Source organism: Ascaphus truei, chromosome 6 (assembly GCF_040206685.1).
Source record: "Ascaphus truei isolate aAscTru1 chromosome 6, aAscTru1.hap1, whole genome shotgun sequence".
Classification (NCBI taxonomy): Eukaryota; Metazoa; Chordata; class Amphibia; order Anura; family Ascaphidae; genus Ascaphus; species Ascaphus truei.
The window spans coordinates 80,462,133-80,606,311 of record NC_134488.1 but is presented as its reverse complement, the minus strand read 5'-3'; positions in this window follow the sequence as shown (position 1 = coordinate 80,606,311).

Below are 144,179 nucleotides of genomic sequence, written 5' to 3'. Positions count from 1 at the left end.
AGCAGGACTACTCAGTTGGTCCGTCCGGTCTTCCGCAAAAACAACTTCAGAAGGGGCAAACCTCTCACCAGCCCCTATGCCTACGACAGGGATTCCTCACATCAGCTGACTGTCAACGTGGCTGTGCCCAACGCGTTTCATCAGCAATGAAGCTGACTGGGTGAATCAGCTGATGTGAAGATTCCTTATCGGAGGCATAGGGGCATGTGAGTCCGAGTTACGGAAATCTATGGGACATAATAGGCATTTTCTTCCACTTGTGGACAACGCAGTTTACACAACGAGCCAATCAAGCTTCTCGCAATTACAGTTCCTGCAGGTTACCTATTCAATGAGGTCTTCATACCATTCGCTTGGCAGAGAGCTCAGATGATGAGCAAAAGTTGGTGTTATTCCCTGATCAGTGGCATGTGGAGACCCTGCTACAATGAGCAAAAGTGCCTTGCCAGTGCTGAAGCCATTTTTTCAATCAGCGGTGAGGTTGAGGAATTTAGTCAACATTTAAACACTCCCTCAGAGCAAGATCAGATCAGAGCACTTAAAACATTAAAGATTGGATTGAATGTATTTATATACTGTAGCGACAAATGTGTACTCAGCGCTTCACAAAGAGTACATTACAGGGAATTATAATAATACAATAAGTGCAACAAAATCAGATAATAGGAAAGGAAATCTCTGCACCAAAGAGCTTATGATTTAAAAGGTTGGATGGGAAACTTACAGAGACAGTAGGTGAGCAAATAAGTGCTGTGATGGCTGTGCTTGGCCACAATGGGTGGTAGGAGTGACTGAGTGTGGGACAATAGCCATGAGTGCAGGCTATTGGGATGCTTGATTTGTGTGGCGAGTTTTAAGGTTAGTCAGTATAGGGAGGACATAGTGAGATGCATGAAGAGAGTCTACCCATATTCTGTAAGATAGAAGTGTTCACATAATCATAGATTTTAGAGAGTTAAGGTCTCACAGTTGCAAAGTTGTTGTGCAGAGTCCAGGTCTTCCTCAAATCTTCACATCCAATTTCAACTCCAAAATTAACTCTGCCATACACTTTAACTGGGACACTTAAGATGGGACAAACAGCCAAATGGCTTCACATCCTATATGGATGGTCTTAAATACTCTAAACTACAGCCACTTGACTAACAATTAAGGGAGGGGTTTGCCTAATCAACTCACACAGACATACCAATTAGATTTAAAATTCTGTAGAAATTGATGAAAGAATTCAGCTCACAGACATACACTTTAACTGGGAAACTTAAGATGGGACACAGCCAAATTGCGTATAAAAGATTGCGTATATGGTGCAAGAAAACGGCCCTAAACAAGTATCTAGAAAATAAATTGATCCCTAGAGGGCTGAGATTACAAACTTTCCCAGCATTTATCTTTTCTGATCCTAAATTAAAGGAACATTGTGAAACCGCTCTTAATGTTTGCTCATTTGACTCGATCAATACTCTTATTGCCAATGATGAGGCTATGCATGCTGAAATAACACCTCAAATTGAGATCTTGCAGATAGCTATGGACAGTGTTGACACAAATGTGCTTAAACAAATGGAGATAAAGCTCAATAAATACAAAGAAGAGATTCTAACATTGAAGAAAAATAAATTCTCACGGGATCTGTCAGATTATAGACAGCAATGTTTACAAATGGCGACATGATAGACAGAATAAAAAGAATTAAAGGAAAACTAAAGATGGCTCCTCGGTAACATCATCAGGAGCCACAACCTATGACTTAGATTCTTCTTGCTCTAAACATGATAAATCTTTTTTATCCAAGGGAGCAGCACACAGAACTCTGGGAGGAGGACACGAAGTGGAAGAAAGACGCTAAGAGACAGAGACCAATATGGGTACAAGGGACAAAAAGGCACACAAAAACAACGGAAATAAATCCTTTAACAATTGTGAATCTATCAGACACAATTTTGACTCTAACGCTAATTAGCATATTGTAGCACGGTCTATCCTTTGCACCAACGCATATTTGCTACAATTTCGAGTGGATAATAGATGTTCAGCTTTTCTGCAGGAAAACAACGGACATGGAATTTATTTCCTCAGATGCTAATACATTAATTCCAGCCCAATGCCCTCTCAAAAACTCTCTTCTCAGCAGAATCCTGATGAATCCACTTTGCATGAATTGAAGCCAGTCACCCATATCAAACCCCGATCAACATTCTGTCCCTCCATCCAAGTGTGTTCCAAGTAGAAATGTTTTCAAATATGGTGATAGATGCTATCTCCGATCTTCCAGACTCACAAGGCCAATATCTTGAAGTTGCAATGGACTGCCATTCAGGAATAAAAAGCTATGACATCTATCGAAATAAAGTCCTCTGATAAAGGGGGGCAATATTGTGTTATGGCCAAAATCTTCTTATGAAAAGAATCATTCAAGCAGCTATGTGACATATAATGTTACAGAGAACTTCCAGGAGATTCTTTTGTGATTTTTAAGGCCGAGCTTGCCTCTATTGTATTAAGGCATATTCTCAAGGTATAATTATGAAACATACCATGATGGCCTCCTTACAAAGTTCCTTGGGAGAAGGAGCGGCTCAGTGAGTAAAGACACGGACTGGCACTGAGAGTGTGAGGCAGGGGAGCCTGGTTCATTCCCCGGTATCGGCTCCTTGTAACCTTGGGCAAGTCACTTTATCTCCCTGTGCCTCAGGCACCAAAAACATAGATTGTAAGCACCACGGGGTAGGGACCTGTGCATGCAAAATGTCTCTGTAAAGCGCTACGTACAACTAGCAGCGCTATACAAGAACATGCTATTATTATTATTATTGTCATTCAAACTTTATATATTTTGCCTAAGATTCATAAACACCTCTCCCATCCCCCAGGATGCCTGATTGTTATGGCATAGGGGGGTTTAGCGAGCCTATTTGTTGTTTCCTAGATTATTTTCTTCATTTATCTGTAGAAACATTACCATCATATCTCAGATATACTGTAGCATGGACATTTTAACTAGGTTGGAAAACATTATAGTGGATAATGAAACAATACTCGTCACATGTATGTGGAAACACTCTACACCTGCATTCGGCATGAGGATGACATTAATGCCACACGATTCTTCCTTTCCATGCAAAATCTTATCCCTACACTTACCAATATATTATAACATCTTCTGGACTTGGTCTTAAACACAATTATTTTGTATTTAAGAATTCTTATTATTTACAAATCAGGGGAACGGAAATGGGAGCTACATTGCATACCCTCCTATGTGAAACTTTTCTTGGGGTGGTGGAAACATGAAGAGGTGTTTTCAGAGGCAAATAGAGACTTGACGGCACATGTACTGTTGTGGATGAGGTACATCGATGATATTTGTATACTCTGGCAGGGTACAGCATTTCAACTTAGCTAGTTCATCGATGTCTTCACCCACAACAGTATAAATATTAAGCTGACTTTTCGATCTAGTAAAATCAATGTTAAATTTCTGGATCTGAGTGTCTCAATTGGCCATGATGGGCATATCCTTATAGATATTTACTGTAAGGAGTCATCCACTAACACAATTTTACATGCCAGTAGCATTCACCCACCCCATCAAATCAGGTGAACACCCATTGGGGAATTTATGTGGCTTCGTCGCAACTGTTCAAAAATGTAAATTTTCATTGCTCAAGAAAGGGAAATGTTATCATGATTTAAAGAAAGAGGTTACAGTAACCAGATTACTTGACTGGGCTGCCTGAACAGTCAAAGGACTGATAGAACATCTCTTCTCCAACCAAAACCTATCAAATTGGCAGACAAAAATATACGCTTTATAGGAACATACTGTACAACAGTAAATGGAATACCTTGCGAGATATCTTAGGAGTATTAGTACTTATATTAGTACTTAGTACTTAGTATGAGTACTTAGGATATCTTGAAGTATCTTACTTGCTGATAAGATTTTAGGTCTGTCTTGGGCGATACAGTCAATTTAACAAGTACAGTGGAGGCCGATCTGAGTCTAAGTCGGCTAGATCTGCTGCTTTCAGATTATCCCGGTTAGGTGCGATTTTTTGTCATTTTCACCCGGAGTGAACTGCGTTATTTTCGCGCTCGTGATATTAGCATTTTATTCTCGCTGTCTGCAAAACTGCAATGCCGTTTAAAAACTCAGGGGGGTGTTTGCGAGCTATTGTCTTTGAAGTCTAATACCTTCGCGGTTCAACCTACGTCAGTACACAGTCTGTGTGTGCGCGCGCAGTAATTGTAAATTTGCATATTTAAAGTATACATGCATTTGCAGTGCTGTGCTGCTGTACAGTATGTCTCATTTGAAAATTGTTGAAACGCATAGGCGTGTACAGTACTGTAACAGTGTCACATTTCTGCATCTACAGCGCTCTCCCCTTGCTCAGGATAATTAACTGCACTGCAGGGTATTTCAACTTCTTATCTTCTGTGCAATGCAGTACATCTCTCCCACACCATTCCTTTGAACGTGTGTCTGGTTTCAATCACATTCCTGCTTGACAGCAGGAATTTACTGCACATGCGCCTGTAACTTCTCCCACCACTGCTTGCTTGCCTGAGTGAGTGACCAAAAAAAATGTAAAAAAAAATTTTATTGTAATTTTTTTATTTTTATTTTCTCCACAAGCCTGCAAAAACCATCTTACTGTATTATGATTTTCAATCTGTGCTGTAGCTTTTGACTGCGACCCTGTGCGTTTGACTGCACATGGTTGATTTGTGTGCTTTTTACGTACTGTATTTGGGGGTGTATTATTATGATGAACTGCCTTTTGAAATTAAAGTATGTCTTTAGCTTTGAACTTCATGCAGCTGTACCCTGTAGCCCCCTCCCCCACGAACGATAGCTCAAGGATTTGAAATTCCACAGAGCCGTTAATTTTCTGAATCTTGCCATTGTGTTCTTAATTCGTCCATAGCCGAGCTACAAAGCCTCAGTGCGCCTGCGTGTAATCCTTTTTGAGATGGGAGCTTCTTACTGCGCATGAGTCACCCAACCCCCCCCCTCTCCACAGAGTCGTTAATTTACTGAATCTTGCCATTGTGTTCTGAGTCTGTCCATAGCCGAGCTACAAAGCCTCACTGCGCCTGCGTGTAATTCTCTTTGAGATGGGAATTTTGAGGCGTTGTTTACGGTAACGCTTTGGAAAATCCCTTCTCGAATTTGATTTGCACAGAGCATCACCTCTCTATGCGCCTGTGTGTAATCCTCTTTCGGATGGGAGCAAGTTTATTCCTGCTCATGCGCCTGTAACTTTTAACTGTTATTTTATCCACAAGCCTGCAAAAATAATCTTGATATTACGATATTAAATCTGTGCGTTTGCCTGCACATGGTTGATTTGTGTGCTTTTTATGTACTGTATTTGGAGGGTGTAGGGATCAAATTACAGTATTATTATGAACTGCCTTTTGAAATTACTGTACTCTACAGTACAGTATGTTATTTCTTTGAACTGCTGCACGACTAATACTTCATCCCTCCCCCACGCACACACAAACTCTTATCGGCTTACACCTCCACAGTCATTAATTATCTGAAGTTAGTTAGTCATTGTGTTTTTAATCCGTCCCTAGCCGAGCGTCAATCGCCTCACTGCGCCTGCGTCTACTCTAATCCTTTTAGAGATATGAGCTTGCTGCTTACTGCACATGAGTCACCCAACCCCCTCTCTCCACAGAGTCGTTAATTTTCTGAAGTTAGTTAGTCATTGTGTTTTTAATCCGTCCCTAGCCGAGCGTCAATCGCCTCACTGCGCCTGAGTGTACTCTAATCCTTTTAGAGATGGGAGCTTGCTGCTTACTGCACATGATTCACCCCCCCCCCCCAACCCTTTGAGGCTTAGTTTACGGTAACGCTTTGGATTTGGAAAATCCCTTCTCGATTTTGAAATGTAAATCTGATTTGCACAGCATTGTGAGAATTGAGAGTAAAAAAAACCATTAACTGATTCATGTTGTTTTGTCATTCATTCTTATTCATTGGTGTACTGAAGGGGTGCGGGGGGTTGTGGTTGTTGTCAATGATTATGATTAGCCGGAATATGAATAAATATTGATTTTATTTTATCAGGAACCAAAAAATACAAATATAAAAATAATCATGAATAATACATAATGCAGTCTTTATTAAGTTTTTCTGGCAGATTGAAATTGGATAAACATTTAGAAAACATTTGTAAAACATGGGGAAACATGAATAATGCACATTTATAAGAATATTATTTAATAATATATAATGTAATGTATAATATATATATATAGTAATATTAATTTTTCCGTCTTTATCTTATTCCTCATTCTGTGTACAGTACAGTAGTTCATTGAGAGAGGAGAGGTTTTGTGTACATCATTACTGCTGTTTATATACTGTACATTTGAATGTACAAGCAGATTAGACTGGACACAACACCCCACCTCCCCCCAGGCCACCCTTTTTCCTGAAACGACAAGAAAACAAAAAATTAGTGCAGTTATGTGCGTACTGTATTATGGCATTGTGTGATGTGTAGTAGTACTGTACATGGCTGGTGATGCTTTCTCTGGAAAGAAAGAAAATTGAGCAGTTAGCAGGCAGTTACTGTAGTACTGTCAAACTAGTCTATACTGGAACTACTGTATACTCTGACTACTGTTAAATACTATGTACTGTAACCTGATGGCTGGTGCTGCTCTCTCTGTAAAGAAAAAACTATAACTACTTTATACTCTGACTATTGGGAAAGAAAAAATCTGAGCCATACTTACCTGTATCATACTGTACTTACAATACTAAAACACAGTACTACTTCCCTGATGCTTGCCCATTACGCGCGATCACAATGGGCAACACAGTGGCAATATGGTCTATATATTTATTGCAGCGTTCCACGGTGAGTACATCGTTCCAAAAACTCATTATGCCTTTCAACAACTCGTCCTTTTAGGAGGGTTTCGCCACTTTCCGGATATGGTCCATCTGCTGATGCCAGACCATTTCGATCGGATTGAAGTCTGGTGATCTGTCATTGGAAAAAAAGGACAATTAGTTTAAGAGATACAGTACACAGTAAAAACAGTGGGAAAAAAATGAGACACGGTTACCGCACTTACTCCGCTGGCGTCTTCACCCAGTTGATACCGCGCTCAAGCACTGTTGACGCGGTGTGCTTCGGATCGTTGTCCTGATAGAAGTGGTGACCATTCGGGAACTCGCGTGTGTTGTATTGCACTATCTCAGGGACAATGTTGTCTTGGAAGAAAGCTTTATTCATGATTCCAATAGCAAGAAAAGAAAAGTGCTCAAAAAACTGCACAATAATACAGTGCATACAGTAAGGCTACACTAGTAAAGTACAGTGCATAAGGCTACATTATATTTCATATATTTTACCTTCAAAGATGACAATGCATCCTGGTCCACGCCTAGAGATGGCACCCCACACATGTAGCTTCACGGGGTGTTTTGGCCGTGGCTTCAAAGATATGTGGCCTTTTTTGTGAAATGCAAAGCTTGCAAATCTCTCCAGCGACACAGTAGACTCGTCAGTGAAGATGCAATCCTGGAAAGTTTCCCCAATGTCCATCCATGACTGGGCCTGGACCACTCTTTTGATTTTGTTTGCGTCCCTTATCATGGGGTACGCTCTGTAATGACAAGGAATAAATAATTTTAGCAGTACAGTACAGTTTCCTAAACAAAACTTTTACCTCCTGTACTGTCCAGTACTAACCTCACACGTCCATATTTCCATCCAATGCTGCGTCTCATCTTCTTTATGTTGGTCTCGGATACAGTGAGATTGTGATTTGCATGCAGAGTGTATTTGACCCTTAATGCACTCTTCTCATCATTCTCCTCACTTATTTTGTCCACCAGAAGAGTTGTCTCCCTACAATGTAAAGAAAAACATTCCGGTAAGTAAAAATATTAGAGTCAGTAGATCAACAGGATACAATATATTGTTCAATTAATATGCAGCAATATAAAACTGTTGTAATATAAATATAAATATACAATATATTTATACTGTTGTAATATAAATATAAATATACAAAATATATATACTGTTGTAATATAAATATACAATATATATATATATACTGTTGTAATGTAAATATAAATATACAAAAATATATACTGTTGTAATATAAATATAAATATACAAAATATATATACTGTTGTAATATAAATATAAATATACAAAATATATATACTGTTGTAATATAAATATAAATATACAAAATATATATCCTATTGTAATATAAATATACAAAATATTAGATACAGTACTTTAGATGTACAGTACATTTTTGGATCTAATTTTTTTTTTAAAGTGTTTTAAATATACTTACGCGTTAGTTACCCTTGGTGCCCTTTTGCGTTCTTTGTTCTTTCAGTGTGCATGATAGCTCACGGTGGTTGCTGGCACAACGAGGCCAGAAGTAGCTAACCAGCGTTGGATAGCAGCAATTCGGTGTCCGCTCGTGTACATCTCCTTAATTCGCATGCTGAGATCCTTGTAAATCTTTTTAACAACCATTGCTGCGAGTAGAAAGAAATACAAACACAAGAATGTATATTCGATGTTTAGTCATGTGTATTCAATGTGCAGTGAATCCACAAAATGGATGGTGTATTTATACGGTAATTACTCACATTAGAGTACGCCCACTTTCAACACCTGTACCTCGCTGCCATGCATAAAAGGTTACACACTTTGCATAGCCCACCACTCGATGATCTTTATCTGAACTTGCCCTTGTCCAGATACTGCATTGTGCCACCTGCTTCTATGGAGCAACCCGATTCTACGGACGCAGGAACCCACTCGCCTCTGCCGTGCCTGTCATGCAAAAAAAGCGAAAGGCGGTTGCCGTTTCCACGCCAAGGCAAAAGCGACAGGCTAAGGCCAATAAAAAAAAACCTTCTGCTGACCCCAAAGGCTAAGGGTTTTCATAGACGTCAGCCTTATTATGTCAAGAAGATATACGGTGATGTACTCTCGACGCAAAACGATTGGCAGCCAACCCATCGAACCCGCAGACCACTTCCTCACATACGCTTCGACGACTCTGCCGCCGCTGTCCCGGAAATCTTCAGCCTGTCTTCTCCACCCCTCGTTCTTGACGCTGCTGCCGCCCTCCCGGAAACCCACAGGCCATCTTCTCCGGTTCTATCCGACGACGCTGCCGCCTCTGAAATCCACGGGTCACTTTCTCCTTTGCTCTTAGACGACTCTGCTTCTCGTCCGGAAATCCAAAGGTCACTTTCTCCATCCCTCTTTGACGACGCTGCTGCTTCTCCTCTACCGGATATCCACAGGTCACCTCCTCCACCCTTCTTCGACGTCGCTGCCGCTTCTCTCCATGGAACCCCCATCTCATCCTCCGTTGCACCCATCCACCCAGATGTCGACGCGCCATGAACAAGAAGCAGCTAGTTAGACCGGATGCTGAATGGGATAAGTGTGGATCTCCCCGGGAACTCTATTGTGCTAGCAAAGATAGATTTGCTTCTGGAGACCATGTTAAATGTGGAGCAACGGATGCTACATATGGATCAACGGATGATACATATGGATCAACGGATGCTAGATATGGATCAACGGATGGATCGACGGATTTAGAAGATAGAGGCTGACATAGCAGGTATACGTAATTTGCTCGGTGTTAATGCCCCTGTTTCCCCAACGCCGGAGCAGGGGGGTGACATGGATGTGATGAATGGGAGCATTGACCCCCTTCCATCACCAAGCGCACCCCCTCCACCAGAAAATGTAGTGTACATGTATGCCGTTGAGGAGGACATGACAACCCCGTCAAGACCACGCCAGGAGACAACATGGCGACCAAGACCGGAGGAAAGCTTCCTCCTAGATAACCTACCATCGCCAGTCGCCTCAAGCACACCCGCTCGCATCGATACGGTGCCCGACATCACACTGTGCGATCTGCCACCGACGCTCAGGGAGAAGTATAGGGTGATGAGTGCTGGTGCACCCACCAGTATGCCTTGTTACTTTTTAAGCACCATGTTCCCTGTTCGTTGTACTGCGACTGGGCCTTCAAAGTGAACTACGACGGAAATCGCGTAAAAAAGGCGCTTCCTGCCAATTTAAGAAAGAACATTCGGGATGAAATGCGGCGCTTTTATCCAATTACAGATACTGTAATGAAAGGCGTTCGAGACTGCATTAATGGCGTTTTGCGCCATGCAAGGAATCGGCCATGGATGGACAATGTGGTGGACTTTATGGCTTAATCACGGGATCTGTAAGACCATACTGTTGTGCTGAACTGTGCTGTACATGTTTTGACCTGCTGAACTGAGATGTTTTGACCTGCTGTACTGTATTTAACTTACTTCTTTAACTTGCTGTACACACACACAGAGGACCTGCACAATTCCAGTCCCGGAGGGCCGCAAACAAACTGTGCATACTGTTGTGCTGAACTGTATTGTACATGTTTTGACCTGCTGTACTTAAATAAAGGAGATGTTGTTGTGTGTTTTTTAACTTGTATTTATACAGAAATGTTTTAACCTGCTGTACACACACACACACACACAGGACCTGCACAATTCCAGTCCCGGAGGGCCGCAAACAGGCACGTTTTTCAAGGTTGTCCTGAAAACCGGGCCTGTCTGCTGCCCTCGAGGACTGTACTGGTGCAGACTGTTTTGCACACCATCCCACTGTATATGTTTTGACTTTAATAAAGGAGATGTTGCGTTTTGTATATTTTATGAATAAAGAATTTGTTTTTAAAACATGTGACTGTAAACCATACTGACTGACTGTAAATGTTTTTACTTTCTATACATAAATGTTTTCACTACTGTAGCAGTAAACCATACACCTGTTGATGTTTTGAATTGCTGTGCACTTAAAATATTTCTACATTGTACAGTATTTGTAAATAAATGTTTTTGTACTTACTCCACCAATAAAAGAACATGTTGATTTGTTTTACATTGTTCCATTGGCTCCTTTGCTACTGTAACAAAATACAGTGTTTCTAGAATGTACACTACTGCAGGCCTGCACAACTCCAGTCCTCGAGGGCCGCAAACAGGCCAGGTTTTCAGGAAATCCCTACTTAAGCACAGCTGGCTCAATTAGTGGCTCAGTCATACTGCTGTACTGTATACTGTAGGCATGCTCAGTACAAGAGTATTAAAAAAAATAGAAGACACATACAGTACTGTACTGTATGTACTGGCACTGTATAGAAGACACATACTGTATAGTATGTAAAGTACTGTAATACATGTAGAATAAATGCATAGTTTATATTTTTTCGGGTTTATTACACAGTATACTGTTTATAAAAAAGTATTGTATACTGTACGGCTGGAAAACATCAGCATACTGTTTCAGGTACAGTATTCTATCCCAATCAATAACAACGGCCACTAAACTGTAGACTCCGGTACGTGGCTTTTTAAATCCGATTCAGCAATGTGCAGGCATTGTTACACAAAGCGATATTATCCATCGAAATCCCTCCATTAGCCGCTTTCTTTTCTGAGGAAAAACAAAAAGAAAAGTTTTACTGTAATGGTCTAAAGAAGTTCCCAGCCAGTCCCACCAATAATTTTCTCGGGGGGCGTCTCCTGTTAACATGCGCATGCGCCTACCGTGGATGTAATGACACGCATATGCGTTTCAAGAAGGTTCCAATGCGCATGCGCCTAGCATTCCACCAATTGTTCAGTATCTGCAGTACAGTACTGTTGAAGCCGCTCAGCCAATGATATTGCTTACAGGAGAATCGCTTGAATTTTGAATCGCACCGATATTGATACTGTATTGTCAAAATAAAAAGAACACAGAAAATAATACGGCAACAATACTCACCATAGAATTTCCCATTCAGCTGGCGCCGGCGCCGGTCCACTGCCAGTCCAGTGTTCTTGATCATCCACGTCGATAGTTTGCAGCGGGAATAGTCCACCTGTAGTCAGCTGATGAGGCTGGAAATTGCTTAGGTACATGCAAGCTTGATCGAAACTGCACGCGAAATCCGACTCAGGCTCAGGGTTGTCACTGACAGTGGGACTGTTATCGGAAGCCAGTGCCGGTGCATTGCTTGGCAGTGACTGTCGTTTCTTAGTTGGTTTTAACACGACCCTTCGCCTTTTGCCGTCTGAATGATCATAGATACAGGAAAAATCCGGTGATACACACCAATACCCTCCAACAAATTCTGGCTCAATACGATAAAAACAGGGATCGCTACATAACCTTTTCCTTATTGCACGCTTCCACGTATGAGGAGCTGGCGAAAATTTGTAAAAGTCATAGTTTTCGATAAAATACTGATAAATTTGAACAACTGTTGCCATCTTATCATCTGTTGCATTAATCGCGGCCCATATCAAATACGCGTAACTTCTGTTGGATTTTTGGAAAACGGGCTGCACTTGAACACTCATGGCGGGCGGCGGGTCTCTGGAGAATACTGTAACCGAAACTGGTCTTTGTCTTTCTTTAATATGAAAAGACTAAATTGATACATTTTTGCAACCTCTTCCTTCAGTCTCAAGGCCAAGTTACAATAGCACACTGTGGTATCTTTTTTAAACGAAACACCTGCAAGTCGACACATTACTGAAGCGCATGCGCATTACAATTCATGAATATCTGCTATATGGCGGACACGCGAAGAATTGCAACCTATTAAATCCGTACCATTCTCAATAAACGCATCAACCGCACGTCAACCGCGCATGACCCGTGGCTGAGAACGCAAAATGAATGCGGCATGCTCCAGGTGAAGTGCGTCGCATTCCAGGACAAAGCCAGGGAAAAACCGGCGATGTGTTAGACTCAGATGCGCCGCAGCAGTAGAAGAGCACCAAATTTGAGAGACAAACTGGTTAAAAGTCACTTTTCTCCTCCTTTAGCCACTACTTTTCTCAAGCAATCTTACTGTAGATTAAAGGATTTTATGTGTGGCCACTGCTCAGTCTGCAAATACATGAAACAAACGTGTTTTTTTAAAACTTAGCAGGCACAAGAGAATTGAAAATTCTTTATTTTCTCAATTTTGAATCTAAAATTATAATCTATTATCTCAGCTGTCCATGCGGCTTAATTTACACAGGCATGACTACGAGAGAGATAATGGCTCGTGTTCTAGAGCACTCCAGAAATATAAAGAACGCACGTGATTTGTCATCTTTAAAAAAAAATAACTATCGTTGCTAGACATTATTTGCAAGAACACGGCTCTGACCCCACTCTCTTATCAGCATTCGCAATTGACAAGATTACAATGGGGATTAGAGGAAAAGATATTGAACAATCCCTTCTCAGAAAAGAAAGTGCAGTTGGGGTCCATGAGTCCATGAGTCCATGAGTCCATGAGTCCATGAGTCATGCTGGCCTCAATGACTATCTAGGTTATGCTTTGTTTTTGTGAATGTGATTTATTTTATAGTTCTGAGTCTTTGTTACTCTATTTATTTCTTTTCTGCGCTTTGGTACTTTCAGGTACCTTATTATTCTGTGTTTTTTCTTCTCTGACTGAATGGGGGCTACGCACTAAGCTCTGGGTTTTTGCGCCCGATTGGAAAAATTTTGCTCGGACGTTAAAAAGTTAACCAAAGGCGCGATTCACTAACAAGTTCAGGGCATTTTGTTCGGCCGAACAAAAATATGCCAGATCGCACGAGCTACTTTCCCCCCCTCCCTGCTATCATGCTTAAACTTGTAAAGCGCGATAGCTGATAGAAAAAAAAGCCTGTAAGAACTGCATGGAGACGCTGCATCTCTATTCACAGCTCTTACAGGTGAGCGTACTGTATAAATATACAATATAATACTAGTGTACATATGCAGGGGGTCTCCTGATCTGAACCGCATTGGTTTCAGCCTCGGGGACCCCTACTTCATGAGATACAGGCCCATTATGGGGTGCCGGTATCTCCTGTTCTTTGAAAGCTCCAGCGTCACATGACAGGAGATTCAAATCATGCACAGGGATTCTAGCACCCCATAATGGGGCCTGTATGGGGCCCCCGAGGCTGAAATCAATGTGGTTCTGCTCAGGAGACCCCCTGTTCCAGTACACTTTGAATATATGTTAATAATTTGGGCACATACACACTAAGGCAAGTAAGGTGTTACAATAGTGTCCCCTGAGGTTCGTGTATGTCCCCTTAGTTTCCTGGGGGTATCTGTGGGAGAGTCCTTGGAAGGAGTGAATCCCTTCACTATAACATCATTGTTAATTACTTTCTACATGGTTTTTATTACATCATAGCTATGGTACTGTAGGGGTTAAGTGCTGAAATGCTGAACTGATTAAATGAGGGAAGCACATGTGAGTAATTATAATCAAACTTTCGCACGAAAATTTATTCAACACCCTATATAAAGCAGCCATTTTATTCAGCATGTGTCGGTGGTGTTGGGAGTGAGGATGAGATAGACTGGACTTGGTCGTAGGAGGAGAGATTTGTGAGTGAGTTGTTGCTGATTACTGAGTGAGTTGTCTTTTGTTCTTCTATTTGTTATCAAATGTTATTGTCTTGTTGGTGTGAAAGTACTTTGTTAGTGTGTAATTTTTTTAATGTTTTTTGCGACTGAGTGACATAGAGAGGAGGAGTGGACGTGGACATGTGAGTGGAGGAGTGGAGGAGCGTAGGAGTGGCAGTGGCTGGAGGAGTGGAGGAGCGTGGAAGAGGAGTGGCACGTGCAGGTATGGTACTGTCATGCTGCGCTCACAACAAACAGGACTAAGACCGCGGGGCTGAGGTGGGGATGGAAAGACACCGACCCACAACCACGCAGTCCGGTTTGGAATGCGTAGTCCAAGTCGTATAGCGTAGTAGGGTTGGAGAGGTCAGGGTAATCAGGGTACTTGCCATGGTTCAGTGTTGGAGAGTGGAGGATGGTAGATATCCGTTAGCCAAGGTCCCGGGTTTGCGAAGGTAGAATGGTCAAGGGACGAAGCCGGGCTCAAGAGTTGGAGAGCGTGGGAATCCATAGAATAGCCAAAGGTCAGGATAGGAGAGAACAGACAGGTTAAAGGCAAGCAGGGTACAAGGCACAACGAAACAGCAGCAGTGAGCACAAGGCATAAACAGGAGTTTATGCTCAGCAGGGAACGAAAGACAGGAGTAGGTATGTATGGGAGAAGGATCCAATTACCGTGCAGTGGTGTGATCTGATCCTCCAATAGCACCAGGCAGGTAAGTAGCTGAAACAGCATTCAGGTGAGGCATTCCTGGGTTCTCCCTTGATTGGGTGCCGCGCGACCCGCGCGCGTACGCAATGCGCAGCACGGAGCGCTGACATCACGCGGGTGCGCGCCGAGATTCCTCCCTGTTGGAGGCGCCGACGGCAAACCTCAGAGCGTGCATGCACCGGCTTGGCAGTGCGGGGGTGAGTGGTTCTGACGTGTGACGCATCAGCTGGGCGGGATCTGGCGGTGGCTGCGGCGGCGCTTACAGGTACTTCACGTGCTGGCAGTGCAGGTACTTCACGTGCTGGCAGTGCAGGTACTTCACATGTTACTAGTGCAGGTGGGGGACGGTAGCAGGGGTAGTGGACAGGGAGAGATGGACAGTGTCAAGCATCCGAGCACTGAGGCAGAGCAGGATGATGATGATGATGATGATGATGATGATGATGATGATGATGATGATGATGGTGATGGTGATGGTGATGGTGATGGTGATGATGATGATGATGAACCTCCATGCAGCACGTGGAAGGGATATGATACCCACATTTTACACATAGGGAAAATGAGATCTTGTGGAAGGTGTTGTGGGTAGTTTCCTGAACTGTATGGATCATTGGCAGGTAAGAACATTAACCATCAAATTAAGTGTACTCATTAATAATTAAATGTATATAAACAGTTAAACGTTTAAATTTAAAACAATTATTAATGTAACATTGAGATGTTAAACTTGTATGCTATAAAGGAGGTGTGCTGCTGATGTATGGATACATTTTATTAGTCACGAATGCGCACATTACATACACTAATGGGTGTCTACATAATATACTGAGATAACTAACAATCTTTTCCTGTTGTATTTTTACAGCCAGAGTTGCAACTTCTGAAGGTGAGATCCTAAACTTTTTCTATTCCCATGCACATTCTGTAATGACCACACTTTCACTTAAGCACCTAAAATGTTGCACACAGTACTTACTTTCACTGTTGTACAGTCATGTGTTTTAAACTTAACCATCGGAGGTCTTCATAAAATTCACTGACCTCATTTGTCCCAAAAAATCATTTCAAGACGGACAATAACATACATGAGTGTGTAGGAGCAATATTAAGAAACATATTAGCATTCATTTACTCAATATACAGGTAAACCCCGTTATAACGCACCTCATTATACCGCGATTCGGTTATAACGCGGTTTTCCCGTGGCTCCCGTTTAAAAAAAAAAAATTACATTTTTTTTTTTGCACATTGCACACACTGCACACACTGTCACTGCACACACTGCAAACACACTGCTCACTGCACACACACTGCTCATTGCTGACACTGCACACACGACACACACTGTACACACACTGCTCATTGCTCACACTGCACACACTGACACACTGCTCATTGCTCACACTGCACACACACTGCACACACACTGCTCATTGCTCACACTGAACACACTGACTCATTGCTCACACTGCACACACTGACACACACTGCACACACTGCACACTGCACACACACTGCTCATTGCTCACACTGCACACACTGACACACACTGCACACACACTGCTCATTGCTCACACTGCACACACTGACACACTGCTCATTGCTCACACTGCACACTGCACACACACTGCTCATTGCTCACACTGCACACACTGCTCATTGCTCACACTGCACACACTGACACACACTGCACACACACTGCTCATTGCTCACACTACACACACTGACAAACTGCTCACACTGCACACACTGACACACTGCTCATTGCTCACACTGCACACACTGCACACACTGCTCATTGCTCACACTGCACACACTGACACACTGCTCATTGCTCACACTGCACACACTGACACTCTGCTCATTGCTCACACTGCACACACTGACACACTGCTCATTGCTCACACTGCACACACTGCACACTGCACACACACTGCTCACACTGACACACACTCTCACACACTTACACACACCAGCACCAACACCCCCCCCCCCTCCTCCTGCGCAGGCAGCGGGGACAACGGTGGGGAGAAGGTGAAGCGGGGACCGGAGGGGCATCCCCCCTCCCATCTCCTGTCACGCGGTGACAGGAGGAATCCGGGACCGGAGGGGCATCCCCCCTCCCATCTCCTGTCACGCAGTGACAGGGGGAAGCCGGGACCAAAGGGGCATCCCCCCTCCCATCTCCTGTCCCGCGGCCTGTCACTCGGTGACAGGGGGAAGCGGGGACTGGAGGGACATCCCCGCTCCCATCTCCTGTCCCGCGGGGTGAATATGCGCTGAAGCGGCGGCCATTTTTTTTTCTGCGACCCCGTTACTAACGCGGTGGTCTCGGGGTGGACCCCGAGGACCGCGTTATAATGGGGTTTACCTGTATTTAGTGTTTCCAAAATTGCCAAACAAAGGATAACTGCATTCAAAGTAGATCTGTGTACACTATAATGTAGTGGCAATTGGCCAGTTGACGTTGTACTCATGTTTACCATGAATTGGATAGCAACAGAAATGTGTATAAGCTTCAAGTGTGAATTTAAAGTGAATAGGGAGAAGGAGTGGCTTAGTGAGTAAAGACACTGACTGGCACTGAGTTTGAAGCAGGGGAACCTGGTTCAATTCCTGGTGTTGGTTCCTTGTGACCTTGGGCAAGTCACCTTACCTTCCTGTGCCTCAGGCACCCAAAAATAGATTGTAAGCTCTACGGGGCAGGCACTTGTGCCTGCAAAATGTCTCTGTAAAGTGCTACGTTAAACTAGCAGTGCTATTCAAGATATGCTTTTTTTTAAAGATATAGTTCCTTACATATCAACCATTTAAAAAACAAAAAACAAATATAATGTTTTGATTAGGTGATGTGAATGGCATATGCACTTAACAAATAGCATGGATGTTCAAAAAAATACTGATTTATTGTTAAGCAGATGATACAATGCATAACAATATAAATCTCCAGCCAAAATAACAACAGTAGCACATAATTATTTTGTCATTATATTCATAACAAATTATATTTTGAATGTTATAGTTGTGGGTGACGAAACAGACTATGATTTGTCAACCCAAAATCTTGACGAATTGGAAAGTGAGGAGGAATTGGTTGAGGAGACACAAGAGATTCAATCTTTGGAGGAGACCGTCGAACATGAATATGCTGAGGCACTCCGAGAACTGGATGTCCCTGACCACGACGATTCTACACCACAACTGTTTCCCGAGGGTTACAATCAGGACCAGAATATAACAGATCCTGAAATAGAAGATGAAGAGGACATTGAGCCTCTCCAAGCAGGCCAAGGGAACAATAGGTGTGCAGCTGAATTTGCATCATTAAAATCTGCTTAGGAATTGTTTTTCAAACATCAACAGTCTGTGGCAGACAACCAGAAGAAAACCAATTTACAATTTGTGAAGAACTAATCAACATGCAAGGAATTTTCACTCAACAACTGGATAATCTATAGGCCATTTCTAATAGTTTAACTATTATAGCACAATGTATGGCACAGCCACAGCCAATGGCACAGCCACTGCCATTGGCACAGCCACAGCAAAATCCACTGTTAGTAGCACTGGCACAGGCACTGGGACTGGCATAGCCAATGCCGCAGACACAGCCACAGCCAAAGTCACTGTTAGAAGCACTGGCACAGGCACTGGGACTGGCAATGCCACAGCCAATGCCACAGAAACAGGCATATCTACAGTCAGAAGCACTGACACAGGCACAGGCACAGGGACTGGCAATGCCACAGCAACAGGCATATGTACAGCCAGAATCACTGGGACTGGCACAGCCAATGCCACAGCCAATGGGACAGCAGCAGGCATACCCCCAGCTAGAAGCACAGGCAAAGGCACTGGACACCCACAATGTGCCATCCAAACTGCTGTAGTAGCCCCTGCAATGGCCGAATGTGTGGCACCTATTTGTGCTATAGTGTCTTCCATGCCTACCACTGAAAATGTGAGCAGATCAAGGACTAAAGCCCGGTCTTCACACAAAAAAAGCCATCACAACATCTTCTAAAACTATACATTAACTATTCATTTTGACCATAGGATATACTTCTCCATGGCCCCTTAAATGATACACCAAGCCTATACAAAATAACTATGATTATCTCTGTTGGAAATAACCACAATGTATTCCAAAAATACGTATAAGGGAGTGCATGGAATGATATGTGTCATGATAACAATGATCACTTAATCTATCATGATTTCAGCATGTCGTGCTCATGTATAGTGTATCTATAAATATCAGTGCTGCATTTAATTATATATAGTTCATGTATGACGGATATCTTATTCGAACTGTATACAAAGTGAAGTGTGAAACTTACTTTAATTCAGTAATGCTAAAGACACATACTTAACAATGTGAAATTATTAACTGAGCTTGATGAAATATTTCATGTGCATACATACAGTATGTGAATTAAACATCACTGCAATTCTCATGTCTGTTGAAGGATCATTATGCTGACATGAGAAAGATCTAATTATTTAGTACACACAGATAAACATAATACAGGCATACCGTGGTTTAAGGACACTCACTTTAAGTACACTCGCGAGTAAGGACATTTCGCCCAATAGGCAAACGGCAGCTCACACATGCGCCTGTTAGCACATCCTGAACTGCAATAGCAGCTCCCTACCTATACCGAAGATATGAGCAAGCGGGGAGACTATAGAGCCTGTTACAAATGCGTTATTTACATCAGTTATGCACGTATATCACGATTGCAGTATGGTACATGCATCGATAAGTGGAAAAAAGGGAGTGCTTCACTTTAAGTACATTTTCGCTTTACATACATGCTCCGGTCCCATTGCGTATGTTAATGCGGGGTATGCCTGTAATTAATTGGGAACATTTGCCAATTTTCCTTACACACAATATTATTTCCAAAAAAATGTGTTTGTAGTTTGCCTAATGAATTATGTTGAATGTGGCCTGTAAAATTATGCAATACCCTGACCACCTGTATGTGGGAGAAGATTACATGGACACTTCTTCCTTTGTCTAATGACCTTGAACCGGGTTGAACACATTCCGAAAAATAGGATACTTTTGTACACAAGATGATTTTAAAGGAAGACTTAGCGTTATTTTCCTCCATTACATGAGAACACATGTTGTTAGAAATGTCTTCAAACAAGAAACCTCCATTGTGTTATGCATATCTAATATATAGCCCTATTCAATACCGAACAGAGAAAACAGCAACTGTATCAGAAATATATGAATATATCACTGCCAAATACCCATTTTATACAAATCATTCAAAGCTTCATGTACTGTATGGCGAAATTTGATCAGACGAACATTATCAAGCAATGCTTGTTTTATTCGGAAGCCACCGTCTCCCAAAAGAGGGGGGGCAGTTGGTCACTGCATGAATCATGTATGCATATGTTTGCTAATGGAAATTTAAGAAGAAGAGAGAGAAATTGCGGACCCAAATATCATGATATAGGTGCCCGCAGCGGTGCCTTAAATGTGCCGCAAAATTGTTATTCTTTTCAAACGGAGGGGTACAACCAATACCAGAACCATGACGGAGCTAGCTATGACGCTAACATGCATACTAATGACCTGGCTCAAGCAGATGAAATGCCACAAAGTAACTATCTATATCCGCCTCAGTACATGACACAATATCCAAACTTTTACGGAGCAAGCTCCAACCCGATCGAGATGAACACACAGAACAACCAATTGATTGACTACAGCAGCTACCTCCAAAACACCCCTTGCATGCCTGCCCTGAATATGAATGCAATATAATGCAGGTAACTATAACAAATCGCCGGCCTGTTGTATGGATGGTGTGCCTGAAAAAAAAGTAAACAAAGAATATTTTCTAAGTCAGCTTCTTTTGCGCCTGTCTTTCGCTGGCACATTTTTCTGGCGCGTTTTAAAGCACGATTCAGTTAGCCTTGTTTAGAGAACACCATGGACTGGCACAAATTGACGAGTTTGCCTTTTTGGCCTGATAGTGCAGGTTTTGCGTGCAGGCCAGAAAAATGTCTTTTAAGGCCGATAAAGCGCTGTTATCACTTAGTGAATCGCGCAGCAGGCTGTATCGGCCTCAAAAGCCACTTTGCGCTCTTCACACGACTTATCACTGCTTAGTGCATAGCCACCAATGTCTCTCATCTTGTGTTGCTACTTAGTGTATGTGTATTTATTTCTGTTTATTCTGTTACAGATATGTTTTGGTTACAAGCACAAATGTAATAGGACTGAACTCCCGTCCTGAAACCACTCTGATTGGGGCTTATACAACACGTGATCAATGATGTCATTCTGGCAGCGCCTTTAAATATTGTGTAGCTGCTCTATATATAATACAACACTCCCAGAAGAAACGTGTTCCTACCTGAAACCACATATCCTCTACACTCATCAGTTTACTGCTGTTGTCCCACCACATCTTAACAGCTGACCAAAAGATGTCGCAGATGGAGTTGGGCACTGACCACCTGTTATCTCGCTTATCTGCTGATTTTCTGCTGATTTTCGCTGCTTCAGGACTCAATCTACAGATGTCACGAGTGCAGGGGGTGTTTATTCAATACGGAGTGGAGCATTGCAGGATTGGCATGCTTTTCTGACTGACCGGACTGAATTGCTTTTGCCTTTGCTACAAATCGGGCTGTTTTCTACATCTTTAACTGGAGGCAACTCTTTAGCTGATGAGTATCACATGTTTTTCCCTGCTGATAATACCAGAACTTTATACACTGTTACTATTCCTGCACTGCTACTACAAACAGTATTACTTGTCCTCAACCTGATAACTATTCTTGCAAGCTGACAATTGACTTGGACCCTTTTTCTACTCTAAACACAAGTTTTTACCTTGGTTATATTACTTTAAAAAGGTTCAATCTCCTTACTACAGGGTTCAAGGCTTATCTATCATTGCCTATGTTATCTAGTACATGGGTGCAAGCCTATACTTTGTTCCATCATATATGTTGTTAGACAGTTTTGTATTCTGACCGGCCGGTCAACTAACACTTTGGGGGAATGATCTTTTCCCCTATTTTGTTACAGTTATCACTGTTATGTTCTACTATTTGCACAAGTGTGCACACATTGTACTTACTGTAGTTAGTTTTGGTATTTCGACTCACATTAACTCTTTTTAATTTCTATATGTGATGCAGAGGTATTTTTATTTAGGAGTTTAGTGGTTCTCATTTTTACTTATTTTAATTGTTCTTTGTTGTTTTTTCTGTGTTACTAATAAAATCCATCTTATTTTGCTTAAATTTGAGTGCTTGGTAGGACTTCTTTTTCTTCTGTGTACACACACACACACACACACGTATATATGTATATATAAAATAATAAATTAGTAGATTATACCATTCTGTGGCTAACTAACAAAATGCTTTTATTTGTGTGAGCTTTCAAGCTCTTCTTCCAGCGATGTTACATTGATTAAAGCAGACAAGGTTTAACTTAAAAACAATGCATCTTGGAATGTGGCTAGAGCTCATCCCTCCCCCCTGTGTATTGTGCAATTTATGATTTCAGGTGTTAAATAATCCCTGGATGTGAGGGATGTAAGAGTGTGTGTGTGTGTGATATATATATTAGTGTGATAGAAGCGCATAGGAGAGCCATATGATAAAAAAATGGCCATACTTTAATAACAGGAATAATTAAATAGGTTAAAAAAAATTTTTAAATGCACTCAATAGGAGTAACTTTTGGCTTTATCTTATATTTTCTGGGTGTGCTTTCTCCATGTGCGGTGTGTGTGTGTGTGTGTATATATATATATATATATATACACACCGCACATGGAGAAAGCACATACAGAAAATATAAGATAAAGCCAAAAGTTACTCCTATTGAGTGCATTATATATATATATATATATATATATATATGTGTGTGTGTGTGTGTGTGTGTGTGTGTGTGTGTGTGTGTGTGTGTGTGTATAGAAAATGAAAGGGCAAGCTCCATAGCATGACTGTTTAAAATATTTAATAAAAAATAAAAAACAGATGATAGGACTCACAAGTGGAGTGTTAAAAAAAGCATGTTAGAGTAACAACTCTGCAGCACACAAAGCCCAGCTCATGGGGAGGATGACAATACTGTAGGTGTAGTCCATGAGAGAGAACTCAACTCCTTAGCAACCAGCAGACATATTCCTGCAACCTGTCGACTGTTTTAAATTTTTTATTAAATATTTTTAAACAGAGTTTCGCTATAGAGATTGCGCTTCTTGTTCTCTTTCACTTTTCAGATTACTTTCTTTGATGTGGTTCATCACTATTTGAAGCTGCAGGTACTATAACTGTCTGCAAACGACTAGATCAGTGATTTTCAACCGGGGTTCAGCAGAACCGCGGGGTTCCTCGAGCACCCCTCAGGGGTTCCGCGGCCCTGAGAGGGGGAGGGCTGGGACAATTCTCCCAGATGTCCAGGCCCAGCAGCACCGCACATAGCTGTGATTCTGTAGCTCTCTTGCTCAGCAGTAGCAGACGCAGCCACGTCAACTTTTGACTGACAGGAGGGCGAGAAAGGGTCGGGTAAGAGCACGCTGTCAGCTCCCATAAAGTGAGAGAGTGTGTGCATGTGTGTGTGTGTGAGAGGGTGTGTGTGTTTGTGTGTGTGTGTGAGAGAGTGTGTGTGTGTGTGTGTGTGTGTGTGTGTGTAAATGAGAGAGGGAGAGTTGTATATATCGAAGTGAGAGGGGGAAAGGGAGCATAATGGAGAGTGGGCGTAGGGGGGGAGAGACACGAGAGATGGGGGAGAGAGAGACAGGGGGCGACGGTTGGGATTCCCCAGAATTCAGAATCTATATATAGATTTTCCTTAGTTGTATTTATTTATTTTAACAGTTTTAGGCAAATGAGATGCCTCTTTGGTTTCTGAATCTATGTTAATGTAAAAAGATTTTTTACTTTGTTTTCCACTAAATATCATTTTTATTTACAAAATGCAGAATGAGCATAGGCAAATACTGTATTTTAATATGATGAATTCAGTCCATTTAAACTTCTTATAAAAAATAGACATCTTAATACAAAATGATTTTGTGATCATTTTTTACAAAGAGAGTACACTTTCTACTATAGATAAATCATGACATTATAGCTGAAAAATAAAATACTTTCCCAATGTGCAATGTTAATAGAGGACACTTTCTACAATAATCTCTTCCACATAGTAATATGCTTTTAATATAATGTAGGCATTTATTTAAAAAAAAAATCACATATTTGGTAATTTTAGAGGCAACAATCAATGAAAGCTTATACCCAAGCTCCATTTACATTTTAAAATATGTAATTGTAGAACACGACATAAATGTAGCTCTTTCTGCAAGATGAATGTGTGTTCATTCATTTTTTAATAATACCATAAACATTCATAGCCACCGTGACATTTATAGCATCAAGCCACATTCGAATAATGCAACATGATTACGCATAAGCATGGGTTTTCATCACTTTTAGAGTTTCATTGTCACAAAATTGTAACTTTCGTGCTCTTTGAATTTGAAATCAATGTTTTTAATCAGTAGGAGAAAACCATTTTAAGAACATATGAAACATGGTAATTGTTTAATTTCATAGAAATGGCTAAGGTACATTGTACTGTGTCACAAATAATTGTGCAATCCTCTGAAAAATCCCTCAGCAGAGGTTTACACATCTTCACATACTGTAGTGTAACAGTGCCATCTCTAAAAGTGAAAATTGGGAGATGGCAATCCTTGTCTATAGGCAATTTGCAGAGCACCAATGTAGAGATGTTCACTGAACCCCATGTTTTGATATTGTTTTTAGATTTTAATGGTGGAAAATAAAATAAGTAAGTAGCTAAATAAATACATATGTACATACCGTATATTAAAAATATGAATTTATTAATTAATTCAATATAATTCCAATGGGGTCTCTTGTAACATTGTATTTTGTTAATATTTATTTAATATATATTATTGTTTTTTGTTCCCTTAAAATTGATAAATATTACTAAAATGATATACATATATTCACAAGTTAAGGAGAGTACAAAGATTTGTGTGTGTGTGTAATTTTTTTTAAGTTATGGTGGGTGAAAAAGGCAACAAGAAACCTCCACCGTATTGCATATAGCAAATAAAAAGATCACTTGTGAGCACAGTCATGTCTTAGGCAGCTCTGCAACCCTGACTTTCACCATTATCACCCAGCATACAGTGCTTCCATTGCAGCAAGGGATTCTGGGAAATGACATGCAAATGAGCACACCGTGTCACCTTTTGTCTGAAAAACCATTGTTACGTGGAATTCTGTACAAGGAGATACAAAAAAAAAACAATACAGGTACTCCTATACGCAAAAAGGTGACATTTATTGACTCAACCTTTCTCTAGAGCAAATAAATAAGTGCCAAGCAAACCCGGATATTCCCTACCCCTTAACCCGTGTGAAAAAAATTCCGCCAAAAACCTTAGTGAAATCCCCAATGATGTCCAGGAGTGACAACGCATAGAGGTGGAGCCTAAGGGGCCACCGTGATGTAAAGGGGGAGGGGATCCTAAAACAGGGAAGCTCCGTTTGTAGTAGAGCACAGAAGGTGGTGAAAACACATTAGAACTCTTACTAAGGAAACAATGTGTTAAATAAATGTATCAGCTAGTGTAGTGATAAGTGTAAACAGTACAACGACAGAGGATCAGAAGTGCAACTACAATGCAACATAAGTGCTGGATGTGTGTCTGCAGGATACTACAAACCAGGGCAGGGGGATCTGAAGGGGGGGGGGATGGGGGGGAGACGAAAGTAAAAAAAGTGTAAATATTTAGCCCATATAAGTTGGTAATCAGTATGTCCCTGCTGCTATTGAAGTCCGTGGGATAGCAGCTCCGCAATCTGCTGCAGCCAGTCTCCTCCAAATTCTGATTCACAAGCCAAGGGGAGCCAGCCAATCCTGGTGGTTCAGTCAGGGCAGGGAGATAAAATGGGAGGTAACCACATCAGTGGAGCAGAACACAATAAAGGTCGAGTGTACAGTCAGTGTGTGTGTGAAGTGGCAACAGTTTGTATTACATTATGCAGGCTTGGAGGTCCTGGAATGGCAGCTCTGCAGGCTGTTGCAGCTGGTCTCATTCATCAACTGATTCTTAAGCAAGTACATAGGAGTCAGTGTACCCTGCTGTTCCTGTAGTTTTAGTCTTAAAGGAGAAAGGGACTGCCTAAACCACACAAAAGGGATAATAAGTGGGCTTACAGGGTATCAAAAAGGATGTGTAGAGCAGAGGTGCACAACGTTTTGGAGCTGACCCTCCCCATGTGTGCCAGCCCATGCACTTGCACCCCCTTCTCCTGTGACCTGGCATTTAATAACGACGCTGCTTATGTGACATCACGTGACCCAAGACACGTAATTTGACGCTCGTTACCATGACGATGTGTCATGTCACATGACCCAGCTGTGTCATGTGATGCCGCGTTGTCATAGCGACATGACTAGAAGCCGGCTGAATCCCGGTAAGTTCAGGTTGCAGAGGCCACGCGCAGTCCCCCGGCATTTTATTTAAATGCCTCGGGGAAGAGCGTGGGGAATTTGCAACCACTGTGTCCCCCCCTAATAAATCCCAGGGGGCACACCTCCCAGCTTGCACACCCCTGGTGTAAAGGGTGATGGAGGTAGCTATGGGGCTTATGGGGAATGATTAGAGTGCAGAATTGGATGATGAGGTGTGCAGGAGGTCATGGGGGGGTGAAGTGATTGAAGATGAGGGGTGTGCATGGGACCATTGGAGTAATGTGTTGTGAATTATGGGTGATGATTGGGGGGATGTGCATAAGAATGTAGGGGGGCTTGAAGGTGCATAGGATGTCGGTATGTGGACGGGGAGGAAGAGCCATGGATGGGAAAGCGTAGAGGAATTTAGCTTTACAATAATGTACCCACATATGTAAAAATATTAGCTACATTTATATCATCGGTCCCATTATTGTCTGTGCTTTGGTGACATCTCGTCCTTATTTGCACCAAGTGTTTAGATGTTTCTCGCAATATCTTTTAAAATAATATTATGTTTTGAAGCATTATTATTATTATTTTAGTTCCCTAATTGTTCTCATGATATTATACTTATTTTAATGTTTTTTAATGTTTTAATGTTTTTATATGTTTTATTATTATATTTTTATATTTTATGATATTTGAGCATTTTTATGCTTTTTTTTATTTTGTTCTATTATTTAGTAAAAATGTAAAACTAAAACCAAACAAACATCAACTTTTAGGAAAACCAAAATCAAGACATTACAATTTTTTAGGACCAAAACTACCTCACAAAATGTAATCCAATTGTTACAGTATATACAGTATGTTCATGTAACGGATCGGGAGACTTGCGCCTCTCAGCGTGTTCTCGTCACCTCAGGTGCCACTGCGGTTAGCTGCCCCGGTTCCCCACTTCCCCACTCTCTCTCCTCCTCCTCTCCGAGCCATTCCTCTGCGGCACGGTCCGCACGCCCAGGCACACAATCGGGGCACGCGCGCGGCTGCCTCACTGAACGCGCACGTTCCTGATCGCCCTGGATTACCTCCCTGTCTCCTCCCCTGCTCACATGGATCTATCTCAGCAAATACCCAGACAAACCTCTGCTCCACCCCTCACTCCTATTGGCCCTCCTTCCTTTATTAACCCACTCTGTTCTCTCAGTCCTTGCTCTGCATAGCTTTCCTGTAGCTCCTGTGTGTGCAGTGTCTATGCCTACTGTAGCTCCCTTATCTATTTCAGCTCTGGTTCCTGTCCCTTCCCCTGTTTGGATTCCCTTGGTTTGAACTTGGACTCTGCTTTGGACTTGACTACGCTGCCTTCTCTTGCCTGAACCCTGGCTTTTGGACATCACTACGCTGCTCTCTCCTGCCCCTGAACTCTGGCTCTTGAACATTCACCCTCTGACCTCTGGCACCCCGGACTCAGCAAATATAACGTTAACACTTACTCACGAGGCCCGGCAACGCAACTTACCACACTCCGGGCACGCCCTCACTGCTGTGGGTGCATGTTATACCCTTACCCACCTCAGTACTGGGGACTGGCCAGGTCAGCGGGCATATAGGCGTTACAGGCGTTGCAGAGCCCAACAAATGCGGACTCCCCTGAGGTGGGCCAAGGTGTCACTATGGAACATTGGCAATTCCTAAGCGATCAACTTACCACTGTTACACAGAAACTTTCTAATTTATCTCTCCAGGAATCCCCTGTGGCATCGTCATCCCAGGCCCCAGTACCGATAGGCAACCTGGGGCCATGTATTCCACCTCCCAACCGGTATTACGGGGACCCCCTTGCTTGCAGAGGATTCTTGAATCAGTGTGACGTCCAGTTCGAGATGTCCCCGTCTCACTTTCCTTCTGGTCGTAACAAGGTGGCCTACATCTATGCTCTACTCACTGGCGACACTCTCGCTTGGGCTTCTCCTCTGTGGGAACATAGACCAGATATAACTCAAGATTACCCCGAAGGGGGGGGGGTGAGGAGACGAAAGTAAAAAAAGTGTAAATATTTAGCCCATATAAGTTGGTAATCAGTATGTCCCTGCTGCTATTGAAGTCCGTGGGATAGCAGCTCCGCAATCTGCTGCAGCCAGTCTCCTCCAAATTCTGATTCACAAGCCAAGGGGAGCCAGCCAATCCTGGTGGTTCAGTCAGGGCAGGGAGATAAAATGGGAGGTAACCACATTAGTGGAGCAGAACACAATAAAGGTCGAGTGTACAGTCAGTGTGTGTGTGAAGTGGCAACAGTTTGTATTACATTATGCAGGCTTGGAGGTCCTGGAATGGCAGCTCTGCAGGCTGTTGCAGCTGGTCTCATTCATCAACTGATTCTTAAGCAAGTACATAGGAGTCAGTGTACCCTGCTGTTCCTGTAGTTTTAGTCTTAAAGGAGAAAGGGACTGCCTAAACCACACAAAAGGGATAATAAGTGGGCTTACAGGGTATCAAAAAGGATGTGTAGAGCAGAGGTGCACAACGTTTTGGAGCTGACCCTCCCCATGTGTGCAAGCCCATGCACTTGCACCCCCTTCTCCTGTGACCTGGCATTTAATAACGACGCTGCTTATGTGACATCACGTGACCCAAGACACGTCATTTGACGCTCGTTACCATGACAATGTGTCATGTCACATGACCCAGCTGTGTCATGTGATGCCGCGTTGTCATAGCGACATGACTAAAAGCCGGCTGAATCCCGGTAAGTTCAGGTTGCAGAGGCCACGCGCAGTCCCCCGGCATTTTATTTAAATGCCTCGGGGAAGAGCGTGGGGAATTTGCAACCACTGTGTCCCCCCCTAATAAATCCCAGGGGGCACACCTCCCAGCTTGCACACCCCTGGTGTAAAGGGTGATGGAGGTAGCTATGGGGCTTATGGGGAATGATTAGAGTGCAGAATTGGATGATGAGGTGTGCAGGAGGTCATGGGGGGGTGAAGTGATTGAAGATGAGGGGTGTGCATGGGACCATTGGAGTAATGTGTTGTGAATTATGGGTGATGATTGGGGGGATGTGCATAAGAATGTAGGGGGGCTGGAAGGTGCATAGGATGTCGGTATGTGGACGGGGAGGAAGAGCCATGGATGGGAAAGCGTAGAGGAATTTAGCTTTACAATAATGTACCCACATATGTAAAAATATTAGCTACATTTATATCATCGGTCCCATTATTGTCTGTGCTTTGGTGACATCTCGTCCTTATTTGCACCAAGTGTTTAGATGTTTCTCGCAATATCTTTTAAAATAATATTATGTTTTGAAGCATTATTATTATTATTTTAGTTCCCTAATTGTTCTCATGATATTATACTTATTTTAATGTTTTTTAATGTTTTAATGTTTTTATATGTTTTATTATTATATTTTTATATTTTATGATATTTGAGCATTTTTATGCTTTTTTTTATTTTGTTCTATTATTTAGTAAAAATGTAAAACTAAAACCAAACAAACATCAACTTTTAGGAAAACCAAAATCAAGACATTACAATTTTTTAGGACCAAAACTACCTCACAAAATGTAATCCAATTGTTACAGTATATACAGTATGTTCATGTAACGGATCGGGAGACTTGCGCCTCTCAGCGTGTTCTCGTCACCTCAGGTGCCACTGCGGTTAGCTGCCCCGGTTCCCCACTTCCCCACTCTCTCTCCTCCTCCTCTCCGAGCCATTCCTCTGCGGCACGGTCCGCACGCCCAGGCACACAATCGGGGCACGCGCGCGGCTGCCTCACTGAACGCGCACGTTCCTGATCGCCCTGGATTACCTCCCTGTCTCCTCCCCTGCTCACATGGATCTATCTCAGCAAATACCCAGACAAACCTCTGCTCCACCCCTCACTCCTATTGGCCCTCCTTCCTTTATTAACCCACTCTGTTCTCTCAGTCCTTGCTCTGCATAGCTTTCCTGTAGCTCCTGTGTGTGCAGTGTCTATGCCTACTGTAGCTCCCTTATCTATTTCAGCTCTGGTTCCTGTCCCTTCCCCTGTTTGGATTCCCTTGGTTTGAACTTGGACTCTGCTTTGGACTTGACTACGCTGCCTTCTCTTGCCTGAACCCTGGCTTTTGGACATCACTACGCTGCTCTCTCCTGCCCCTGAACTCTGGCTCTTGAACATTCACCCTCTGACCTCTGGCACCCCGGACTCAGCAAATATAACGTTAACACTTACTCACGAGGCCCGGCAACGCAACTTACCACACTCCGGGCACGCCCTCACTGCTGTGGGTGCATGTTATACCCTTACCCACCTCAGTACTGGGGACTGGCCAGGTCAGCGGGCATATAGGCGTTACAGGCGTTGCAGAGCCCAACAAATGCGGACTCCCCTGAGGTGGGCCAAGGTGTCACTATGGAACATTGGCAATTCCTAAGCGATCAACTTACCACTGTTACACAGAAACTTTCTAATTTATCTCTCCAGGAATCCCCTGTGGCATCGTCATCCCAGGCCCCAGTACCGATAGGCAACCTGGGGCCATGTATTCCACCTCCCAACCGGTATTACGGGGACCCCCTTGCTTGCAGAGGATTCTTGAATCAGTGTGACGTCCAGTTCGAGATGTCCCCGTCTCACTTTCCTTCTGGTCGTAACAAGGTGGCCTACATCTATGCTCTACTCACTGGCGACACTCTCGCTTGGGCTTCTCCTCTGTGGGAACATAGACCAGATATAACTCAAGATTACCCCGAAGGGGGGGGGGTGGGGGGGAGACGAAAGTAAAAAAAGTGTAAATATTTAGCCCATATAAGTTGGTAATCAGTATGTCCCTGCTGCTATTGAAGTCCGTGGGATAGCAGCTCCGCAATCTGCTGCAGCCAGTCTCCTCCAAATTCTGATTCACAAGCCAAGGGGAGCCAGCCAATCCTGGTGGTTCAGTCAGGGCAGGGAGATAAAATGGGAGGTAACCACATTAGTGGAGCAGAACACAATAAAGGTCGAGTGTACAGTCAGTGTGTGTGTGAAGTGGCAACAGTTTGTATTACATTATGCAGGCTTGGAGGTCCTGGAATGGCAGCTCTGCAGGCTGTTGCAGCTGGTCTCATTCATCAACTGATTCTTAAGCAAGTACATAGGAGTCAGTGTACCCTGCTGTTCCTGTAGTTTTAGTCTTAAAGGAGAAAGGGACTGCCTAAACCACACAAAAGGGATAATAAGTGGGCTTACAGGGTATCAAAAAGGATGTGTAGAGCAGAGGTGCACAACGTTTTGGAGCTGACCCTCCCCATGTGTGCAAGCCCATGCACTTGCACCCCCTTCTCCTGTGACCTGGCATTTAATAACGACGCTGCTTATGTGACATCACGTGACCCAAGACACGTCATTTGACGCTCGTTACCATGACGATGTGTCATGTCACATGACCCAGCTGTGTCATGTGATGCCGCGTTGTCATAGCGACATGACTAAAAGCCGGCTGAATCCCGGTAAGTTCAGGTTGCAGAGGCCACGCGCAGTCCCCCGGCATTTTATTTAAATGCCTCGGGGAAGAGCGTGGGGAATTTGCAACCACTGTGTCCCCCCCTAATAAATCCCAGGGGGCACACCTCCCAGCTTGCACACCCCTGGTGTAAAGGGTGATGGAGGTAGCTATGGGGCTTATGGGGAATGATTAGAGTGCAGAATTGGATGATGAGGTGTGCAGGAGGTCATGGGGGGGTGAAGTGATTGAAGATGAGGGGTGTGCATGGGACCATTGGAGTAATGTGTTGTGAATTATGGGTGATGATTGGGGGGATGTGCATAAGAATGTAGGGGGGCTGGAAGGTGCATAGGATGTCGGTATGTGGACGGGGAGGAAGAGCCATGGATGGGAAAGCGTAGAGGAATTTAGCTTTACAATAATGTACCCACATATGTAAAAATATTAGCTACATTTATATCATCGGTCCCATTATTGTCTGTGCTTTGGTGACATCTCGTCCTTATTTGCACCAAGTGTTTAGATGTTTCTCGCAATATCTTTTAAAATAATATTATGTTTTGAAGCATTATTATTATTATTTTAGTTCCCTAATTGTTCTCATGATATTATACTTATTTTAATGTTTTTTAATGTTTTAATGTTTTTATATGTTTTATTATTATATTTTTATATTTTATGATATTTGAGCATTTTTATGCTTTTTTTTATTTTGTTCTATTATTTAGTAAAAATGTAAAACTAAAACCAAACAAACATCAACTTTTAGGAAAACCAAAATCAAGACATTACAATTTTTTAGGACCAAAACTACCTCACAAAATGTAATCCAATTGTTACAGTATATACAGTATGTTCATGTAACGGATCGGGAGACTTGCGCCTCTCAGCGTGTTCTCGTCACCTCAGGTGCCACTGCGGTTAGCTGCCCCGGTTCCCCACTTCCCCACTCTCTCTCCTCCTCCTCTCCGAGCCATTCCTCTGCGGCACGGTCCGCACGCCCAGGCACACAATCGGGGCACGCGCGCGGCTGCCTCACTGAACGCGCACGTTCCTGATCGCCCTGGATTACCTCCCTGTCTCCTCCCCTGCTCACATGGATCTATCTCAGCAAATACCCAGACAAACCTCTGCTCCACCCCTCACTCCTATTGGCCCTCCTTCCTTTATTAACCCACTCTGTTCTCTCAGTCCTTGCTCTGCATAGCTTTCCTGTAGCTCCTGTGTGTGCAGTGTCTATGCCTACTGTAGCTCCCTTATCTATTTCAGCTCTGGTTCCTGTCCCTTCCCCTGTTTGGATTCCCTTGGTTTGAACTTGGACTCTGCTTTGGACTTGACTACGCTGCCTTCTCTTGCCTGAACCCTGGCTTTTGGACATCACTACGCTGCTCTCTCCTGCCCCTGAACTCTGGCTCTTGAACATTCACCCTCTGACCTCTGGCACCCCGGACTCAGCAAATATAACGTTAACACTTACTCACGAGGCCCGGCAACGCAACTTACCACACTCCGGGCACGCCCTCACTGCTGTGGGTGCATGTTATACCCTTACCCACCTCAGTACTGGGGACTGGCCAGGTCAGCGGGCATATAGGCGTTACAGGCGTTGCAGAGCCCAACAAATGCGGACTCCCCTGAGGTGGGCCAAGGTGTCACTATGGAACATTGGCAATTCCTAAGCGATCAACTTACCACTGTTACACAGAAACTTTCTAATTTATCTCTCCAGGAATCCCCTGTGGCATCGTCATCCCAGGCCCCAGTACCGATAGGCAACCTGGGGCCATGTATTCCACCTCCCAACCGGTATGACGGGGACCCCCTTGCTTGCAGAGGATTCTTGAATCAGTGTGACGTCCAGTTCGAGATGTCCCCGTCTCACTTTCCTTCTGGTCGTAACAAGGTGGCCTACATCTATGCTCTACTCACTGGCGACGCTCTCGCTTGGGCTTCTCCTCTGTGGGAACATAGACCAGATATAACTCAAGATTACCCCGAAGGGGGGGGGTGGGGGGGAGACGAAAGTAAAAAAAGTGTAAATATTTAGCCCATATAAGTTGGTAATCAGTATGTCCCTGCTGCTATTGAAGTCCGTGGGATAGCAGCTCCGCAATCTGCTGCAGCCAGTCTCCTCCAAATTCTGATTCACAAGCCAAGGGGAGCCAGCCAATCCTGGTGGTTCAGTCAGGGCAGGGAGATAAAATGGGAGGTAACCACATCAGTGGAGCAGAACACAATAAAGGTCGAGTGTACAGTCAGTGTGTGTGTGAAGTGGCAACAGTTTGTATTACATTATGCAGGCTTGGAGGTCCTGGAATGGCAGCTCTGCAGGCTGTTGCAGCTGGTCTCATTCATCAACTGATTCTTAAGCAAGTACATAGGAGTCAGTGTACCCTGCTGTTCCTGTAGTTTTAGTCTTAAAGGAGAAAGGGACTGCCTAAACCACACAAAAGGGATAATAAGTGGGCTTACAGGGTATCAAAAAGGATGTGTAGAGCAGAGGTGCACAACGTTTTGGAGCTGACCCTCCCCATGTGTGCCAGCCCATGCACTTGCACCCCCTTCTCCTGTGACCTGGCATTTAATAACGACGCTGCTTATGTGACATCACGTGACCCAAGACACGTCATTTGACGCTCGTTACCATGACGATGTGTCATGTCACATGACCCAGCTGTGTCATGTGATGCCGCGTTGTCATAGCGACATGACTAGAAGCCGGCTGAATCCCGGTAAGTTCAGGTTGCAGAGGCCACGCGCAGTCCCCCGGCATTTTATTTAAATGCCTCGGGGAAGAGCGTGGGGAATTTGCAACCACTGTGTCCCCCCCTAATAAATCCCAGGGGGCACACCTCCCAGCTTGCACACCCCTGGTGTAAAGGGTGATGGAGGTAGCTATGGGGCTTATGGGGAATGATTAGAGTGCAGAATTGGATGATGAGGTGTGCAGGAGGTCATGGGGGGGTGAAGTGATTGAAGATGAGGGGTGTGCATGGGACCATTGGAGTAATGTGTTGTGAATTATGGGTGATGATTGGGGGGATGTGCATAAGAATGTAGGGGGGCTGGAAGGTGCATAGGATGTCGGTATGTGGACGGGGAGGAAGAGCCATGGATGGGAAAGCGTAGAGGAATTTAGCTTTACAATAATGTACCCACATATGTAAAAATATTAGCTACATTTATATCATCGGTCCCATTATTGTCTGTGCTTTGGTGACATCTCGTCCTTATTTGCACCAAGTGTTTAGATGTTTCTCGCAATATCTTTTAAAATAATATTATGTTTTGAAGCATTATTATTATTATTTTAGTTCCCTAATTGTTCTCATGATATTATACTTATTTTAATGTTTTTTAATGTTTTAATGTTTTTATATGTTTTATTATTATATTTTTATATTTTATGATATTTGAGCATTTTTATGCTTTTTTTTATTTTGTTCTATTATTTAGTAAAAATGTAAAACTAAAACCAAACAAACATCAACTTTTAGGAAAACCAAAATCAAGACATTACAATTTTTTAGGACCAAAACTACCTCACAAAATGTAATCCAATTGTTACAGTATATACAGTATGTTCATGTAACGGATCGGGAGACTTGCGCCTCTCAGCGTGTTCTCGTCACCTCAGGTGCCACTGCGGTTAGCTGCCCCGGTTCCCCACTTCCCCACTCTCTCTCCTCCTCCTCTCCGAGCCATTCCTCTGCGGCACGGTCCGCACGCCCAGGCACACAATCGGGGCACGCGCGCGGCTGCCTCACTGAACGCGCACGTTCCTGATCGCCCTGGATTACCTCCCTGTCTCCTCCCCTGCTCACATGGATCTATCTCAGCAAATACCCAGACAAACCTCTGCTCCACCCCTCACTCCTATTGGCCCTCCTTCCTTTATTAACCCACTCTGTTCTCTCAGTCCTTGCTCTGCATAGCTTTCCTGTAGCTCCTGTGTGTGCAGTGTCTATGCCTACTGTAGCTCCCTTATCTATTTCAGCTCTGGTTCCTGTCCCTTCCCCTGTTTGGATTCCCTTGGTTTGAACTTGGACTCTGCTTTGGACTTGACTACGCTGCCTTCTCTTGCCTGAACCCTGGCTTTTGGACATCACTACGCTGCTCTCTCCTGCCCCTGAACTCTGGCTCTTGAACATTCACCCTCTGACCTCTGGCACCCCGGACTCAGCAAATATAACGTTAACACTTACTCACGAGGCCCGGCAACGCAACTTACCACACTCCGGGCACGCCCTCACTGCTGTGGGTGCATGTTATACCCTTACCCACCTCAGTACTGGGGACTGGCCAGGTCAGCGGGCATATAGGCGTTACAGGCGTTGCAGAGCCCAACAAATGCGGACTCCCCTGAGGTGGGCCAAGGTGTCACTATGGAACATTGGCAATTCCTAAGCGATCAACTTACCACTGTTACACAGAAACTTTCTAATTTATCTCTCCAGGAATCCCCTGTGGCATCGTCATCCCAGGCCCCAGTACCGATAGGCAACCTGGGGCCATGTATTCCACCTCCCAACCGGTATGACGGGGACCCCCTTGCTTGCAGAGGATTCTTGAATCAGTGTGACGTCCAGTTCGAGATGTCCCCGTCTCACTTTCCTTCTGGTCGTAACAAGGTGGCCTACATCTATGCTCTACTCACTGGCGACGCTCTCGCTTGGGCTTCTCCTCTGAGGGAACATAGACCAGATATAACTCAAGATTACCCCAAATTCCGGCGTGAGTTCCAACAGGTTTTTGACACACCAGCGCGTAGGGAGACTGCCGCTTTATCCTTGTTTCATCTCTCCCAGGCTCGTAGGTCAGCTGCAAGATACGCGTGGGTTCCGCACCATCGCTGCAGAGACCCAGTGGAACGATGAAGTTCTCGTCGCGGCATACTGGCACCGTTTGTCCGAATCTCTCAAGGATGACCCTGCAGCTCACGCTTGGCCTTCATACCTTGAGGATCTCATTTCCCTAAGTATCCGGAGGGACCAGCACACTCAAGAACGACGCCACGACATCACCGTTCTCATTCTCTCTCGTCCCTGCCTGTTTCTCCTAGGTCTCCTCCTTTGGCTTTTCCTGCGCTGGACGTTCCTGAACCGATGCAAATCGGTAGCCAACAGCATCGGGCCGCTGAGAAAGCACGACGCCGTGAGGAGGGTTTCTGCTACTACTGCGACTCCCTAAAGGTAGAGGGGCATCTACTGGGTACTATTTCTACTTGCCCCTCTCTCTCTAAGGAACTACCGAAGAAGATCCTACTCCCCATAACTCTTGTGGGTCCTGATCTTCAAGTAGAGGTTGAAGCATTCGACTCTGGGTCTGGTGGTAACTTTCTTCATCACGCCTTCGCTTGCAACAACCAAATCGCGTTAGTCAAGAAAAAGTTGCCCATCGGCCTGGAGGCTATCGACGGTCGACCGCTCCAACCAGCCTTAATCATTTGGGAGTCAATTCCACTTACCCTGACCACCACGGATGGTCATACTGAGGTAATGGTTTTCGATGTTTTCCACTCCCCTACTGTCCAAGTTATTCTGGGATTGACGTGGCTCCAGCTTCACAACCCGCGTATTGATTGGACCAATGTTTTATTGATCCAATGGGCTACTACCTCGGAGAAGACGGTCACTCCTTCTGTTGCCGTGCTCGCTGGCCTCGACATCACCTCATCTTCTCTCTCTACTTTGCCGAAGTTATACCATGATTTCTTAGATGTCTTCAATAAGACTCAGGCTGAGGTGTTAACCCCTCATCGTTCTTATGACTGTCCCATTGAATTAATTCCTGGAACCATACTCCCCAAGTCTAAGTCTTACCCCTTATCTGTGCCCGAGACGGAAGCGATGACGAGATACATCCAGGAGAATCTTAAGAAGGGGTTCATTCGGAATTCCACCTCCCCCGCCGGGGCAGGCTTCTTCTTTGTGAAAAAGAAGGATGGCCCTTTAATACCCTGTATCGACTTTCGTAGGCTTAACAAAATTACGGTAAAAAAATGGTACCCCCTTCCATTAATTTCAGAACTCTTCGACCGTCTACAAGGAGCCACTATATTCTTCAAACTCGATTTGAGAGGAGCCTACAATCTTATTCGAATAAGAGACGGTTACGAATGGAAAACTGTGGTTAACACGCGTTCGGGTCATTATGAATATTTAGTGATGCCGTTCGGCCTATGCAATGTCCCTGCTGTTTTCCAAGAATTCATGAATGATATCTTCCGGGACATTTTGGGAATGTTCATCATCGTATATTTGGACGATATCCTCATTTTCTCCAAGAACTTGGAGGAGCACATTCGCCACACCAAGTTGGTTCTCTCTCGGCTTTGTGCTAATCGCCTCTAAGCGAAAATGGAGAAATGTCTTTTCCACCAATCTTCCACAGCCTTCCTAGGCTATATAATCTCTGATAAATGCTTTACCATGGACCCTGAGAAATTGAAGTCTGTTCTCGACTGGCCGTTGCTGAATTCCCTCAAGGCCGTGCAACGCTTCCTGGGCTTTGATAATTACTATCGGAAATTCATCCGTAACTTCTCCACTATTGCTCTAACTATTACTGCCCTGACCAAGAAAGGTGATGATCCGACTACCTGGTCCCCTGAAGCCATCGAAGCCTTCGAGTGCCTCAAAAAAGCCTTCGTCTCTGCCACAATCCTTCGGCACCCGATACTCCCCTTCCTTTTACTCTAGAAGTAGACGCCTCTGATGTCGGAGCCGGGGCAGTGCTTTCTCAGAGATCTTCCCCACAAGAAAAACTCTATCGTTGTGGATTCTTTTCCAGGAAGTTCTCTTCGGTGAAAGAAATATGATGTTGGGAACCGTGAGCTTCTGGCCATCAAATTGGCCCTCCAAGAATTGAGACATCTCCTCGAGGGTACCAAGGAGCCAGTAGCCATCCTCACCGATCACAAAAACTTATTGTACATTGAGGGGGCTCGTCGTTTGGGATCCCGTCAAGCTGGTTGGGCTTTGTTTTTCTCTCGGTTCAATTACACGATTTCTTATATTCCAGGCACCAAGAATATCAAGGCCGACGCTCTGTCTCGCCAGTTCTATACGGAGAACGAATCTAACGAATCCTCGGAGACGATTCTTCCTGCTAAGTGTATTATTTCCGCCAATAACTTTGATATCTTGGATGAAATCAATAAAGCCCAGGCTCATATTCCAAGGAGATTTAAGGTGCCAGAAGGACGGTTGTACGTTGCTTCGCGTTTTCGCCATAAATACTTCAGTGGGGACATTCTTCTAGATCTGCTGGTCACCCAGGCTTCAAGAGGACAGTAGATCTTATCAAACGGACCTTTTGGTGGCCTAAAATGAACAAAGACATTTTCGATTTCACCAGAGCTTCTCCGGTCTGTGCCCAGAGCAAATCCGCCCGACACAAACCTTCTGGTCTCCTCATGCCTCTTCCCATTCCGGAACAGCCTTGGAAACATATCTCCATGGACTTTATTGTGGAACATCCCAATTCTAAAGGGATGAATACGATCTTTGTGGTAGTGGACAGCTTTTCCAAGCACACACACTTTATACCCCTCAAAGGTCTTCCCACTTCAGCTACCTTGGCCAACATTTTTTCTAAGGAAATTTTCAGATTACACGGTGTACAAGTTTCTATTGTTTCAGACAGAGGTACTCAATTCATTTCTAAGTTATGGCGAGCATTTTCTCAGAGACTTGGCATTTCCCTTCTCTTTTCCTCGGGTTTTCACCCACAGACCAACGATCAGACGGAGAGAATGAATCAGACCCTGGAACAGTACCTCAGATGCTTCGTGTCTGAATCTCAAGACAATTGGGTGGATCTATTACCCTGGGCTGAGTTTGCTATTAACTCATTAAAAAACGAGTTCACGCAGGAGTCGCCTTTTTTCATTAACTAAGGATTCCATCCCAGCAGTCTTCCATTCTCCTAGCTTCCCTCTGGTGTTCCCGCACCAGATTCTCACATTTCCAATCTACAAAATTCTTGGAAAAAGATTCTAAAAGCTTTGCAAGGGTCCGTTCAAAGACAAAAGACGCAAGCAGATTGGCGACGTCAAGTGGGCCCAGAATACAAACCTGGAGACAGAGTTTGGCTATCTTCAAAAAATATCAAGCTCAAGACTCCTTCCCAGAAACTGGCTCCTAGATTCTTGGGTCCTTTCAAGGTCCTCGAACGGATCAACCCGGTCGCGTACCGACTTGCACTTCCTCCTGCCATGAAGATACCCTCTGTATTCCACGTGTCTCTGCTTAAACCCTTTATCCAAAATGCCCATTTTCCGGACCACCCTCAGAGGCCCAATCCTGTCGTAATACAAGGACAACAAGAATTCAAAGTCCAGTCCATTCTCGATTCTCGTTGGTCCAGGGGCAGACTTTCACACGCCCAGGCACACGGTCGGTACGCGCGCATAACAACCTTACAGAAGGCGCGCGCACCCGATCAAGTTATCAGCCTTCCTCATGCACTGGCTCAGACCCCCGTCGGTTGCAGGCATTGCCCTGGATTACCTCCCTGTCTCCTCCCCTGCTCACACGGACCTATCCCTGCAAATACCCAGACAAACCTCTGCTCCATCCCTCACCCATATTAGCCCTCCTTCCTTTATTACCCCACTCTGTCCTCTCAGTCCTTGTTCTGCATAGCTTTCCTGTAGCTCCTGTGTGTGCAGTGTCTATGCCTAGCTCCCTTGTCTGTTTCAGCTCTGGTTCCTGTCCCTGCCCCTGTTTGGATCCCTTTGGTTTGAACTTGGACTCTGCTTTGGACTTGACTAAGCTGCCTTCTCCTGCCCCTGAACCCTGGATTTTGGACATCACTACGCTGATCTCTCCTGCCCCTGAACTCTGGCTCTTTGACATTAACCCTCTGACCTCTGGCACCCCGGACTCAGCAAGTATAACGTTAACCCTTACTCACCAGGCCCGGCAACGTAACTTACCACACTCCGGGCACGCCCTCACTGCTGTGGGTGCGTGTTATACCCTTACCCACCTCAGTACTGGGGACTGGCCAGGTCTGCGGGCATACAGGCGTTACAGTTACACAATGTATTCATCAGTACGTGTTCACTTTATTTACTTGAGATTAACCCATGTTTTTTAGCACATTTCCTGGGTACATTCCTCAAATTCACCTGATTATAGTGATACTATATGACTCGTGTGTCTACCTACAGATGCAGCTGCCGGTATTCAACCTCTTGCCTTGGAATATCTATGGCTATCTCACAGTAACACTGCAAGATTTTACAGCCGGACTAATGGCCCATCGGATTAACATAACAGGGGTTCCTGCATTTGAATGGGACTCACACTGTGTTAATCCGATGGGTCTTTATTCTGGCTGCATAAATCTTGCAGCGTTACTGTGAGATAGCCACAGATTTTCCCATGCAAGGGGTCGAACACTGGCAGCTACATCTGTATTAGAGAAATTAAGATGTCAGGTCTTTCAAATATCTAGGCACATTTTAAACATCTTTTTAGCAGAGTTTTTTTTCCAAAATATAAAATTGTCAACCTAGTAACTGATTTATGACAGGGGTGGGTCTCATGTTTGTTTTTATGCTGATGGTCTGGATATAAAAGTTGGCATTTTTTAATAGAAAATCAGAATTCATCTTTCTACACTAGTCACCTCTCTGGGGAAAAAGCTACGACACTGTCAAGTACAGTATAGGGACTTTATGTTTTAACCTGTTATTTTAACACTCTGTTCTGAATTTACAGATGCATCTGTCGGTTCTGCACCATGTGTCACACAGGCGCTGTTCTGCATCCTAATCCACTCCTATCCCATGCCGCAAAAATTCTTTATTTTCACACGATTTACAGACGAGACCACGACTAAAAGCTTGCCTTAAACTAGTCCGGTTACATTCTGGGTATGTGTTGGGTGTAACCTGGCTATTTTAAGGCAAGTTTAAGGCATTTCTGCATTGACTAAGGACCCATAGGATTAACACAACAGGGGTCCCTGGCAGTCCCTTTCAGTTTGAATGGGACTGCCAGTGACCCCCGCTGTTAATCTGATGGGCCATTAATCAATGCAAAAATGCTGGGGCTAGTTTCAGGCAAGTTTAAGGCATGTATCCAGCATGCACCTGGGTCTTTTTGGCGATTGCCACTGGTTTGTGTTAGAATAGTCGCAGTCTCTGCTGTAGTTGTAATCTGGAAGAGTGCAGAAATTGAAATTTAGGGTTGTGTGCAATACCGGCCAGAAACGCAAGTCGGCGATCGCGAGTTAATGTGTCTTAAAAATCTAACTGCTATGCAACCTGTTACTTATTTCCATTCATGTGTGCATGATCTGAAATCACACAGATGTACAGTGTATGTAGTTCAATTTCAATTAATTGAAATATTAAGAGTAAAAATGTGTACAGACCAAAATATTTTGACCAAAATATTTTTTCACCACAGTATTTTTAGAGAATGGAATGTTTTATTAGCACACGATAATAAAGTAAAAATGAATAATACAAAAATAAAGTCATCTCTTCCAAACTTCAAGTGTTCTTTTAGTTCTCTGCATCAAACTGGCTGGCTCTTGGACATATTTGCATGTAAAGGAAGATAATACACTGGCGACACACTTTATTCGAGCTTGGCTAGTCCCACGAATTCGGGTATACCCGGGTGTATTGAGGTTTGTGACTGTTTTCTGCCTGAGTGCATTGAGGTATTTTCCAGGCAGGGATTGAAGCATTTTATTCCCGCTGGCTGCAATACTGCACAGTATATATATATATATATATACTGCATTACAATTCATGAATTTATGCCATCTGGTAGACACGCGAAGCATTGCAGCCTATTAAATCCTAATCATTATCATTTAACAGATCAGCCGCCCGTCAGCCAGGCATGAACCCAGGCTGGGAAGGCAAACGCAACGGGGCTTGTCAGAGGTGAGGAGCGGCGCATTCCAGGTATCTGCCAGGTACATACTGGGTATTTGCTCGAATAAAGTGTGTCGGTGCAGTAGTCAATATTAATAATAGCACATGCAGTAGTGTGCTGCACATGTATGTGTTTCTGGCTGTGGAGCCTGGATGAAACGCATATACGTGTCATAGCATTTCTGCGCGTGCGTGTCTCTTATATGGAATCTTGTTGAAACACATACTGTATGCGAGCCATAGCAGTACTTTTGTTTTGTTTTTTGGTTGGCCATTCGCTGCCATTGTGGTTATCTGTGCCCGCAAGTGTGGCATAGGTTTCAAGTGACAATCAATGGGTTTTTTGCCTACTGTGTATTGCAATGTACATTTTATTTTATTGTGCATCTCCAACTATCAGGGGAACTTGCCTGCATGCAGTGTGATTGTGACAAATCTATTACAGAGTGCTTTTCCTGGTAATGTACAGGTTAATAAAAGCTTCAATCAGACTTAGAACTTTTGCAACTCATATTGACAGATTTATTATAAATCATTCTTCCTGGCAATGCACAGGTTATTAAGAATTTATATTAGTGTAGGGACCCTTGAACGTGGTCTGCCGTGAAGTTTGGCTCAAGGGCTTACAACAATTTGGCCAAAATGTTAAACTAAAAGACCATTTTATTTATTAGTTATTTATACATGTATATTTAGGCACTGTACCGTATATAAGTTTTTCTGGATGTGCACTGAGCTTTGTCTGTGTTTTATGTTATGTCTCTGGTTTTAAATATAAATTGCCATGCTCAGTAGCACTCCTCTGTGAAACTTATATGCTTATATATATGTTGTGGGTATTTTGGGGGTTCAATTTGAGCTTGTAGGTGTTCTGTATGTTTTATAATTCTTGTGCAGCTAGTCTTGGCTGTTTTGGAGGGTGGCAACCTCCTATCCAATTGAAGCTCACTCCCTCCCACATTTAAATGGTTAAAAGCTCACTCCATGGCATCTCCAACTATCAGGGGAACTTGCCTGCATGCAGTGTGATTGTGACAAATCTATTACAGAGTGCTTTTCCTGGTAATGTACAGGTTAATAAAAGCTTCAATCAGACTTAGAACTTTTGCAACTCATATTGACAGATTTATTATAAATCATTCTTCCTGGCAATGCACAGGTTATTAAGAATTTATATTAGTGTAGGGACCCTTGAACGTGGTCTGCCGTGAAGTTTGGCTCAAGGGCTTACAACAATTTGGCCAAAATGTTAAACTAAAAGACCATTTTATTTATTAGTTATTTATACATGTATATTTAGGCACTGTACCGTATATAAGTTTTTCTGGATGTGCACTGAGCTTTGTCTGTGTTTTATGTTATGTCTCTGGTTTTAAATTTATATTTTTCAACACAAATGGGCAAAAGCAAATCCCTATTAGCCATAATTGGCTACTAGAGCTTTTGCACATTTGTATGTCTGATGATGGGGGTAGAGGGCATAGGTCATAAGATATTTTAAATTAGATATTTACAGTATATATATATATATATATATATATTTAAATGATATTAGTACTTTATTTACAGTTCTAATATAAGTGTATTTAATATCGATGTAAAGAGTAAAAACTTGAACACACCAAAAAATATTTTTAGTTTCAAATAGTTTTTGTGTATTTTATTTGGAAACGCTAATAAAATAAAAACGAATAATGCGCAAATACTAAGTTGTCTCTTCTTCCAAATGTTTTCTTCTTCAAACTGGCTGGCTCTTATTGGACATCTTGGTCTGTAAAGAAAGATCCAATATTCAATATTAATAATCGCAATTTACATTATGATTTTTTTTGTGGTGGGGGGTTGATTGAGAAGAAAAGACATGGCATGCATTGATTCAAGCACAGTACATTACCTGGCAGTATTGATGGGTGAGTTTCCTGCACCAAGGGTTTGTTCCTGCACGTTGTCTTTGCCCGGACCCGAACATACAAAATGTAAATAAACATTAGAATTAAACAATGAGCCCATTATCCAATTCTGAGGGTTTTTTTTGGCGTGAATATGTTCTCGTCAAGTGCGCTCACCACAAACAGGACTTAGACCGCGGGGCTAGTGTGGGGATGTAAATAACCGCCACCCTACAACCACAGAGCAAGGTCCAGAGTGCATAGTCAGAGTCGTTTAGCCGGGTCAGGGTAGGAGAGTTCGGGTATGTCGTGGTACTTGCAGTGGTCCAGGGTAGGAGAGAGAAGAATGGTTGATAAACTGTGGTCAGGGAGAGGAGAGAGCGATAATCCAAAGTCCACTGGTAGAGAAGAGATGGGTCCGGGTACAAGCATGTGTCAATCACAGGTCAGGCAATACACTAGGAGGTGCGTCCCGGATTGTAGACTTGAGATCCTGCAGGTATGGCTTGAGAAGGGAAGAATGAAATAGGAAGGGATCTTCATAGTAGTCGTCAGTTTTAGCCTGTAAGCGACAGGATTGATCTCCGTAATGAGAAAAGGTCCAATAAACCGAGGAGCCAGTGTGAGTGAAACCACCTTGAGCCGAATGTTCTTAGTTGACAACAAGACTCTTTGTCCAGGGGTGTGATTAGGAGTCTCCCGACGGTGATGGTCCACTTGTTTCTTTTGCATAGCGCCGGCATGTCTCAAATTCTGATTAATCTTTTCCCAGGACTCCTGGAGGTTTTGGATTCTGTCCTATGTTGCGGGAACCCCGGATCTGACGACTGCTGAGAGAAATGCCGAAGGGTGGAACCCATTATTGACAAAAAACGGAGATTGCTGCGAGGATTCCTTCTGTAGGTTATTGTGTGAAAACTCCGTTCATGGGAGGAGATCCGCCCAATTGTCCTGAGCATCAGATATAAAGCAGCGTATGAATTGTTCTAGGGACTGATTGGTTCGTTCCATTTGGCCATTGGTCTGTGGGTGATACCCAGATGAGAATTGTAGCGTGATACTCAGACTTTGACAGAAGGCCCTCCAGAACCTGGAAAGGAATTGTGAGCCTTGGTCGTAGACTATGTCTTGTGCGGTACCATGGAGTCTGAAGATCTCCTTGACAAAGACCCTGACATTTTGGGGGCGCTGGGCAAGCTTTTGAGTGAGATGAAATGTGCCGGCTTTGAAAAGCGATCCACAACCACCAGTATGGTATCCATTCCCCTAGAGCTGGGTAGCTCAACGATGAAAGATGTGTCCATGGACGTTCAAACTGAATTGGACTGCAGGGACTCCCTGCTGTGTTAATCTGATGGGCCATTAAGAATCTCACAGAAATGTTGAGGCAATGTTGCAGCAATGTTGGGCATTTACTGTGAGACTGCCCCAGAATGTCCCAGGCAAGAGTTCTAATACTCGTTGCTGCATCTGTAGCATACAGTGCCCCCCATAGGAGCTTTGCCATCTGCCGGACACGCGCTGAACTGCAACCACACAAATAATAATTCTGTCTGACCACTAAATACAGGAGAGACAGTCCTGGAGAACTCGCTGTCAACTCATCAAAAATCCGCGATCAGAGGAAATATGCCACATGAGAAGCCTGAGAGATGGCCACGAATTTTCAATGTAAAGTGGCTCAGAACTGGCAATTGCATCTGAATTGCACACACAGAAACCCAGCAAGCTCTAAGGAGCTGCTCTTGCATGCAGCTGGTTGTGACAGATCCAATGCGATCATGCTTCTTCTAATTATAGAGGTAAATAAGAATTTTAATCAGTTAGTGTTCATAGTCATGACTTGATGTGGCTAGCAGGCTTATAACGCTTTGGCCAAAGGGTTTAACTAAATGACACTTTTTCAAGAGATATATAGGTATTTCACTGTGTATTTTTGTCATATTAGATGTAGCTTTGGGCTTCTTTGTTTTTTGTTGTATACATTTATCCACGCCCACTAGCACTCTAATTGACACATATACATATATATGTGATGTGGTAATTTGTGGTGTCCCTTAGAGCTTGCTGGGTATCTGTGTGTTTGTTAACTTTGTCCAGCTGGTCTCAGCTGTTTTGGAGGTCTTTTGCCCCTCCCTCCAAGGATTTAAGCTCGTCCCTCCCCACTTTCCAAGTGAGCAGGTCTTGCATGCAGCTAATTGTGACAGATCCAATGCGATCTTTCTTCCTCTAATTATAGAGATGAATAAGAGTTTTAATCATTAGCTAGCAGGCTTATAATGCTTTGGCCAAATGGTTTAACTAAATTACCCCTTTTCATGAGATATATAGGTATTTCACTGGGCATTTTTGTCATATTGGATGTGGCTTTGGGCTTCTTTGTTTTTTTTTTTGTATGCATCAGTATTGTACCTGTATGTTCTTGTAATCATTTTTCTGTAATCTAAGCACTGTATTATATATATATATATATATATATATATATATATATATATATATATATATATATATATATATATATAGTGGCACTGTGTGCTCATTTGCATGTCATTTCCCAGAATCTCTTGCTGCAATGGAAGTGCTGGGTGATAATGGTGAAAGGTGGGGTTGCAGACCTGCCTAAGACATGCAGATGAGCATACAGTTGTATTTACATTTGCATATTTGCTTTGCTGTGGAGGGTTTTTGTCACTTTTTTTACTCACCATAACTTAACTCTGTATGGTAACCCCCATCCTTTAGCTTCTTTGCATAGCCAGTTAATCAACCCCACACTGATGAGACCCATTAAGGTCGAAACAGCTGTCTGTGGGCGGGTTTTCTGGCTATGCACCTTAACCTTGGCTGTGCTCAAAGCTGTGACCATGCAGCAAGCTTAAGCCTATAGGGAACCATGTTAAAATGGTTTTTGAAGCAAAAAGTGGCACTGTGTGCTCGTTTGCATGTCATTTCCAAGAATCCCTTGCTGCAGTGGAAGTGCTGTGTGCTGGGTGATAATGGTGAAAGGCGGGGTTGCAGATCTGCCTAAGACATGCAGATGAGCATACAGTTGTATTCACATTTGCATATTTGCTTTGCTGTGGAGGGTTTTTGTCACTTTTTTTACTCACCATAACTTAACTCAGTATATATATATATATATATATATATATATATATATGTATATGTATATGTATATGTATATATATATGTATATGTATATATACATACATTTTTTAAGTGATGCTTTGGGCTCTGAATGAACTATTCCATGCTCTTCAAATAGTAATTTACATTATCGCACATTTTGTGTTAAGTGCATATTTTTTTCTATAATAAACAAGGACATGAATCACTTGCAGATATATTAATTATCATATTTTGCATATTTCTTGAGTGGTGGTAGCGGATAGACAAACTCATACCAAAAAAAAGGCACAACAAAGTTTAATATAGACACTGCCTGATGCCAGTATATTTCAGCTCAAGCTGCGACAAAACAACAACTTTGCACTAACATTTTAACTATTATAAATAGAGCCAACAGTAGTACATATCATATTGCGAAACTGTAGCTGAAATTCCAGGAACGCACTACATCTGTATATTAAAAGATTTCTTATAGAAGTTCACACATTTTTGGAAAATACACATTGTTAATACAGTCCAATGAAACTTCAACCTAAGATTTTTTGTTTTTCCCTAATTCTCTCTAGCACAGGCAATGTTTGTTTCAATTAAAAAAAAAATACTTTTAAGCAATACTGCACCTGTAGGTATTTTGATAAATGCGTTTTTTTCTTGCTAGATCTGATTCTTGCTTATACTGTACATTGTTCAACGTAATGCAAATATCCATGAAGTACATTGGTTACTATAGCAACCATAGCATACAATCACACTTCCAAAGATTTGTGTTAGAAACAACAAACAAATAAAGAATAGAATGCAAAAATATATATATTTTTATTAAGATTAGGTTTTTTACTGGGTGAACATGAACCTAAAATCTATCATATAAAGATAAAGTATCCCGTGGTACGAAATGTGTAGGAGAGTTTCTTGTACCTCCTTTTTAGTTATGTTGGATTAATAAAATAATTTTTTATCATGTTTTTTAACCCTGACTCCCTTGGCTGTGCGCTGCTCCTTTTGTTGTGTTCTGCACTTGGATTTTTTTTATCAGCGGCTGTCACGCCTCCAATAGACTCTTGAAGTGGGCGAGGAATTAGAAGAAATCAAGAAGAAAACTGTGAGTACTATGTTTTGCTGAAGATACACATTAAGACATTCCCAATGAGGTTTTTAGGAGTGTGGATCACATTTCACTTACTTTTACCTTAAGGGGACATCTGTCATATTTATTATGAAGATTGCAAAACTTCTCACAAGATATACAGTATTCTTGGAAATTCCTTAATACTCTCACCCACTCTTTTATGGAGTTCTCTGTGTACCTATTTTGATATTTATATTGAAGATTCTGGTTAATCTTTATCAGTATTTGAGCACTCATACTACTTTGATCATACAGTAGATCTGAATCTTGCTTACTGTATACATTGTTCCACTTTATGCAAATATCCATGAAGTACATTGATTAATCTAGCAACCATACAGTAGCATACAATCACACATCCACAGATTTGTTTTAAAAACAACAAACAAATAAAGAATAGAATTTAAAAAATAAAATTCTTTAATTAAGATTATTTTACTGGTGAACCTGAACCTGAGCTCTATAATATATATTTTTTTTACTGCTATGATATTTTTTTTTTACTGGGGTACAAACCTATGAGTAACTCAGGAACTCTGGGTGTCCAGAGCTAAAAGCAGATAGATTCAAAATGGTTAGATATAGAAAAATGTAATTCATTCTGCTTTAAATCACCCTTGCAGCTGACATCTTCAAAAGTTTGCTTAAAGATCTTGTTCCTCCCAAAAGTATATGAGAAAAAAAAAATTTTTTGAATCGCCTTGATTCGGTTTAATATGTGCACAGTCCCAATAAAATGTTCATAATCGTCTGTGTTTCTATAGCAAAACAATGCAATGCAAGGTCAAAGCTCAGTAACGTTTGGGTAAAGTCACTTGCTTTGTATTTCAGTCTATCAGGTTCCTAATGATATCACAAATCTCTATAAAATGCAAGGCAGATCTATATTCCTTTTTCAATTTACTGCATTTTGTTCTTAATATAAAAAATGGGTCAAATACTGAATAGGGTGTCTTGAAAAAAAATGCCAGCTATTTTAGAGGTCAGCGAGGGTAATCCCTGTCAAACAGTTATTAAATGTACATAGATGGTCTGCCTCTATTTTTGACCTCTAAATTTATTACAGTATATACTCTTGGGAAGCACAGAAAAGAGTTTGTGTTTACCTGAGTAGCTTTTAATTTTCCTCACTTGCAAGTTGCTCCCACTGCTGAGTCGGCTGGCAGGAGAATGTGTATTTGAAAGTTTTGTGAAATTGCTTCTGCATTATTAAGAACCTCTATCTGCCAGAACAGTTCAAATGTATTCAGACCGCCACCTCCCCCAGATACTCACTTGTTGTATGAGCTGATCTGAATATCAACTAGAGTAAACTGCGCAGAGGCAGCTAATAAGTGCATATTTAGGTTTGAGTTTTCATTTTATGTAATATACAGTACATAGATAGCTGGTATAGTTTACAGGAAAATTTTGTGATATGTTATATAATGCAAAATATCGTAAATTATAGGCTAAAGCAGTAAAATTCCGGGCATTATTGAAATTCCTGCTCTCTGATTGGTTAAAATTCCAGGCATTATCCAATCAGTAATGCCCGGAATTTTTGCTGCTTGCAATGTGTTGATTTCAATGTGTTTATTTCTAGCCAATCAGCTTTCTGAACAGCTCTGAGACAGGCAGGGGATTGGTCTGGAGGCAAGAACAGCTCTCAGACAGGGCAGGGGATTGGTCCGTAGGCAGCAGCATGCAAACTCCTCCCCCTCCCTCTGTTAACAGAGCCGACAGATTCAGTTTAATTTGGGAGGGAGAGAGTGTTTATGGCTGCAAAGTAAGTAAGTGACTGTCTGCAGAGTGTGTGTGTGTGTGTGTGTGTGTGTGTGTGTGTGTGTGTGTGTGTGTGTGTGTGTGTGTGTGTGTCAGTGTTAGCAGCAGCAGTGTTTTTGTGTGTGTGGTGTGCTTTTGTGTTGTATGTGTGTGTATCAGCATCAGCAGCAGCAGAGTTTGTGTGTGTGGAGCTGCTGTGTGTGTGTGGAGCTGGTGTGTTTATATATAGAGCTGCAGTGTGTGAGTATGTATAGAGCTGCAGTGTATGTGTGTGTGTGTGTGTGTGTGTGTATAGAGCTCCAGTGTGTGTGTGTGTGTATGTTTGTGTGTGTGTGTGTAGCTCCAGTGTGTGTGTATAGAGAATGTCATGCTGTGCAGCCCGCAGACCAGACCAGTCCCCCGTACCGAGGTGGGATGTAGAGCATACGCACCGACAGTAGAGGGGGCGTGTCCGGGATGCGGTGCAGCAGTGCGGCCAGGCCTGGATGTAGATAAAGAATGGTCAAGTACTTGCCGAGTCCGAGGATATAGAAAGTTCCATAGTCAAAATCCGTAGCAGAGTCCGAGGGTCTTAGAGGTTAGAGTAGTCTGAATGGAAAGCCGAGTTCAGGAGCCAGAGGGGGTTTTCAGACGAGCCGGGTCAATAGCTGTAGGGAATAAACACAAGAGAGCACGAAACAGGTTCCAGGCAACACAGGTAGCAAGGAGCTACAGTATGCAGAGCAAGGAAGTGAAGGCAAAGCAGGATATTTAAAGCGACAGTGACCAAACTGGACGAGGGGCATGGAGGAGGCGTGTCGAGGAGCTGCTCGTGAGTGGCTGAGAGACCAGGAAGTAGTGGAGCACAGCTGAGAGTCTGTAACACCAGTGCCAGAATCCAAGATGGCAACGACAGAGTTCAAGGTATGCACTGGGCGGCGGCATGGGTAGCGACGGGGGGCAGAGGCAGCAGCCGCTCCAGTACTGGTAGTGGGTAAGGAGGGGTCACGCCGCAAGGGACGTGGCCCCCGATTCCTTACAGTACCCCCCCCTTCAGGATCGACCTCAGGACGATCCACACAAGGCTTCTGTGGAAACTTCTTGTGGAAGCGATTGAGTAAAGCTGGAGCATGAATGTCTTCCCTTGATATCCATGAACGCTCTTCTGGACCACAGCCCTTCCAATGTACAAAGAACTGTACTTTTCCCCTGATATACGGGAATCCACAAAGGACTGTACCTCGAATTCAGAGTGTTCTTGGACCATAACAGGATTGGGTCTATGAGCTTTTGCAGGGAAGCGATTGCTCTGAATGAAAGGCTTCAGCAGGGATACATGGAACGCATTGGGATTGTTCATAGATGAAGGCAACTGTAAGCGGAATGTGACAGGATTGATTTGTTCCTGAATCAAGAAAGGCCTCAAAAACCTAGGCGCCAATTTCGGGGTAGGAGTCTTCAGTCTTATATTCTTTGCTGAAAGCCAGACACGGTCCCCTGGCTTGTAATTGGGAGCCTGTTGACGACGATGATCTGCTTGAGATTTGAACCTCTGAGCTGCCCTAAGGAGTGCGGATTGGATTTTGATCCAAAAGTTCTGTAGCGTGGTTACACGTTCATCGGCTGCTGGCACTCCAAAGGGAGTGTTGGAGATTGGAAGCCGACTTGGATGAAAGCCGTAATTCCCGAAAAACGGAGATTCTTGCGTAGATTCATTACGTAGAGAATTGGACGCAAATTCCGCTCATGGTAACAGATCAACCCAATTATCTTGGGTATCAGAAATAAAGCATCATAGATACTGTTCAAGGCTTTGATTAAGTCTCTCAGTTTGCTCATTAGCTTGGGGATTATAGCCTGAAGAGAAGGATAAGGCCATACCAAGCCTCTTGGAGAAAGCACGCCAAAACCTTGATATGAATTGCGATCCTCGGTCAGAAACTATGGACGTAGGGATCCCGTGGATACGAAACACTTCTTTGGTAAAAAATATCTGCCAGGGTTGGAGAGGAGGGAAGACCCTTGAGGGGAACAAAATGGGCCTGTTTTGAAAATCAGTCTACTATGATTAAAATGGTAGTCATACCTCTGGAGGGCGGAAGATCCACAATAAAATCCATTGAAATATGTGACCATGGACGATCAGGTACTGGAAGAGGCATGAGTAACCCGGAAGGCTTTTGATGAAGAGTCTTGTTCTGCGCACAAACTGGACAAGCGTGTGTAAATTCGTGAATGACTTTTGCCATATTAGGCCACAAAAAGGTGCGCTTAATGAGATCCAAAGTTCTCTTGAAGCCGGGATGGCCGGCTGACCGGACGGAGTGACCCCATTCCAAGATCTTCTGATGAAACTTGGGGGCGGCATAAAGAGTTCCTTCCGGTACCTCTAGACCACTCGGAATCTGTGACTGGGCTTCTATGATCTTTTCAAGAATATCAAAAGAGTTGGCGGAGACTATGCATTTCGAAGGTACAATTGTTTCTGTGATTTCTTCGGATTTTTCCTCAGGGGAAAATTGTCTGGACAAGGCATCAGCTTTTATGTTCTTCGTGCCGGGGATGTATGATAGAGTATAATTAAATCTTGAAGAAAAAGGGCCCAGCAGGCTTGACGAGATCCTAGACGATGTGCACTTTCGAAATAGTGAAGATTCTTATGATCTGTCAAAATTGCAATTGGTTCGCGGGAGCCTTCCAGGAGGTGTCGCCACTCCTGTAAAGCCATCTTAATGGCCAGGAGTTCTCTATTGCCGACATCATAGTTCTTTTCAGCAGGGGAGAACTTTTTCGAAAAAAATCCACATGGGTGCAATTTATCTTGAAGGGAGAGTCTCTGGGAGAGAATGGCACCCGCACCACAATCAGAGGCGTCCACTTCTAACGTAAACGGAAGATTAGTATCAGGATGATGAAGGATGGGTGCTGAAACAAAAGCTTGCTTCAAGGTTTCAAAGGCGGAGATGGCCTCCGGAGGCCACACAGATTGGTCGACTCCCTTCTTAGTAAGCGCAGTGATGGGAGCCACAGTGGTAGAAAAATTCCGGATGAATTTCCTATAGTAATTGGAAAAGCCCAAAAAACGTTGAATGGCCTTAAGAGAATTGGGCAGGGGCCAATCCAAAACAGCCTAAAGTTTTTCTGGGTCCATCGAAAATCCTTTATCCGAAATGATATAGCCTAAGAAGGCGGTAGAAGATTGATGAAAAAGACATTTCTCGAGCTTTGCGTAGAGATTATTGACACAGAGACGAGAGAGGACAAGTCTAGTATGCTGGAAATGATCTTGAAGATTCCCAGAAAAAATTAGAATATCGTCAAGGTAAATAATTACGAAGGAATTGCGGACATCGCGAAAGACATAATTCATAAAATCCTGAAAGACAGCAGGAGCATTGCATAAACCAAATGGCATCACGAGATACTCGTAGGGTCCGCTTCTTGTATTGAAGGCGGTTTTCCATTCATCGCCTTTTCGAATACGTATGATGTTGTAGGCTCCTCGGAGGTCTAGCTTGGAAAAAATCTTGGCCCCTTGAAGATTATCAAACAGTTCCGAAATCAGAGGCAGGGGATACCGGTTTTTGACAGTAATGAGATTGAGGCCCCGGTAGTCAATGCATGGTCTCAGGGATCCATCCTTTTTCTTCACAAAAAAGAAACCGGCACCGGCAGGAGATGAAGCGTTGCGAATGAATCCCTTCTCAAGATTCTCTTTGATGTAGGTTGCCATGGCTTCAGTCTCTGGGAGAGACAAGGGGTAGGAATTAGACTTTGGCAGGACGGCACCAGGGACTAGATCAATGGGACAATCATAGGGTCTATGAGGAGGCAGGACCTCTGACTGAGATTTAGTAAAAACATCGATGAAATCAGCGTATACTTCGGGAAGAGTGGAGTTGCTATCAGAAGGTGTTTCCATTCCCGCGATAATTGTGTCAGGAGCTATGACCGGCGAGGATGAGGCGTCTGACTCTGGCTCCCATTGAATCAGTTTGCAGTCCCTCCAATCTATGCGTGGGTTGTGATGCTTTAACCACGGTAACCCTAGGATAACCGAAACATCAGTAGAGTGTATTATGTCAAAGAAGATAATCTCGGTGTGAGAACCGGCAGATAAAGTGAGAGGAAGGGTCTCTAACGTGATAAAAGCAGGTTGCAAAGGACGTCCATCAATAGCCTCGAGTCCAATTGGTGCTTTCTTGGAGATAAGAGAAATCTTGTTACGAGTGGCAAACTCTTGGTCCACAAAATTACCACCGGAGCCTGAATCGAGAAAAGCAGCAGTAGTTACACAAAAATTCGGGCCCTCAAGCGAAACTGGGAGCATAATCCTCTTAGGGAGTTCCTCTTTAGAGGGGGAGCGAGAAGAAATTGATCCGAGGGTAAGTCCCTCTTGCGTGGCTGGTCCCATTTGATCCCTGGGCCTCAAAAGACAAAAACGTACCACATGATCTTGTGATCCACAATAATAGCATAGGCCCTCATTCTGGCGGCGAACCCTCTCGGCCGTCCTGTCGGGAGTACGGATCCGCTGACTGCCGATCTGCATGGGTTCTATAGCATCAGGAAGAGGGCGAAAAGTCGGAGGAGGCCTAGGATAAGGAGAGTCAGTAGGCACGAACCAGGGACGTTGGCGTTCGTGACGTCGCTCCTGGAGGCGCAGATCCACGCGTATGCCCAGTGCGATCAAATCCTCCAATGCTTGGGGTTGGGGCTGGACTGCAAGTTCATCCTTTACAGATTCGGACAAACCTTGCCAAAATACAGCAATAAGTGCTTCTTCGTTCCAACTAGTCTCTGGTGCGACGGTCCGGAATTCCAGTGCATATTTGGCTACGGACCTACGACCCTGAGACAAATGAACTAAAGAAGAGGCAGCAGTATCTTTGCGAACAGAAATATCAAATACCTGCTGGAATTCTTGGCGGAAAATCTATTAATTCGACGTGGTCTCCGGACGCAGCTCCCAGATGGGAGAAGCCCAGGCCAAAGCATCCCCTGTTAAGAGAGAGTAAACATAGGCTACCTTGGTGCGTCCGTTAGGAAAGAGGCTTGGATATATTTCAAATTGAATTTCACACTGGTTCAAAAACCCTCGACAGGCCAGAGGGTCACCCGCATATGCTTTAGGCATAGGAATTCTTAAAGGTGTGGCTGCTGCTGGTGGCGGAGTGGGCTGTAGTGAGAGAGTGGATAGTTGTTGAATCAAATTGGTAATCTGTGTTAAAAAAAGAGAGGATGCATTGTTTAAGGGACGTGATAAGCTCCCCCACCTCAGCCAGGTCTGCATTTGGGCACTGCATAATGTCACGCTGTGCAGCCCGCAAACCAGACCAGTCCCCCGTACCGAGGTGGGATGTAGAGCATACGCACCGACAGCAGAGGGGGCGTGTCCGGGATGCGGCGTAGCAGCGCGGCCAGGCCTGGATGTAGATAAAGAATGGTCAAGTACTTGCTGAGTCCGAGGATATAGAAAGTTCCGTAGTCAAAATCCGTAGCAGAGTCCGAGGGTCTTAGAGGTTAGAGTAGTCTGTAGGAAAGCCGAGTTCAGGAGCCAGAGGGGGTTTTCAGACGAGCCGGGTCAATAGCTGTAGGGAATAAACACAAGAGAGCACGACACAGGTTCCAGGCAACACAGGTAGCAAGGAGCTACAGTATGCAGAGCAAGGAAGTGAAGGCAAAGCAGGATATTTAAAGCGACAGTGACCAAACTGGACGAGGGGCATGGAGGAGGCGTGTCGAGGAGCTGCTCGTGAGTGGCTGAGAGACCAGGAAGTAGTGGAGCACAGCTGAGAGTCTGTAACACCAGTGCCAGAATCCAAGATGGCAACGGCAGAGTTCAAGGTATGCACTGGGCGGCGGCATGGGTAGCGACGGGGGGCAGGGGCAGCAGCCGCTACAGTACTGGTAGTGGGTAAGGAGGGGTCACGCCGCAAGGGACGTGGCCCCCGATTCCTTACAGTACCCCCCCCCTTCAGGATCGACCTCAGGACGATCCAGCCAAAGCTTCTGTGGAAACTTCTTGTGGAAGCGATTGAGTAAAGCTGGAGCATGAATGTCTTCCCTTGATATCCATGAACGCTCTTCTGGACCACAGCCCTTCCAATGTACAAAGAACTGTACTTTTCCCCTGATATACGGGAATCCACAATGGACTGTACCTCGAATTCAGAGTGTTCTTGGACCATAACAGGATTGGGTCTACGAGCTTTTGCAGGGAAGCGATTGCTCTGAATGAAAGGCTTGAGCAGGGATACATGGAACGCATTGGGATTGTTCATAGATGAAGGCAACTGTAAGCGGAATGTGACAGATTGATTTGTTCCTGAATCAAGAAAGGCCTCAAAAACCTAGGTGCCAATTTCGGGGTAGGAGTCTTCAGTCTTATATTCTTTGCTGAAAGCCAGACACGGTCCCCTGGCTTGTAATTGGGAGCCTGTTGACGACGATGATCTGCTTGAGATTTGAACCTCTGAGCTGCCCTAAGGAGTGCGGATTGGATTTTGATCCAAGAGTTCTGTAGCGTGGTTACACGTTCATCGGCTGCTGGCACTCCAAAGGGAGTGTTGGAGATTGGAAGCCGACTTGGATGAAAGCCGTAATTCCGAAAAACGGAGATTCTTGCGTAGATTCATTAAGGAGAGAATTGGACGCAAATTCCGCTCATGGTAACAGATCAACCCAATTATCTTGGGTATCAGAAATAAAGCATCATAGATACTGTTCAAGGCTTTGATTAAGTCTCTCAGTTTGCCCATTAGCTTGGGGATTATAGCCTGAAGAGAAGGATAAGGCCATACCAAGCCTCTTGGAGAAAGCACGCCAAAACCTTGATATGAATTGCGATCCTCGGTCAGAAACTATGGACGTAGGGATCCCGTGGATACGAAACACTTCTTTGGTAAAAAATATCTGCCAGGGTTGGAGAGGAGGGAAGACCCTTGAGGGGAACAAAATGGACCTGTTTTGAAAATCAGTCTACTATGACTAAAATGGTAGTCATACCTCTGGAGGGCGGAAGATCCACAATAAAATCCATTGAAATATGTGACCATGGACGATCAGGTACTGGAAGAGGCATGAGTAACCCGGAAGGCTTTTGATGAAGAGTCTTGTTCTGCGCACAAACTGGACAAGCGCGTGTAAATTCGTGAATGACTTTTGCCATATTAGGCCACCAAAAGGTGCGCTTAATGAGATCCAAAGTTCTCTTGAAGCCGGGATGGCCGGCTGACCGGACGGAGTGACCCCATTCCAAGATCTTCTGATGAAACTTGGGGGCGGCATAAAGAGTTCCTTCCGGTACCTCTAGACCACTCGGAATCTGTGACTGGGCTTCTATGATCTTTTCAAGAATACAAAAGAGTTGGCGGAGACTATGCATTTCGAAGGTACAATTGTTTCTGTGATTTCTTCGGATTTTTCCTCAGGGGAAAATTGTCTGGACAAGGCATCAGCTTTTATGTTCTTCGTGCCGGGGATGTATGATAGAGTATAATTAAATCTTGAAGAAAAAGGGCCCAGCAGGCTTGACGAGATCCTAGACGATGTGCACTTTCGAAATAGTGAAGATTCTTATGATCTGTCAAAATTGCAATTGGTTCGCGGGAGCCTTCCAGGAGGTGTCGCCACTCCTGTAAAGCCATCTTAATGGCCAGGAGTTCTCTATTGCCGACATCATAGTTCTTTTCAGCAGGGGAGAACTTTTTCGAAAAAAATCCACATGGGTGCAATTTATCTTGAAGGGAGAGTCTCTGGGAGAGAATGGCACCCGCACCACAATCAGAGGCGTCCACTTCTAACGTAAACGGAAGATTAGTATCAGGATGATGAAGGATGGGTGCTGAAACAAAAGCTTGCTTCAAGGTTTCAAAGGCGGAGATGGCCTCCGGAGGCCACACAGATTGGTCGACTCCCTTCTTAGTAAGCGCAGTGATGGGAGCCACAGTGGTAGAAAAATTCCGGATGAATTTCCTATAGTAATTGGAAAAGCCCAAAAAACGTTGAATGGCCTTAAGAGAATTGGGCAGGGGCCAATCCAAAACAGCCTAAAGTTTTTCTGGGTCCATCGAAAATCCTTTATCCGAAATGATATAGCCTAAGAAGGCGGTAGAAGATTGATGAAAAAGACATTTCTCGAGCTTTGCGTAGAGATTATTGACACAGAGACGAGAGAGGACAAGTCTAGTATGCTGGAAATGATCTTGAAGATTCCCAGAAAAAATTAGAATATCGTCAAGGTAAATAATTACGAAGGAATTGCGGACATCGCGAAAGACATAATTCATAAAATCCTGAAAGACAGCAGGAGCATTGCATAAACCAAATGGCATCACGAGATACTCGTAGGGTCCGCTTCTTGTATTGAAGGCGGTTTTCCATTCATCGCCTTTTCAAATACGTATGATGTTGTAGGCTCCTCGGAGGTCTAGCTTGGAAAAAATCTTGGCCCCTTGAAGATTATCAAACAGTTCCGAAATCAGAGGCAGGGGATACCGGTTTTTGACAGTAATGAGATTGAGGCCCCGGTAGTCAATGCATGGTCTCAGGGATCCATCCTTTTTCTTCACAAAAAAGAAACCGGCACCGGCAGGAGATGAAGCGTTGCGAATGAATCCCTTCTCAAGATTCTCTTTGATGTAGGTTGCCATGGCTTCAGTCTCTGGGAGAGACAAGGGGTAGGAATTAGACTTTGGCAGGACGGCACCAGGGACTAGATCAATGGGACAATCATAGGGTCTATGAGGAGGCAGGACCTCTGACTGAGATTTAGTAAAAACATCGATGAAATCAGCGTATACTTCGGGAAGAGTGGAGTTGCTATCAGAAGGTGTTTCCATTCCCGCGATAATTGTGGCAGGAGCTATGACCGGCGAGGATGAGGCGTCTGACTCTGGCTCCCATTGAATCAGTTTGCAGTCCCTCCAATCTATGCGTGGGTTGTGATGCTTTAACCACAGTAACCCTAGGATAACCGAAACATCAGTAGAGTGTATTATGTCAAAGAAGATAATCTCGGTGTGAGAACCGGCAGATAAAGTGAGAGGAAGGGTCTCTAACGTGATAAAAGCAGGTTGCAAAGGACGTCCATCAATAGCCTCGAGTCCAATTGGTGCTTTCTTGGAGATAAGAGAAATCTTGTTACGAGTGGCAAACTCTTGGTCCACAAAATTACCACCGGAGCCTGAATCGAGAAAAGCAGCAGTAGTTACACAAAAATTCGGGCCCTCAAGCGAAACTGGGAGCATAATCCTCTTAGGGAGTTCCTCTTTAGAGGGGGAGCGAGAAGAAATTGATCCGAGGGTAAGTCCCTCTTGCGTGGCTGGTCCCATTTGATCCCTGGGCCTCAAAAGACAAAAACGTACCACATGATCTTGTGATCCACAATAATAGCATAGGCCCTCATTCTGGCGGCGAACCCTCTCGGCCGTCCTGTCGGGAGTATGGATCCGCTGACTGCCGATCTGCATGGGTTCTATAGCATCAGGAAGAGGGCGAAAAGTCGGAGGAGGCCTAGGATAAGGAGAGTCAGTAGGCACGAACCAGGGACGTTGGCGTTCGTGACGTCGCTCCTGGAGGCGCAGATCCACGCGTATGCCCAGTGCGATCAAATCCTCCAATGCTTGGGGTTGGGGCTGGACTGCAAGTTCATCCTTTACAGATTCGGACAAACCTTGCCAAAATACAGCAATAAGTGCTTCTTCGTTCCAACTAGTCTCTGGTGCGACGGTCCGGAATTCCAGTGCATATTTGGCTACGGACCTACGACCCTGAGACAAATGAACTAAAGAAGAGGCAGCAGTATCTTTGCGAACAGAAATATCAAATACCTGCTGGAATTCTTGGCGGAAAATCTATTAATTCGACGTGGTCTCCGGACGCAGCTCCCAGATGGGAGAAGCCCAGGCCAAAGCATCCCCTGTTAAGAGAGAGTAAACATAGGCTACCTTGGTGCGTCCGTTAGGAAAGAGGCTTGGATATATTTCAAATTGAATTTCACACTGGTTCAAAAACCCTCGACAGGCCAGAGGGTCACCCGCATATGCTTTAGGCATAGGAATTCTTAAAGGTGTGGCTGCTGCTGGTGGCGGAGTGGGCTGTAGTGAGAGAGTGGATAGTTGTTGAATCAAATTGGTAATCTGTGTTAAAAAAAGAGAGGATGCATTGTTTAAGGGACGTGATAAGCTCCCCCACCTCAGCCAGGTCTGCATTTGGGCACTGCATAATGTCACGCTGTGCAGCCCGCAAACCAGACCAGTCCCCCGTACCGAGGTGGGATGTAGAGCATACGCACCGACAGCAGAGGGTGCGTGTCCGGGATGCGGCGTAGCAGCGCGGCCAGGCCTGGATGTAGATAAAGAATGGTCAAGTACTTGCTGAGTCCGAGGATATAGAAAGTTCCGTAGTCAAAATCCGTAGCAGAGTCCGAGGGTCTTAGAGGTTAGAGTAGTCTGTAGGAAAGCCGAGTTCAGGAGCCAGAGGGGGTTTTCAGACGAGCCGGGTCAATAGCTGTAGGGAATAAACACAAGAGAGCACGACACAGGTTCCAGGCAACACAGGTAGCAAGGAGCTACAGTATGCAGAGCAAGGAAGTGAAGGCAAAGCAGGATATTTAAAGCGACAGTGACCAAACTGGACGAGGGGCATGGAGGAGGCGTGTCGAGGAGCTGCTCGTGAGTGGCTGAGAGACCAGGAAGTAGTGGAGCACAGCTGAGAGTCTGTAACACCAGTGCCAGAATCCAAGATGGCAACGGCAGAGTTCAAGGTATGCACTGGGCGGCGGCATGGGTAGCGACGGGGGGCAGGGGCAGCAGCCGCTACAGTACTGGTAGTGGGTAAGGAGGGGTCACGCCGCAAGGGACGTGGCCCCCGATTCCTTACAGTACCCCCCCCCCCTTCAGGATCGACCTCAGGACGATCCAGCCAAGGCTTCTGTGGAAACTTCTTGTGGAAGCGATTGAGTAAAGCTGGAGCATGAATGTCTTCCCTTGATATCCATGAACGCTCTTCTGGACCACAGCCCTTCCAATGTACAAAGAACTGTACTTTTCCCCTGATATACGGGAATCCACAATGGACTGTACCTCGAATTCAGAGTGTTCTTGGACCATAACAGGATTGGGTCTACGAGCTTTTGCAGGGAAGCGATTGCTCTGAATGAAAGGCTTGAGCAGGGATACATGGAACGCATTGGGATTGTTCATAGATGAAGGCAACTGTAAGCGGAATGTGACAGATTGATTTGTTCCTGAATCAAGAAAGGCCTCAAAAACCTAGGTGCCAATTTCGGGGTAGGAGTCTTCAGTCTTATATTCTTTGCTGAAAGCCAGACACGGTCCCCTGGCTTGTAATTGGGAGCCTGTTGACGACGATGATCTGCTTGAGATTTGAACCTCTGAGCTGCCCTAAGGAGTGCGGATTGGATTTTGATCCAAGAGTTCTGTAGCGTGGTTACACGTTCATCGGCTGCTGGCACTCCAAAGGGAGTGTTGGAGATTGGAAGCCGACTTGGATGAAAGCCGTAATTCCAAAAAACGGAGATTCTTGCGTAGATTCATTAAGGAGAGAATTGGACGCAAATTCCGCTCATGGTAACAGATCAACCCAATTATCTTGGGTATCAGAAATAAAGCATCATAGATACTGTTCAAGGCTTTGATTAAGTCTCTCAGTTTGCCCATTAGCTTGGGGATTATAGCCTGAAGAGAAGGATAAGGCCATACCAAGCCTCTTGGAGAAAGCACGCCAAAACCTTGATATGAATTGCGATCCTCGGTCAGAAACTATGGACGTAGGGATCCCGTGGATACGAAACACTTCTTTGGTAAAAAATATCTGCCAGGGTTGGAGAGGAGGGAAGACCCTTGAGGGGAACAAAATGGGCCTGTTTTGAAAATCAGTCTACTATGACTAAAATGGTAGTCATACCTCTGGAGGGCGGAAGATCCACAATAAAATCCATTGAAATATGTGACCATGGACGATCAGGTACTGGAAGAGGCATGAGTAACCCGGAAGGCTTTTGATGAAGAGTCTTGTTCTGCGCACAAACTGGACAAGCGCGTGTAAATTCGTGAATGACTTTTGCCATATTAGGCCACCAAAAGGTGCGCTTAATGAGATCCAAAGTTCTCTTGAAGCCGGGATGGCCGGCTGACCGGACGGAGTGACCCCATTCCAAGATCTTCTGATGAAACTTGGGGGCGGCATAAAGAGTTCCTTCCGGTACCTCTAGACCACTCGGAATCTGTGACTGGGCTTCTATGATCTTTTCAAGAATATCAAAAGAGTTGGCGGAGACTATGCATTTCGAAGGTACAATTGTTTCTGTGATTTCTTCGGATTTTTCCTCAGGGGAAAATTGTCTGGACAAGGCATCAGCTTTTATGTTCTTCGTGCCGGGGATGTATGATAGAGTATAATTAAATCTTGAAAAAAAAAGTGCCCAGCAGGCTTGACGAGATCCTAGACGATGTGCACTTTCGAAATAGAGAAGATTCTTATGATCTGTCAAAATTGCAATTGGTTCGCGGGAGCCTTCCAGGAGGTGTCGCCACTCCTGTAAAGCCATCTTAATGGCCAGGAGTTCTCTATTGCCGACATCATAGTTCTTTTCAGCAGGGGAGAACTTTTTCGAAAAAATCCACATGGGTGCAATTTATCTTGAGGGGAGAGTCTCTGGGAGAGAATGGCACCCGCACCACAATCAGAGGCGTCTACTTCTAACGTAAACGGAAGATTAGTATCAGGATGATGAAGGATGGGTGCTGAAACAAAAGCTTGCTTCAAGGTTTCAAAGGCGGAGACGGCCTCCGGAGGCCACACAGATTGGTCGACTCCCTTCTTAGTAAGCGCAGTGATGGGAGCCACAGTGGTAGAAAAATTCCGGATGAATTTCCTATAGTAATTGGAAAAGCCCAAAAAACGTTGAATGGCCTTAAGAGAATTGGGCAGGGGCCAATCCAAAACAGCCTAAAGTTTTTCTGGGTCCATCGAAAATCCTTTATCCGAAATGATATAGCCTAAGAAGGCGGTAGAAGATTGATGAAAAAGACATTTCTCGAGCTTTGCATAGAGATTATTGACACAGAGACGAGAGAGGACAAGTCTAGTATGCTGGAAATGATCTTGAAGATTCCCAGAAAAAATTAGAATATCGTCAAGGTTATATCATATGAAAGAAAAAGAACCCAGTCTTTCAGCACTCAGTCACAAGGATTGTAATGTTGTAAATTTAAAAATATGCTTTATTTATAACCATGAATAAAAAATAGGGTGTTAAAAAGTAATTAAATAGTATTAAACAGCACGTGACTCTATCCTTAATAACCCACCTTTAATTATGTGGGTGGATATAATAAGATCCCTAATGAATGTTGGGGATCAGACGCTACTGATAGTAGCTACCTAACGATATAGGCAAGAGGAGCCTGTGGGAGCCCACTCAAAGACACTTTCCATATAAGTGTATCCAGGCGTGTGCTACGCATGCAATTGATACACTGTGGATAAGTACAGTAATACTGTGTGACGAATTGCGAGCTAAGTTAGACCTGATATAATGTCTGTCCCTGATTAAGATATGCAATGGTGACTAAATCCATTCATCAGTGCTGTCAGGGCCAGGTCTATGATGAAAACCTGTGTGGCCCACCTTGTTGATAATAGGTGCACACTTATTATCACATTGGATAGTGTAATACGGAGTAGTATGGCAAAACTGGAGCGTTAGATAAGGTCATCTAAACACCTAAACTGCAGATAGTGTATAGGGTGGAAACACCTGTAAGTAGCATTGGAAACAGTGGTGTTATACAGGTGTAGTTAACCAAGGTACACCTAAACCAATGTCAATAGAAGGTGTCAATATTATCTGCTGTTGCCGCCCAGTATACGTTATAGTGAGAGCAAGATGCAGACACTTAGCACATATGGACAGTTTACCCTTAAGTGAGCGTAGTAAAATGTTGCACACAGAGGATAGATGATAGCATGGAGGCAACCTCCACAATGTCTGCAGTAGTACAGGAGGGTTCACAGTACTCTGTGAGTAATGATGTTGTTAACTGTGACCCCCTGTGGTACTGCTCAGCATATAGTGGGTTAAGGCAAAATAGAATTGCCAAAATACTCAGCTTGTGACTGAGTGGGGTATAGAGGTGGTTAATGCTGTGGTAAAACAATAATACCCATAGACGCACCACCCCCCCTCTCAAAAAACAGCTGGTCTATCTCTGAAGCCAAGTGAAGGGAACACCGGTCTAACTGGTAGTCGCACAGTCCCCTACATCAGCGCTGATCTTGGTTATATCAGCGCTGATGTGTTCGAGGACTTGCCTGTCTCAGAAGTGTTGAACCATAGACCCCTCAGTCACTAGCTGTGCGGGTTTTCTTTGCGTGTAGCAGAATATCGTCAAGGTAAATAATTACGAAGGAATTGCGGACATCGCGGAAGACATAATTCATAAAATCCTGAAAGACACCAGGAGCATTGCATAAACCAAATGGCATCACGAGATACTCGTAGGGTCCGCTTCTTGTATTGAAGGCGGTTTTCCATTCATCGCCTTTTCGAATACGTATGATGTTGTAGGCTCCTCGGAGGTCTAGCTTGGAAAAAATCTTGGCCCCTTGAAGATTATCAAACAGTTCCGAAATCAGAGGCAGGGGATACCGGTTTTTGACAGTAATGAGATTGAGGCCCCGGTAGTCAATGCATGGTCTCAGGGATCCATCCTTTTTCTTCACAAAAAAGAAACCGGCACCGGCAGGAGATGAAGCGTTGCGAATGAATCCCTTCTCAAGATTCTCTTTGAAGGGTCTCTAACGTGATAAAAGCAGGTTGCAAAGGACGTCCATCAATAGCCTCGAGTCCAATTGGTGCTTTCTTGGAGATAAGAGAAATCTTGTTACGAGTGGCAAACTCTTGGTCCACAAAATTACCACCGGAGCCTGAATCGAGAAAAGCAGCAGTAGTTACACAAAAATTCGGGCCCTCAAGCGAAACTGGGAGCATAATCCTCTTAGGGAGTTCCTCTTTAGAGGGGGAGCGAGAAGAAATTGATCCGAGGGTAAGTCCCTCTTGCGTGGCTGGTCCCATTTGATCCCTGGGCCTCAAAAGACAAAAACGTACCACATGATCTTGTGATCCACAATAATAGCATAGGCCCTCATTCTGGCGGCGAACCCTCTCGGCCGTCCTGTCGGGAGTACGGATCCGCTGACTGCCGATCTGCATGGGTTCTATAGCATCAGGAAGAGGGCGAAAAGTCGGAGGAGGCCTAGGATAAGGAGAGTCAGTAGGCACGAACCAGGGACGTTGGCGTTCGTGACGTCGCTCCTGGAGGCGCAGATCCACGCGTATGCCCAGTGCGATCAAATCCTCCAATGCTTGGGGTCGGGGCTGGACTGCAAGTTCATCCTTTACAGATTCGGATAAACCTTGCCAAAATACAGCAATAAGTGCTTCTTCGTTCCAACTAGTCTCTGGTGCGACGGTCCGGAATTCCAGTGGATATTTGGCTACGGACCTACGACCCTGAGACAAATGAACTAAAGAAGAGGCAGCAGTATCTTTGCGAACAGGAATATCAAATACCTGCTGGAATTCTTGGCGGAAAATCTGTTAATTCGACTTGGTCTCCGGACGCAGCTCCCAGATGGGAGAAGCCCAGGCCAAAGCATCCCCTGTTAAGAGAGAGTAAACATAGGCTACCTTGGTGCGTCCGTTAGGAAAGAGGCTTGGATATATTTCAAATTGAATTTCACACTGGTTCAAAAACCCTCGACAGGCCAGAGGGTCACCCGCATATGCTTTAGGCATAGGGATTCTTAAAGGTGTGGCTGCTGCTGGTGGCGGAGTGGGCTGTAGTGAGAGAGTGGATAGTTGTTGAATCAAAATGGTAATCTGTGTTAAAAAAAGAGAGGATGCATTGTTTAAGGGACGTAATAAGCTCCCCCACCTCAGCCAGGTCTGCATTTGGGCACTGCATAATGTCACGCTGTGCAGCCCGCAAACCAGACCAGTCCCCCGTACCGAGGTGGGATGTAGAGCATACGCACTGACAGCAGAGGGGGCGTGTCTGGGATGCGGCGTAGCAGCGCGGCCAGGCCTGGATGTAGATAAAGAATGGTCAAGTACTTGCCGAGTCCGAGGATATAGAAAGTTCCGTAGTCAAAATCCGTAGCAGAGTCCGAGGGTCTTAGAGGTTAGAGTAGTCTGTAGGAAAGCCGAGTTCAGGAGCCAGAGGGGGTTTTCCGACGAGTCGGGTCAATAGCTGTAAGGAATAAACACAAGAGAGCACGACACAGGTTCCAGGCAACACAGGTAGCAAGGAGCTATGCAGAGCAAGGAAGTGAAGGCAAAGCAGGATATTTAAAGCGACAGTGACCAAACTGGACGAGGGGCATGGAGGAGGTGTGTCGAGGAGCTGCTCGTGAGTGGCTGAGAGGCCAGGAAGTAGTGGAGCACAGCTGAGAGTCTGTAACACCAGTGCCAGAATCCAAGATGGCGATGGAAGAGTTCAAGGTATGCACTGGGCGGCATGGGTAGCGACGGGGGGCAGGGGCAGCAGCTGCTGCAGTAGTGGTAGTGGGTAAGGAGGGGTCATGCCGCAAGGGATGTGGCCCCCGATTCCTTACAGAGCTCCAGTGAGTGTGTGTGTATATATAGAGTTCCAGTGAGTGTGTGTGTATAGAGCTCCAGTGTGTGTGTGTGTGTATAGAGCTCCAGTGTGTGTGTGTAGAGCTGAAGTGTGCGTGTGCGTATGCGTGTGCGTGTGTGTGTGTGTGTACACAGAGGGGGCAGCAGTGTGTGTATATAGATCGCTGCAGTGTAAGTGTATATAGGGGTGGTTTCATGTATTTACCATTTTATTTTAATTTAAAAAATCTATATAACTATACAAAAGTGTCTTATTTATGAAAATAGCCTACAGGTCATTTAGCCTATAATAGTAATAATCCCCTCAGAATAGGGCATTACTGGCCAATAATGCCCAGGCTGGGTTAAAGTCCCTCGGCTTCGCCTCGGGCCTTCAACTCTTCCAGCCAGGGCATTATTGGCCAGAAATGCCCTGTTCTTCGGGGACTATTACTTAAATAAAATGCAAGAAAAAATATTGGTATCAATTTACAGGAAATGGCATTGACGTATTAGCTCTAATTAGACATATGCAATCAGAAGATCACTAGTTACCTGTATTCCATGTTTATTTGGGATGTAATAGTTCAACAGTTACTGAACTATACATATGAATAAACATCAACAGACAATTCATTCAATAAAACATTGGCTTTCTGGGCTTAATGACATCACGTTGCCATGGCAAGTGACGTCACATAACCCTGCGGCATCATTTGATGCTGAGTTGCCATGGCATCTCCAAAAGCCATCTGAGCCAAAGTAAGTGGAGTTTACAGGGGCCTTCACCACTTCCATGGCATTTAAACCCAGCGCCTCTATAAACTCCGCCTCTATCAACCCCTGGGCCTCCTGCAGAGAAACTCTTGCCTCCCCTGGTGGCGTGCCCCACAGTTTTCACACCCTGGCTCTAAGGCACAGTCATTAACCATCTCCGATGTCAAAGACCTTGCCGATCCTGCCTCCATAAGTCATAGGCTTATGACCCACCAACACATGCCAAAACCTCACATCCTGACATTACAGGTCCCACCCATGCCCCTGACATATATACCCTGCTCCCATATGTCATGACCCAACCTCTCAAAGACTCTTATCCCTCAACAGTTATGGATTTCCTACTTCCGGGGGTGAGGAGACAGTCTCAACCAAATTTCACGCATGTATGAGACCAAGTCTATTCCTCCAAAGTGGGGGACCTTTGAAACATTTATATGCTACTTTAAAGTTCTATATAGTTGCTTTGGATCTGCCTAGCAACAGGCAAGGGTTGGTTCTTAGCAAGACAGGGGTCAAAAGGAACTGTTGCTGTCTGAAGAAGACCAGGGCACAGAAGAGGGCTGCCGGTGTGAAAGCTATCTATGATTTCTCTGCTTGTGACGGCTACCATGTGAAAACAACTTTGCTATACAGATATAACTGCCGGTCTGAGCCCCTTGACAGGGAAAATGTGTGGTTATCACTCAGGCTTCTCATGTGGCATTTTCACCCTATTCGTGGGTATTTGACGAGTTGACGGCGAGTTGTCCCTCTTATATTTAGGACACTGCATGTTATATTCTCAATGGGGCATATTCTATACACTTTGATAAACTCATTAAGGATTTTTAAGCACTTTGCATACATTTTGGCAAGTTTGCTATTCAGAAAGCTCAGTTGACCTGCCAAACTCATTCGGGAAGTGCATCTCCCTGAGTGGTAGCTCTCCTGCTCAAACACACCGGGTGGAAGCTCCTGCTTGTGTATTTTGAGAAATCACTCTATTCTATTACCTTTGGTGAGAACATCGAGGCTCTCAACTAGCAAGCTCCTCGCAAATTTAATCTTGCCACCCCAAGGGTGGCGAAATAGGATTTGCGAGTAGGACATAAAAAATATATATTTTTCCTGCATCGGAATGAAGCCAGGAGTCTCCAGAGCTGACCCCCATTAATATTAAGCTCCGGAGACCTCCTGCTTGAATCCAATGCAATAAAAATACATTTATCAGGTAGTTTCAATAGCTTAGCGGCTACCCGCTAAGGCAATGAAAGGGTTAAATACTAGTGCCCATTTTATTGTGGGTAGCAGGGGTGGATGAAGGTATTTGGCCCGTGGTGGGTGTTTAGGCCTTGTGGGAGGGTTGTGGGAGGAGTTAAACCCTTCATTACCTTAATACCACTAAGGTAATTAAGGGATTAACCCCTCCCGCTACCCACCCGGTAGGCATAAACAGCCACCACGAGCCAAATACGACCTTAACCCAGCCAGACTAGGAAAGAGTCCCTGCACCGAGACCCTTAAAGTTACAAGGGACTTTCATGCAATAGCATGTCATTTGCACTATCACACCTTACAGAATAAAGGCCTTTGAGTCCAAATGGGAGAAAAACACAATATGAGATCAGGTTAATATTATTAACATGAACCAAGCAAAATATTAACTTTAAAACAGGATTATCCATATCTGTCTATCTGACTCAAATTGACATCTTGTAATTGTGAGTAAATAAATATATAGCCATATTGGGTGCATAAATGAATCAACCATTTAGCCAAGAACCGAACTACTATCTAGGTAGTGCAACACTCTAGAATATATTCCATTCATTGTAATTTATTATATTATATTTTGAAACAGGTGGCATGATATTGTGAAAACCTGGTGACTGCCCACGTCAATTTTGCGAAAATCAAAATACATTTTATGTTAGGCTGTTATTTTTTCCTTTAAGAAATAAAAATCAATTGTGCTTTCTAGTTCTATTTAATATACCTAATGCCAGCAATTGTGCAGCACTTTTACTTCATTACGCTAAACTAACCTCTCTGCTTTATATATTGGTTATATTTTAGTAAATTATCCTTACTTACAGTAGTTTAGTAGCAAACATCTAACATGAAACCCATTAGCATACATACACCACAATTGACATTTCAATATGCTATAGTGATGGAGCCATGCATCTTTAGTGGCAGAATGCTATTAACGGCACTTTTCTTTTACACATACTGTATAGTGGAGAACATTTATTATCTCCAAAATTAGGACAGTGGCTAAGTGCATTCATTATCAAGCTCAGGCTTTAGTTGCAAACAATTGTAAATATGTGAGGGGTGCTTTCCATGTGAAACTTTACTACCACAAGTGATGTATTTTACCCACACATCTGGAACTATGGAAAATTGTTGAAAATGCTTTAGGCTCATCCCAGCACTGGGACAGATGAAAAGCAAAGCTCTACTTCTGTCTTGTCTTATAATGTAACATTTGATTAATTACATAGGAAAGATAACTAACTTTGCTGATCCTGGAACAAAATAAAGCACAGGTGTTATGAAAACAAAATAAGTATTAGTGCCGGAATCTTTTACAATAATTGCAGGCTAATGTCATTATATTAAGCATATTAATGCAGTCAACTGAGTCCCAAACGGACTCACTATGGACTATAAAACTATAAGAAATGTAAATATATATATAGACCCCTGGCTGCAGTGAAAGTGCTGTGTGCTGGGTGATAATGGAGAAAGGCGGAGTTGCAGACCTACCTAAGACATGCAAATGAGCATACAGTAATATTTCCATTTGCTATATGCTTTGCTGTGGACGGTTTTTGTCACTTTTTTTACTCACCATAACTTAACTAAGAATGTTAAAACCCAACCTCATTGCTTCAGCTTTGCATAGCCAGTGTAACCAACCCCAAACTGATGAGACCCATTAAGGTTGAAACAGCTGTCTGTGGGTGGGTGGGTTTACTGGCTATGCATCTTAACCATGGCTGTGCTTAAAGCTGTGACCATGCAGCAAGCTTAAGCCTATAGGGAACCATGTTTAAAATGGTTTTGAAGCAAAAAGTGGCACTGTGTGCTCATTTGCATGTCATTTCCAGAATCCCTTGCTGCAGTGGAAGTGCTGTGTGCTGGGTGATAATGGAGAAAGGCGGGGTTGCAGACCTGCCTAAGACATGCAAATGAGCATACAGTTATATTTCCATTTGCTATATGCTTTGCTGTGGAGGGTTTTTGTCACATTTTTATTCACCATAACTTAGCTATATAAGTCACCACCTTGACAAAGGTCCCATTCGTGGACCGAAACATTGGATTTCGGTTTATTTTTTCAATACACCTGTTTGTTCAATTCTGGAGTGCAGCCTGCCGATTTCGTTTCCAAACTGTATCGTATTGCTTATTCTTCATTATAGGCTCTGCACCCACACCAGTGACAATTACTACGGACTGCTTTTTGTTCTTTTTCTGTTATATGTTATATATATATAACATATATATATATATATATATATATATATATATATATATATATATATATATAGCAACTGTAAATATTACTGTATGTTCATTTGCATGTCTTAGACAGGTCTGCAACCCTGTCTTTCCCCATTGTCACCCAGCATACAGCGCTTCCACTGCAGCAAGGGATTCTGGGAAATGACATGCAAATGAGCACTCAGTGCCACCTTTTGTCTCAAGCTCATATTACACAAGCCAATCCTCAAGCCACTGCATGCTGTTTTAAACACAGCTTTTAAACAGAGGCTGGGATGAGATGTATATATATATATATATATCCCTACCAATTACTTTCCTATAACAAAATATAATGCCGCTCTCCACCTATGAAAGATATTGTAGAGGATAGGGTGCATACATATATAGAGGGGGATGGGGTACAAAGAGAGTAACCCAGCAAGAACCTATTTGCACTCACTTATCTCAAATAGATGGTTAGGAATAATTTAATCCTTGGGTGGAGCCCATACACCATCTAATAATACATATAAAACATTTTATTAACATCTATGCAAAGACACTTAACAACTAATGGTTAAAAATGATCAGGGGGTAGGTGGGGACAGAGGATAGCGTATAAGGTGCCTCCTGTGTATATATATAGTAGAATCACACAGGTATTTCTCTAGCACCAAAGGGTCGGTCTGATTAATACAATGCTTTATCTATTCCCTAGGTAGGCTGTGTATGACAGCTTATTGCTCATATGGAAGCAATGGAGAAGGTATGCAACATTTGCCACCCTTCATTCATATACTGCACAGAAAAACACTCGACCTGCTTCACAACGCATCAACCAGTGCACTGTAATACGTGTGTATGAATATATCACTAAGTGCACTCAGCGGCTGACACAAACGATCGATTACACTGTTTGTACTCTATTTGTATGCTGCAGCAGACTGTATATTGACCAGTTGGGATACGTTGTTAAGCTGTGACTGTGTGCGATCGAGCCTACTGTGAGCCTTCACCTAAATAGGGCTGTTTACTATATACATTTGTTGACGCAGCAGGCTGCTTATACCCGTTGGAATCGATCGTTTGTGTCAGCCGCTGAGTGCACTTAGTGATATATTCATACACACGTATTACAGTGCACTGGTTGATGCGTTGTGAAGCAGGTCGAGTGTTTTTCTGTGCAGTATATGAATGAAGGGTGGCAAATGTTGCATACCTTCTCCATTGCTTCCATATGAGCAATAAGCTGTCATACACAGCCTACCTAGGGAATAGATAAAGCATTGTATTAATCAGACCGACTCTTTGGTGCTAGAGAAATACCTGTGTGATACTACTATATATATACACAGGAGGCACCTTATACGCTATCCTCTGTCCCCACCTACCCCCTGATCTTTTTTAACCATTAGTTGTTAAGTGTCTTTGCATAGATGTTAATAAAATGTTTTATATGTATTATTAGATGGTGTATGGGCTCCACCCAAGGATTAAATTATTCCTAACCATCTATTTGAGATAAGCGAGTGCAAATAGGTTCTTGCTGGGTTACTCTCTTTGTACCCCATCCCCCTCTATACAATTACTTTCCTACCAGTAATTTGGACATGAGGGTCTCTTCACAGGGTTCAATTCGGGTTACACCCTGTTTCTCAAGATACACTATATAGGCAGCACCAACACCATCCAAGTGTTACACTATGTCTAGTAAACAGATATATATATATATAAAAAAAAATACTGTAATACTAGTACTTTAGTCCCACACCTCTTCGGTTCTTTTTAATTGATTTTATTAGCATTTGTGTCCTGTATTTGTGGTTCCCAAACAGTTTTATTTTAAGTTACTCAATAAAGATTATGTTTTAAACTAGGGTGTTTCTCTCTGTGCCACATTATAGGGATTCTTTTCTTTCCAAGTCTGTCTTTAATCTTCTTCCCTGTGAGCACCACCCCACATATGCTGTTTGCCCCCTCCCCCCCCCCACTTCCTTTCCCTCTCTTGTGTGTTGAGTAGGGTATTTTCTGCATTATATACTAACGCAGCTTTTTCTGTATATATATATATATATATATATATATATATATATATATATATATATATTAGAGAAAAAGAGAAAAGAAGCGCCAGATCCTTGTGTAAAATCAGATGGAAATATTTTAATACATCACGGACAAGACAAATGCACACTTACAATTTGTCTGATAAAATAAGGCATATTATGGGACCAGCCCATGCACCAACTGAAGACTCCACGGTCACCTCTGTGTGTATTGAAGTCCACAATGGTTCCGGATCTTGTGTCTGTGTCAGCCGCTGACTCAAAGATGAAGGATCTTTACTTTCCTTTATGAGCGCTTAGTTGTAGCGTGCGGCCGCCATTCACCTCTCTCGTGGAGCACCGGGACCCGGAAAGGACTTGACACACGTCTTTACGTCCTTACGCTGGTGCTAGGAACTGCTCGACCACCGTAGATTCAATGCCAGAAATCCCTACACGTTTCTTCCGTCTTTGCAAACTCTGCAAACATATTTGCCGAGATCCCACAGCAAGTCACAACCATAGAACATTCAATGTTAATGGATCATACAGCTGCACATCCAAGAATTTAGTGTATATGATTCAATGCAACAAATGTGACCAAGGTTGCTACATTGGGGAAACCAGCCAAAAACTACAAGGAAGAATGAATATGCACAGACACTCTATACTCCATCACGAAGAAGGAAGATACTGCTCACCTGTGGGACATCACTTCTCACAACCAGATCATTCCATAAATGATCTAAAAATCAAAATCCTCAATGGAATGTTTAAAAGCACCCAAGAACGGAAAACATTTGAACTCAGAATGATAAGACTCTTTGACACCAAAACCAAAGGACTTAATGCGGACATGGGTTTTCTCACATCCTATCAAAATTGCTTGTAATTATCCTGCTTGCCTCAATTCTTATCCACACTTTCTCTCTCCCCCCAGTATCCCTCCCCACCTTTCTTTGACACTGTCCCCTGGCTTCAAAAACATTTAACACCCTACCTTATCTACAGTAAATATCTGTTTTTTCTTGGTTTTTTTTCTCCTCTCTCTACACTGTTTTAGCCATTGAATCCTTTGTATATCAGTATTGCTGACCTGAAGAAGAGAGGATAACTCTCGAAAGCTTATCCTATGACATAAATTGTTAGTCCAATAAAAAAGGTATCACCTAATACTGAAGAACTCATTTATTCTGATATATATATATATATGCAAATATAACTGTATGCCCATCTGCATGTCTTAGGCAGGTATGCAACCCCACCTTTCCCAATCATCACCCAGCATACAGCACTTCCATTGCAGCAAGGGATTCTGGGAAATGACATGCAAATGAGCACACGGTGTCACTTTTTGCCTCAATAACCATTTTTAACATGGTTCCCTATAGGCTTAAGCTTGCTGCATGGTCACAGCTTTGAGCACAGCCAGGGTTAAGGTGCATACCCAGAAAACCACCCACAGACAGCTGTTTCGACCTTGATTGGTCTCATCAGTGTGGGGTTGATTTTACTGGAAATGCAAGAGAGGCTATGGGATAGGCTAAACCATAATACTGAGTTAAGTTATGGTGAGTAAAAAAAGTGACAAAAACCCTCCACAGGAAAGCAAATATGCAAATATAACTGTATGCTCATCTGCATGTCTTAGGCAGGTATGAAACCCCACCTTTCCCAATCATCACCCAGCACTTCCACTGCAGCAAGGGATTCTGGAAAATGACATGCAAATGAGCACACAGTGTCACTTTTTGCCTCAATAACCATTTTTAACATGGTTCCCTATAGGCTTAAGCTTGCTGCATGGTCACAGCTTTGAGCACAGCCAGGGTTAAAGTGCATACCCAGAAAACCACCCACAGACAGCTGTTTCGACCTTGATTGGTCTCATCAGTGTGGGATTGATTTTACTGGAATGCAAGAGAGGCTATGGGATAGGCTAAACCATAATACTGAGTTAAGTTATGGTGAGTAAAAAAAGTGAAGACCAATCAAGGTCGAAACAGCTGTCTGTGGGTGGTTTTCTGGGTATGCACCTTAACCCTGGCTGTGCTCAAAGCTGGGACCATGCAGCAAGCTTAAGCCTATAGGGAACCATGTTAAAAATGGTTATTGAGGCAAAAAGTGACACTGTGTGCTCATTTGCATGTCATTTCCCAGAATCCCTTGCTGCAGTGGAAGTGCTGTATGCTGGGTGATGATTGGGAAAGGTAGGGTTGCATACCTGCCTAAGACATGCAGATGAGCATACAGTTATATTTGCATATTTGCTTTCCTGTGGAGGGTTTTTGTCACTTTTTTTACTCACCATAACTTAACTCAGTATTATTTTTTTTATATATATATATATATATTTATATATATATATATATATATATATATATATATATATATATATATATTTATATATATATATATATATATATATATATATATATATATATATATATATATATATATATATATATATATATATATATATATATATATATATATATGTAGAGGTATCAGTACCGTGTTTGCCGAGCTTCAATAATCAAAAAAATAAAAACATAAATAGATGATACCGTTCTGTGGCTAACGAAATGCTTTTATTTGTGCGAGCTTTCGAGATACACTGATCTCTTCTTCCGGCGATGTTACAATGAATGAAGCAAAAGGTAAACTTAAAAACAGTGTCTCTTGGAATGTTATCTGTGCTGTTCCTTCCCCCGGTGTGGATGTGTTTTATGGCTGGAGGTGTTAAATGGTTACTGAAAGCAAGTGAAGAAAGAGTGTGTATGTGTATCAGTGTGAATAAAAATGAATGGAGAGCCCACAGTATATACAGTGCTTTACACAAGGTGTGTGTGGAGTGGGACTGGATATAAATGGTGTGGGTGGATGTGGAAATGTGAGAGTTAGTAGCACAACTAAAAGTGTGTGTGGATACTTAGTGGTCCCTATTGGTGTGTAGGGATGGAAAAACAAGGAGTATTAGTATGTGTGAGAGACAGCTGTGTGTGCATACATAAAACACAATATGTACAGACATGGCCTTTAGCGCTTATGGGACGAGAGTTCACTACTGTCAGTAATGACTCATAAAATTTCGATCTCTGTTTAGGCCACTGCTAAGTGTCCCGAACAGTTGCATAAATTTATATTCATGCAACCGTCTCTCTTTCGGGGTTTTAAGATTACATTTGTGTATGTCAACCCTCAGATCGTTCATCTTATGGCCAGAGTCAGAGAAATGTTCGACAACAGGACTGTCTCTTGTACCGCGTGTGATGCTGTGGCGATGCAGGTTCATTCTCTTGTTTAGCCCCTGCCCTGTCTCACCTATGTAGTAGCAGCCCCCTGGGCATTTCATGCACATGATGAGGTACACGACATTGCTGGAAGAACAGGTGAACCTTCCTCTGATTTTGTATTCCCGATTCCTGTGTGGTATTTGTATTGTGTCCGCTGTGTAGAGCATTGCGCAGGTTTTGCATCTTGGGTCCTGGCATGGTTTTGTCCCGCATTCAGTTGTACTGCTGAATACTTTACTCCTCACCATAATATTCTTGAGATTATGGGGTTGTCTGTATGATAATAAGGGTGCTTCAGGGAAGACCTGTTGCAGTCTTGTATCTTCCTGGAGGATGGGTCGGATGGGAGGAAGATCGCCAGGAAACTACAACCCATCCTCCAGGAAGATACAAGACTGCAACAGGTCTTCCCTGAAGCACCCTTATTATCATACAGACAACCCCATAATCTCAAGAATATTATGGTGAGGAGTAAAGTATTCAGCAGTACAACTGAATGCGGGACAAAACCATGCCAGGACCCAAGATGCAAAACCTGCGCAATGCTCTACACAGCGGACACAATACAAATACCACACAGGAATCGGGAATACAAAATCAGAGGAAGGTTCACCTGTCCTTCCAGCAATGTCGTGTACCTCATCATGTGCATGAAATGCCCAGGGGGCTGCTACTACATAGGTGAGACAGGGCAGGGGCTAAACAAGAGAATGAACCTACATCGCCACAGCATCACACGCGGTACAAGAGACAGTCCTGTTGGCGAACATTTCTCTGACTCTGGCCATAAGATGAACGATCTGAGGGTTGCCATACTCAAAGGTAATCTTAAAACCCCGAAAGAGAGACGGTTGCATGAATACAAATTTATGCAACTGTTCGGGACACTTAGCAGTGGCCTAAACAGAGATCGAAATTTTATGAGTCATTACTGACAGTAGTGAACTCTCGTCCCATAAGCGCTAAAGGCCATGTCTGTACATACTGTGCTATATGTATGCACACACAGCTGTCTCTCACACATACTAATACTACTTGTTTTTCCATCCCTACACACCAATAGGGACCACTAAGTATCCACACACACTTTTAGTTGTGCTACTAACTCTCACATTTCCATACCCACCCACACTATTTATATCCAGTCCCACTCCACACACACCTTGTGTAAAGCACTGTATATACTGTGGGCTCTCCATTCATTTTTATTCACACTGATACACATACACACTCTTTCTTCACTTGCTTTCAGTAACCATTTAACACCTCCAGCCATAAAACACATCCACACCGGGGGAAGGAACAGCACAGATAACATTCCAAGAGACACTGTTTTTAAGTTTACCTTTTGCTTCATTCATTGTAACATCGCTGGAAGAAGAGATCAGTGTATCTTGAAAGCTCGCACAAATAAAAGCATTTCGTTAGCCACAGAACGGTATCATCTATTTATTTTTTTATTTTTTTGATAAATTATATATATATATATATATATATACAAATAGGTTTTACCAGATTGGAGTCCGGGAAAAACGAGACAGCACACAGTCTTGTAAGTCCAAAAGAACTATATTCAGTTTAACATGGCACCACATCCAACGTTTCGATCATCTAAACGTGACCTTCCTCAGGGACGTGCCTATTTGCATACATGTGCATATGGGACAAGCATCAGCATTTTCTCTCTTGTTTACAGTGTGCACACTGAGTGTGATTTTTTTTTATATATATATATATATATATATATATATATATATATATATATATATATATATATAAAATCAAAAAATAAATAGATGATACCGTTCTGTGGCTAACGAAATGCTTTTATCTGTGCGAGCTTTCGAGATACACTGATACACTGATCTCTTCTTACGGCGATGTTACAATGAATGAAGCAAGCAAAAGCTATACTATAAACAGTGTCTATTGGAATGTTATCTGTGCTGGTCCTTCCCCCGGTGTGGATGTGTTTTATGGCTGGAGGTGTCAAAAGGTTCCTGAAAGCAAGTGATGAAAGATTGTGTATGTGTATCAGTGTGAATAAAAATGAATGGAGAGCCCACAGTATATACAGTGCTTTACAAAAGGTGTGTGTGGAGTGGGAGTGGATATAAATGGTGTGGGTGGGTGTGGAAATGTGAGAGTTAGTAGCACAACTAAAAGTGTGTGTGGATACTATGTGGTCCCTATTGGTGTATAGGGATGGAAAAACAAGGAGTATAAGTATGTGTGAGAGACAGCTGTGTGTGCATACATATAGCAGAGTATGTACAGACATGGCCTTTAGCGCTCATGGGAAGAGAGTTCACTTGTGTCAGTAATGACTCATAAAATTTCGATCTGTGTATATATATATATATATATATATATATATATATATATATATATTATATATATATATACACAGTATATGAATACAATTAAAAGAAAAAGTATCCCACCAAAAGCACTCAAGTATCAAATTTATTTATCAAAACATCACGAAACACACAAAGAATAAACAGTCCTGAGTAACTCACAGAAATAAAATGTATGGCTAACAACTCAGAGTATATCAACAATGTAATACCTCGGCGCATACACTGCATATATCTCTTATTAGGAAACACACTAACCGCAGGTGTAGATACAAGCAATTAGCCTCACACCAGTATGACTGGCTGGTTTGAGCACAACAACCTAGTGGAACATGAAATAAATCCCTTAAACTAATTAAACACTCACAAGGATTGAATGAAAATAGGATCAGATATAGTCATATAAACTACTAGCATGATAACATTGGGACTATGTATCCCAGCTGATCTATACTCTTCAATATTTAAAGTAAGTCCTAAATCACACAGTAATATCAAGGGCAGTGCTCAAGGGGGAGGCTCCAAATACAGTAAGTTATAGTCTCATGTGTTCCATATGAAAAGACTGTTAGAGATAAAATGGATAGACATATACTTAGCCTCAGCTAAGAGTGAAAGTCTACAGCAGCAGGAAGTAGAGGCCACAAATCAATCAAATAAGCATGCGTGTGGATCACTAAACATCAAAGCAGACAGTTCATTACTCCAACGTCATCGGCGTGCAGAGGAGGCAGTGAAATCGCCACTGGAGTACTCAGGAGTACATACACAAAAAGAAAGAAAGCCCCGACGCGCACGTTTCGCCCAACCACTTTGTCCGGGGACTTCTTTCGTGTTGTGTATGTGTGTATATATATATATTAATTCCGCTTCCAAAGCAAGTACAATCTGGGCAGATTGGCTGTTAAACTATGCGGCTTGTCGCTTTTTAAAGAAGCGGTTTAAAGGAAGTGACATGCAATAGAGAATAACATTTTTTCTAACATTTCATTCTGCTTCTTGTGGACATGCCAAACTGTGTGGTTTGGCAATGAAAACTTGAGCCCTTCAGTCTTCTAAAGAACAAGACAACAGTTTTACAACTAGCTTTCACTGACTGCATACTGCATACTGTATACTGTATACTCAAAATGATAGCTGTGGTGGAGCAATGTATTGCAGGTACCCAGATAAGTTACTGCGAGTGAAGCTCTGTAAAATTCAAAGACCTCACTGAGACCAGAAACCAAGAGGTTACCAATAAGGCAATATATTCTTCATTACAGGCTAACATGAATGAGACTAATTTATGTTTTGTACAACTCTTGGTAATATAATGTATGTTATGAACATGTACATGATTGTCAATTATATATATATATATATTTATATAATCAAAAAATAAATAGATGATACCGTTCTGTGGCTAACAAAATTCTTTTATTTGTGCAAGCTTTCGAGAAACACTGATCTCTTCTTCCGGCGATGTTACAATGAATGAAGCAAGCAAAAGGTATACTTAACAACAGTGTCTATTGGAATATTATCTGTGCTGGTCCTTCCCCCGGTGTGGATGTGTTATTGTTAATTCACAAAGCCACCAGAATACCAAGAAGTGATCTCCTTGAATACAAACAGAAGGAGACAAGCGACAGGGTACCTTTGGTGGTCACATATAACCCACACCTAGGAGCCCTAAGCAAGATCGCCAGGAAACTACAACCCATCCTCCAGGAAGATACAAGACTGCAACAGGTCTTCCCTGAAGCACCCTTATTATCATACAGACAACCCCATAATCTCAAGAATATTATGGTTAGGCGTAAAGTATTCAGCAGTACAACTGAATGCGGGACAAAACCATGCCAGGACCCAAGATGCAAAACCTGCGCAATGCTCTACACAGCGGACACAATACAAATACCACACAGGAATCGGGAATACAAAATCAGAGGAAGGTTCACCTGTTCCTCCAGCAATGTCGTGTACCTCATCATGTGCATGAAATGCCCAGGGGGCTGCTACTACATAGGTGAGACAGGGCAGGGGCTAAACAAGAGAATGAACCTGCATCGCCACAGCATCACACGCGGAACAAGAGACAGTCCTGTTGGCGAACATTTCTCTGACTCTGGCCATAAGATGAACGATCTGAGGGTTGCCATACTCAAATGTAATCTTAAAACACCGAAAGAGAGACGGTTGCATGAATACAAATTTATGCAACTGTTCGGGACACTTAGCAGTGGCCTAAACAGAGATCGAAATTTTATGAGTCATTACTGACACAAGTGAACTCTCATGCCATGAGCGCTATAGGCCATGTCTGTACATACTGTGCTATATGTATGTACACACAGCTGTCTCTTACACATACTAATACTCCTTGTTTTTCCATCCCTATACACCAATAGGGACCACAAAGTATCCACACACACTTTTAGTTGTGCTACAATCTCTCACATTTCCACACCCACCCACACCATTTATATCCACTCCCACTCCACACACACCTTTTGTAAAGCACTGTATATACTGTGCGCTCTCCATTCATTTTTATTCACACTGATACAGACACACACTCTTACTGCACCGACACACTTTATCCGAGCAAATACCCGGTATGTACCTGGCAGATACCTGGAATGCGCCGCTCCTCACCTCTGACAAGCCCCGTTGCATTTGCCTTCCCAGCCTGGGTTCATGCCTGGCTGATGGGCGGCTGATCTGTTAAATGATAATGATTAGGATTTAATAGGCTGCAATGCTTCGCGTGTCTACCAGATGGCATAAATTCATGAATTGTAATGCAGTATATATATATATACTGTGCAGTATTGCAGCCAGCTGGAATAAAATGCTTCAATCCCTGCTTGGAAAATACCTCAATGCACTCGGGCAGAAAACAGTCACAAACCTCAATACACCCGGGTATACCCGAATTCGTGGGACTAGCCGAGCTCGAATAAAGTGTGTCGCCAGTGTACATCACTTGCTTTCAGGAACCTTTTGACACCTCTAGCCATATAACACATCCACACCGGGGGAAGGACCAGCACAGATAACATTCCAATAGACACTGTTTATAGTATACCTTTTGCTTGCTTCATTCATTGTAACATCGCCGGAAGAAGAGATCAGTGTATCTCGAAAGCTCGCACAAATAAAAGCATTTTGTTAGCCACAGAACGGTATCATCTATCTATCATCTATCTACACAACACGAAAGAAGTCCCCGGACAAAGTGGTTGGGCAAAACGTGCGCGTCGAGGCTTTCTTTCTTTTTGTGTATGTACTCCTGAGTACTCCAGTGGCGATTTCACTGCCTCCTCTGCACGCCGATGACGTTGGAGTAATGAACTGTCTGCTTTGATGTTTAGTGATCCACACGCATGCTTATTTGATTGATTTGTGGCCTCTACTTCCTGCTGCTGTAGACTTTCACTCTTAGCTGAGGCTAAGTATATGTCTATCCTGTTAGAGATAAAATGGATAGACATATACACCGCTCTAGAATGGAGATTTCCTCTCCAAATCATCTCGCCAGGAAAAGTTGGAGAGAAAGTAGGTTTAAGCTGCCGATAAACGGCGGGACAGCACTAAGAAAATAAAAAGCATTTTTACTGCATCGGATTCATGCCGGGATACTCCGGAGCTGATACCCATTTCAGGCAACTTCATTACCTTAGCAGCTAATGAAGGGGTTAACCACCAGTGCCATGCTTATTGTGGGAAGCAGGGGTTGGTGAAGGTGGTATTTGGCCCTTGTATGTGATTAGGCCTTGCGGGGGGGGGGTTGCAGCTTGACTTAACCCCTTAATTTCCTTGCAGTTAATACCACAATGATAATGAAGGGGTTAACCACTCCCGCTACCCACCTGGTAGGCCTAAACACCCATCCTTGGGGCTACTACCCCCTTGACCCACCCCCACTACCTACAATAAACAAAAATACACACAACAGCCCTTTTACCCACCTCCTAGGCCACCAATAACCATTACAAGATGTAATAAACACCAACACACAATCCACCCACCCCTTGTGCCCACATAAAACCATATTTTTTTAAATATATTTGTATATACAGGATTATACCAGAGGCCTGCAGGGTTTCCTGGGTGGTCCCCACAGGTGTCTGGGGCCCTCAGGTGTTCCCACTGGTGTCTCGGGGCCAACAGGTGGTTCCAACAGGTGTCTGGGGTTCCTCTTGTGTTCCCAGTGGGCGTCCGGGGGTCCTCGGGTGGTCACCGTGGGGTCCCGCTGGCCTGCAATACTATTTGTGTTATAAAAAAACAAATATGGCCTACATTTCAATTAATACACACCAATATAAGCTGCTATAGCAGTCAATGGTCACCCTAATACAAAAGCATGAATGTCCAAAATACACAATAACCAATCATATACAACAAGAACTTTAACCCCCAAAATCAAAAATTAAAAACACTAGCTAACTAATGAAGTACCTAAATAAAACCACTAGCCAATCAAATAAAGAAATAAAACCACAAGGCATTCAATTAAAGGATTAAAACCACTAGGCATTCAAATAAATAAATCACACCACTAGCCAAAGAAAACATTTAATACATAAAAGCAATAACCAACACAACAATTAATTAATACAACCCCTAGGCAACACATCAATTAAAACCAGTAGCCAACAAAATACATCATTAATTAAAAACGCTAAACAATTTGAATTTTTTTAAAACAAGCCATCACAATTCAAAACAATTTAATCTAAACAATAAACAGAAATAGAGAATATAACAGTCAATAAAAGAAATGCTTTTGCCAAAAAATTCAAAGGCTACCACTGTATTCATCTGTACCCTAAACAGGCACAGATTAATACATTAGCATTAGTGATGTACTGAGTACACGGAATTACCCGGTACCCGGCATTACCCGGCATTACCCGGCAGGTTTTGAGCTACCCAGACATTACCCGGACCCGGTAACTGAGAAGTGGCCCAGCACCGGGTAATACCCGGCGTCGGTTAATGTCAGGGTAGCTGAAAAATACATCATCACTTTATTGCTGTCAGTGACGGAAGATGAGGAAGACCCATGAGGAAGTCGGCGGCAACATTTAGGAAAGTCAGACGTCACCGGAGCAGGAGCAGAAGCGTTCCTATTGGACAGCCGGCTGTCCAATAGGAACACTTCTGCTCCTGCTACGTGCTTCCTCAGCTCACACTACTATGGATTCCTGCACCTGAACACACACCTGATGCTACCACCGCCACAGGACTGCTGCTGACCTTCCTAAATGTCGCCACCATCATCCTCCACCCCCAGGTAAGTGCCAACCGGGTACCCGGCCTGGGAGATCATTTAATTTTGGCCGGGTACCTGTTACCCATTTTTTTTTTAAGTAGGACCCAGTCCAACACAAATTAGCAGTCAATGGGCATTGAAAGACATTTTTAAAAAATCCAATCAAAAAACCTGTAAAAATAAAATTACATACATTCAATATTTATCCTTTAGAAGTGTTGGCCCTCCGAATCCTGTGGAATCAGGAAGCTCTCGTACCAGGACATCATGAAATTCAATCTAAAACTATCCACCATGAACATCCAGGGCATGTCACAAAATTCTTCTTTCTTTAATCTTCTATCATCTTCTACTTTCTTCATCTGTGATTATTTATTTCTTTTCTTTATCTTCTGTCTTCATCTGTTAATCCAATATCCATGTTAAATCCATGATGTAAACCTGTTGGCTTCTTGAGCTTAAATGAGATGTCCCAGCCTTAAATATAGCCTGTGATTTCACATTTGAGTGGCAAATGGTTCACATGCCATCTAATTGTCTGTGAAAACCATGTGCTCTTTTTTTATGTGATGTCATGTAAAGGGACTGAAGAGAGCCAATCAGAATGGCTGTGCTCCATTTCCCTTTAACATGAGGTCACAAAATCCAACGTGGCTGCCGGCACATGGTACTTCAGCTAATCAGATTGGGGATTTATAATTATCACAATCTCACAATTGTGACCGGGACATTTAAATGCATAGAAGATACCGGCACACCATAATGGGCCCTGTATCTTGGGAAGCAGGGGTCTCCAGACCTGAAATCAACACGGTTCTGCTCCAGAGACCCCATGATCATGTACACTAGTAATACAATTTTAATTCAAAATAATTAATTTCCTCTGAGATTTGTACAGGGAGAGGAATCTATCTCTGCAGTAGAATCATCTCGCCGGGTGAGCCCTTTTCAGAGGGTTGAGCATCTCGTCGCCGGCTACTTGCCATTTGTGCAAATGTTGCTATCGCTGGTATTCGGGGCTTTCTGCATAACGTGAAAGCTATGCTGTCAAAAATGGCGATTTAAAAACCCTGGCAATTTCTTCTATCAGACTTTACTTCATGAGGCCCAATATGTCAAACTACCCCACTCATACTCTGGAAGTAACGTCATTTGCATACAGTAAATTGACATAAAGATTACATTGTTTTGAAAGAATTCACAACTCCATATTCAAATAAATGTATCAAATAAAATGTAATTAAGTGGAAACTGTGCAATGGACATTCATCAAATCAATAAAATATTTATTCATAAGTGATATGTACAGTAAGTAATATTTTTTTTATCTGCAGAGTAAACAATTTGCCCAAAGTAAAAAAACAAAAAGGAAGCATAATATTAAAAGATATAACTAATCTGAACAATCATTTTATCAGGTGGAATGCAACTTAATTTACCTATTTTTTTCTTGGGGTAGTTTCTCACATTCTCTAGATATTTTTATAGACAGGCATGAAATATTGATTTAATCAAGATCCCGATTAATATGTTTCTACAGAGAATTAAAAAATATATTGTTACAATTTTATACTGCCTTTGTTGTCATCCTTTTCCTTATTTTTCTGCTGCGCTTGGAAAAACACAGTTATATATATAGACAGTACCTTTATTAAAGATTGCAAAGATTGTAATAGAGTCCTGGCCATTTTTCTTATTGTTTTTACAGATTAAGTTACGGTTACAGCATTTGGCTTTGATGAAACTGAAAAGGGAGCCTGGAATTATCAAGATCCTAAATCTTGGGTTTTGTAGATAGATAACCATCTTTGAATTGAAAGTAATTTCTGCCTGCCATAGTAAAGGATTTAATTGGGGTCAATGTGCAATATGAACTCAGTTTCTGCCCCTTTACAACACAAAGAAATGAAGTAATTGAATGCTGAAAAGCTATTAAACTGAAACTATAGACGTAGTATTAAAAATGTGTAAACACGGAATTGTATTATGCATAAAGAAGAATGCTTAACACCTTTGAAAATATCTCTATGCCAGGAAAATATTAAATTCTCACTGAAATAGAAAATAACTGTAGGAAAATGGCTAAATTCTCTAAACAATGTCTTTAAGACCAATGGCTAGATCACAAAACTACATTAAATCAGGTCATACTGTATGTTGACGCAACTTAAACTTTATGCTCCCTGAGGTTAAACATATATTTAAACCTAATCCTATGCAAAACATGGCCATAGTACAAATCATCTGCACTGGTTTAACATCACTGTGCAGAGGTACTTATAATGGAGATCGATTTGGGTGCAATTATATCTTGGCTTTATTGAGTCTGTTCCTTTATCCAGGCAAAACATACAAAAATAAAAAAATAACAAACCCCTATCTCTTTGTAAGGGCTGACTTACTTTCCCAGACCCTATCTGCAGGACTGGATCGATATTCCCATTACAAGCCTATCACCCCAAAGTCTCAGGAAGTACTATAAGCATCTAGCCATTCATGTCAGTTTCTGGCAGGTTCTGGGTCCTCTGTGTCCAGGAAATATAGGTGGTTGAGTGTCTTGATATCAGCACAGCCTTTGTGCTCTAGACATTGACTGTGTGCAGGCTCTCCTTCTCTCAGCCCAAATGTTATCTAAGGAATCTCTCCTCTGTTTCTCACATCAGGCTTTTTCTAATAGACCTAATCAGCAGATGGAGTCTGGTTGATTGCTTGTGTGCAACTAACCAGCACACTGCTGAATATAGAGGCCGTTTCTCTCAAACAGTGATAAGTCCCTGTTACATACCCCCCTGTTTGTGGAAAGCTCTGTCTTACACGGCCAAAGCCCATCCTTCCACTCTCACTACATATATCCCTGCGGCTTGAATGAGAGTGGATGGAGAATGATAACCCTCAGTCCCACTTGTATTGGAGCCGTTTCTCCAGGTCAATGTCTCCTCAAGAATTTGCTTGAGCTCAGCACCCTTCAGTCACTCGAGGAGGACTTTTACCAAGCACAGTCTTTCATCTGACCGCTTGGTCACGTTTTTTCCTCTGCGTTGGGCAATCCTTTCTTCTTTGAGTTCAGTGTGACCACCTATCTTCATTGTGAGGAATATGGCTTGGGCTCTGGGGCCACAGTAGAATGAATGTATTGGTATTGTGCTTCTCAGTCATAATTCGGTTCTTCTTTCCTGATTTGTATGGAAAGACGATTGCAGTACTGAGATGGCATTGTGGGTGCGATTATAGCAATGCAAAGCTTGCTTGGTTGTGATGTAGAACTTATATCTGGATTGAATCACACCATCAGCTTCCTTCATTTTTTGTAGTAGTATCTTTGCTGCAGACACTTCCTAACATTTGACTGGAGTAAGATTACACACTGCTTCAAATGTTCATTATTCTTTCTTTGACATTGAATTCTCTATATGGATTGGAGAAGGCAGGCTGCTTTACTCTGGATATTTAGCCGACGAGTTTTCCTTCCTCTGTAGGCAGCCTGTACAGTGAGCACAACAAAGCGTCTGCACCAATATACTTCTCTTTCCAACCTTGCTTGGACAAGTGCTTTGTAGTACTTCTGAATTACTCTGCTGCTTTTCTCCCTTTTAAAGAAGTTTAGCTCATCAGCGAGAGAATCCTGTTTCTGGGACTTGCTCTGAGTGTACATCAACGTAATATAATATGAATACATCAATGTAATATTTTGGAGCTCTGCCGATATCTTCGCCCGGGTCACAGCTGCTTGCATCAGTTTCTGGACCTTCTTGTGCTCCCTCTTGTACCGAGTCACCTGGCCTCTAAGCTTGGCCTCTAGCGATGCTCTGGTGATTCTCAGGGTAGCCTTCAGTTTCTCATGTTACTTTGGGTAATCAGACATTCCTGCAGCACTTGTACTTTTTTAACAGCCAGCAGATTTTCTTTCTACAGACATTGCTGCTTCTCTTTGGCAATCTGTAGTTACGGACGAAGACCTTGCTGTTGGTTCTGCAGTAGGTGCTCTCCTTGTGTGCGTTGCTCCAATGCTTCTAACTTTTCATATTCAAATAGTTTCATTGTTTTTTGTAGCCAATTAAGCTTTTCATTCTTTTCATTGACATGGTCAGTCTAATACGAATTTTCTGCTTTCAGCATTGTATTTTCTCTTTTTACAGTCTCTGTAATATTCAGGGCCTCCTTGTAGCCCTCCTTCCATTTATGCACTTCTGAGTTGAGACTCCCGGTCTCCTGACGTGAGACTTCTATCTCTAGGTTGAGGGTATGAAGCTCCTTCTGGGAGACTTTAAGATCCATACTAAGACTGTAGACTGCTTTTTGAGAGATGTCAGCTCCTTAGCGAGACTGTGAAGTTCCTTTTTAGAGATATCCAGTTCTGTGTGGCAACTTCTGTTCTCTTGGTGTGAAGCATCCAGTGCTACACAGAGTATGAACCTCATTCTGCGATCTATCCACCTCTGTATGGACAATGTTGACCGCCTGGTTTGAGGCATTCAGTTCTATGTTGATAGTATGAACCTCCTTCTGAGAGACTTCCAACTCTCTATGGCAATAGTGAACATCTTGCTGAGAGAGACTAATCTCTTTCAGTGCCTCTCATACTTCTGTTTCAGATTAGCAATTATTCTATCAGATTGGCTCTGCTTTTCATCAATGGTGGTAATAGTAGCGTTTGCAGTCTTCAGCTCAATCATCCGGTTCTCTAAGTCACTGCGTATGTGATGTTCCGTGTTCATCACTGTCCCACAGTCAAAGGTGATTGAGAACAGATCACTCTGCAGACTGGCATTAGCTTTCATCTCCTGTTTCAATCGGTTACAAAGTAGATCACAGTTATGCCTGGCAGCTTGCAGTGCATCTGCAGGGCTTATCAAGGGATTGTCACTCACTGGTTCTGGCTCCGCTTCCCTGGTACAGTAGTTTGAGGGTTCCTCACTGTTGGCACCGGAAAGACACTTCTTTGGGTTACATGACTTCTGCCTTGAGCCCTCTGGATATTCTGTCATCCGCGTAATGAATCCTCCATTTTCTCAAGGCTGCAGGGCATCTCGGACCCACTTTTTCTCTGCGAGATCTGCAGATGTGTCTGCTCCTTCCACGGTAAGTAAAGAATCGCTTTTCATTTTCCGCCTTTTTGTTTTGGACGACTCTGTCCCATCAGGGATACTGCGGTCTCCGTCTTTATTTGAAACTTCAGCAGCTTCACTGTATCCGTGTGGTGAACTATTACCCTAAAGCTCAGCGCCGTGACCGTTGATAGTGTATAATTACAATCCTTAATAATGTAACTTAATATAAAGGTGGTAACATTAAAGGTGGTAACATTAAACCCGTGTGTGATTTAGTGAAAGCTGCCGTAGGGTCCCTGCCTAACAAATAACTCACAAATTCGTTTAACAGACAATGATAAAACAATGCAGTAAATCGGTGCTAAAGATAACAACAATACCCCAGTCCAATGTAATGTCCATATAGATTGAGAAAGTTCTCCTAATGTTCCAATTGCAAACGGAGTGGTGGATCAATTGCTAGCTGGTGTTTCAAAATTCCTCCTGCAGTGGAATATACAAGGGGAAAGAAACCATTGCGCAGCCACAAGCACCAACAAACGGCTCAAGAAGATTTAAAAGTAATCAACTTAAAAAAGTAGTGTTGCTATGTTCATTTGATAGAATCTGTGCTTTAACCAACATCTTCTCCTGGACCTCACGTATCCCCCATGTTGTCAGTCTTTAGTCAGCTCACTCTCCTGTTAACTCACAGCCTGATCACTCAATGGTAATCTCCGCGGGTTCCCAGAAAGGAAATGACATTTTACGTGCTGTGAAATATGGGTGCATTTTTATTGTATTATATGGAATTTATCCAGGGGGATGTGTGTTGCCCTTTATGGTACAAATAACACTAGTAGTCAGGAACTCCCCCATACCTCTGAGGAAGTGACCACTTTGAGTCACGAAACGCGTTTGGGGAAGGAGGAGTTGAGAGACTGAGGTGTCCGCTAGCAAGGAGAATGGAGGGGGTGCCATCGCGTGACGTCAGTTACTTGCGTGGAGACTGGCGTCAGTCACTGGAACGGAGAGCAGTGAGAGCGCGTTCAGCCCAGTGTTCATCACCCCCTACCTGTAACAAGCTGTGGACGGCACATTGTCAGTTGTTCTGCAACAGCCTGTTTATGTAAGTAAGCCTTTGGCTGTTTTTTATACTGTTATTAAAGTTTTTAAAACATACTGGACACCTAACAAGCTCCTATTAAACCCCCAAAATACCCACAACATATATATAAGCATATGAGTGTCAGAGGAGTGCTACTGAGCATGGCAATATGCATTAAAACCAGAGACATAACATAAAACACAGACAAAGCTCAGTTTTTAGCACATCTAGTGAGACTCATACACAGTACAGTGCCTAAATATATATGGATAAATATCTAATAAGTAAATGGTCTTTTAGTTTGACATTTTTGGCCAAAATTGTTGTAAGCCCCTGAGCCAACGCCAAGGCAGACCACATATCAGGGGTCCCTAACGCTAATATAAATTCTTAATAACCTGTTTAATAACAGGAAGAATGATTTATAGTAAATCTGTCAATATTAGCTGCAAAGTTCTGTCTGACTGAAGCTTTTATTAACCTGTACATTACCAGGAAAAGCACTCTGTATTAGAGATGTCACAGCCAAACTGCAAGCAGGCAAGTTCCCCTGAGTGGAAGATGCTATGGAGTGAGCCCATAACCATTTAAATGTGGGAGGGGGGGAGCTTAAATTAAGTAGGAGGTTGCCAACCTCCAATCAGCCATGACTAGCTGGACAAGAATTGTAAAACATACTGGACACCTAACAAGCTCCTATTAAACCCCCAAAATACCCACAACATATATATAAGCATATGAGTGTCAGAGGAGTGCTACTGAGCATGGCAATATGCATTAAAACCAGAGACATAACATAAAACACAGACAAGACCATTTACTTATTAGATATTTATCCATATATATTTAGGCACTGTACTGTGTATGAGTCTCACTAGATGTGCTAAAAACTGAGCTTTGTCTGTGTTTTATGTTATGTCTCTGGTTTTAATGCATATTGCCATGCTCAGTAGCACTCCTCTGACACTCATATGCTTATATATATGTTGTGGGTATTTTGGGGGTTTAATAGGAGCTTGTTAGGTGTCCAGTATGTTTTACAATTCTTGTCCAGCTAGTCATGGCTGATTGGAGGTTGGCAACCTCCTACTTAATTTAAGCTCCCCCCCTCCCACATTTAAATGGTTATGGGCTCACTCCATAGCATCTTCCACTCAGGGGAACTTGCCTGCTTGCAGTTTGGCTGTGACATCTCTAATACAGAGTGCTTTTCCTGGTAATGTACAGGTTAATAAAAGCTTCAGTCAGACAGAACTTTGCAGCTAATATTGACAGATTTACTATAAATCATTCTTCCTGTTATTAAACAGGTTATTAAGAATTTATATTAGCGTTAGGGACCCCTGATATGTGGTCTGCCTTGGCGTTGGCTCAGGGGCTTACAACAATTTTGGCCAAAAATGTCAAACTAAAAGACCATTTACTTATTAGATATTTATCCATATATATTTAGGCACTGTACTGTGTATGAGTCTCACTAGATGTGCTAAAAACTGAGCTTTGTCTGTGTTTTATGTTATGTCTCTGGTTTTAATGCATATTGCCATGCTCAGTAGCACTCCTCTGACACTCATATGCTTATATATATGTTGTGGGTATTTTGGGGGTTTAATAGGAGCTTGTTAGGTGTCCAGTATGTTTTACAAATCTTGTCCAGCTAGTCATGGCTGATTGGAGGTTGGCAACCTCCTACTTAATTTAAGCTCCCCCCCTCCCACATTTAAATGGTTATGGGCTCACTCCATAGCATCTTCCACTCAGGGGAACTTGCCTGCTTGCAGTTTGGCTGTGACATCTCTAATACAGAGTGCTTTTCCTGGTAATGTACAGGTTAATAAAAGCTTCAGTCAGACAGAACTTTGCAGCTAATATTGACAGATTTACTATAAATCATTCTTCCTGTTATTAAACAGGTTATTAAGAATTTATATTAGCGTTAGGGACCCCTGATATGTGGTCTGCCTTGGCGTTGGCTCAGGGGCTTACAACAATTTTGGCCAAAAATGTCAAACTAAAAGACCATTTACTTATTAGATATTTATCCATATATATTTAGGCACTGTACTGTGTATGAGTCTCACTAGATGTGCTAAAAACTGAGCTTTGTCTGTGTTTTATGTTATGTCTCTGGTTTTAATGCATATTGCCATGCTCAGTAGCACTCCTCTGACACTCATATGCTTATATATATGTTGTGGGTATTTTGGGGGTTTAATAGGAGCTTGTTAGGTGTCCAGTATGTTTTACAATTCTTGTCCAGCTAGTCATGGCTGATTGGAGGTTGGCAACCTCCTACTTAATTTAAGCTCCCCCCCTCCCACATTTAAATGGTTATGGGCTCACTCCATAGCATCTTCCACTCAGGGGAACTTGCCTGCTTGCAGTTTGGCTGTGACATCTCTAATACAGAGTGCTTTTCCTGGTAATGTACAGGTTAATAAAAGCTTCAGTCAGACAGAACTTTGCAGCTAATATTGACAGATTTACTATAAATCATTCTTCCTGTTATTAAACAGGTTATTAAGAATTTATATTAGCGTTAGGGACCCCTGATATGTGGTCTGCCTTGGCGTTGGCTCAGGGGCTTACAACAATTTTGGCCAAAAATGTCAAACTAAAAGACCATTTACTTATTAGATATTTATCCATATATATTTAGGCACTGTACTGTGTATGAGTCTCACTAGATGTGCTAAAAACTGAGCTTTGTCTGTGTTTTATGTTATGTCTCTGGTTTTAATTAAAGTTTTTAGCAATCTGCACCATCATCTCCTATGTCATTTCCTTTCTGGGAACCCGCGGAGATTACCATTGAGTGATCAGGCTGTGAGTTAACAGGAGAGTGAGCTGACTAAAGACTGACAACACGGGGGATTCGTGAGGTCCAGGAGAAGACGTTGGTTAAAGCACAGATTCTCTCAAATGAACATAGCAACACTACCTTTGTAAATTGATTACTTTTAAATCCTCTTGAGCCATTTGTTGGTGCTTGTGGCTGCGCAATGGTTTCTTTCCCCTTGTATATTCCACTGCAGGAGGAATTTTGAAACACCAGCTAGCAATTGATCCACCACTCCGTTTGCAATTGGAACATTAGGAGAATTTTCCCAATCTATATGGACATTACATTGGACTGGGGTATTGTTGTTATCTCTAGTGCCGGGTTACTGCATTGTTTTATCATCAGCTTCACTGTATCCGCCAGACTTTTCTTGCAGTTGCGTTAGCTGGCAGGAATATTCGGGGTCATAGAGACATGTGCATACCGAGTTTAGGCACCTCCACCATTTTTCGGGTGTTTTGTGGGTGTGACTCAGTTTAGGTTCCCCATAAGAGATATCTTCATCCTTATCCTCATAGAACCGGAAGGGCCACTCTTCCGTGGGGTAGGGTTCATTACAGGACCTCCACATCTTGACCTCTATTTTGGGGCTTTCAGGTGTATTTTTCTTCCTGACCTCAGGAGGTGATATTCCAGCTGTTTTCACTGTATTCGCTTGATCCCCAGCTTGTAGTCCTACAGGTGAGCAGACTTTGCTTGCAGAGTTCGTAGCTCTCACATGCACCTCTGTAGACTTTTTCTTTTTCTTCTTCTTTACTTTTGCAGATTCTTAGACATCAGTAGTACTGTACACATATTCTTTCTATCAGTGATACTGAATGTGCACTTGCTAAGAAAAACATCTGCATTTTCCTTATTACCGCAGTTCCTTGGCACATTGAAAAATAGATTCCTCTGGCTGCTGCCCTTTTTCTGTGGCCATATGATCCCCATCCTCATGATCCAAATAAGGCCTGAAGGGACACTGCTCTGTGTGGCTGGGCTCTTTACACCTGGAACACATTTTCTTCCCCATTCTTGCAGAGTCTGTATTTGACTTCAGCTGGGTGGCCATTTTAAAATACCAGAGTTTTTTTTCTTCACATTAGTGGCGGGGTATACTCTGGTCACAGCATCAGTACCTTGTTTGGATCACCATCTGTTGCAGTCCTCCCAGTCCAACTGTGGCATTGTGGCTTTCTCCAGTCCAGTAGTAGCTTTGCTGCCTGGATGTGTAGCCATTTGAATCTAGTCACTTCTGCACGTGATTCTTTATTTTATTGCTCAGGCTGTTTGCAGGCAAAAGCACAAAAAAATCACAGGCAGTCTCCAGGGCCTTTTGAACTTCAAGGGCCACTTCTTCTCACCCCAACTTCTGACACCATATCTAAGAGATGTGTGCAGATATAATGGAGACTGATTTGGGTGCAATTATATCTCGGCTTTATTGAGCCTGTTCTTTTATCCAGGCAATATATACAAAAACAACAAAATAACAAACCCCTATCCCTTTGGAAGGGCTAACATTATCTGCAGGACTGGAGGGATATTCCCATTACCAGCTGGTCATCCCAAAGTCTCAGGAAGTACCTTAAGCCGGTGGCCCTCTATGTCAGTCTCTGGCAGGTTCCTGGTCCTAAGTATCCAGGAAATATAGGTGCCTGGGTGTCTTGATCTCAGCACAGCCTTTGTGCTCAAGACATTGTCTGTCTATAGGCTTCTCTGCTCTCCTTCTATCTGCCCAAATGTGAGCTAAGAAATCTCTCCCCTATTTCTCACATCAGGCTGGTTGATTGCCTGTGTGCAATTAATAAGTACACTGCTGGACTTAGAGGCAGTTTCTCTCAAACAGTGATAAGTCCCTGTTACAGTCACGTTACAAACCATTAGTGATTATATGTGTTATATTACCGTAACCCTATACATATCTACAATGAGAACTGTATCATGCACGCACTTTACAAAATAAGCTGCACATGTGTGTTTACTGTTAATACAGTCTCGGCCAGCTTTAAACTAATGCAGCTGCCGCCGCAGTTTAAAAACAGCTGCGGGCGGCGCGTGGTTATCTTCGGCCGTTTTTGGCCGTTTTTCCCGCGCCTCGGGCGCTTTCAATAGTAAGCGCCATTAGCGCTTATCTATTGAAGCGGCCGCCGCGTGGGAAACTCCGTTTTAAACAAAGAGAAGACCCGCGGTTAGCCCGCTATACACCCGGCAAGCTTTAGAATAAAGTTGGCCGGGACAGTATCACTCATGTGCTATGAATAAACTAGTTGCATATGCCTTATCTATACATAATGCGCATATGCATTTCAAATAAAATATAAATAGAGTTTCAAAACATCCATTCCTCATAGCACACACCTTTATTTAGGGAATCACATGTCTCAGCAAGGCTCCAAGGGTCCCTCTGAGCTGCACACATAAGGATAGTCAGATTCACAGATGAGGAGCTTGAACAGTTGATAAAGAGGATAGTAGAAACTGTACTAAAACTGTCTGGTGAGCTGTTCCTGTACAAATGCTGGGGAGAAAAGTGGCATTTGGAGAGACATTCTAACTGGCATTAACATGCTGGGCAATACCAACAGAACCCCATAGATTATGAAGAAAATTTCGGCAGATAGTAAGTGAAAGCTCAAAAATAAGCTGTCAAACCATGCCAAAGCAGTCAGCAAAACTGAAGGTGAACCAGCAGTTGAGCTGTACATTGCTCCTTATGAGGAAAGGACATGGGGCTATTATTCTCCTATTCAGGGTGACTTGTCTTCTACCCCTGAGTGATATTTCAGACATGCAAGAGAAGGAACCTGGTAGTATTATAAATTAATACATTCCTAGACCATCCACCAACGGAGACTACATTATTGATATAAGTCTTTGCGCTTTTAATTTATCTGTTTAATAAAATCACTTTTTATCTTTCCTACTGCCTGATTGTCAATCACCCCGAGTTCAAACTGCGAGACTGCAGATACAGCAATTACAGTGGATTCCATGCTGCAAGTTTTTGCCCTCATCACCCACACTCACACAAGCCCGTGTGAGTTTATCTATTTATCTATTTATGTATCATTCTTTTATTAACACCATATTGTGGTAAATTCTCTGTCCTCCCACTCACTCTGGATCTCCGTGTGTGTGTTTTTTTCCTGTGTCTTACGGCAAGATACTAAGATTGCAGACAGAGTTATCACCCACAGTGGACCACACGCTGCAAACAGTTGCCCTTATTGACAAGCCCGTGTGAGTGTATTTATGTATTTATCTACTTTGGCTACTGACACCATAGTGTGTTTTTAGCTTTGTTCCTTTGCTCACTCTGGACCCCCTCTGTGTGTCTGTCTCCTATGTGTTCGAAACGGCTTCTATGAGCCAGAACATACAGCTATAAGACAACATCAGCAAGCGATTCATGCAAGCCAGTATCCGCTCCAGTAGATGATCCCACTTCGTGACCAGACTAAGAATATCAAAGACAACACTGAGGGATCCTGCTCACATGTGCCCGTGTGAGTATTTATAGTATCATCACCCCTCACCCCACTGTTTATATACACCCTTCAACTTATACACTGTCTCAAACTACAGGCCAATCTCACTTCTCCCAATTCTATCCAAAGTTATGGAAAAATGTGTCCAATCCCAATTAAGCGATTTCTACACCAAGACAAATTTCCCTAGCCAATTCCAGTCTGGGTTTCGTCCCAAACACTCCACCGTAACTACCCTGCTAAAAGTTTGCAATGAAATCCTGTGCGGAATGGAACAGGGACAACTCACTGGTGCAGTATTCCTAGATTTTGCAAAGGCTTTTGACACAGTTGATCATGTTATCCTGCTTAACAAACTCCAGAGCTCTGGAATAGGGAAACATGCTTTAAACTGGTTTCAGTCCTACCTATCAGGAAGATCCCAACATGTGTCCATCTCAGGCTCTAACTCCAACCCCCTGGATATCACCTGTGGTGTCCCGCAAGGCTCTGTTCTGGGGCCCCTACTCTTCTCAGTGTTCATTAATGATCTTCCCACAGCTTGTAAGGAAGCCTCAATACACATGTATGCAGATGACACAATCCTGTATGCACACAGCCATAGCCTCTCTGACCTTCAACACATACTTCAGTCTGACTTTTTGAGACTCGAAAACTGGATTTCCCAAAACAAACTGTTTTTAAACACTGACAAGACGGTAACAATGGTATTTGGAACCAAGACTAAATTTGTAAAGCTTCCAGTGACTGAGCTCCAGATTAGAACCAACGCTAAAACCACCCTAACACATGTCACTAGTTTTAAATACCTGGGCTTATGGTTTGACTCCCACTTAACATTCGGGGTGCACATTGATACCCTGACAACCAAGACCTATGCCAAACTAGGGGTACTTTACAGGAACAAATCCTCCCTAAGTCTCCTGGTCAGAAAGCGTATTGCACAGCAGATGCTAATGCCAATTATTGACTATGGAGACATACTATATGGCTCGGCTCCTCAAACCCACCTTAGCAAACTTGACACCCTCTACAATTCAATTTGTCGTTTTGTTCTCCAATGCAACTACAACACACATCACTGCGAAATGCTCAAAGAACTAGATTGGTCATCACTAGAGTCTAGGCGCAAAGTTCACCTTTCCTGTCTCACCCTCAAATACTTTCTGGGCAAGCTACCCAGCTACCTGAACAAGCTCCTCACACCTACCACATGCAGTACCTATCACCTGAGATCAGACTCCAAAAGACTATTCATGGTCCCAAGACTCAACAAAGTATCCGGACGTTCCTCCTTCTCCTTCCGTGCACCCCAAAACTGGAACAACCTACCAGAGACTCTCATATCCACCACCAGCTAAAGTTCTTTCAAATCTAAGGCTGTCTCACACTTTAATCTGGTCTGTAACTGTTTCATACAGTACGCTCATAATATATATTTTCTTTAACTGTGCATGCAATGTCTTGTATATAATGTATACCTTGTTCATTTATGTAACTGTATTTGTAACCATGTATTATTTTGTTTTACTCTGTGCCCAGGACATACTTGAAAACGAGAGGTAACTCTCAATGTATTACTTCCTGGTAAAATATTTTTATAAATAAATAAAATAAATACCACAATTTATTGTCTTATGTTCCTTCTCCTTACATGCGCTCATCTCCACTCCATCCACCACTTCACCTAGGATCAGGGGTTGATCCTATTGATTGAGCTGCAGTACCATCAGGGCCAGTATTAATCCTTTGATATTTAATCCTTGTCACTCTGAGCCTCGCCTTCTCTTTATTTACGCCACCTCAGGGGCTCCTAATAGATCCACCCATTTGAGGGAGCGCCACTGTTTTCTCTTTTTCTATACATCAGTCTATCCCAACCAGTGGCAGCAAACCTCCTTCATTTATTAAAATGGAAGAATCATTCATTGATATGGAAAATATAGAAGTACCATTTGAAAATATTTTTACTAAGAGACTCAAACGCGGTAATGATACCGATTTGAAATTAAGAATGATAGCAGAGTCAAGTCATAGCAAAGAAGATATAATCAACGCCAAGTTTGATAGACTAGACATACTTCTTAAAAAAGAAACAAAAAAACATTGGGATAAGGTCTTTCTGGAGAAATACATCGCTAACAAACGTATTCACAAAGGCCTAAGAATCCCTAAAAAATCATCATTCGAACTTACTGAAATTGAACTCGCTGTGGCTTGGGACAAGATACTTGATACTTGTTCAAATGATCTGATGAATTTTATCATCAGCCATCATAAGAACTCACCAGCAGAGATCAACGCAGAAATTATTGAAATTGAGAAATCATTAGAAACACTAACAGACAACCCACAGTTTATCATAAGGAATAATAAACTATCAGGTGAAATTGACACTCTTGAACGAAATTTAATAGAAAATAAGAACAAAAAATTTAAAAGAGATGAAACAGACTATTTAGAGGGGAATCAAAACAATAATAAGAAATTGCAGAAATTTACATTACACTATCAGGAACACCAAAGGAGAAACCCACTACTCCGACTATTATAGCAACCACCTCGACACACGTGAATATTCAACAAGAGACACAAAACACCAATACAGACAAGCAAAGAGAACAAAGAAAAGTAAATTTCACGCATAGGGAAAAGACACTGCCTAACAAGCATACCTCCCATCGTCAGAGAGAAAAAAGAGGAAATAGACCAAGAGATAATAATCCCAAGAGGAATTATTTCCATCAATATAGAGACAATTACCATCAGAGCAATAGAAGGGATGAGAGACATGAAAGGAATTATGAGAGGGGCTATTGGTGCTATGATAATGACGACCATTATAGGTACAGACCCTCTAGCCCTCCACATAGAGAACGTAGGGAATATAGGGATTATAGAGATGACCGGAGAAATTCTAGACCAGACCACTATCACGAACAACGTGAAAGAAGACATAGCCCAGTATGGGAAAGAAACCCTGTAAACCAACCGTCTGGGTCTTTTTTAGACAGAGCACCCCCACCCCTTCCCCTACAGAATCGCTTCCAAAATGCTAGCCAAAGACAAATCTATCGTCTTCAAACAAGCTGATAAAGGTGGGGGAGTAGTGGAAATGGACGAAGAATACTACCTCAAAGAGGCAGGGAGGTTATTATCAGATAATATTACATATGAACACCTCCGCACTGACCCCACAAAAACCTTTAGGGATGAATTATTAGTTTAATTGGATCATGGTAAAACAGGTATTCTAAATGACAAAGAATATGACTATATCAATAACAAGTTTCCAGTTATGGCAGTCTTTTATTTTTTGCCTAAAATACATAAAAGCATAACAGCACCACCAGGAAGACCTATAATCTCTGGAATAGGGTTTCTCACATCCAACCTGTCTGAATATATTGACACCTTTCTTCAAAAATGTGTTGTGACTGGGAGATCCTATCTCAGAGACACCACAGATGTTCTTAATATCCTCACCCCCATTGTATGGCAACCTAATTTTATTTTAGTTACATGTGACGTAGCATCGCTGTATACATCTATCAATCACACCAAGGGGCGTGAGGCTATCTGTACAGTTTTAAACCAAGATCAGAGTATGGCAGTGGAACAGATTAGTTTTCTACTTGATAGTATTACTTTCATCCTTGAACATAATGTTTTTAATTTTGATGGCAATTTTTATCTCCAACGTCACGGTAACACCATGGGGACCAAGTTTGTGCCCAGTTATGCAAATCTGTTTATGAGTGTGTGGGAGGACAATACTATCTGGTCCCCCAACGGATTTGGCGCAGACTTGGTCCTCTGGCGAAGATATATCGATGTTGTGTTTTTTATCTGGCAGGGTGGCGAAGAGAGCCTGAAACTGTTCATCGACTATATTAATCAGAATGATCAGAATCTTATATTCACGTCTCAGTGGCGTCAGTCAACGATAGACTTCCTCGACCTTACCATTTATATTGAAGAGGGTCTGATTAAAACTAAGACCTTCTTCAAAGAAGTGGACTGTAATAACTACCTCCTAAATAGCAGTTGTCACCATCGAAGGTGGTTGTCAAATATTCCATCGGGCCAATTTAGACGCATCCGCCGCAACTGTACAGATGACACTGTTTTCAAAGAGCAAGCAGGCATTTAAAAAAAACGTTTTATTGAAAAGAACTACGATAGAGAACATCTAAGTACTGCATTGACACAAGTCAGCCAAATTGATAGGATGACACTTCTAGCAACTAGAGAGAAAACCAAAGGTGGAGAGTTTATGACCCCTTTATTAACTAAATACAATCAAGACGCAGACAAAATACAAAAAATTCTTAAGCGTCACTGGCACCTCTTAGAAAGTGATCCAGTTTTAAAAGAGCATATACCGAAAAACCCAAGAATAATTTTTAAAAAGGCTGATAATATTAAAAATCAACTTGCACCAAGTGTTTTTTAAAAAATCAAGTACCAGTATCAAGACCTCCTGGCTCAATGAAATTTTAGGTTTCCACAAGTGCCAAACATGCAAAGCATGCCAACATGGTTCAAAAGAGAAAATGCATTTTAAATCTTCAGTTACTGGCGAAAAATTTACAATGAAACAGTTCATTAACTGCCGTTCAAGCTTTGTTGTATACATGCTCAAGTGCCCATGTGGTCTCCAGTATGTTGGACGCACTAGTAGACCACTACGCGTCCGCATACTGGAACACATGAGCAACATAAGAAAACAACTTCAGACTCACAGTGTGTCTAAACATTTTCAAACCAAACACAACAGTGATGTGATAGGTTTGACATACCGTGCTATCGAGCAAGTACCCACTTTCTGGCGAGGTGGAGACAGAATGTTAAGACTATCTCGTAAAGAAACATTCTGAATTTACAAACTCAAGACATTGGCCCCAGGAGGTCTGAATGCAGATATTGACATTGCTGCAATTTTATAAAAATGCAGTTTTTACATAAGCCTTTTTATTATCCCTCATTCCTTTGCACTCCATTTTTATCATTTTTATTTTATTATTATATTTTTTTCCATTTTTTAATTGTATTAATTATTCATTCATTGTGCATTATTCGTTATGTGCTTTGATTATATTCACTCTGTTCCATTTTCACTTTGCTCCCAGTGGTGCACGGCATCTGTATATCTACGATCACGACGCCACTCCGATTGACGTCACCAAAATTCAACGCATGCGCGGAGGCTCCCACTGAGCGCGACACCCTCGGCGAACTACGCATGCGTACATCATGGCGCCGACTGACAGCGCAGCTGAATCTGCGCCAGATGGAATGAACGCTCACAATCATCTTTCATGGACTGCAGCCGGTTTGCCCTGCATTAGAAATATACTTAAAGCTCCAGACACTCCACGCTATCACCTGAACCTGACGAAGGAAATTGACTTTCCGAAACGCGTTGTTCTAGGTATAGCGTGGAGCCTTTTAGACCTGCAACTGCTCCCGTAGCTGCTTCCAGCCTCTGGAACACAGCCCTGCACCCGGACGTGGATAAGGGGACTTAATGCTACCAGAACTGGTTCTACCCATGGAGACTACATTATTGATGTAAGTCTTTGAGCTTTTAATTTATCTATTTAATAAAATCACTTTTTATCTTTCCTACTGCCTGATTGTCAATCACCCCAAGTTCAAACTGCGAGACTGCAGATACAGCAATTACAGTGGATTCCATGCTGCAAGTTTTTTGCCCTCATCACCCACACTCACACAAGCCCGTGTGAGTTTATTTATCTATTTATCTATCATTCTTTTATTAACACCATAGTGTGGTAAATCCTCTGTCCTCCCACTCACTCTGGATCTCCGTGTGTGTGTTTGTTCCCTGTGTCTTACTGCAAGACACTAAGATTGCAGACAGAGTTATCATCCACAGTGGACCACACGCTGCAAACAGTTGCCCTTATTGTCATCACTCTCACAAGCCCGTGTGACTGTATTTATTTATTTATCTACTTTGGCTACTGACACCATAGTGTGTTTTTAGCTTTTTTCCTTTACTCACTCTGGACCCCGCTCTGTGTGTCTATCGCCTGTGTGTTCGAAACAGCTCCTATGAGCCAGAACATACGGTTATAAGACAACATCAGCAAGTGATTCACGCAAGCCGGTATCCGCTCCAGTAGATGATCCCACTTCATGACCAGACTAAGAATATAAAAGACAACGCTGAGGGATCCTGCTCGCATGTTGTGAGGTACCTGCCCAGGTGTTCCAGCAGTTCCAGCACCCAGGTATGGCCAAAAAATCAAAAGGGATCCACTGATCAAGCGACATTGATGTCAGCGAAGCCTTCGCCTCTGTGTGGGGTGAATTTCAGGCCTTCTCACTTTACAAGTTGTGCAGGCCTGGTCTAGAGGAAAAGAGTTAAAGAGACCATACTTTGGCTTAAGAAATTAATTTAATGGGTAAAAATAGAAAGGTGTAAAATTGTGCACTCACAAATGAGATGTGTCAAATTGCAATGGTAAGGTGTGAGGTCTATCAGTACAGCGGTCGATGTGTGGTTGCTTCTCTCCTCTCGTGGAACATCCTAGCCTGTGTGTCAGCGTCAGGCAACACCCTCCGTCCAGATCCTGGAGTCTGGGGTTGATGACGTCACTCTCCCCTCAGCCATGGACCGCGTCTCACTGTTCAGCCAAATCTACCCATTTGCTCAACACATTTCGTGTGTACTCCTCCCATTTCTTCAGGTTTTTGATGCGGATAGCAGGTCCTCTTAATGCCCTTCCTTAAGTATCATGTTAGTAGTCATGGTTACCTCATGAATGCAACGTGGTGTAACAACACTACATCAGATTTACCCTTTTCATCTCTGCTTCACATAAAAAAGAGATCCATATACAGGTATACCTAACTATCTATAAAACAAAAAGTATATAGCAATATGCCTTCACTAGATTCCTCTTTGAGCTGCACTCAAAGTGTAAAGAAGTTTAGTCAGACTAAATTAGTTCTGGAATTCCAATATTGGGAACAGACTATTTTAGTCTGAGTATACGTCTTTACACTTTGAGTGCATCTCAGAGAGGAATCTGGTGTAGGCTTATTGCTACAGCATACACTTTTTGTGTTATAAGTTATATATTATCCTCATGCACCAGTATATTTGTATTAATATTCTACATTGAAAATACAGCTACGCCAGCCTTTATTCTAAAGCCTCGCATGCCGTACCGCTCTCAATACCGGGTCATGACGCGCCATGTTTTCCAATCATATAGCAAATGACTCGGGTTTCTATCGGTTTTCTATCGCGTGCAGAATCCATTTATCGGGTGGTTAAATTGCATTTTAGCGTTGTATTGCAATACCGTCTAGAAACTCAAGTGGGCGATCGCGATATTTGAAGCAGAGATTAACGTTACGAGTTCACACTGTATACAGTAGTCTGAGGCTCCTTAGCCCTAAACATAAAAAATATGAGGACACATACAGTACGTACTGTATACAGGATGCTAAAGGGAAAATAAGTACAGTATTACAAAAATATAACGTTGCGTCTTCTTCCGAATATAAAATATTTTTTCCGCTCATGCGGATTGGAACCTTGTTGAAACACATACTTTATGCATGTCATCACATTTCTATACAGTATGTATTATTTATTAATCAATATTTTTGCTAGGCTTGCTCTTCTTTTCCTACTGTTTTTATTTTATGCACATGCGTGTACTGTATGTCTGTATGCCTATGTGTGTGTGCGTGATCTCACATTTATGCGCATGCGTGTATCTCTCATTGGAACCTTGTTGAAATGCATATGTGTGTCATCACATTTAGACGCATGCGTGTATTACTTCTCATTCAATTTTAATGTCAAGTCTATGTGATTAAAAAAACCCTTTTTATTTCGTTTCTCGACATGGGCTTTCATACAGTAACAATTCTTGATATTCTGAGAATCAATCACTACTCTAGCTTTAATTCTACACTAGTCATGTACGTACTTTATGAGGTGGGTGGCATACTATGATTTTTATTTGGAGGTGTGGGGATCAAAACATTATGATGAGATGACCTGTTGAAAATATTTCTTTGAACTAATAATCCAGCATACAGCGCTCTTCCCCCTCCCCCCCGCACACAAACATTACTAAAGTATTTCTACTTCTTATCGATACCTCTCCCAAACCATTCATTTGTAATGGGTGGCTTTGTGGCTTAGTTTAATCTTTGAGGCTTTTTAATCTTCTTGAGGCCTTTGAGGCTTAACGCATGTGCACGTGTGATAATCCCTTCTCGATGACTCCTCCACGCACATACCAAGAGAATTGCACGTTTAAGGGCTGGTGGTAACTACTGTAGCACCTTCAACCCCTCCCCCCTCCCCCACCACCACTTCACACACAAAGCATTCCTTGCAAACAAACCAACGTGAATAGAAATGCTTATCCACACACAAAGCCAAACTTTACCCAAAGCAATTAACCTGCGATAAGCCCTTCATGAAGAATACACCACACATTCAATTTGAATTTCAAGTTCAAAATAAAATAAACCCTTTATTTTAAGGACTGATTTAAATAAACCATAATCTGCATCATGTTTTTGATAAGTTAACAATTGTTGCCATTCTTTCTTTTTCTTTTGGGGGCGGGGAGGTGGGATGGGGGTGTTTAAATGATTCTCGGGCAATTTAAAAGTAATTTTTTTTATTTTATCAGGATAATCATGGAAAAATTAAAAATGCAAATAATCATGAATAATACAAATGTATTGTTATTATCTTCTTTGTACTGTATTGTAGTTCTTCTGTCAGTTTTAATTTAAGGGTCGGTGCTCACTTCAGCATCAATTGACACAAAAAGCCTTCCTTGCAAACAAACCAACGTGAATAGAAATGTTTATCCACATCATTCCCCCCCCCCCCCCTCCAGACAGAGCCATTCATCAAAAACTTGTGAGGCTTTGAGGCTTTGTTGAGCTGTGTTATCGCCCCCGTTCGCGCACGCGCGATAACAGTCATTCTTTTTTTTCTTCTTTTTTTTGGCATGGGATGAGTTTAACCGCTGTCATACGATTTCTCTGAACCACTAATCCCACACACACTGCGACTGCAGAACCTACTGTAGCCCACCCCCAACCACTTTACAGACAAAGCAAACTTTACCCACAGAGAAACAGCAGCATAGAGCTTAGCCGCCTGTGCACAGCTCTGCCCACCGACAGGTTTTGCTGCACGCAGCCTACGCCCCCCCATAAATAATCTTGTGCCCCCCAGTTTGCGCACTGCTGTCTTAGCCAATAGAAGCTAAAACAGCTAAATGATAGGGGGAGGAAGAAAGCATACAGAGAAAGTTACAATAACACATAGCACTAAGCATATACACATTATACATAGATTACAAGACACAATATATTAAAATTGTTCAGCTTATGTTCAGCCAGCAGTTTAATAGTCATATATGCAATCATAGGATGTTATTATAAATATAAATAATTGTACAGTGTATATTAAAATTATTTTGTATCAATGATTGACGTAAAAAATATTAAATATTAGAAATGGTATTAAAATAAAAAAATTAGGAAAAAGATGCACAAAAGGAATGACAAGTAACATGACCCAGATGGGACACTAGCTACACAAGAGTGCTAGTGTCTAGACACTCATTTAATCATTTAGGTGCAAACATTCCCAACCGATAAATCCAAAAATAATTCGTTTTCACACAGACTTAAATCTATTCCCAAATAAAATATTAGGAGGGATTTGTTCTAAACAAATAACTGTAATTGTAATGGGATCCTTATTGTGCACTAGAAACACTATGGGGTTTATTATGTAAGCTCCTTTAGCGCTTAGCCATGCGTTATGCACGGAAAGCCCCATTCAAGTCAATGGGGCTTTCCATGCAGATCACTCGGTATAGCGCTAACGGAGCTTACAGAATAAGCCCTTATGTGCGGATAACCCCTTTATTATATTGTGCCTGTGTTCTAAAAACCTTGTACCTAACATTCTAGTGGTACGTCCCACATATTTTGGTCCACAGACACAAGACAGCACATAGGGTACTCAGGCAATTTATCCTGCCCTTGACCATAAAAGTCTCCTTGTTGGTAAAATAAATTAACCTGTTGTTCTCATTCAAGTGTTTGCAAGTGATGCACCTACTGTACTTCTGCCACATATGTAATTTCCCCTAATGGATACAACAGATGTGGAAGAAGATACCCTACAGGGAGAGCAAGCATTTAGTTTAATTGTTCTGATATACAGATGCGGCCACCTGTATTCTCCCTTTTGCCTTTGGAAACTGTGTGACTATCTCACAGAAAAGTTGCAGCCAGAACTAATGGCCCATCAGATTAACACAGCGGGGGTCTCTGCAGTCCTATTCAAATGTATGGGGCCCCAACTGTGTTACTCCGATGGACCATGAGTCTGGCTGCAGCTTTCTGTGAGATAACGACAGATTTTCCTAGATTTTCAGGGGCTAGCAGAAGAATTTAGTTGGCCTCATCTGTACTATGCTTACTTTACTACAGTATATGAGCTTTTAATCAATTCCCCTCATAACTATCACTGAGACTATACATCCATGACTCCCTATGCCTAAAATAGGTATATATATGGTATGATAATTGATGGAGTAGAAATGTGGTTTCTACCATGGTAGAGGAATAAGAAGAGAATTCCTACAGTGAAATATGCCATATCTATGTTAGTTTCCTCACTAAGAAAGTGTGGATCAGTTGAATGTGAAAACAGTACTGTAAGTCCAACCTAAATAAGAGCAACACCAGAAGAGAAGTGTTTCTCTCCCCAGAAGGAGGTGTTCTGCTCCAACCTAAATAGGAACTAAGGAGAAAGAAAGTCAGACCACACTTTCAAGACAACAAACAAAATTTTATTGGCCCAGGACAAAATTGAAGAATGAGCCCCCACACATTTTATGACATAATCCCACTTGGTCTATTTTGCCCAGTCATGTCTCTTTGTTCTCCTCATCTTCTCATGTCTTACTTTCTTCTTTTCCTCTAAGTATCATGTCAATCCATCTTTCCTGCTTGTGCCTCTCTGTTCTCCCCCTCTCATGACTTTCACTATTTTCCTCCACCCAATGTGTTTCTCAATTTTTCTCCACTTTTCTCCTTTTCTATTTCTTTCCTCTAATATCTTTTTTTTTCGACTCCCCCCAACATCTTTTTCTTTTTTCCTTCCTCATTATGTCTCTCTCCCTTTCTGCCCCTCATGTCTTCCTTTCCCTGTTACATATTTCACTTTTCGCCTCTAATTTCTTTTTTGTATTTTTTTTTCTTCCTTTATATTTCTTCTTCTCGTTTCACTTCTTTCTTTCTCCCTTTGATTTGGCCTTTCCCTCTCACATTTTTCCAGACTGTCTCTGGCACTCCCACATGCTCCAGTCCTGCACCTGGTCTTCTCTGCTTTCTTGAGTCTGCACCCACTCAATGGTCAGCAGACAGGAAGGGGTTTTTTCTCTATTTGCTTCCTGCATTTGATGGGGAATCCTTCAGATAATTGACTGCCAGAAGGGGACCTGGGCCCCTAAAACCACCGGGCGCAGCACAGTAGTACCTGCTGTCCATCCTTTTGTCAGTGGCCCTGCACACTTTACAATGAAGCTGCTACAGATTTAGTAGATATTATTGTATCTGCTAGTGCATGCCAGTGGTTGCATTAGCATGTTAGCCCCACCGCTTTTTCATGCTTGGCTAATACATTTAGAATAGTATCTGCTTCTGCTGGCACATTGCCTGTATCCCACTACAATGCCCCAGCTGAACAGTAACTGCACCAACATCTGTACCTAAATCCAGAGATTGCATTGGCATGAACAGATGAGAATACATTATGAGTTACTTGCAACTTGTTTTGTCTTATGAGTGTCACTCTGATTTAATTCAATCACAACTGCATTTTGGGAGAACTTTTTGGAGTAAATCAGTTATAGCACTTTAGCATTTTCCGATCATTCTAATAATTCTGTTTATGATGAATAAATTGACGATATCCTGTATTGATAATAACCTAGGAATATGTATCTATTGAAGTGAGTGTGTGTGGTAACTTGACCATTTTTTTTTATTATTTGCGATTCATTTGATCAATTAATGGGGTATCATAACGGTATTACTTTTTTTTTATAAATTGTTGAAACTCAAATTAATTTTATAATAAGTTATTTTCTTTTGTTATACAGTATATTTTAAGAGGGTTGTGCTCTTCTAGTTGATTGAATGCTTTCCTTTTTTTATTTGTTTCTGAGTCGTGAGCGCCATCCAATTGTAAGTTAACTTGAAGCAGTCTCAAAATGTTGAGAGACGTTAATAGTCATAAAATGTATTGCACAGTTGTGTGTAGTTACAGACCTACAGCATTATATTACATATTAATGTGTTATCCTAAAAGATAACTTCATCCTTTTTTACTCATCCATAATTGGTAGCATACTTGTTAGCATACAGTACAGTATTTGTTTTTTTTAAGTGCATAGAAATGAAAAATAACCATCATAAATGTAGATACAAAGCAACTACAAACAGAACAGTGTCTTGCAAACTTTTCCACACTCTTAGAGCATCTGCCTTAAATCAATTATGGATAAATGTATATGCGCACATTGTAGTTGTCAGGAAAAGTAACATTTTGTTAGCTACAAAAATACATGTTTTTATTAAATGAATAATGTAAAGCTATAGTGTTGTGCAGGTTTATATCCTTGACCTGTTCTTTATTCGAACATGCTGACAGAATGGTTGGATTGACGTTTTGCATTCATTCCCTCTGGCTCGTTACACTGAGATCCGTGTGGAAGCATACAAACATAGCCTTGTATTAAATCTTTACTCCAGTTTGTACTAGGAAATAAAATCACCATGTTTAAATAATGAAATATTAGTTTATTGGTGATGGCACAAAAATTCTTTACTTACCAATGTGTAAACTGACGACCTACAAAGTAAAACAAAACCTCTTTAATTTATTAATAATAATACTATTAATAATATCATGACAATTATTCAATTTTTTTTCATAGAAATAAGCCTCTGCTGAAGAGGTGCTGTAAATGAATAACTCAAAGTTAAATATGACACACTTTTGGGAAGCACTAAGTTCATAAATCTATTCAAAAACTTGAAGAAAACTGTAAACAGATTTAGTGTGTCTGCTCCTATGTATGTGGGCCAAATAATACATACTGTAGGAACATGCAATGGGCTAATTTGGAGGTTTGCATTATGTGTTTACTGTCCAGTAAGAAACATTAATACAAACTATATTGCAAGCTACTCCATCTTATACCGTACTTTAAAATAAATAACAGGAAATGGACATTATGTGCAAACAAGGGCTCATGCAGTAAAGTCCGAAAGAAAAAAATCATCAGGGTTTTTAAATCGGCATTTTTGACAGCGTTGCTATCACGGTATGCAGAAAGGCCCGAATACCAGTTGTCACGGGAGACCAGGTTTATCTTTTTATACCGGGATCATAGATTGAGCAAAGCAAGGAGGTAAAATAAATTGTAATTTATTTCAGGAAAAGACATACACACAATGTAACACAATTTACACAGTTAACACACCTCCTGGGAACGAGGCTAACGTCCTTTAAACGAAATTCACAAAAATGACCTCTCTATGAGCCCTTTCCAATGACCGGGAGGTACTCACGAAAGTCCGGGAACTGATTTTGGCATGCAATGCCAGCCGCGACCACTACGTTCTCAAAAAGCGGGACTTAGAAAATTTCTTGAGTCAAAATCTTTGAAGCTGGCTCGCGTCTATTCAGCACAGATAATCTTTAAATATGCTGCTGATGGTTTGGCGCTTGAAATCACCTCCCCTGGCTGCAAGGTTTCTTATGGGTTTCAGTGTCCCATTCACAAACCGCTCTAGCCACTCAGAGCGTGGGAATTCTCCTGCCAGCCAATCACCAATTTGCCAGTATTGTTAAGCCGGTTGTCACCTTTTTTTCATTCTGCAAAGGGGCATGCGCCAACCTGGCACCTCTGCCTCTTTGCATACTGAGCCCCCCGTGGCTCCAGGCTCCACAGAGTTTGGGCTGTGGAAATTGGTGGCCAGATAGCCCTGTGTTAGCCCAGGAGGCGGGTACTCAAGCATGACTGCAGTTCCCCTCCTGGTCTAAAACCTTGGCATCCCTAAGGCTTTCAAGTCCGGATCCACACAGACCCATAGGCACCAAGCTTGGTAGCCATCTGGTCCCTCGGAATCCATGACTTGGAAATCCCACAGTTCATTCACAGGTTATCAGTACATATCCCTATTAAACATAACCCTTTAATAAAATATACTGTGTCCTGTATTTTGTGTGATAAAAATGTGAAGTCACTATTCTGGTGTCAGGGATGGAGTAAGGGTATATATTGCCTACACTCACTAGCCTCATCCTTGGCACACTCCAGAAATAACTTTTAAACTTTTTACACACAAAACCACTCTCAGCTTTATCATATAGCTGGAGCATCACCTGAACCCCAACACCAGGTTCAGGGTACCTGGGCATGTAGTGGGCTACCACCCTTTATACTAGGGATCCCCAGTATGGTTGTAGGTATAGATTAACCCCTTCATGACCCGTTTACCTTGTCTGGATTATGCTGCAACAGGAATCCTGGCGGTGAGCAGCAGAAATGTTTTCAGGGTCAGAGTTTGCCCAGAGCAATGTGCTTGGCTGCATCCGAGAATCTCACTCGATTCCCGGATCCAACTTTTGGGGTATACCAGAACTCCAGAACCCTGATACATAGACATACAGACGAACCAACAAGTATTCTAAAACTTGCCTTAAACTAGCCAGGTACATGCTGGGTACATGCTGGGTACATGCTGGGTACTATTCATTTATAATTTAATACTACTATAAATCATCTTGATCAATTTATTGATTCCCTATGGTTGCCTCACAATGGGTTTATATGGTGGATCTAATATTAGATTCTGACTGGCATTGCAGAAATGGAAATCATGGATTAACCCATGTTTATACCATCAAACATCTATCTATAAAAATGTATAGTGTTAATTATATTAAGCAATTATTTAATTCAATAATGGCCTTATAAATAATGTATTTGCCTGTATGTTGTTATATACCATCACGGGCAATAACTTGGTGATAATAATTGATTTTTCATGTACAGCACACATTCCCCTTGTGCAATCATAGGGACATGATTTAACAGTGTTTTTCTTTATATTAATTATGGCTTTAACTATATTATGTAGACCTTAAGTCACCAATGCAATTTTATTATAGATTTAATTCATTTAATCAGGTGCATCACATCTGTTTCATTAGTCCGTGGGAAGTTTAAATAGTTCCCTCCCATGACTTATCTTACACTCCTTGAGAAAGGGCAGTGCATGTCCGAAACGTGTGGGAGGAGGTTGTTCTATTTTTGTTCGTCCTGAGTGTTCCCCTTTTTTAATGTAACTCGAATAAACTTCAGTTTTATTTTTATCTGGTGAGTCCCTGTGTTTTTGGAGAGGCTGTGGCATCGATCACTCAATTTCTCTCTGATGCTCCGGATCGAGCCTGCGCCGGGGAGTGACGTCATCCATGTGCGCACGCATTGACACAAGGAGAGAGAGAGTGAGAGCCATGGACATATGGAGGACGGCTGTATCGTGAGTAAATTGCAACTCCAGGCTGATCCTGCCTTTCTGCACTATACTATATGGATGTATCTGTCATACAGCAGCAGTTATACTCTCAAGTAATCTCTCCCTCAGATGCTCCTTTACCTCCCACTGTTACTATAGGCATATGCCATTAGGTACATTACCTTTGAGCTCCTCAGTCGTTTTTCTCCTCTACATGCTGTTTACATGCTGGGTACATTTCAGTGACATTTCTGCAGAGGCTAATGGCACATCGGATTAACACAGCAGGGGTTCCTGGCAGTCCCATTCAGTTTGAATGGGACTGCCAGGGACCCCCGCTGTTAATCCGATTGGCCATTAGTCTGCAGAAATGTGTGAAATGTTGCAGCATGTACCCATCATATACCCAGCATGTACCCAGCATGTACCTGGGTCTTTTTGGAGACTGCCCCAGGTTTGTTTTAGAATAATCGTTGTCACTACAGTACATATCCATCCCCGGGGACCACCTGGAGGACCACAGAGCCTAACGGAGACAACCAAGGGCCTCCAGACACCCATGGGAACCCCCCTCGGGTGCCCTGTGGGGCCTTTGGACACCGGTGGGGACCATCTGGGGCCACCGCCATCCTGTGGTATTAATCCTGTGTCTAAAAAAATAAAAAAGGGTTTTATGTGGGGGCACAGGGGTGGGTTGTGTATTGGTTTTTACTACATATAATAATTAATTTTTTCTTACTATTGTAGATGAGCAGGGGGTCTCTGTAGCAGAACCTTGTTGATTTGTGGTCCGGGGACCGAGAATAAAAATGTGTCCTCTGGCACGTTGACTCAGGTATAGTTGTTGAGGATAGTCCAGATAAATGCAAAAGAAGACAACAATATATCAATAAAGGTTATATACCTACTAACGTACTTATAATAAAGTGCTTGCACTTAAAAATTATATGTGCTTGTACTGATAACTAAATGTGGCTTGTACTGAATAGCAGGGGTTAATCAGGAAAGGCTAGATAAGTTAGATATGCCTGTACTGATGATTTCCTTCCCATCCAGTGTAGCAGGTGTTAAGCAAGAAAGGAAATTAAATGTGACTTATACAGATAATTTTCATGCGATCCGTAATAGCAGGGGTTGATCAGGAAGGCTAGGAAACTTAGACATGACCTGTACTGATTATTTTCTTCCCATCCGGAGTAGCATGGGTTAATCAGGAAAGGCTATGTCTCCAATGTATTCAGAGTATGCAATGGAAAGAAGAGAAAAGGAGAGATAAGATCATGGCACAATACATTTATTAACAAGAGATTGGTTAGAACAATATTGCACGTACAGCCAATATGTATTAAAACACCGTTTTGGATAGCTTCCCAGCGTGTGGTAGTTGGCTTCTCTACTGTGATGGTAGTCATGCTCACACCAGATCTTACTGAGCCCACAACCCCTTCAGTGATGTGTTAAATGTGTCCGTGACCTCAGTTTTTAATGAGGGGAGATACTGCACCTCTCTTGCTCCCCTGTGCCTTGCGCACAGTCAGGAGTGCCTGGAGGAGATGTTACAGCAGTGTCTCTGCAGCATCCGCATCCACATCCACACACGGGTATCCACGGATCAAACAGCCTTGTAGCTTCAGCAAAGGGGAATTCACACGTCATATGTCACAGGGAGCTACGGTAGCTTGCAAGTCCAAATCTAACTAGTTCTGCTACTGCTTCATCAGAGAAACATGGTGCCGGTACCTCCTCACGTGACCGGGACATTTCAATGCAGAGGAGATACCAGCACCCCATAACAGGGCCTGTATTGCGGGAAGCAGAGGGTCCCCGGACCTGAAATCAACACGGTTCTGCTCCAGAGACCCCCTGCTCAAGTACACTAGTAATAACATTTAAATTTAATTTTTTTTATTTCCGGCAAGATTTGTGCAGGGAGAGGCATCTCTCTCTCTTTGCAGCAGAATCAACTCGCCAGGTAAGCCCTTTTCGTAGGGCAGATCATCTCGTCCCTGGCTAATTGCCATTTTTGCAAATGTTGCTATCACTGGTGTGATGGTGAAGGGGTACCCAGACTCACTAATAAAGGTTCAGCCCACTTGGGTACCCCTGATCCATGTTTTGAGGTCCTAGAGTGTCAGCTCTTGGACTCAGATGTCAGAAATGCATTACTGTGACAGTGTGCAAATTTTGTGACATTAAAGATTTTTCTGTGTTTTGCCTTTCTCGGGGTGCTGGGACCAGGAGATTTCTAGGCTGTAAGTTTCAGGGTGGCTTTGCTGGAGAAAGTCTTTACAGAATACCTAGTAGTATACCTTGTTACTTTTCGTTGCAGCCTCCAATATGTGGGTCACACCACTAGACCACTTTCCACCTGATTCTTAGAGCATAGGAGAAATATTCTTTATGGTTTCACCAACCATTATTTATCTAAACATTTCCTCCTTTGCCATAACTAAAGTACTGCTGGTCTTAAGGTTATGGGCCTGTAACCACTAAAAAATTGAATGGGTTTTTTTTAAATATTTTTCTTTACACACTCAATTTCCAGCCATTAACAGTTTAATTTAAAAGACACCAAACGTTCTGAAACATGTCGTTTTTATTGGGAGATTGCAATTTCAGATTTGGTGTGAATATGAACACAATCGCTACTTTTTCTTCACTTACTATAAATGTTCACAAATGTGAACATGGCCAAAAAATTCACGCATCTCTATACATTTCGAAAATCAAGTACAGTAACACCTATTTCTTAACTAAAAAAATTAAAACATTTGAGTCATTATTTTAATATTATAATGTATACACCAAACCACCATAATTGTACAGCCACCCTTAACTAAGTCACACATTTTTACCATCTTCATTCAAAGGAAACCTTACATCTTTGTGAAGATACTAGTATAATAAAAGTGGATCATTATGTGAGCATTTTCCTTAATATAATATTTTTATACCAAACTTCTGATGAAGTCATAAAAAATAACCTCTAGTCCACAGCTACAAAACAATGTCAGTTGTAAATGACCGTTGTCTGCATGAGAGAAGACTGAGATAATTAAAGTACCTTCAATGCATAGACAAAAAAACAAGCTTCTTACAGTAATTAGCAACAGGACAGCAAAATGCTATTAGCTTATATTTTTGACAGAAAAAAGGTTGAGATATATGGTTGTTAAAAGAATTGGGAAACAGGGTTGATTCACATGAAGTAAAACAAGAACAACACAATGCTAAAGTGATGTTCTTGTTTAATGTTTAATTTCTCAAGATTTATTGTGATTGATTAAAGTTATTAAATGTAATAAGAAAATGTATAAAGGTTACCACATGTCAAGTTGAGAGAGTATGATTTATTTGTTTATTGGCCAGGGAACAGTTTGTGATTTCAATAAACCATGAATGGTGAATGCTATTTTGATAGGAATTACGTTTCTCATGGTGTACAGTAAGTAACGTATATTGAACAGATAATGACTTTATACTATAAAGTCAACAATCCTCTTCTTAGACAACACATTATAGATTTATACAGTACAGTAGCTTTTCCAGAACATTTGGAAGACTGTTGATACTATCTTTACTTGCAATTTTTATATACTGTAAAAAATTAAAAGCTATTTTCAAATAAGTTAATTGTTGAAATTGGCAAATTTGCCAAAATCTGCTTAAGGTAGAAAGACAATAAATAGGGCATGTGCATCACGTACTTGTGCATTATGGGAAGTAGTTATATCAGGGGTTAAGAAGGTGGCATAGTGGTTGTCATCGTGGAGAAGGCTATTAATGAGTTTATTTGGCTATTTATTTGGACCACAGCAAAGGGACTAGAAACTGCTACCTCAAAAACAGTATCAGTTGTACTAGAATCTAGGCCTGCACAACTTCAGTCCTCGAGGGCCGCAAACAGGCCAGGTTTTCAGAATATCCCTACTTCAGCAGAGCTGGCTCAATTAGTGGCTCAGTATGACAGGCCTGTACTAGACCCTCATCAGCAACAGCTTTCTAGTATTAAAACAAATAAAACCAGAAGGGTTTTTTTTACCAAAGTGATCAAAACAAATCAGAGCATCATCCTCCTCCTCCTCAGGTGAGGACAAACAGATGTCCTCCCCTATGTTGAAACAGGTTGTAAGAAAAGATCTACAAGTTACTGGCACCACTCAAAGTGGCTCAGGGAGAGTAGCCATCCATGCCAAACTAAGCACACATCATTGCTAATGTGAGTGAGAGGGATACTGGGAGGTTGAGGGGACTGAACAGGCCTTACTCTTTGAGTGTGTAAGGACACCAAAATAACTACCTGTGAGGTTAGAGTCTGTGCCTCATGCATTCTCAGCAACATTGGCATGGAGGAGGATGGATATACAGACTCTTGCTCAGTTTTGGAAAACATATGGCACTGAGGCAACCCCGGCAGCCCCCAACCGCAGCTGGCTCCAGCAGCACACAATTCTTGCCACCAGTTGCCAATAGCATAATTTAAAATGCAATTTTTTGCACCATTTTCTGGGGACCCAAACAAGCTGGCACTAATACAGTATTTCCAGCCACACACGTAATGTACCTCTTGGCTTAGCACAGTGCTTGGCTTGTTCAGTGTATGTCCGAAGGTAGGGGTGCACAAACGTTTCCCTGTGGGACGAGCTTTAAACCCTGGGTGGGAGGAGCCACTAACCTCCAAAACAGCTGAGACCAGCTCGACAAAGTAAACAAACACACAGATACCCAGCAAGCTCTTAGAACCTTCTGGTAGTGGCTCCTCCCACCCAGGGTTTAAAGCTTTTCCTCCCCACTGTCCAGGTAAGCAGGTTTTCTTTTTATGCAGCTGGTTGTGACAGGTTCAATGCCAGGACCATCCTTCCCTTAATTATAGAGGTAACTAAGGATTTTAACCAGTTAGTGTTAGGACCTGCGATATTATGGTCATGCCTTGAAAGTGGCATGCAGGCTTATACGCTTTGGCCAAAGGGTTAACTAAATCACCCTTTTTTTAAGAGATCTATAGATATTTCACTGTGTATTTTTGTCACATTGGATGTTGCTCTGGACTTCTTTGTTTCTTGTTTTATACAATTAGCCACACCCAGTAGCACTCCTTATGACATTTATACACATATATATATATATTGGTAATTTGGGGGGGGGGGGCTTCTGAGAGCTTGCTGGGTATCTGTGTTTGTTTTACCTATATTAACCAACTTGCCTAACTGTGTAACTAAAACTAAAAATAACTTGCTTCTAACTAGTAATTACATTATCAACAAAGTATGAAAATAATTGTATTTTGTATATTACTTTTTTTTTTCTCTCTCTCACATATTCCCTCCTGCATTCTTCCTCCCTCAATATACTCATAGTCAAACACTAAGGGGCTTATGCACTAAAGGTTCATAAAAAAAGTATCAGCTGCCCAATTCTATCGCCGTTTTTTGGAGCATTGCTATCACGGTATTCATAAAGCCTCGCTTACCTGTCATAGCAAAATTCCCAAAACGGGTGAGTTACCACCAGTGATAGGATCGACCCTCTGAAAAGCCCTTACCCGGCGATTCGTTTCTGCTGCAGAGAGAACTCAGAGAGAACCGCCTCTCCCAGCGAAAATCTCGCCCGAAATGTATGATTTTTAATATACATTTTCATCCTAGTGTAGATGAGCAGGGGGTCTCCAGAGCAGAACCGCGTTTTTTGAGGTCCGGGGACGCCCTGCTTCCCAAGATACAGGCCCCATTATGGGGTGCCGGTATCTCCTATGCATTTAAATGTCCCGGTCACGTGACGTGGGAATCAAATGCATAGGAGATACCGGCACCCCATAATGGACCGGTGTCTCATGGTATTTCAGCCAATCAGATCGTAGAAACCAATTCCACAATCTGATTGTTTGTTGTACACCATATGTACAACAACCAATCAGATTGGGGATTTAGTTCCCACGATCTGATTGGCTTAAATACCATGGGACGCAGGCCATCTTGGATTTAGTAACTTATGTTAAAGGCAAATGAAGCCCAGCCATTCTGATTGGCTGTCATCATTCCCTTTAAGTGGCGTCATAAAAAAAATTAAAGTCGGCACATGGTTTTAACAGCCAATCAGATGGCTGTTAAACCAGTTCTCGCCCAAATGTGATGTCACAAGCCCTATTTAAGGCCGTGATGCCTCATTTGAGCCCAAGAAGCCGACGAGACAACATCGGTTGGGATCTACCATGGAGCTTTTTGGATTGACAGATGAAGACGAAGATTAAGAAGATCAAGAAATGGTGACAGATGAAGATAGAAGAAGGTGATTAAAGAAAGACGATTTGGGTACCTGAGCAGGATCTTCATGGCGGATGGCATCGGATTCTGTTGGATGCCTTCAAGGTACGTGAGCTTCCTGACTCCCCGGGAGTCGGAGGGCCAGCGCTTCTAATGGTAAGTAATATATTGAATGTTTGTAAATGTATTTTTTTACAGGTGTTTTATTAATTTTTTATGTTTGCACATTGACTGATAATATATAAATCTGTACTACTTTAGAGTACAGATCAATATATTATTAGGACAATATCTGGGAGGCATTTCTGGCTTTGTATTGCTGCTGTTTTTTGCAATGTTAGTTTATTTTGTGGCTGTCATTGTCTGGTATTTTTCTACTTGATTGTAATAAAATGTTGGCGATTGATTTTGTTTTTAATTAATGATGTGTTGTGTTGGCTAATGCGTTAAATGGTTGTTTCTGATATTTTTTTAAATTTATTTCTTTGTAGGTTACTGGTTTAATTAATACAAAACTTTTTTTATGATTAAACCGCTCATCCCAATTCTAATCACTTGTTGTATATGTATATAACATGGTGCATGAGGATAAATGATTGATATACAGTACAGGGTGAGATAGAAAAGAAGATCCAAAAGAATCCTCCACTAATTGCACTCTATATTTCTTTTAAGGTATCTGTTAGAACTATTGTTCTAGCTTATTTCCATTAATATGCATTGCTTACTAGTGGTACTAGATCAGAAACCCAGAATTAAAATGAAAACAATAAAATGTTATAATCGGACGACGAGTCTGACGTCATCAGGAGGCGACATCTCAAACACCACGGAAATACGGCTTGTATACCAGCATGATTTAGATAGATACTTACCTGCTAACTGGTCCGCCATGGCCAATATTGTTTTGTCCATTGAAATTGCGCAAACCATTATCACTTCACCTCTGGGTCCGCCGAGACCACAATACAGACAGACGTGAGATATATATACACCACTTCAGACACCCAGACTGCACTAAGAAAGTCTTGATACTTATAGGATACTTATGGGATACTTATAGAGGTCATTTTGTGACCGGGGTTACTATCCACTCCCAATTAAGCGATTACTATACCAAGACAAATTTCCCTAGCCAATTCCAATCTGGCTTTCATCCCAAACACTCCACCATAACTACCCTGCTAAAAGTTTGCAATGAAATCCAGTGTGGAATGGAACGGGGACAACTCACTGGTGCAGTATTCCTAGATTTTGCAAAGGCTTTGATACAGTTGTTCATGCTATCCTGCTAAACAAACTCCAGAGCTCTGGAATAGGGAAGCATGCTTTAAACTGGTTTCAGTCCTACCTATCAGGTAGATCCCAACATGTGTCCATCTCAGGCTCTAACTCTAACCCCCTGGATATCACCTGTGGTGTCCCGCAAGGCTCTGTTCTGGGGCCCCTCCTCTTCTCAGTGTTCATCAATGATCTTCCTACAACTTGTAATGGAGCTTCAATACACATGTATGCAGATGACACAATCTTGTATGCACACAGCCTTAGCCCCTCCGACCTTGAACACATACTTCAATCTGACTTTTTGAGACTTGAAAATTGGATTTTCCATAACAAACTGTTTTTAAACACTGACTTTAACAATGGTATTTGGGACCAAGGCTACTGTACATTTTTAAAGCTTCCAATGACTGAGCTCCAGATCAGAACCAACGCTAATACCACCCTAACTTTTGTTACCAGTTTTAAATACTTGGGCATATGGTTTGACTCCCATTTAATATTTAAAATGCACATTGATACCCTAACAACCAAAACCTATGCCAAACTAGGTGTACTTTACATTATAGGCTAAAGCTGTTCAATTCTGGGCATTATTGAAATCCCTGCTCTCTGATTGGTTTTGTTCTCCAATGCAACTACAACACACATCACTGTGAAATGCTCAAAGAACTAGATTTGTCTTCACTTGAGTCTAGGCGCAAAGTTCACCTTTCCTGTCTTGCCTTCAAATACTTTCTGGGCAAGCTATCCGCCTATCTGGACAAGCACCTCACCCCGACCACATGCAGCATTTATCATCTAATTTCTGACTCCAAAAGACTGTTCATGGTGCCAAGGTTCAGCAAAGTATCCGTCTGATCCTCCTTCTCTTACCATGCACACCAAAACTGGAACAATCTTCAGGAGACACTCACAGCACCAGTCTAAGTTCTTTCAAAACTAAAGCGGTCTCACATTTTAATCTGGTCTGTAATGGTTATTATGCCTATAATATATTATCTTTAACTCTGCTTGCAATGTCTTGTATATAATGTATACCCTGTTCACTTATATAACTATGTACAGCTCAACCCCCTTATGACGCTGTGCTTGGGGTCCAAAGAATTACATCGTGTTATAAGCGGATCGCGTTAGAAATACAGTAATGTACAATTGTACTGTATGCATTGTACAAAAAAGTATTTAAGATACCAATAACAGTGTTGTAAAGTATTCATAAATACGTAAATTGGAAGCCACACTTGCATCGCGTTATAAGCGGAATCGAGTTGTAATGGATCACCTTACAACAGGGTTGAACTGTATTTGTAACCATTTATTATTTGTCATCATAACTGTGTGCCCAGGACATACTTGAAAATGAGAGGTAACTCTCAATGTATTACTTCCTGGTAAAACATTTGATAAATAAATATACAGAACAATCAAATTCATACTACTGTAAAACATATTATAAAGAGGTACAGGCAAACAACTATTTATTGGCCAGCAGTCACCATAGTCCTATGTGGATTAAGAACATCCCCCAAGGCCAGTTCATCCAATTGAAATGTAATAGCAACAATAATGAGAACTATATGACTCAAGCATCAGATCTAAAATCCAAGTTTTTGGATAGAGGATGCAAAACTGAATTACTGGATGAGAGTAAAGCACAAGTACAACGGATGGACAGACAGGATTAGCTCAAATATAAAAAGAAAAACTTGTTACAGTTGCATATACTAATTCTATACTAAATTACAATTGGATACTTGGACATGGGCTGTGTGTGTGTGTGTGTGTGTGTGTGTGTGTGTGTGTGTGTGTGTGTGTGTGTGTGTGTGTGTGTGTGTGTGTGTGTGTGTGTGTGTGTGTGTGTGTGTGTGTGTGTGTATGTGTGTGTGTTTTGTAGCTTGGTTCTAGCACTTCAGGGACCAGGGGTTAATTCTGTGTTTGAAATGTTGAAAGTTGCCAGTGACTTTTTCCATGTAACCCTATTTATGTAACCAAAGTCATGTTGCAGTTAATCCACCAATCATAGGCTAAGTAATATTGAAATTACCTGCCAATGTCCCTCACTAAATATATCAATATTGTGCTATAGGGTATAATACTGTAGGTGGGAGGAAGGCTCCTGTTAGTTAAAATTTCAATCAGAGACCTAGGCATGTGCCAGTGTCTATGTTAAAGTGAGTTCCAGTGCCGGTTCCAGGCCTTATATCCAGTTCCTGTGAGACACTGCGGGGGAGAAGAAAGTGGAAAATCTCCTCATGGTGGCCTGCAAGGTGTTCCCCACTTACCCTGATTTGGAGTGTATGTCTTATGTATGTGAACAGTTGTGAATATTATTTTCCAATAAAATTACTTTTATTAATTCTGTAGTTCTGTCTGGCGAGTTGATCCCTGGTGTGTTAGTCCTGGTCTCCCATGACAGTCCCTATTATAACTCTAACAGTGGACCCCCGTAAAAAAAAACTTGTGGGTAGAGTAAGGCTACTGGGGAGACTTTAGCTGCAAAACAGAGGAAATAGCCAAAAGGACACTATAAATGACCAACCGCTCAGTCTATTAGAATCACAGAGTTAATATTAAACCAGTGCATAGGGACAAAGGGAACCTGTGACGCATAGAGTTTAGCTTAATGAAATCACACTAGAACCCTTTCACAACTGCACACAAGTGTATAATGATATATATATATATATATATATATATATATATATATATATATATATATATATATATATACACATACACACACACACATATATATTGTGGCAGAACGGCCTTGCGGCAGGGTCAAAGATGCTAGACACTTTAAGTTTTAACTTTAGTGGTTTATTTGCCACCAAACAGCAACCAAAGCATTGGGGCTACTGCCCCTTTAAGGCAAAACACAAAAATAATTAAATAAAATCCTATCCCTGTCAGAGAAACTAACTGACCTTTGTGGTGACACTTACTAACTGGGCCGCCAGCTAAGCTGGTTGTCAGCCCAAACATGCCCTGGTATTTGTAACAAAGTAACAGTCTCTGCTCAGAACAAATAAAGGGTTTTCCTTATCTGTTAGTCCTTGTCTTTATTCTTGGTGTGTTTCCCAGCTGGACCCCACAGCCCTGCTTCTTTCAGTCCTAGGGTCCAATACAGCCAGACTCCCCAGCTGGGAGAGCTTTCACTTCCCCTCTCTCTGTGGAGTAAAGCAGTCTCTCTTTACAGCAGCTTCCTGTGTCTTTTAAAGCACTTCCTTGTTTCTCTGAGGAGCCCAGCCCCGATTAATCAGTTTTCAGTGACTCTATCACTATACTGTATATAAATGTATACAGGACGCAGTAGATATTCTACAACATATCCTGTGAGTATTGAATTATTATGGGCTCAAGTTTGTGCAATTGCATAGCATTGTATGTGCTGTGATTACCTGGTTTGTTCATACTCTCAATAGAGTTAGAACCTAGTAGGCGTTATTTGCACAGCCCTCACAAGGAGTTATTCTATCTTATGGACACTTAACCAAGGATACATTCAAATATATTGAACATAATGTTGTTATGGAAAGAAGAGGAGTAACTACTCATTCATCTTTTCTTTCATATAATTGTGTATTCGTTACCCTATAGAGCCCCAGTCCTCCCTATCCCAGGAAATTCTATATTTAATAAAGTGTGAAACTGCAAAAGTAGAGATGTACATGGCCATTGGACAAAGAGACGTGTACATTTTATCTTTTCTTAGACACCTGCTTTACTGATATGTAGCATTCAGAGTATCAGGCAAAGATATTCAGTACGCCACCTTCCGGACACGCACTGAACTGCAACAACAAAAGTAATAATTCTGTCTATCCACAAATAAGGTTTGTGCGGCTCAGTGCGGCGAGGTGCATGGCGAGGCCGCGGATGAGGTGCGCACTTTTGTGCAGCTATTGAACATACATCATGCTTGATCTGAATACCTTAAAAATGTGTAACTTATTTTGGCTCAAAAGCATCACAGAGTATTTCATTTTATAACAAGAGTTCATTTCTCTTCTGTGTTCTGTTGCAAGTGGATCTGCCTTTGCTTCATCTAAAACTGAAGGATAGTCAATGTACAGTATACAGAGACATGGCAATTTTAATCAGTTTTAAATTCTAAAACTGCAAGAGTTCTATAGTGTGTTTGTTTATTTAGCTGAGCTTGTTTGGGCTTTTATCCAGTTGGACTAAAATTAATCAAGAAGAGGCCCATTTTCTTATATTGACGTTTATGTATCTAACACGTAAGCTATTTGCAATCTTTGTCATTATTAGTCTCAAGATTATCTTACTTTGGGATGTCCATCCAAACACAATAGCACATTAGAACAGAGGCCCAATTAATAGCGTCTGCATCCATCAAACATTACAAAAGAAAAAAACTCTGTCCTATTGTAATGCTAAGTTTGCCCTTGGATACAGAGGACAAATTGACAATTACTTTTCTAAATTCCTTTCCCTGAAGGACTAACAACATAATTAAACGTGAGCGTTCTTAAGATTGAATAACTTGATTTTTAATTTGCTGCATGCAAATGAATGTGCACACTGCTTACCTCCTGCCCTACTCACACATGTATGTGTTTAATTTTATAATATGTATAATTAGCAATTTTGTAACCTGAATTTGAAGCATTAACAAGTTATTTGATGATTTGCCAGTGCTGGGAACAATTGTGTTGCATTACCGATTATGTAAAAACAATGATGGGTGATGAGAGGGAAATGTACGTTTTAAACTTCTACATGTTGAACATAACTTCTCATTTTTGCTGGAGAAGGTCAAGCTGGGGCATGTAATCAATACCTACAGTACTAGAGCCTGACAATCTAAATAAAAAAAACAAGACCAAAACCCTCTGCAATGTAATATCATAGGACTTTTTCTAAGGCATGTCTATTTAAGCATTTGAAAGATTGTGAAGAGGTTAGAGTAATATACATTAAAAAGGTCCTTAAACATTTATTAGTCTGGTAAGTTGTGATAACATATTTTACTCATAACATTTGTAAACCTAGTACTGATATAACCCATATAACATTATTTACTATTGATGCTACTTTTTGGAAGTGCTACATTTTCTGCCTCCATGTGAATGATGAAATCATATGAAAGCACAGTAAATACTTAACATAAGGCTAACCCTATCTTTATTGTGTGGATAAATAGCTTCACCTGACAGTTATATTTTGTAAATTTCAGATTTTATTTTAATTCTCCTCTTGTATGATTAGCCCCATCCCCATATAAGCATGAAATGCAGGTCAGAAGATGGGCTCATACTGTATATTGGACATTTCTTCAGAAAAGTGATCCCAGCTTTTCCCATGTTAGTTAAAAATCTGGGAACTTATTGTTGCCATAATAGGGGTAGATCCACTGAAGTGATGTTAAAAAGTAATGTTTACGCTACTAATGTATATTAAGGATTTTGTGAATAGACTTTATTTTTCATCTTAATAAAAGGTATTCTCAAAGCTAATGAGATGCAAAAATAACATCCGTTCGTCATAGTAGAAACGCTATTAATGTGGATTTTCATGTCCCAGATATGATCTACAGTACACTGCATATGTTTCTGACACGTTATGTATTAGTGTGACCTATCAGGATGCATATGAGTATGTTTCAAATTCAAATAAATACACACTACAAATATAAACACTTTATAAAACTTCTAAACAGTAGAGATGCTAAGCAAACGTCTACCTCTGGAACAGCTCATGCTGCAGATGCTGGCAGAATCCACAGTCAAAAATGTACTGATGAGGAGCTAGACGTTTTAATTAATGGAGTGGTGGATAACGGTTCCAAATTATTAGGGGCCATCTGCTCCAGATCCAGCACTGCTGAGAAGAAGAGGATTTGAGAGGCCATGTTAGAGCTCCTCAATGTCATGGGAAATGCTGTCTATTGTCCATTGCTTCTTACAGTAAGCATGTCAATTGAGCGGATAAGTAAAAAAGAAGGTGGCAGATCATGCTGCCCAGGTGCAGAAGACTGGAGGAGGATCACCTGTACATTTGCACCTCAGCGCTATTGAGGAGAAGGTAATTTCCGTGATAGACATAACCCAGGTAGTGATACTACCTGAACTTGGGACTCTGGGGATGCGGAGAGACGTGGTAAGTGACAGTACAGTGCATATATAATACAATACATTTCAATATCATCTATTTATGCCACTTTGAACATCCTTTAACATCAGAATAAAGATTACTATTATATTTACAGTGCCCTCACATACAGGGAAGGAGTACTTAGCTAAATAACATGTGTGACATGCTTACATGTGTGCCCTCATAAGATTACAAAATACTATAGGCCATGATTTCCACATTGCATTAAGGGATCAACAGTATAAAATAATCCTTTGCCTTTGCATATAAATGCTCACAAATCGCAATAGCACTAGTTTAAATGTAACAGGTTTTCCCACACCCATTACCCTAATAGGCTGATTCTCCAGAGAAGATGGTTTCTCCTTCTGTTGCCGTGCTAGCGGGCCTCGACACCACATCATCTTCTCACTCTGCTTTGCCGAAGGTATACCATGAATACTTAGATGTCTTCAATAAAACTCAGGCCGAAGTACTACCTCCTCATCGCCTTTATGACTGTCCCATTGATTTAATTCCTGGAACCATTCTCCCCAAATCTAAATCTTATCCCTTATCCGTGCCCGAGACGGAAGCGATGACAGCCTACATCCAGGAGAATCTTAAGAAAGGGTTCATCCGGAATTCTACCTCCCCCGCCGGGCCGGGCTTCTCCTTCGTGAAGAAGAAGGATGGATCTTTATGACCCTGTATCGACTTTCGTGGGCTAAACAAAATCACCGTAAAGAACCGGTACCCCCTTCCTCTGATTTCAGAACTTTTCGACCGTTTACAAGGGGCCTCCATTTTCTCCAAACTCGATTTAAGAGGAGCCTACAATCTCATTCGTATAAGAAAAGGGGACGAATGGAAAACCGCGTTTAACACGCGTTCGGGACATTACGAGTACTTAGTGATGCCGTTTGGCCTCTGAAATGCCCCTGCTGTATTCCAAGAGTTCATGAATGATATCTTCCGGGACGTGAGAACCTAGCCCCATGGCTGCTCCAAATGTATAATGCTGTTTTAGCAGGAGCCCCGTTCCCGGAGCAGATGCTCCAGGTGTCAATCTCAGTTATTTATAAACCTGGGAAAGATCCGCAGGACTGTAAAAGTTATAGACCAATTTCCCTAATTAATACGGATGTTAAAATCTACGCCAAATTACTGGCCCATAGATTAAGTCTTATCCTGCCCAGACTCATTCATCCAGATCAAGTCGGCTTTATAATGGGTAGACAAGCTGCGGACAACACCTGACGAATCATTGATCTGCTAGAAATAGCCACTAATCAGAAATTAAGCGTTATGATGTTGAGTCTGGATGCGGAAAAAGCGTTTGACAGGATTGACTGGCCATACTTAAAACAGACGCTTGGGGCATTCGGCTTTGGGGAAAGGGTGAGTAGCGCGATAATGTCGCTATACTTGGGCCCCGCTGCCAAGGTCATACATCAGGGTTTCCCCTCTAATTTATTTCAAATTAAAAGCGGCACACGACAGGGGTGCCCGTTTTCCCCCCTGTTATTCGCCCTATATATGGAGCCTTTAGCTGCGCAGATCTGTAACAACCCGGATATATCAGGGATTACGGTGCCTTCACAATCACATAAGATTGCCCTGTATGCAGACGATAAACTACTGCTGATCTCCAAGCCTCTAACCTCCCTGCCGAACCTATTTGACCTGTTGGATAAATTTAATAGAATTTCAGGATTCAAAATAAACCAAACCAAATCAGAGACCCTGAATATCAGCCTCCCAAAAGAAACTGAAAAGCTACTGAGTCTGAACTTTAATTTCAATTGACAACCAAAACATATTAAATATCTAGGGGTCTACATCACCAAAGATTACAGGGGCATCTATGATGCTAATTACCCCAAGCAAATCAAGACACTAAAAGCAGATTTTAAAAAATGGATGCCCTATAAGATCTCCTGGATAGGTAGGATACATAGTGTCAAGATGAATCTCCTCCCCCGTATCCTATATCTGTTTCAGACTCTACCAGTGCCACTTAGACTGAAGGATATACTCTCACTTCAGTCTGATATCTCTGAGTTTATCTGGGGAGGGAAAAAAACGAGAGTAAATAAGACAATTATGAAAAAAAACACGCGGACAGGAGGCCTAGCGGTACTTTGCCTGGTCTCTTATTACAAGGCGGCCCAATTGTGTCAACTCACACAATGGCAGACCAACCCTGATCTGAAAAGATTGGTGGATCTGGAAAAGAGGGCTTGTGCTCCATTAGAGATAGATAATTTGCTATGGTTACCCAAAACAGCTATTAAATGGGCTGAACGGCCGCTCTCTTCGGTGGCCAACTCATTGTCGGTGTGGGAGACCGCGAAATATAAACATACCTTGACCTCAAGACGCTCCATGATGGCCCCTTTGTGGGGCAACCCTGACTTTGCACCGGGACTAGTGGCAAACGCCACAGGGCTTTGGAAAAGATACGGATATCTTAGGTTAAGAGACCTGGAGGGTTTACCGAACAGGGTTAAATCATTCGAACAAATTCGATCTGAAAAAAGTGTCCCACATTCCGAATTCTTCCGCTACCTCCAGGTAAGAGCGTTCTTCGCCAAAAACTCCCCCTTCCCACCACTAACCACATTCGAAAAGCTCTGTCTGACGAAAACAGACACACATGGACTTACATCGCAGATTTATAGAGAAGTGGTCGGTTCTGGGAGCTCACAGCAACGACAAAAACTGGCGTACCAAATTAGATGGGAAACAGATTTGGGGGAGGAATTGGAGGAGGACGACTGGACGGCTATTTTAGAGGCTACGGCTAAGAGCTTCATATGCACTACTTTGAAGGAGAATGCATATAAAGTACTGATGAGGTAGTACCTCACCCCATTAAAATTATGAAGGTTTGTCACAGGATACTCCCCGCTGTGTCCAAAACAGTGCGGAGAATCGGCGGACCTGTTGCACATGCTGTGGTCTTGCCCTCGGATCTCACACCTGTGGGACGAGATTAGACATTGGATCCAGAGAATTTTTGACCTCACAATTCCCCCTGATCCGTGGCTGTTCCTATTGAGCAGACCATGGAAGGGCCTTTCAAAATCAGGCAATAAACTAGTTGCACATTTTGCAACAGCAACGAGGTGCGAGATCGCAGCTATGTGGAAACAACCAGAGATCCCAAATATCCCTAAAATTCGGAATCGATTGTGGTACATATGCCAGATGGAGAAATTGACGAGTCTGGTCAATGACACTGGCGAAAAATATCTAAAAGTCTGGACGCCTTGGCTGGAACAGACAGACATCCCGGGGGTTGAGGTAGCCATGATATGGCATTGATAATCCCAAGTGCATTCTCGTACAAAGAAAGTGGACCGGATTACGAGACCTAGTTGAGGGCACACCTTATGAACACTTTGGGTGGCCCAAGAAGTCGGCAAACAAACTGTGCATAGCAAATCAACCAGCCACTTATGGGAAAGAGGCAGTGCAGAGTGCCCGCGCCCCCCTCCCCTTCCCTCCCTCCCACCCTCCCCCCCTTAATTTTAATTTTTTGTTCCCCCAAGTTTAAATTACCTAAATATCCCAGCTGGTTTTAGGGATATTATGTTTAACACGTGAACACTTGTTGCTCCAGAGGGAGAGTCTAACAGTATCGTACATGACTGTAATACAGTGAATGTTCATGTTATTTGTATTGCGATGCTATTTATAATGAAAATCTTCCAATAAACTTGAAGTTATAAAAAAAAAAAATTATATTTTAACTGTCCCAGGAGTGCTACAACAAATGAGCTTCTAGCTGTCAAATACACCTTCTCCTTCTAATTTTTGATACTATTATCATTCCTAGCTCATTGTATGCACCCGATGCCAATCTAGGCATTTGTGGACGAATTCATATCTCATCCACACCTTCCTAATAATTAGAGAGCAGTATATGTCACTTGTGTGTTTGTGTTTTTATACAAGGTGATGGACCTCACTCGACAGGTTAAGCATTGTAAGCCCACTTTTAACACCTGCAACTCATGTCCATGCATTAAAGGTGACCCAAATTGCATAGCCTTCCACGCGCTGATCTCTATCTGAACGAGCTCTTGTCCAGATACTGTATTGTGCATTCTTCCATCTGCTTCCATGGATCTTCCCCGATTGTACGGATGCAGGAACCTGCTTTCTTCTGCTGTGCCTACTGTACCATGAGAAATCGAAAGGCTGAAGATATTTCCAAGCCAAAGCCAAAGGTTAATAAAAAAACATTCCGAAGACTCCCAAGGCAAAGAAGCCTGGTCCTTATTATGTGAAGACGAAAATGGCCAAACTAAACTTCATTCAACCTGTTTGGCCGGGTACCAGAAGTGTCCCCGCACCCACCGAAGCTGAATCGGATGTCCCGGACTTTTCACCGGTTCCAAAACATTTGCCCGCTTTGATCCATTGTCCACCGGTGCTCATCCGGAAACCCCCAGCTCACCTGCTCCGGCACCAATCCACACCGATGCTCGTCCAGAAACCCCCGGCTTACCTGCTCGAGCACCCATCCCTGCTGATGTTCATCCTGGTGACACCAAAACTCCTTGCACCAAATTCAGCACGTATGCTGGATGTTTTCAGTGATGTCGCAATCACTGACAACTCAACAGAGCAATTCAGGGGCCTGGCATGGCATGGAGGCCAAAATTGATCTTCTTTTGGAGACCATGGTGAATATGGATAGGTGTATGGGTGTTCGTCTGGATAAGATTGAGAGTAACATTGCGGGGCTCTATTCTTTGCTTGGAGTCCCTGCCCCTGTATGTTCGACGCAGGAGCAGGAGCGTGGCCTGGAGGCACCTTATTCTCCCATGGAGGAGCAGCATACACCCCCTTGCACACTCTCAATGGCTGGATTTGACCTTCACGGTGCCAACCACACCATAGGACCCCCCATGCTCACCCCCTCCATCTGAAGAATACACGTATAGCTCAAGAACCATGTGACTCCCTTTGCATGATGTCACATCCTTTCTCCCCCAAACCTCTGTCACATGGTCTACTACAGCCATTCAGATTGGGGATTTAGTTCCCATGCTCTGATTGGCTCAAGTACCATGTGATGGTGGCCATCTTGCTTTTAATGGAGTCATCTTAAAGGGAAATGAAACACAGCCATTCTGATTGGCTGGCTTCATTTCCTTTACATGATGTCATAAAAAAACCACGAAATCACATGTTTTTCACTGCCCAATCAGGGCAGTGGGAACCATTTGATGGAAATGTGATGTCATAGGCCCATAAAAGCCTATGTCGCCTCATTTTAGAGCAAGAAGCAGAGGAGGACGGACCTCTTCCAGCAAGAAGAGGATAAGGGCATGCCAGAAGAAGATACAGATGAAGAGGAAGAGACAGATGAAGACCCCGATGACCCCCGATGAGTGACGGTATGGATTACAAATTGAAATAAAGAAGAGAAAGACGGGTTTTCATTTATTTTTTTTACCTTCTTCCTGTGCGTGGATTGGTTCGTGAGTATGCGGTGTCCCCGGGATTCGGTGGGTGATGTCATCTAAAGGTAAGTAAACAAAATAAATGTATGTTCTTTTATTTTAACAGGTTTAAATATTTTTTTTATGTGATAGTTTTTGTCCCTGTATTATATATTTTTATATATATATATGGTTTTTATGTATTTTTCTTTATAATGTCATTGAATTTTTTTTATGCCCATTTATTACCCCTGTATTTCTGTATATATCCATAGGGATATATATATATATATATATATATATATATATATATATATATATATATATATATATATATATATATATATATATATATATATATATATATACAGGGACAATCAATGCTTGTATTGCAAATGCTTGTTTGGCTTGTTTTAATGTTTTTTATATGTAGTTTGCTTGTTTGATTAGAACTGTTTCTGCAATGTAATTTGTATTTTTATTTAGTTAGATGTCATTTTGAGTGGTGTTTTAAATAGTTTATTTGGGGGGACCTTGTTTTTTAATAGTGGCTTCTTTTTGGTAGTTTGATTTTGACTGATGTTGTTACTTTGAACTTGCATTTATTTCAGAATTGTTTGGTTTTGGGATTTTAATAGAGAATTGTGTAATTGATTTTGAATTGGATTAATTGATGGTAATTTATTTCGGTTTACTTCTTGCTTTGTTTTTATTTTCCTATTGTTTGTTGGCATTGTATATTGTTTGTAATTGTTTCTTTTAGTTTGAACATTGACTGGCATAGTGTTACATGATGCACAGATTATTTGCATCATGTACACAATGTACATTTCAATAGTGTGATTGTATTTTTTTAGATATTTAATTGGCTATGGGATGTTTTGATTTTGAGATGTGATGGGTTATACTTTTGGCTAAGTAACGATTTTATTTGGAAATGTGCTGTGTTTGATATTTGGGTCTGTGATGTTTTGATTTTGATTTGCTATGTGGTGTTTTGATTTTGAGTTGTGCTGTGTTTGATTTTGCAATGTGATATTTTGATTTTGGCATTTTTTTTTAATCCTTAACCATTTCTTTGTATATTGGTTAATCATGCCATATATATATATATCCACACCGGGGGAAGGAGAAGCACAGATAACATTCCAAGAGACACTGTTTTTAAGTTATCCTTGCTTAATTCATTGTAACATCGCCGGAAGAAGAGATCAGTGTATCTCGAAAGCTCGCACAAATAAAAGCATTTCGTTAGCCACAGAACGGTATCATCTATTTATTTTTTGATTATTGAAGCTCGGCTAACACGGTACTGATACCTCTACATGTGATATATATATATATATATATATATATATATATATATATATATATATATATATAAGAAAAGGGAGTGAAGTAGCGCCAAATAATAAGTGTTGAAATAGTGTATAAATATTATTAATGATAATTTAAATGAATATTTCTAAATAGGCAAAATCACTAAAAATTATAGATGTGTATACTACAATTTAAAATAAATATATATAACATATATTATGTGCTCCTATTTCGTGAAAAACAATTTAAGACAACACTCCAAAAACATGTGATAACATAAAATACAAGCAAAAAGAAAAATTGATATAAAAACCAGTCCTTGAGTGAAAATCCTTAAATAGGAAAAAATAGTCCTGGTATGAGGGGATCTCGGCAGCTCTCAAATAGGATGAACCACATCCAGATGATACCTATTAGAAAAGAAAAAAGAGAGAGCGCGCACGCCCCATAGCATAATACAGTACATTTATTGGGAAAGGAGAGGGGGGGTAGCAAATCCACTCTCAACAAAGGGTTGAGAAAGTCACAGCACGTGACGAATCGCGTTAGGGAACGGAACTGCATCATCACGCAAGCGCATGACAGGCCGTATCGAGCGCTGATACACATTACGGCCAGCAGAGATTGGAGATTTTCCTAAAACTCAAAGACTGCATCATTGATTTTAAGGATCCTTTTTACTCATGCACCAGAGAACATCTACCAGCAGCTTCAAGTGAGATTTGGACTGCAGGGTCTGGAGGCTGAGTGACCAGAGTTGGCGGTCATATATCACACACTGCTTTATTTTAACCTACCCTTGTGAGTGGATTTTCTACCCCCCCTCCCCTTTCCCAATAAATGTACTGTATTATGCTATGGGGCGTGCGCTCTCTCTCTTTTTTTCTTTTCTAATATATATATATATATATATATATATATATATATATATATATAGGCATGATGAAGCCACTGTACAAATGAATGGTGAAGGGTGAGGTAGTTGCCTGGGAAGGGTGGTTAGGTCTCGTGGGTGGGTATTGGGGCAGGGTTGGTTAACCCCTTAATTACTATCGCGGTTATTAACCAATAAGGTAATTAAGGGATTTGGGGACATTAGAATGTTTTTGCAATGTATTTTTCAGAAAAGATTCCCAGGCTGTCTATATTGTCAAAAAGGTCTCCAAATGGCTTGATTCTAAAAACAAAACAAAACTGTTTATTATAAGTTCAATAAATGCACAAAATATCTTTGAATCAGAATCTAACAGATTTCGGTGACTGATAAACAGTGGCTTCTCATTGTTGTCACTATTACATGTCTGTAGCCATGACACCTTTGGCTACTAGTTGGTTCCCTCCTGGCAGTAAGTCCTGGTAAAAGCAGACGTTGCCAGTATCTGCTATGGGGTTTTCCACCTCTGAGGAGCTGCATTTGAGTGACAGCGGGAGGCAGTGACATCAGGTCTGGGTATGACCAATCATGAGCCAGACTCATGAGCCAGACTTTGTGCCCTCCTTCTGGCCATACAACACAACACAATATATCGGCGCCTAGATAAAAAAACCTAAGTGATCACTGACCCAATGACAGTCCAGCCCTTACTGTCCAGACATTACCCAAAAGGATCTTGATTGATGTCTCATGACATGTGGGGATAAAAGAAAGAAAATATCATAGTGCAACACTAAATTGATATGAAACACAAACATATACTAACAAAAATAAATAAATAATATGGAAAACAGAATAGTTATAAATGAACTGGTAACATTTAATGAATATTATTAAAATACACAAAATCAGTGGTACCTAACCCCGAGTAGACTGAGCCAGATCTTCCAAGGCACAACAGACTTGTGCTGAAGTGGATGTGGTCAAAGGGGGGACATGCCAGATATTTGGTGGGCGTGCCCAGAGATCCAGAGGTTCTGGACCAGGATCCAGAGACTCTTGATTGAAACCCTAGGACTGGAGATCCCCCTGGACCCTCTGACGTACATGCTGGGAAAACCAATTGAAGACCTCCCTGCCCCATTGGCCAGATTGACCTCGGCGATCCTAACGGCCGCAAGATGCTGTGTCGGCCTGGAAACAAATAACGGCCCCCTCCAGGAGAAAAGTAATAAATAGAATAGACATGGTCATGAACATGGAGAGAATGACAGCCATGCTGAAACAGAGAATGCACCATTTCTATAAAACCTGGGAACCCTGGCCAGGCTCAGGCGCTCCGTCACTATTACAAGCCCTGATCCAGCTATGACACCCCCTGGACCAAAGGGGCCGAGAGTCCCATCCAGCCCTGTCCTCGCTCCCTCTCTCTCCCCACCCCCCCTCTCATCCCATGTCGTTCCCAACTATCCACCCGACCCCTGTCATTCCCCATCTTTTTTCTATAAAAAAAGGGAAAAAAACGTTTATTGAGTGTCTCAATGTACTTCGCAGTCATGTGCCTATGACCCAAAATTATCTACCAAGCTGTGACTGTTTTTCTTACCTGTATGCACCTTGCAAGATACCAATAAAGGAAAAAAGATTTTTTTTAAAAATACACAAAATCCTTAAAACATATATATAAGAAAAACACTGGCTATGGTGATCTCTTCCAGAGGGTTAAAACTGGAATCCTACTCACGAAAAGGTGAAAGTAAACCAGCATTCAGCAGCAACAGCTGCAGTTATTCCTCCGTGGTAGATCGCAGGGAAGGAACTTCACAGGGCACTTCCAGACCTCAGACGCTGCTGTCACGTGTCCTGCTGCTACGGTCGCAGACAGCGGCGTCTCAGGTCTGGAAGTGCCCTGTGAAGTTCCTGTTGCCAGCAGGTACTGTATATGCACCATACACCGTAATAATGGGCATATCTCCCACAGGGTGAGGGAAACACCGTTACATGTCAATTATGTGAGCATGTGAAGATATTTGTAAAATGTATAAGTATATCTTTATGCAGTCATTAGAACTAAAGCATAAACGGAGTTATGATAGAAAAGTTATGTTTTTCTGTGGTCAGTTTCAATTTATTCATATTGTCAGCACTACTAATAAGTTCTTAGATATGTTCATATTTTTCATGTTCATAACAGAAAAAGCTATTACCACTCTCACATAAGTCACCATGCACATGTTTGGAACCAGTAATTTATTCTGCTTCACTGGCAAGAAGAGACAGGGCCAAACTCTTTTGCACATGAAGTCATTATACCTGTCAGTGATCTAATGGACCATGTAGGCCAACTGTTTAGGGAAGTTTTTAGCAATGCTGGCAGACGGTACAAGGTAGAAAGTTGTGAGGAAAAAAAACACGTGGGATATTGATATGATTTGTAAAATAGGATTCTATTTCAACAAGTACAACATTTTAAACTATATCTAAAACTCCTTTTTCACTTCAGACAGGATCATGCAAAAGGGATACAGTAAAGTATGTACATTTTAACATATCGAGGAAGGTATACATATAAGACTATTGAGTGATTACAAATTAAAAATGTAAGGATTTTGTAGCAAATCTGATACCGCTTTTTATCTTTCCCAAATAAAACACATGCTTTTTACTGCTTTTAATTAATTATCAAATTGTAACTATATAAAAAATATTTTAAAAGCATTCTAAAAAAAATTATACGAATAATGAAACCAATGTCCACAACATCAAAACGATGTGCACTGCAGATTATACTAATTTTCATAACATGAAAATAAAGTGTAGCTTTGGCTGCATTAGTTTTATGGCATTAAATCCATGAGAAGAAAATATTTAAAAACGTGTCCCTGAAAGTAAATGGAAACTTGTCTCTCTAATTGTCTTGTAGATACTGCTACGGCGCTGGTGGAGCTTGTAAGCAAAACGCTTTGCATATACTGAAATGACTGCTTTACACAACTTTGCAATGAATATGGGAAATAGTATAGTTTATCGATATTTTAAATATATTACCACAGTTGCTCCCAGACAAGTTTTGAACCTACTTAAAAAAGATGTGACAATCTTACAAATGTAAATGAAAAATAATATCTGGAGCATGGAGAAAACAACATACAGTACAGCACCATTTCTTCCATTCCTTTTTTGTTATTTTTTTTTTATTAATGCTTTATGTAGTGGACATTAAGTTACCTACAATTATTACAAATGTAAAGCACTCTCAGTTGTTGGTCTTATTTTAAAATGAGCTGTTTAAAACAGTATGTTCAAATGACCCTTACTGAATATATTATCTGAATGTAGTATGTTAGGTGCTTTTGTTGAAGGGAAGTTGCTCTTATCTCTCAAAATCCAGTTGTATTGTAACAAATTAATAATGGGATTTGCGTTCCTATGCAAATATAATTATTTCCCTATTTTGGTGTATTTGGTCTTTTAACATCGACTCAGTTGTGTAAGGGCAAAATGGACGATAAGGTAGCGACATTTCACAAACGTGTGAATTAAATTAGCTGAAACTCCTTAATGAAAATACTCTAAAAAACATCAGTAATCCAGTTATGGTCACTTAAACATGTCATTTTTATTAGATACGTTTGTGTGATTGAGCCACATCTACTTGATAAAACAACTGCAATACAAGAAAACACCTTACGGCCCCATGCACTTGAATTGTCTCTAAAGATCCTTGTTTGAATGTGTCTTATGGAGGACTGTAGCATTGCTTAGTAAATATCACTGTATACTTTTAACTGGCTATAAAAAATATAGACCTTCTTTCTGTGATGCAGTTGGATTCTCAAATAGATATCTTTCTGTATATCATCACTCTTACCCAAGAAACTGAAGGCATGCACATATGATAAAGAATAGAGATGGCTGAATTATTCGCAAAAATTCTAATTTGATGCAAATATGGCATTTATTCGCATGTGCAAATATTCATGGCTGGACTTTAAAAATTGACATTCACCCACTGTACCTTTGTTCAAATTGATGCAATACCGCAGAAATTCACAACCAGAAATAAGGGTTTTAATAGGTCATTAGCCCATCCGATTATCATATTTCCCAGGTATCTCAGATGTGTTCATTTTGTGGGCACAGGTGTCTCTCCACGTGTTGCTTGAAGGTGTATTTAAGATGATATATAGTCCTTGGGACTATAGTAATATATAATGGTCTCTTACTCATTCTATCTCACGCTCTCGTTGTGAAGCTCTGGACAAATTGAATGTACCAATGGTGGCTGCCGGCAGAACTGCTTACACTTGCTTGACTTTTTGCATTCGAAAATTCGTCCACAAATCTAATATTGTCAAAAACCATGTTGGCAAAATGTTCCCACATTCGCACAAAGCAACTTATTCTGTGATATGTGAAAAAATCAGTCAGCTGCATCAGTAATGAAATCTACACATGGTACATAACCAGAAATGGAATTCAGATGCTACTATAGCTAACTAAAAAAAAAAAGCATACTTAATGACATATACAGAGGAAAATAAGTTTAAGTAACCATTAATACGACGAGCTCTTCAATTAGATTGTGAATTTAAAGAGCTTTTTAATCCTTATAAAATGATTTGCTGAAGGAACGAGTGACGTCAAGATGTGAGTTTTAGACGTGCTGCATTTGATGGCAGCTATTCAATTTTTAACACAAAAAGTAAAATGCATGAATATATAATTCTCTACGGGTCCCCAGGTTATACATGTGAGTTGAATTGAATTTTCAGTCACAAATAGCCATTGGCTAAATTTTCTGCAAAGGATGCAATTAGTCAGTTGGTTCCAAATCCTACTGATGGCAATCTTGTATCACTCCACCGTCAATATTTTATAGCATAATATTTATTACTGGTGCTGTGGTAGGATTTTTGTAATTTGTGCATTCAAAACAAGCTTTCCAATAACAGATGTGCCATGTGCCACGGTTATAGAAATTATATTGAATAATATTACATATTAGTAATTGTAAATTATGTTATAAATGCACAAAATAGTTCATATGAGCTTGCAAATCATAAGCATATAATTTGCCTGCATTTCTACATTATAAAACAAACTAAACAGAGACTAGCCAAGCACATACAGTATATAGAGCATATCTGTAGTGAAGTGGCAGTGGAAAATTACATACGTTCTTCCAGCATTTTTTATGGAAGTTAGTCTTCTCAGGTCATGCTAAAGTCACATGTTTGTTAGCATCTGGAATATCGGATGATTTTTACCTGTATTCTCTCTGGACAACGTTTAAGGTCATGTTTGATTTGAAGATATTTGAACAACCGTAGGTCATTTGCCATTTTCCCATATTTATGACAATTTTCAAACAAGTGTGAAAATGCAAAATTTGGAAAAGAATTTGCAAAGCACATCTGTAGTCATTGAGTTGTTTTCATAGGAGGTTTGACTTTTTGTATTTGGAAAATTCTAATCTTGTGTTTCATTCAGTTAATGCCTCTAATCAACTTTGTAATCATTTATTTATACCCAGAAGAGGTAACTAATGTAGTTAGGCTCAACTAACTGTTCCATTTATCTACAGAACAGCTGAACCAGGGTTTTTTTTATTAGTTCTTTTTAGTACTGTTTTGAAAAGGCAATTTTTATGAACAACAAGTTTGAATGTTAGTACTATACATGGTAGTTCAGTTTTAAAATGTATTAAAGCACTGTCTATTTAATAGTAAGCTTTCATAAATCTTCCCTCTGTGACCCAAGAGAGACTATCATGTCACAAACCTGTGAGCAGGTTTCAGTTGATGTTCAGAAGTTGTACAGTTGCAAGCCTGTGAAAAGTGACAAATATAAACACAAGTTTAAATACTTATTTGTTTGAGTATCCCTGAGAACGTTTGTCTAATAGAACATCCTGCAATAAGATAACCTGATATAGAAAAAAAGATTGAGCACTGCAGATATTCAAACTAGGCTGGTAGCAGGTAAAAAAATATTCATTTATTGGGCATAACAGACAAAATCTAGAAACAGCAAATAATCCTCTGATGTGTTTCCCGCCTCTACAGCACATTATCAAAGAGTGATTCATGTCCAGCAAACAACCCTATTAGTAGTATCCTCCCCATGGACAGGTGTACCTCTCACTGCCTCTAATTAACCTGATCAAAAAATTCAGGTACAACTAGATAAAACCTGGCCAATGAGCGTCCACAAAGCCACCTGGAGGCAGTCCCACTGACAAAAATACATAATAAAACATAATCAAATGAATAAATATATACATAACATAATTAACCATTGTAGCACTTCCCTCTCAATGGGCCCTGCTGTGCAATTGTAACTATTCGACACTTGGAATCCAAGTGTATCACTGACATACACATACTGATGCAGCCACGAGTATCCGAACACTTGTCTGGGAAAATCTGGGGCAATATCCCAGTAATGCTGCAACATTTCTGTGACATTTCTGCAGACAGACAAATGGCCCATCGGATTAACACAGCGGCGGTCCCTGGCAGTCCCATTCAAACTGAACTAAACTAAAAGATTTACAACACATCAAATGGGAAAGGAATTTTAGATGGGTTTCCATGGATATTATGTCACTGTGCACAATTATCAAACACCAACAGGGTATTATGGCTACACAACACTTTCTTAATCTTTCTAATTTATCACCAGCTATTGTTTATTTGGGATGGTGATGCACAGACAATACAAGCTTTCATTAATTCACTTAACACAAACGATTATAATTTGCACTTCACTTATGATCACAATATTCACCATATTTATTATTTAGATATTATGTTATACATAGCTCTTAATGGTAATATTCAGACAACTATAAACAGGAAGCCCAACTCAAGGAATTCTTTTCTGATGGCCAGTAGCAACCACAATAGACCATTGAAAAATGGAATACCGAAAGGACAATTCCTTAGGTTGAAGAGGTTGTGTTCAACAGACGAAAGTTTTGAAACTCAATCTCAAGATTTGATGGCCAGATTTTGTGCAAGAGGATATAATCATCTAGACCTTCAGGAAGTAATTGATGCAGTAAAACGATTAGATTGGAGAGATCTTCCCTCTATCAATAGAGGCAAAAACAAACAAAGGCCTCAACAAAATGATTTAACGCCATTCTTTATCACACAGCAGAGTAGACAAGCAGATGCTGTAAGATCTATAGTTTTATAGCATTGGGATACATTTCAAGTATAGACAGGGGACCTAAATTTGTGTTTAGGAAAGCCACATCTTTGGGACTTTCCAGTCTACTAGTCTATTTAATTCAGGACATGTTGATGGTGGTATGAACAACATCCCTAAGGGTTTCTACAAATGTGGTTTTTATATACTGTGTCAGTACGCTCATTCCATTAAAAAAGTTGAGTGTTGATTGTTCTGGTGTTTATGTTCTTGATTTATTTTATTGTTCGGGTGTTTAGGTGGTTGGGTATTTCTTTTATTGTTGTGTCTTTTTGGTGCTGTTGATTTTTTTAGGTTGCCAATTGACTGCTATAGTGGCTTATCATGCCCATATTATATGGGCATGATATACCACTGTGCCAATTAATGGGTAGTGTGGGGGTAGTTTCCCCAGGGTGGATGGTTAGGCAGCCAGGATGGATAGCGGGTGAGGAGGGTTAAGCCCTTAATTACTATAGTGGTTACTCATCGCTACGGTGATTAAGGGGTTCTGGGCCATTAGGTGGTATTTTTTATTGTTGTGTTCCTGCCAAGGGAGGACAAGGACGGGGAGAAAGATGAGGATAGCCTTCATCCTTGCAGGGGTAAGTAGAAGTTTTATTTACTTTATGCTGGCTGAATAATGTTTTATTTTGAATGGGAAAATGCACTATTTTCCAGATCTTGATAATAGTAATTTTGCTCATTATTGTACTGTAATGCTATAGTTGTTTGGGTAGAGGGGGTGCCTATTCATTCCCATTTTTATATTTGCTCCCATTGAGAGCATAGGTAACCACACTTGCAATTATTGGATGTATTGTTTAGTATTGTGTTTGTATTTTGTTATAATGTTTATTGTGGGTAGCGGGGGTGGGTGAAGGTGGTATTTGACCCATGCTGGGTGTTTATGACTACCGGGTGGGAAGTGGGAGGGATTAACCCCTCCAATACCTTAACTCCTCCTGAAACCCCCACCCCCACCAGCAAGGCCTAAATACCCACCATGGGCCAAATACCACTTTCACCCATACCCGCTACGACAATAAATCTTGTACTGGTAGTTAACCCCTTCAGTGGTTAGCCACTATGGTAATGACGCGGCCTGTAAATGTATTTTTATTGCATCGGATGGAAGTGGGGTATTACTACTAATACTGATATTAATGTTTATCAGCTCCAGGGAATTCAGACATCAATCCGATGCAGGAAAAATGTTTTGTTTTTTCTAAGTCCTGCTCTTCTCTCAAGGGAACCTCATGGCGGCTGTTCACAACAGGTCATTGGATCAGGGAAATCAAAAGCATCTGGGCGATCCGTCACAGTATCGCTGCTCAGCACACTTTCCTCTGCCTGTTGTATCGCCCTACGCGTTTCCTCCGAAAATTACTTCAAGGGGCATAATAATCAAGTCCTCCATTGTCCTCTCTTCTTTATATCTTAAAAGTCGCACCTGTCCAGGGCTTAGAGTGATGTCATCGTGACATGCTACGTTGCGTGTCAGTGACATAATTGCGTCCTGAGCATCTTGCATGTCAGTCAGGGGCCATACATAAATTGGCCATGCATATGTGAAAAAACAGAAACTGCTTAGTTTATTAACCCCTTCGGGTTATATATCATAGAATTCACAGCAGGTTAGATTAAGGTCTAAATATAAACTTGATCTCCACTAGCTAATGGCATTATTATTCAATCTTTACTTGCTCACCCATCCCTAGTCATTAGAGAATTGCATGCAAAGTAGTGAACATACAAGTATTGATGCTGTAATGCACTCAGTGTTCAGAGTTAATTATACTTTAGAGTCTTGAGAAATATATACTCAGGCATCATGTAAGGTTTGGGAACAACAGCCTTATACACGCTTGTTCAGCTAACTGTACTTCAAGGCAACTTTTTTATGTTATTTCTTCCTTCAATTAGTGCTTACAGGATACATTAATTATAAATGTTTCTGCATTTTATCTTGCCTACCACTTCTTCCTCCCGCATGTAACACTAATACCTCCACTGACAGTATTTAACATAATTAACTAATAACTACTTTCTCTAGTGGTGACTGATCCCAAAATAAATTTCTTTCAAACTAATTCCAACAATATGTAGAAACACTAGACAGCTGCTGTAGGTGAGATAGCAGCATCACTTATCTTGTGAGAGAGCATTTACAATATTAGTGATTTGTTGCCAGGAATAGTTATACTTCTATATGGCAGAGAGAATAATTATATCTCTCTTTCCTTTGACAAACAATGGACAATTGCTTTATTCCTGTCTCAGCTATTTTGTTTAAAGAAAACAAAGAATGCTTACAAATAAAAAAATAGAAAGCAAACATGGATAACTGGTATTTACTGTTTCGCCAGCCTTTATTCTTAAACTTCTCGGAGCCGTTGTCGTTGCATCTAAATTTTGCATCCCCCGTGTTCATGCCGCATTCGCGCCGCCCAGCTCTCACGGTTGATCTGTGGTTGATCTGTTTAATTATAATGTTTTCGGATTTAATTGGGGGCAATTCTTCGCGTATTCGCCAAGTGGCAGATATGAATTCTAATGTGTACACTACTTGTGCTACAGTAATGTGTCGACTTGCAGGTGTTTAAAAAAACAAGTCTACCAAAGTGTCCATTGTGGATTGACCTTGGTACTGAAGAAGTTACTGTATCAATTTAGGCATTTCAAAATAAAAACTCAATGCTCTGTGTCATGAGAGAGAGGATTTGGCCCAGGATTAAAGGGGTTACACCCCATCTGGCCCCCCTCTACTCTCACCTGGTAAGCAAGGGGTTAACTGGA